Genomic DNA, 144179 nt, shown 5'->3' with positions numbered 1-144179 from the left:
AAGAGGACATGTTGTAGTAGCTTTAGGAGTGTATTATTGTGCTCCTCGAAAGATTGTTTTAGGTGCTTATTCAACTAGTGTGATTTAGGACCTATTAAGTGATGCACCATTTAACTTGCTTTGGATATGGGTGATTGTATTATTACATTTCGAAAAGAGGAAATGAAAGACTTGTTAATTTGTATGCATTAAATGTGTAATATCTAGTAGATAGCTCTTCATTTACCTCCTTGTCGTATTACGAAATTTCAATATTAAATTTGATGTGTTATTGTATTGTATTGTATTACGAATAGTGATTATTCTCAAGAAGACTTGTATTACAAAAGAAAATTTGATTGTCTTGAATTCTTGTTCGGAAAACTAGAACATTGTAGTGCAACAATAATGATCAGAAATGTCATGTTAGGATGCTTTGGCACCTTCCTAAAAGATAACGAAATGAAAACCGTGCAACTAAATTGATAAACTTATATCCGAGCATATGGTTTGATCTTGAAATTCTTGTGTATTCGTAGGAAATAGTTGATTTTCCAACTCTCTTCCTCCTCTTGTCTAAAATATAGGAATTGTTGTTTTTTTTTTTTTTTTGAAATACTATTTAGAATGCAGTGATTTAAAGAAATTCTTATAATGCATATGAAATTGTATGTTGCTTTGGGCTTCTAATTGAAAGGGAAATTGCATAGTTAGTAATGTGAATGAAAAGGCTTAAGGGAAATTGAGAAAGATATCAGAATGATGTTATTTCTTTGTGTAAATTTGAATTGTTGAGAATTTCAGAATGTGTATCTAGAGAAAACTTTGTTTGGTGATTCATGTGTAAAGAATGATTAAAACTTCCCTTAAGTATATGTTAGCATAATGTAAAGTACTCCCCATAAATGTGACTAAACCAGTAGTGGTGTTGTTCTGTGTGTGTTGTGAGAAAACCCATACTTGTTTTGTGTGCCCATGGGATGGTGAAGTAATCAACCATGGGGGATATGTTTGCTTATGAGTATGGGAAACCATACCTATCTATGTGATGTTTCTTATTTGTTCCTTACTGAGTGCCAACCCACAGGTTGTTGATAAGTCAGTATGTGAAGGGGTAGTAGTAGAAGTCACCATTCCTTGAATAGTATGAACAGCGTACGAGTAATGTCGACGCGAAGCGACTTTAGCTTCCCTATTTTGAGGAAAAGTATGGTTTTGTAATGAACTGTAACATAGGTGTACTCTATACTTCCCCTTGTGATGAACCAATTTACGAGGTTCATGTGTGCCAGCCTAATTCCTATCCTTTATTTTGAGCATATAGATGATAGTTTTTGAGCATATTGATGGATTTTATTGGAGCACCTGTTGCCTTGTCTTCATGAGAGGCGTGTTATTTTCTTACATAAGTTGCCAACTGACTAGTGTTGGTAGACTTGTGGGTAGACCTTAGCCATGTATACCTCTGGCTTACGGCGAGTATCCTGAGAGGAGCATCGCTATGTAGAGTGTGACTGGTGCGTGCCTTATCCGCGGGGTACACTGCCATGCGGGATACGTCCATTGCGTGCTTTGTCCACTTGGAGTATTGCCATGCCGTGTTGAGACACGATGCGGGATGTAGTAAACATTTCCATGCGGCCTACTGCTAGGTGTAGGGTAGAGCCATGCCACGTGACGACGTGATGCGGGGTGATGCCGAGGTGCACACTGCCATGCCATGCGGATGTGTGACTTGGCCACACCACATGATGAGCTACTAGGATAGCTAGACGATTGTTCCTTCCTTCCTCGTTGGTGGCTAGCTACTAGTCACGAAGAGATGTAATGTGCAATTATGATTTTCTTTTATTTATTTATTTATTTCCTTGTGGGCCAGCAATTTGTTTTACTTTGACCTTGACAGTTTAGCCACGATCTTGCAATCTTGATTTTACCTGATTTGATGTTGCAAAATCTGGAAATTATTTTCTTGTCTTATTGTTGGAATTGACAATTATTATCTTTATTCTCTTGTACTTTGGTGGCTAAACCGGTTTATCCTTGTTGTTTTTGTATGCTGGTCTTGTGTTGCAATGTGAATTCCTCTCCAAGAATGTAGGAGACGGTCTTGGATGAGTGTATACGAGGAAGTAGACACAGGGAACCTTGAGGATGGAGGTATGTGAGGCTGTGAAACAGCTAGGATCCACTACCTACCTATGAGTGGTGACTATCTCTTGGAGGCTAAACACCTTACACAACAAGGGATATTCACGAGGGACTTGTATGGAAGGTAGCACCACTATGGTGTACCCTAGCACCATCAAGCCCTCGAGTGAGATGTTGGACATTTGTTGATCATGTATTTATTCTGAGAGCAGGCATAGAGATGTGGATCATATATGTTACCTTTGACCGAGCATTAGACATGCTCACATGAGGCCTATTGTGTTGTGCAAACCAGTCTTGTGGATGGATATTATGTGCAATCATGGATTAAATGGTGTTAAGTTGTCACTATGTTATGGGGCATAGTCATTGGAAAGGTCCTTGTGTGTCTGAAAAGTGTAAACAATTGAGTTCTTACGTTGCTCTTATTTGTTGAAAAGTTAACTTGGTTTTAGAAATTGATATTTGAAGCTAGTTCTAAATGATACAGTTTTGCGAAAGAGATGAATTGGTGAAAGAAATTGACCTTGAGAGCATATTTTCTTGTCATGTTTGATAAATGGGTATGATAAATGTGTCTATATATTTTAAATTGCTTAAATTTGGTGTAATAAAAAGGGAAAAAGTCTCATTTCTCTACTATGATTGTGTGTAAATTATAGAATGTTTGAAGATGTGAATGATGTTAGATGCATTTTTTTTAATGGATGATGACACTCGTAGAGGATTTATGAATAATGTTCTAAGATGATGGCAAAATAGTTGGTTGTGCAAATTGATAATTGTTAATTGAGTTTAAGGGCTAATAAGTGTTGCAAGACTTCCGTTTAGCTTTGCGACTTCCAGGAGTAAGTCGGAGCCTAGGGGGGGAGAATGTAATGCCCCTACCCTAGTCGGACTTGTAAAACCCATTTGACCTTGGTTGACTTCCTATGTGGCATTCTTGAATGGTAGGTTAACCGTGATGCAATGGGTAGTTTAGATAATATAAATAATCGAGCATACTTATTATTGTGCTCTTGCATCAATTTTTGTGTAAATGTAATTGTTTCCTAACTCTTGTGATAAATCTCGAGCTAACGCCTTCATTGAATATGTATATGTATATGTATGCTTGTATGAATTCATGGGTGCAGGAGATTACAGGTACAACACCGCTTAGGGTGAGGTTCATCTTCTTTGGGATTTGCAAGGTGAGCGTCATGTGTGGTTTTCTTTTCATTGGGTTGCGTGTCGGGTGATTTGGTGGACTTCCTCAGTTTGCATGCCTAGTGCAGGGTAAGTGGAGTCTGTTATCCCAAATATTCAATTCAATTTAATGAGTAGAAGTACGAACTAGTATTTTGGAAATTTAAAATAGGAAGTTTCTCTTATATGAATAATCGTTAATTTAAAAAAAAAGAGATTGCTTTAATTATTAATGTAGCAAGCTTAAGGTATTAAACTTGGATTAGCATGCTCATTTATGCATTTGTAGTTGAGAATTAGAATAAATAAGACTCTTGCATTAGATTAGTCATTCATTTAAAAGGTCACTTTATTATGTTATAGCGAGTCAATTTAATAGTTAAATTTAATAATAACGAATTTAATGAGTTATGCGTTTTAGAAAGGAAAGATTTAAAGTCATGTTGGAAATATAAATAAATTAATTCACATTCGCATTTTGGAAGAGAAAAGGGTAAATTTTATTATTAAAAAAGAAATTATTTCCTTTTTACTTGTAAAGTTGATATAGTATAAAAGATTGATTTTTAGAAAATTAAATTAATCAAAACGCCTTACCCGGTCAATAGTTTCGAAATTTGAAGTAGGCCTAAAATTTATATTGAGAAATTAAAATTTAAAACTCAATAAGAAATAGAAGCATTTTAATTTTCATAAGGAAAGTGAATAAGATGTAATAAATAATGGAAATGAATGACTTCCAATTTCATTTTCATTTATTTTATTTTAAAAATAAATGCCTAAATTCGAAATTGAAAATTAGGGCAAAAATAGGGTTCCTCATTTAACCTAGTTTGAAAATTTTTTTGGGGGTTCTTTTCTGGGGAGCTTTGTTTTGGAAAAAAAATGGGGAATTTGCTTGGAGTTGCAGGTGGAGCTCTTCGTCAAAATCTCTTCCCGGAATGCGTTTGAAGGTAGGATTCCAACCCACCCTCTTGTTTATTTGTTGGATCCTTGTGTGGAAAATGGAATGCAAACATTGTTTTGGATTGGGGTTTTATGTTTTGTCTTGGAATGTTTTGTTCATGTTTATGTCAAAAAAAAATGGTCTCCCAGTTGGTTGTTTATTATGAGCAAGCTGGAAATTAAATGGACTGTGTTTTCCTTTCAAAATAAGAGAGGTTGCTGGAAAATGCTTAAAATCCCTGCCTATAAGACTGTGGGACGTGTATTTAGGGATTGGCTATTTATTTTTTTATTACCAAATTGTATATGCCTGAAAACTATTTTAAAAAAAAAATAATAAACAAAAAAAAATTTGTATGTGTTTGGGGCTAGGGTTTGGCGGGTGGAGGAGCCGAAGCTCTGCTCGTGCCGCCGCCCCCTCCCCCATTTCTTCCCCGTGGCGCCACCGTATTTAGCAGCCTCCCCGCGACCACATTGTGGGCCGCAGGCTGCGACCACAATGTGGGCCGCAGGGACTGCGACCACATTGTGGGCCGCAGGGACTGTGACAACATTGTGGGCCATAGGCTGCGTCCACAGTGTGGGCCACAGAACCTGCGTCCACATTGTGGGTCACAGGGTCCTGCATAAGGATTAGGGTTTCAAAAAAAAAAAAAAAAAACATAAAGTTTGTTTTAATTTAATTTTTTTTATATATATTTTTTTTGTTGTTAAAAAAAATATATGATAATGACAATTATAAAATGAAAGAAACAAGTGTTATGGAAAGTATAAGAGAGTTGAAATAAATTTGAAGAAAAATCTATTTTGTTTTATAAATTAGATTTTAGTTGCTATATATATATATATATATTAAATAATGGAGATTGCATATTTTGTTTATATTAAAGATTAATTAAAATTTATTGATCTTGGATTATTAAATTTACGTTAACATTCGTTTAAACTTGGAACTTCTTTTAATAGGAAATGTAATCCTTGGAGAAGAGATCAAATATTGTCTTATTTGAAGACCTTTGAAATAAAACACCTTTGTTAACGTTATGAAATATATTTTAATAAGATGTTGTTTTTCTTTTAAACAAGCATTGTCCTTTGATTTGAATGATTAAGATCTTCCAAGAATTTTACAAATGAAAACTAAAGTATAGGAGAGTATGAAATTTGAATCTAAATTATCTTCGTATATTCTGTTATTACTTCATCGATATGCTAGTAGAATGCATGTAAATTTGATATCGTATCGATATAAAAAGAAAAGGTTGTAAGTTCAAGTCCCATATTTGCCTTGTTAGGGGTGGCGGCATACCTTGATGTATTTGTTTCAGACCTTGTTATCTAGTTATTTGTGTTGGTCATAGTCGGATTACGCCCCTAGTTAGAGTATCGTCAGTCATTAGAAACTGTATTTGCTTTGAAGTGTATCAGTTGGATCCGCTTTAGAAGGGATCATTATGTAAGTTCCGACCGAGGTGTCTATTGTATATTGGTTGTGTTCGCCTAAGAGGCAAAGATGTAAAAGACTTATAAATCATGTATTCCTAACGATATAATACCAAAGGGGTCTTGCAGTTGAGCAGACCCGGAGATGTAGCCCTTTAGGGGTGAACTCCGAGATCATGTCTGTGTTATGCGATGTTTTAGCTCCTTTGTTTTCATACTTTAAGTTATCATGTATGGTTGTTATCTTGTAAAGTGTACGATGAGAAACTAACGAATTTAAATCTAAGTGCATAAAAATATTCATCATGACAAATGTAGTAATTAGGTTCATGAAAGATTGTAAATGAGATTATGGAAAAGTATTTTGAAAATGTGAATTAAAAGTAGTAATAGTGGAAAGAATCTTGCTGGGTTACATCATTGGATTAACTTGCTATTAACCATGTAAATTGATCGAATGTGAATGGAAAACAAAGTTAGAATTAATGTTAGAATTTCTAAGTTGAAATCTAAAGGATGAACGTCATATAGGTATTTACTTTTATCTTCTTAAATGAGTAACGCCATGTTAATTATGTTTGACTACATTGGATGAATTTGTTTAGTTATTTCACGTTTCAATCTTAACAATAATCCTTACCAAATTTAACTCGATAATTGGGTGAACTCAACTAGTTATCCATAATTGTAACCTTAATAAAAGAATCTCTTATAATTGGTAAAATTGAACTAAAAAGGGAAGAATTTGTACAGTTGTTTAAAACTTAATCTTAGTAAATGTATCTTTCCATATTAACTTCATTTAACCCCCCCAAAAAAAAAGAGTGATATGCAATAAGATAATTGTATTTTAATCCTAATGAGAGAACGTCACTATGAACTTATATTCTAATCTTGAAATGATGGATATCATCTTGCTAACTATATTTTAATTTAAGGGATGCCCTCATGTATCCTAATACATTTTCATCTTAATGAATTTAGCCATTTATTAGCATTATTAAAACTTCAATGAATTCTATGGCTACTCACATTGTATCCTCCATAAAGGAACTATAAATCTTTAGTTTGGTTATGCTCCAACCTTAATGAGGGAACCACACTCTACTAATGGAAGTTTAATCCTTAATGAACGAATTTTTCTTATTAACCATACTTTTAATATTTAAGAAAGATATTGAATATGGGTGATTATCTTAAAATCAAATGAAGGAATCCTCGTTTTATTAATTGCAGTTTAGTCCTAAATGAATGAATCGCATTAGGCATATTTTTAATATTAAAGGATGATGTCAAGTGTGGATGGGTACCTTAAACCCAATGAATTAACTTTATTATATTAAACGCTTTGAACCTTTCTGGGGGCCTCTAAATGAAATTATGAATTTAAGTGCATTGAATAAATAACCCCTCAATGGCCTTCTAACCACCCAAGGTAAATGAACGCTTCCTAAAATTATAAGATGTCAAATCATTGAACATATGTTTAATCAAGTCTTATGCATTTTCTCTTAATTAAGTTATCCAGCTCATTGGATCAATTGACGCAAGTTGAGTTAGGTGTAAGGTTATGTAATCGCGTTGGGAAACTCCTTAGGTTCGTTTAGCCTTCCACTGTGTTATCTAAGTTTCAGATAACTCCTAATTATCTTAATGTTGTAACTTTTCATTAACGCTCTTAATCATTATTTTATAAAAAAAATATTTACACTCTAATTAAGTGTTTTTAACTTAAACCCTTAGGTGTTTCCTGGCGAGGCATTACAGATAACATTACTATAGAATGATAAGCTATAAAATAGATTCTTATAGTAGCAATACTGGAATGCAAATGAGATGAATCAAATGATATGCAAGAATGATATGAAATTGGGACCCTTTGAGCTCCAAAATCAGGTCTATTCATAGGATTTCCAAGGCTAGGGGTCAGGTGGCAAGAATCAACGATCAAGATTGATCTGAAGATATCAATGGTTAAATTGGAAGAGGATGGAAAAGGGGTTGGATTAAAGGGAACATATGCCATCTCTATGGTGACAAGTTTCAAGAGGCTTCTAGAAGGAATTAGATGAAAGGGAACACTTAGTGACAAGTGTCACAAGGTTATAGAAGATATTGGATGAAAGGGGACATGTTGGTAGGTAGAATGGGTTAAGTTTAGGAATGGTTAGGTTTAGGAGTGGTAGAAGTTAGGAGAATTTGAATTTAAAAATTCAAATAATAGGCTAAATAATTTCAACAACTCGTGATTGATTTGTTTTAATTAATTAAAGGATTAGAAGAAATGATTTTGGATGAAGGGAATTAATTAATTTAAATTAATTAATCAAAGGGGATGAAATGAACCTATTAAATAAATCCTTAGATTTATTAATAAGTAGATGAAAGGGGAATTTTAATCAAATTGTTGATGAATTCAATTAAATTGGGAAGGGGGATTAATTAAATAATTGCTTATTTAATTAATTATCTTCAGACCATTTTTTAGGTGTATATATTTTGCCCCTCTTTGAAGCGAGGTGTGATGACACATTGATTCAAAGAATAATCTCATTTTGATGCTAATATTGATTTGATAGGATGCCCTAGCTCTTGATTGCTAAATTCTGGTATGATGATGCCCCCTCGAAAGATCAATTGAGATAATTGATCTTTGGAGTTTTGGCGAAACTACTATCTCGATAGATTTGATTTGATTTCTGCAACTGTGGCTCATGAAAATGTGAGTTCTTTGATTATCTTGATTGCTTAGATTGTAAGATTGAAAAATATTGATTGGTTAGATTGATAAGATCAAGATTCAGTCTGGTTTCAGGAAGGATTCATCCTGTATAAGACAATGATGATCAAAGCGTCTGGTTTCAGGAAGGATTCATCCGATATAAGACATGATCAGAACATCTAGTTTCAGGAAGTAAACATCCTATATAAGACATGATAGAATTGATTAGGTTTGATTGATTTATTGATTTGATTTGATAAGGTTGATTAGATAACGAATTGACAATTTGTTGATATCAAGTTGCAGAAATATTTGGATATGCTAATTGTTGATTCTGTTGAGAGAGATAGCATATGATTTTCATTGGGTTGACAATATCATGAGACAGATGAGTTCATCATTTTGATTGTATATACACTTGTGATGATACTTTGATGATTCCTACGATAGATTTAACCATGGATAAAAGGAGCATGTGGGATCCCATGCCAGAATGAAATACAAGCTAAAATGCAAATGAAAATGCAATGGAATGACTGGACCAGTCACTGGATTATTTTGCATTTTTTTTATCATTGAGCTTTTTGAAATGTGGGAAGTGAGTGCAAACATCAATGGTGTAATTAAACCATGATGACCTAAGCACTATTTTCCTAGATTTTGATATAGCAAGTTACCACAAGCATCAAGGTATAATTGAACTGAGATGACCTGAGTGTTGCTTGCATAAAACAGGCAGTATTAATCATTTCAATACACAAATCGGAAATGTCTTTAATGATATTCTGATGATCATGTCTCGAGACAAATTTGTACATATTAATGATTAATTTTCAGATAGTAGACAAGAAAAATATCATGTTCCTTCCTTGTTCCTCTAGTCAAAGACATCCTGGAGTCACTCAGAAATCATGATAGCGAAAAGCAATTATAGAAAAGTTGAACAATCATGTTAAAACCATTATCCAAAAAGATACTATCCACTGAAAAGTGTGTGATGTGCTTAGATTGATTTTGTGATAGCTTGATAGTTGATAGTTTGATCTCGTGTTCAATGTTGGATGTGTCTCAGTTTTCACTTGATAATAGTTGTCTAACTGTTGTTTTATGTATTTGATTGAGCTCAAAAATGATCAAGAGTTTTCCCCCAGCTAAGTGCAGAATTTTGTCCCAAGCCTAGAAACAAATTTGTTATGATATATCCAATGATCCAAACCATGGTGAGAGAGCAGTTGCGATGCTTGCTTATGTAAAAAGGCTATATGATCTGCATATGAACAGTGCTGATGGAAAATGAATGTAAGCAGAAAGAAGCATGAACTAATAGACAAAAGAGCTAGCGGATAGATAGCGCCTGTTTGCCAGGTTATCACCATCTGTTTTTATTGCACTTTTTCTGATATTTGATTTTTTTCTTTCTTTTTTCTTTTTCACTTTTTAGGATTTTTCTGCTTTTTCCCTTTTTTTTATTTTTCTGATTTTTTCACTATTTTTTATTTTTCTAATTTTTCCACTGTTTTTTATTTTTCTTATTTTTCATTGTTTTTAATTTTTTCTTCTTTTTCAGACATACAATTTCTTCAGGTGCATGCTATTGATAGGTTCCTCGAGTTGATCTTCGTCCTGTGTTGATAGCTGATATGCTCCTGATCCAAATACTGTTGTGACCACAAATGGACCTAACTAGTTTGGTTCAAACTTTCCTTTCTTTTCTTGATATGCCTGGTTGCATGGATTTTACTTTAGCACTAGTTCTCCCACTTGAAACATTTGTGATTTAACCTTGTGATTATAGCTTTGGCACATTCTTTGTTGATATACTTTTAGATGATCAAAGGCATTTTGTCTTCATTCATGAATTAGTTCTAACTCTTGCAGTCTAGATACTCATTGTTCTTCATCTGGGATGAGACCTTTTAGTAACACACATAGAGAGGGTATCTCTACTTCGATTGGCAATATGGCTTTTGATCCATATACAAGAGAGAAAGGTGTGGTACCTGTCAGTGTGTGGATATTGGTGTGGTAGGCCCATAGAGTGGGATTTAGTTGAATATGCCAATCTTTTCCAGCATCATTCATTGTCTTTTTAAGGATTTTCATAATAGTTTTGTTAGATGCTTCTGCCTACCCATTTCTCTGTGGATAATATGGTGTGGAGAATGTGTGCTAGATTTTGAACTTCTCACATAGCTCTTATACATCTTGATTCTTGAAAGGTCACCCATTATTAGTGATAATGCTCATTGGTATTCCATAGCGACAGATGATATAGTTCAAGATAAATGCAGCAATTTGTTTTCCTATGATGTTGATGAGATGTACAACTTCAATCCATTTTGTAAAATATTCTATAGCTACAAGGATGAATTTATGTCCATTAGATGAAGAAGGATTTATCTTTCCTACCAGATCAATACCCCATTGGCAAAAAGGCCAAGATGTTGCTAAAGCATGAAGTTCTTGTGCTGGTGCATGGATCAAATTCTCATGGATTTGACATTTTTTGCATGTTCTCAGTATCTGAAAAGAATATCGTTCCATAGTCGGCCAATAATAGCCCAAGCGTATGAGTTTTTTTGAAAGGGTAAGACCACTTGAATGAGTGCCACAAATGTCGTTATGGACTTCATGTAAGGCCTTCTTAGATTCTTCTTGTTCGAGACATCCTAAAAGAGTACCATCTAGACCTCATTTAAATAGGGTATCTGCGATGAGAGTAAAATGGGAGGATTGGCAGATAAAGTTTCTCTTTTGGTTTTTCGATAAGTCGGGAGGTAAGATATTGTCTTTCAGGTATGTGTAAGTTTGGCCATAGCGGGAGGAATCATGTCCAATAAGTTGACAAATGGTTTGGGAATCAAGACAATTATAGGCGAGATGAAACAACTCTTCTACTAGGAATTCATAACACTGTTGATTTTCCTATGTCTACAATAGAGAAGCAAGTGTAGCCATGGCGTCTGCTGATTTGTTGTCATTTCTTAGAATCTATTCAAAAGTTATTTCTACAAAGTGTTTCTTGATATCATCAACCATATTTTTTTAAGGCATGAGTTTGTCATCTTTTATTATATAGTCATCATTGATTTGATTAATGATGAGCTGAGAGTCTCCAAAGACCTGAAGTTGTTTAATTTTCCATTATATAGCCATTTTGATACCTGTAACCAAAGCTTCATACTCTGTGGTATTAATGGTGCATGGAAAGCTTAATTTGTATGCTTTTGGGATTGTATGACCTTGTGGTGTGATGAGTAGAATACTGGCTCCTGATTCATGTTGTGTTCCTTTATTGATGTCTGCTCCTAGACTGATATTCGGGTGATGTATTGTAAGATATGGATCGAACCCTGGAATGTTTTTATATGAACAAGTAAAATTGACTTGCCATCTTTTGAATGTTTTCAAGTATTTTTGTCTTGCTAGTTCTGATAGAGAGATTGCTGGATGTAGATCAGTTGTGCCAATGATAACGGCCTCTGCTAGTTCTATCATAATGGATGCCCTTTCTTGATAAAATTCAGGTAAGGTGTCAAATATCCCATCTTTCTGCGCCTCAAGGAGGTTCTCGCCATTAGATGCATCCTTTATTTTTACTTTTTCCTGGTGTAATGTTGCCAATAAATGGTTTTCAGCATTAGACCTGATATTGTTTTCTTTATTTTCACTTTTGCGACTAGGAGATTTAACACCCACTTGACTAGAAGAGGCGTTGCTAAAATTCCTGGGGAGAGTTGTTATGGGTTTGATTGCATTAAGATATATAGATATGGCATAGTCATTTAGAAAGGTATCAATAGTAGTATGTCCTTCATTTTCCCAATCAATAAGCTCAGGGTGGATTAGAGGTAGGGGATCTTCAGGTTGGTATGTTTCAAGGGTTTCAAGGGTCATGATGGATGTATCAAAGTTTTCAATATGTATGTCGATGTCTATAATGGTACTCTCATTAGAATGACCTTGCGTAAGAAGTTCCTGATCATCCTCGGTTAAGTCCAAGCTAGCCAAATGTGATTCTAATTCAAGTGAACTAGTTCTTGACGTTTGTCCTGCATACATGTGGACAATATCGACTTCTAAATCTCCTTCAAAGCATTTTTCTTCAGTTGATTCTTCAAAGTGATATGAATCCCATTCCATTCATTAGAATCTGTATCACTTGCAGCTTGTAGTCTACAGATTTGGTCATATAACATTTCTTTCTCTTTTCTGGCTATATTTTTTCTTCTTTCATATTCAACCTCTTCAGGACAGAGATTGAGTTTTGTCAACTTTTCTATGAGTTCTCTAGGACTTATATTAGCTTCTTTCTTGTTTTGATTGAGATTTAATGTTGCTTGAGAGATGTTTTTAGTTTGTTTCTCTTGTTGATTTAAAGCTTGCTTCTTTTGCCATTTTGTGTTTGCTTGTGGTTGTTGCTTAACTGATTTTTCTTCCCTTTCAATTGCCAGTTGTTCTTGTTTGTTTTCATATTCCTCTTGTTGTTGACTAAAAGATGTGTCTTCTGGTATAGTGACTTGTCCATACCCAAAACCTATTTTATTTGTAGTCTGCTGAGTATGAGGCTGAATAGGTTCTGAGATACCTTCTTTTCTTTTTCCTATAGGGCCTGTCCCAGTGTATCCCATCCTTTGAAAAATGTTGAATCCTTTTGCATTATTTTATGTAGGTATTTTGACATTGTTGACCTTTTGTTTAACTTCTTCATCTTTGTATAGCCATTGTAATACATCTTTATCTTTAGTCTCCTCTGATAAGGTTCCAACACTAATAAATGCTCCATCAAATATCGGAAGATGTTTCACAGTTAGTTGCTGTTTAGACCTTGATGGTTTTCCCAAGGATTTAGGAGAAAGTGGTAATTGTGATATTGAGTATTCTTCACTCCCTCAGTCTCTTAGCTACATTTGTTGTTCCATACTTGATATAATAGAGGCGAATGATTTTTCCTTGGATTGTGTGTTCAAAGATGTCGCTTCCCTGTTATGAGGAACAATTACATCCTGGGCCATTTTTAAATTACTACAATATTGGAATGGATTTGCATCTGCAAAGATTCTGATTTCTTGTCCTTCATAGGGAAATTTGACACATTGATGATAGGTTGATGGGACAGCTTGCAAGTCATGTATCCATGGTCTCCCTAGGAGCACATTATATGATCAGTCCAAGTCTAGAACTTGACATGTTGTGTCTTTTGTAGAGGTCCCACTCTGATTGGTAGTATCACGATTCCCTTGGAGGAACGTTCTTCTTCATCATAGGATTTTATAGTGATCTTTTTCTGGACATCAATTGCATGTTCTGAATATCCTAAGGCATGAACAAGACTCAATGAGGAAATATTTAGGCCAGCTCCACCATCTATTAGAACATGCTTCACTCGTATTTTGTGAATGAGGACTTCAATATGCAAGGGAGCATTGTGAGGATGTTGCAAGGACATGTCCTCTTTGTCAGTGAATGATAAGCAATGAGGGGTTGTGAGGTGTCCCACCATGGTTTGGAATTGATTGATATCAATATCTTTGGATACGGTTGTATCTACTAATGCTCGTTCAAGAATTTCTTTATGTGTGGGTGAAAGCTTTAAAAGCTCCAAGATGGATATTTGTGCGGGTGTTTTCTGCAATTGCTCCACTAGATTGTAGTGTTTTGCTGTAGTGGATGATGTGTTTATTGTAGAACCCAGAAAAACAACTTTGTCTTTTCTTCTTGTGATAGCCTGAGCATGTTCTTGATTTTGTTTTTCTTTAACTACAATCACATTCACCACATTGTCATATGTATGCACGTAGTTTACCTTTGCTTTACCCTTACCATTGTTTGTTGTTGATGACTCACCTTTCTCATAGTTTGGAAGTGGAGTTTTAAAGGTGGTATGAGATTCATTTGTTGTATGTCCATCCACAGTTATTACACCATTATCAATTAAGTCTTGTATGGGATGTTGCAACTTTTGACAATTATATGTGAGATGTCCCTTGTTTCGATGAAAATCACAATACTGATTATTGTTCCACCAAGGTGGTTTGATTTGAGGTTCGTAGTTCCTTTCTTCTAGTAAAGTGATCAATTTGTTTGCGAGAAGTGTCTTTAGTGCTAATCCAAGGGGTTCACCAATGTTTGTGAATTGTCTTCGAAAGAAAGTTTTGATAGTTGCTCTTTGGTGATTGTTGTTTTGTTGTGCTGCTACCGAGTGAGTAGATAAATTGAAAACTGGTTGCTTTGGTTTCACATTGTTATTATCTACTATTCCATCATTGATGGCATTTCGATTTCTATTCCAAAACTTTGGCTTATCATTTTGATTATTGTTATTATGGTTGTTAGGTGGATGGACTCCTTCTTTGTATATTTTTAACTCACCCTTCTTTGTCATGGCTTCTTCCATTCTGATTCCATTATCAACCATTTTTCCAAAGCTTTGATTTCCTTGCATTTTTAAGAAATAACTCATTTGATCATTTAAGTTGTCAATGAATATATCCATTTTTTCACACTCTGGCAATGTACGAGGATACCGCGATGCTAGGCGTCTCCATTGTTGTAAGAATGTCATGAAGGGTTCTCTACTTTTTTGTTTAGTGTTACATAGATCTAGCATTATTACTTCATGTTGTATGTTGTAGGAGTATTGTGAAACAAACTTATCCACCAACTTTGAAAATCATCTGATTCCTAGTGTAAGTTTGGAGAACCATTTCATAGCTAGTCCAGTTAAGCTTTTCAGAAATAATCTCATTAAGTAGGTATCCTCATGTGCAAACTCCATACTCATTGTGCAAAATTCACGTATATGATCTTGAGGGTCAATGCTTCCATCATATTTTTTGTATCTCAGAGTTTCAAAACCTATAGGAAATGGTATCATGTTTAGATTTTTTTCAAAAGGATAAGGACAAATTTCTTGCAGTGAGTATCGTCTAACATTTCCTCTTTGCATCTCTTGGATTTGTGTTTGCATTTCTTGCAATTGTTGTGTGAGAGTCATGATAGGATTATCAACATGATTTGTTCTTGCATGACCATGATTTTACATTCTAGGAGGATTGGGATCTCTTCTTGTTTCATCTCTAGCTCTTCTTGTATCCTCATTAAATTGAATGTTATTCAGGATTTCTACTTCATCTCTTCTAGGTATGTCGGTTTCTTCATTGATTGTGGTGTTATTGGGAATTGATGTGTCATTCATGCGAAGACCAAAGATGCCCTCATATTGTTCATTATTAGGGGGAGGGTCACTTTTCTTTTGTGTCAATTTATTCACATCAAAATCTTGGTGAAGTGTAGCACCAGATTTGGCTAGCATTAGAAAGTATTTTTCTTTTTCTTCCTCCAACAATTTCTGCATAAATTTATCAAATTATGGATCTTTCTTGATGTCTCTGATGTTTTGTTTTGTTATTTCTCCTTCAACTTGTATTTCATCTTCATGTTCCATGATTATATGTTCTTTGATTTTTTCCAATGTTTCGATTTCTGTTTCTGTGATGCTTCATTTCTGAGGTCTAGTTAGAACAGGCATACACGTGTGTTATTTTGCTTAGGATTCGATTGTCCAAAAGGTTGTTTTGGGTAAGTGATCAATAGTCAATTTCAAGGCAATAGAGTGATATGACACTAAAAGAGAATTCAAGTGTTTAAAAGTTTGCAAGTTTTTCGATCTTCTGTTTAGGAGTGCAGGGGTGATGATTCTATAAGAGCCAAGTCTAGTAGGAACGATATATCCTACAATGTGGGACAAGGTTATCCTCACCAAAATGTTTCAATTTTGTGATAAAGGATGATTGATCCTGATGAGAAACTATGTTTGAGTGATTAGTTTATCAAAGAGAGTGATAATGCACTTTGAGATGTTTAGATTTTGAACTTGTTGGGGGTGAGCATTTTGAAAATCTTAAGGTGTTTATCTTCTAGAGTCTGATTTTGAGGGGTGATAACTTGACTAAGTAAACCGAGTGGACAATATAAGCACAGACTGATAGATAACATGTGTTTATATTTACTACAAATGGATCAGAAAGAAATGATAAATCTGAAACAAACATGTAAGACACAGCTCTAGACTAAGAAATGCAGAGTTTCGTACGACATGATATGCGGCTTAGAACGACACAAGATATGAGTATGTACGATAAAACAAAAGTTTTCATGTAAAAAGAAGAGGCTCGTATGACACACTTTTCTTAACCATACGACAAAACAGCTGACTCCTATGACACAAAATGTTGTGCAACATGACACAGAATTTTATGCAAACAGGTTCGTAGGATAGAGATCCTAACTCATATGACAAATAACCAGACAAAGATAAAAATGTTTGTTTGGTTGAATTTTTTATAACTAAAGTTTAATGTTTTGCTTATGTCTTCTAGTTTTTGGATGTTTGATTTGTCGATTTAGGGATGGATACACAACAAATACATGATGTGATAAATGACTCCAATCAAGCTAAACCCTAAGGAAGTTGGTTGAGAATGAAAACCTTTGGTTACTGACTTAGGTACACACCCAATAGCTGGTTAGAATACAACCGCTAAGTCTCACGCAATGGATTCTCAATGTCATATTATTCGACTCCACACACTAATGGGGGCACAATATGGCAAGTATCTTGGGAGAGTTACTATCTCTCTTGCACAAAGATTATCACCCTTTCGGAGGTGAATCAGGTAGCTTCTATTTTAACTGGCACTAGTAAGGGATCTGTTTGGCATGTCAGGGTATAAACTCAATTAAGAGGTCTCCCAGCCTGGAAAACCAGGGTTTGATATACCCAAAGGTATGAAGGAGAGCTATTCCTGAGCACTGTCATTGCTTTGATTTTCATCAAAAACACATTTATTTTATAGTGGGTTGGATTACTTGGCATTAGCCATTTCCACTTAGGTCGTTCCCCTCTCACCGGCCTTAAGGGCTAAGAGTTATTACTCCTCGGGAGGGAAGACCTGCTAATGAAATGCACTAATGAAAGAAAAAGATGAGTCTAGCTTTATGATCACCTAAGAAAGGTGAGAGCATACTCGCCTATCATCAGAGACACGAAATACATGATTGTTCATTTCTTTTAGCAAAATTGAAGTGTGCCTAAGAAACTTTAATGAATACACAAAGTTTAGTTGGATTCATAGGCAACCTGCAAAATAGATCCATTATTAGTCATTGATTGTTTTTGAATTATATCTTTGACAAGCATTTCTTCGTCAATCATCCTGCAGGAAATAGTTAGGCTGCCAAAAATCTCACAAACCAGTCAGGGTTAGCACTAGTGAAGTTTGGATTAAAATCAGAAAACCCTAACGTGCAGTCTTGTTAAAAATCATAGAGCCAGAGACTCGTATGACAAAAATTTCTAGTTAGTATGACACAAATTTAGATTTCATACAGGAATACAAACAGGCTCATACGACAAAGGATAGAGCTAGAATGAATCAGAAAATTCTAAAGCAGAACTCGTACGACAAATATTTAGCTCATGTACGATAATGAAAAGGATCTCGTACGATACAATATCAACAATTTTCAATAAGTAAAAGGGTGTCGTACGACAGAAAAATCACCTCGTATGAGTTAGGATTACCTGTCATCTTGGGCTGAAAGGAAGTTCGTATGAGCTGGAAAAAAAACTCATACGAATTTTTAAAATAGAGTCGGATAGAGATGAAGTTTGCTGAAGATTAAGAGGCCAAAAGAGATGATTCCGGCCCCATGGTGGGTGCCAAAATGTCATGCTCTATGAAGTGTACTTGTACCTGCAAACACAATGCACTTAATAAATCATTACAAGCAATGGTTAGTAAATTGAAACAATGAAAGTAAAAACTATAGCTAATCGACTTATTGCCTCCTAGTAAATGCGAGTATAAAAATGCTCTCAGATCTGATTATGCATATTCTAGTGACTTGACTACACTTAGATGGAGGATTTGAATGATGAAAATGCATGATCTAGCAAGAATAGCATGATTAAGCTATATGAGTCCATGATTGATCTAGAAAATGAGCTAAGATTAAGATGTAATTAAGCTAAAATTGAGCATGATAACATTGCTAAAAAATGATAAGCTATAAACTAGATGCCTATAGTAACAATGCTTGAATGCAAATGAGATGAATCAAATGATATGAAAGATTGATATTAAATTGGGACCCTTTGAGCTCAAAAATGAGGTCTATTTATAGGATTTCCAAGGCTAGGGGTGAGGTGGCAAGAATCAACGGTCAAGATTGATCTGAAGATATCAATGGTTAAATTCGAGAAGGATGGCAAAGGGGGTTGGATTAAAGGGAACATTTGTCATCTCTATGGTGACAAGTGTCAAGAGGCTTCTAGAAGGAATTAGATGAAAGGGAGCACTTAGTGACAAGTGTCACAAGGTTCTAGAAGATGTTGGATGAAAGGGGACATTGTGGTAGGTAGAATGGGTTAATTTTAGGAATGGTTAGGTTTAGGAGTGGTAGACGTTAGGAGAATTTGAATTTAAAAATTCAAATAATAGGCTAATTAATTTCAACAACTCATGATTGATTTGTTTTAATTAATTAGAGGATTAGAAGAAATGATTTTGGATGAAGGGAATAAATTAATCTGAATTAATTAATCAAAGGGGATGAAATGAACCTATTAAACAAATCCTTAAATTTATTAATCAGTAGATGAAAGGGGAATTTTAATTAAATTGTTGATGAATTCAATTAAATTGGGAAGGGTGATTAATTAAATAATTGCTTATTTAATTAATTATCTTCAGACCATTTTTAGGTGTATACAATTTGGATTTGGTGTTGAAAAGGTTGAATGAAGAGCAGTTGAAGATCAATTTAGAAAAATGTGTCTTCTTGCAGGAGGAGTTAGTATTTCTTGGTTTTGTAATCTGCAAGAGCATCCTCAAGATGGATCCATCCAAGGTGGAAGAAATCCTTAATTGACCTACACCTATAAATGCAAGTGAGCTAAAGAGTTTTCATGGTCTTGCAAGATTCTATAGGAAGTTTATTAATAATTTTAATGGTGTATGCGCACCTATGATTGATACTATAAAGGGGGGTAGAAAATGTTAGTTTGTATGGACTAGTGAAGAAGATAAGTCCTTTGAGTATTTGAAAAGAAGGGTAGCAAAGAAACCTATATTGGTTCTACCTGATTTTCATAAGGTTTTCATCATAGAATGTGATGAAAGTAACAGGGCAGTGGGAGGAGTATTGAGTCAAGAAGGTAGACTAGTAGCCTTCTTTAGTGAAAAATTGAATTAAGCCAAATAAAAGTACTCAACCTATGACTTGGAAATGTATGCAATGGTTCAATCTTCAAGGAAATTGAGCCATTATTTGTTTCCAAAGGAAAATTGTAGTCTATACTGATAACCATGCTTTGAGTTTCTTGAATAGACATGACAAGTTGAATCATCGGTATATGAAGTGGATGGAATACCTTCAAGCATTCACTTTCACCATCAAGCACAAGAAAGGAGTAGCAAATAAGGTAACTGGTGCCCTTAGCAGGAGGAACTTGACAGTGAAGGAGATTCAGTTGGAGAGCATAGGAATCACTTCCATGAAGGATATGTACTAAGGAGATGAGGAATTCAAGGAAGCATACCAAGTGTGTAAGGAAATGGGTGACAAGTACCAGAAGGAGTTGTCAAACTTTATTTTACAAGAAGGTCTACTTTTCAAAGGAAGTCAGCTTTGCATTCCTAAAGGATCCATGAGAGAAAAAATTGTGAAAGAGAAGCATTGTGGGGGATTGGCAGGTCATTTTGGGATTGACAAGACCCTTCAATTGGTTAGAAGATTCTACTTCTGGCCTAGGATGCAGACTAAGATCAGAAAATATGTGGAAGGTTGTATGATTTGTCAGAAGGCCAAGGGTAGTAGTTCAAATGCAAGTTTGTATACTCCTTTGACCATACCAAACAAGCCATGGGATTTGGTTCGCATCGACTTTGTATTAGGAATCCCAAAGACCAAACAAAGTTATGACAACATCTATGTAGTTGTTGAGAGGTTTTCAAAAATGGCTTACTTTCTACCTTGTAAAACCACACATGATGCATCTCACATTGGAGGTATATTATTCAAGGAGGTTGTAAGGTTAAATGGTTTTCCATTGTCAATCATCTTAGAAAAAGATTCTAAGTTTATTGGACATTTTTGGCAAACACTTTGGAGAAGACTGTGTACCAATTTGTCATTCACATCATCTTATCATCCCGAATCTGATGGACAGACTGAGGTCATCAATAGGTCACTTGGAAACTTATTAAGGTGTTTAACTAAGGATCAAGGAGCTACATGGGATTCAATACTTCCTCAAGCAGAATTTGCTTATAATGATTCAATGAATAGGAGCACTGGTCACAATCCCTTTGAAATAGTGTATGGGTCACACTATAGGTGTATTGGAGTTGAGAGATGTGAAGGATTTGGACAGAAGAAGTGCACAAGCAAAGACCTTTGTAAAAGTTATGAGAGAGATACACCAACAAGTAAAGGATAGGTTGGAACAAACCTCAAACAAATAAAAGCATGCAACAAATAAGAAAAGGGGAGATTTGTAGTGTAAGGTTGGAGATATGGTGATGATTCATCTCAAGAAGGAGAGACTCCCTAAGGAGAGATACACCAAGTTAATGATGAAGAAGATAGGTCCTTTCAAAATCATTCAAAAGTGTGGAAACAATGCCTACAAGATTGATCTTCCTCCCGATATTGGCTTTTCTAATACTTTCAATGTTTCAAATATATATGCATATAAAGGTCCTATTACTGATGTGTGTGATGCAGGTCAAGATGATTCCAGCAGTGAGGAGATATTACAAGACCTACCTAAGCATCCTAAGCTTGAAGTTGAGCATGTACTTGATAAGAGGGTGAGTAAGAAAACAAGGAGGCATGCCTATTATGAGTACCTGGTCCAATGGAATGACAAATCCTTAGAAGATACAACCTAGATGATAGAGCTGATTGGATACAAGGTTCCAGATTTGCCAACTCAAAAGACTTGAGTTTTTTCTAGCCCTGGGAGTATGCTGCAAGGTACCCTCTTGATCTTTAGATTTAATTTGTTGTTTGAGTGTTTCATAGGTGGTCTTAGACCCTAGGATGATGTGTTGGATCAGTTTGGATCCTTTGGATGTAATCAAGAACCCATTTGTAAGGCCAATTGGCTCTAAGGTCATTTATAAAACTAGAGACCAAATGAGGCCATGGGGTTAATGTAGTGTAGGAGACATGTTGATAGGTTTTCTTGAGTTTTTTTAGGCCTAGGATAGGTCTACTAGGTCCATTGGGGGCTTGTGCACTTCAAAAGTGTCAAACTTGCAAAATTGTCAAAAGTTGCTAAGCAACATTTTCCCCCTGATTGGAGAAAAAGGTTCCAATAGCCATAACCAATTGAAAAAAATTGTAGCCATTGGGGGAAGGTCTATTTAGGATTTTGAGATCATCCATGTTGATGTTGGATGAGATGTGTAAATATTTGGTGGTTTAAGTAACAATAAAACTAAGATTTTACCCAATTTTCATTGCTTTTCGTACTATATGATCTTATAAAGGATTTTATCACATGGAATTTTGAATTGGTTGGATTGTGGCATGAATTTATGTTTGAATGAAAGTGGTCTGACTCCAATTGGTAGGGTTTGGGGAGAGTTGCGAGTAGTTTACCAAAAACTGTCATTCAAAACCCTGGTTCATAGGGTTTCACCAAAGATGTGGCCCTAACTTGCAAATCCCATTAAGGAATTCAATGACCTTTTGGAAAATACAATTTATGGGTGTGTACATTGGGATTTCAAAAGGGTGGAATCTGGGAGTGAGATTTGTTGTGGTTACCACCAAAACCTAGGCTAAACAAGACAATGTGTTTAATCTAGCTTACAAGAAGGAATATATAGACAGTCACCTAGGGAGTGTTTGGTAACCTCTCTAATGATGGATATAGTCTATTAGAGGCCAAGGGAACATTTCCAAGTGGTCATTTTGGTTTTACAACCCCATATTCAATTAGTTTCTTTGGAAAACAGGCCTAATTAGGCATGTTAGCTTTGTAAACTCAGTAGGTTATTAGCAGTGCTAGAGTAGATTCAAGTCTCAATCTCTTGGGATTGGATGAAAAGATAAAAAGGGTACTCAAATATGTAATTTTTTCCTAGGGTTTTCTGGGATAATTGTGAATGATTTGAGAAATACCAGTCTGGCAGGGCTACTAGGATTAGGCATAGATATGGGTTCCTTGACCCAGGTATAAAAATGAGACTACTAAACTTGGTGGGAAGGATAGGATGAGTGATCTTAGTTGTTAAATGGTCCAAACCCTCCTTGGAAAGTGCAGTACATGACTGGTTGCATTGGTGTGTGTAGAACCCTAGTTGTGGGGTTGTAATAGGACTTAAACAAGGCATATAGGGGTGATCTTGAGTCTTCTTACCTTCTAGTTGCCCACTCTACATTAAAATTTCAAAGTGTGACAATACTAGGTATCAATGTTGATGAATAATGACCGATGAAATCAATTAGACCCAAAACCTCATGATAGATAGGGTACAAGATCAAATCAAGCCTATAGGATGGTACCAGAACTAAAACAATATCAAACAAAGAACTATGCACTTGAGCCCAATTTATGTGTATTTGTAGGTTAATTTTGTACATTTTCAAGCTAAATCTACACATTTGTAGCCCACACCTACAATTTTTTAGCCCAAAACTACACATTTGAAGCCAAAAATAGCATAATAGCACAAAACCCTATCCATTCCAATAAGTAGTGCACGAGCACCCTATTGGGATCCAAGAACACTGAGAGCGGTGGGGGGTGAATCAGTGTTCTACCAATAAGATAAGATTTTATCCTTTTATACCATACACATATAAAACAAAAAACAAGTAAACATATAACATGAAGCAAATAAACTCTACACATAAATGAACACCAAAACACACATAATTTATACATGGAAAACCTCAAAGAGGAAAAACCACGATGGGATTTGTGACCCACAATATCAGTTCACTGGCCATATGAAAGGATATTACATATAATGGGGGCCTGCACATGTAGGAAGGCAGACTGCCTAGAGCATACTGCTCATCACTAAATAGTCACTGACTACAAGCTTCTACTGAAGTAAAACAATAAAAATGAACTCACAAAATGCATCTGCTATGCCAAATAGAGTTCTGGTTCTAGCTCTGCCCTATATCGGTTCATAAACCCTGAACACTACTACCGGTATCTTTTCTCTTCCAAGAATGTTTTCCAAGATATCTACTGATCATTGCATGATATAGCACTCGCATACAAATGATCTAGATACATATATTTTGCATTATATAGTTCTGCTATATTCTCCTATGTTGCATCCTATGTCCTATTCAAAATGACCTAGTAGACTGACCTATATACCCATTACAAAGAATATACCTTATGTTGGCTTACAATAAATTACAAAAGTTATTCAATGTCAACCTCGACAATAATTACAAAATGATTTACTAAATAAATCTTCCTTGATGTTGGCTTCCTTCAAGTATTGATGTCGGTGCTGGTGCCGGTATAATCCTAAATACTCTAATGTCGGTGTCTACCGGTAGATGCCTCCTAATTCTGGTATATGAATTCCATCTAATCTTGTTGCCATCAATTCCAACAAAATGAATCCGATGACTGTCAATTGCCAACAATCTCCCCCTTTGGAATTGATGGCAACACTCATGTAAAAAATGGATTCCCTGTCGGTTCAACTGAAATATGCTCCCCCTGAGCGATACACTCCTTTTGATATTCTGATGTCCTTCCCATATGTTTTTGTCTGATATTTTCTGATATTTTTCACATATATACATACTCCCCCTTGGCATCAATGCCAAAGACTGGTGAGAGAATTGAAAGAATTTAGAACAAAAGAATGAATAAGTACTTGTTTTTTTATCGGAGCTAGACTATCTTCAAACTTTCCAGGTAAGCCTTATCCAAGAATTATAGGTATGTATCCCGGCTAGTTTTGAAAGTATCAGATATGGATGCTAGTCCACATAGTAAGTGGGCTAGTGTTTCCTTCTCTTTGACTTTTGTCGATGTGGGTTTATCAATCATGTCCATACACTCTCTTTTATATACACCCAGTGAATCCAATCTGGGACTGACCAATCCTCTAAGACTTCTTGCTCTCCTAAAGAATTTATCTCTCTCCTTCTGAAAAGAAAAAATTTGGTTCTCTAAGGAAAAAATTTGTCCATCAATAGATGTTGTTAGTGTGGTTAATCCATCAAAAGAGTTTGCAATGCTAGCTACCTTATCATGTAATTCCTTTAATCTGCTATCTACATTTGTTGTAAGAATTCCTATGTTACAATAGACCCTGTAGATATTTGTACCTTATTTCAAATGATTCTCAATAAGAATGAGTTTAGCTTCAATATTATTTTTCTCTGTTTCAATGATCTGGTCAAAGGCAACTTTCTTAGCCACATTAAATCTTTCTAATGCATGTCGGTCTGATATCTAATCCAATGATTGAAAATTGTTAGATATGTACTCTGTTAGTGCCTTAATTTTGCCAGAAGGGCTTGGTTCATTCTCAATCTGATAATCAAAGATTAAATTATCCAATACTGTAAGTGATGGATCGACAATAAAGATGCAAGCTGCTTCACCGATTGATCTATTATTCCCTTATTTGCACATCCCTCCTTTAATAGTTTCTGAGTAGCCATCATCATTAACTCAGTTGGACTCATCATAGTGACTAATTTCTTCTGAACTTGACAAGTGTCAATTGCCAAAACCTTTGCTCAGGAGTCAATATGAACTTCCACTATAGACTCAATTCCCTTTACCTTATCTTCTTTAGCATGCCTAGCTTCGCCACTTGGTGCAGTGTCAATTATTGCCAGTGGAGTATTATCCACAACATTCACAATATCTTGTACATTGCCTTGCTCAAAAATAGTTTGTGCCAGTACAGACTGTACACTTTCCTTTACTGTCGGTTGCGTCTGTATATCTATAGTTACTATCGGTTTAGTCAAAATTGGAGTTGAACTTCCTAAAATACCTTTCCCTTTTGTTTTATCTAGAATGGTGGAAGTTGATGCTTTTCTAAATTCTTTAGCATATGATATGCAGCATGAATGCAAGAACTAGCAACAAAATTCAATCGATTAGATTGAGTTACCTTATAACCTATTATCATGTTTGCAAATTTAACATTAGTGTCGGTGATTGTGCTGATCCTCATTGATCTACTATCAGGAGTTGCATCGGTGAGTTTCTCAACCTCAGTGTTGGAAATTTTCTTGCTAGGTTCTTTTCCGACTTTGGGTAAGTTGGTGACTGCTTGAATATCCTCCTTGGTGATCATGTATGGTCGATTTAGCTAGATGAATTCATTGTGAACCCTACTCAGAATGTATATGATGACCTCATCTTTGAATTCTGGTATCTACAGAATACTAGTTAATCGTAGATCCTGAATTTCTTTGTATTCCAACTTGATTGTTCTGGAGTCTCCCAGTATCACGGATTGATACATGCCTTTGATTTCCTATATGCCTAGATCCTCCAGGGTGTAGTGAATGTATTCCCTCACACCTTCAACATACATCATGTCGTTAGGAACCCTTGAAAATGCTCCCACAAAGTCTTCTTTCTTAGCAGTCAGGAGAACCTCCTTGAATATGGGCCTTAACCTATCCTTGAATTCGACAATGGTGGGGTTTGTAATGAAAATAGGAGCTGAAGTTCTAGATGCCATTTTCGATAAATACCAGAAAGAGAACATCAGTGGAATATTTAGTGCTTCTTAGATAACTACTTGAAATCCTTTCAGAATGCCTTTTTTCACTCTTAATTTGCCTGAGATTTGCCTTAATTTCACTCTAAAAGCTTGAATGTAGGGTGAGTGAAAATGAATTCACTTTCCCCTTTTATTAGTGAATAAAACCCTAATCTTCCTTTGTCATAAATGCTTCGTGATGTACCCTACCAGATGCTCGTTTCACAGTCTTATGCTAGGTGAACCTTCAACAATGATGAACTCAACTATCCAGATCTCTTCTAATCTCCTCTAGGGGAATAAGAAATATTTGCAATGAATTTTCCAACCCCTACGCCTCAGTTATTGGTGGAATTTCCTGCCGGTACAGGAATGCTCTGCTCTACCCATCTCTTGGTGTGATCTTGTTTTATTTCATCTACCTTTTGATTTCCTTTCTCATTATCTCTATCATTGCTAATCAGTTGAGTCTTTCTTCTGCAATATTTAACAATATGACATATTTTGTTGCATGCATAACATGTAACACTGTTCTTTTGAATTTCTTTGACATATCCAATGTCATTCCTTGACCTACAGTGATTAGAAAAATTTCCAAACTTTTCACATGCATGACATTTAACATTCATTCTACAATCTTTTGATCTATGACCATATTTCTTGCAATTTGTGCATTGATCGGGAAAATAATTGTAGTTTTGATTTTCTTTATTTCTACATTGTTTAGCCATATGCCCAAATTTATTGCACACAAAACATCTACCATTGAATTTATAAGCATTAGATTGCCTTACAGGTTCCTTTGTTCTGACTAGTTCTGTATACCGATTGTCTGATCTTCATTTGCAGTACCAAAGCTTTCACCTTGTACAAATCCAAGTCCTCTGAAGTCATCAATCTACCTTTGTCTTTTCAATAAGTCATCCAACTGTGCAGTACTAATCCTGAATTTTTCTTTATACTCACTTGTAGTAGTTAGATCATCTCTTAGATTAGTTAATTGTCTTTCAAGTTCTTATTCATTGTTCTGGGAGTGTGCCAATTCAATTCTCAACAGATTATTCTCATGAGTCAATCTACCACATTCATCAAATTTTTTCTTCAGAGATATAACAAGATTATCTTCCTTCTTCTTTCTATCCTCAATATCTTTTGATAGCCTCATAGTCAGATCTTGCATTTCATTTTTCTTGAGCATGTTTGCTTGACTTATTTTCTGACATTGTTTCTTAAGTGTATTCTTCTCCTCATCATCCGGGTTTTGCAAAAGTTCCTTCCTCTTGTCTTGAGCATATGATAACCTTTCTTGTAGGATAAGAATGAGTTCATTTACAAATTCAATTCTTCTTGCAATTTTAAGTTCTTCATCCTTTTAGCATCATAATCCTCAAGAGCCATCTCAAGTTTCTTTTCCATAGCCATGTTCAAAGATTTTGGTTTTAGGGTCTTCCTCAAGATGTTAAACTTCTTCTAAGGTACCAGGCTCTGATACCAATTGTTGGGATCCAAGAACACTGAGATGGGGGAGGGGGGGGGGGGGGGGGTTAATCAATGTTCTACCGATAAGATAAGATTTTATCCTTTTATACCATACATGTATAAATCGGTAAACAAATAAACATATAACATGAAGCAAATAAACCATCCACATAAATAAACACCATAACACACAAAATGTATACATGGAAAACCTCAAAGAGGAAAAACCACAGTGGGATTTGTGACCTACAATATCAGTTTGTAGGCCATATGAAAGGATATTACATATAATGGGGACCTGAACATGTAGGAAAGAACACTTCCTAAAGTATACTGCTCATCACTAAAGAGTCTCACTAACTACAAGCTTCTCTTGAAGTAAAACAATAAAAATGAACTCACAAAATACATCTACTATTCCAAATAGAGTTCCAGTTCTAGCTCTTCTTTCTACTGGTTCTTAAACCCTAAAAACTACTACCAGTATCTCTTCTCCTCCAAGAATTCTTTCCAAGCTATCTACAGATCATTGCATAATATAACACTCACATACAAATGATCTACATAGATATATTTTGTATTATACACTTCTTCTATATTCTCCTATGTCGCATCCTATGTCATATTCAAAATGACCTAGCGGACTGACCTATATACCCATTACAAACAATATGCCTTATGTCGGGTTACCATACATTACAAAAGTTATTCAATGTCAGCCTCGACAATAATTGTAAAATGATTTACTAAATAAATCTTCCTTGATGTTGGCTTCTTTCAAGTACCGATGTCGGTGTCGGTACTGGTATAATCCTGGATACTCCAATGTTAGTGTCTGTCAGTATATGACTTCCATCTAATCTTGTTGCCATCAATAACAACAAAATGAATCTGATGAGTGTCAATTTCTAACACACCCAAAGACACAGATGAAGCCTAGAGAGTCTAATATCACCCAAGAAGTGAAAATGTAATGACCTTGTCACATTGACATAATATGTAGTACGTTGATAGGTTTGTGAGTCAATAAGACCTAATTGATGTAAGGCATTGTCATGGTTACATTTTATAAGCCATCATGGACAAAAGACTATGTGGGTCAGTAGGAGTCTTCGCATGAGTCAGGAAATAAATATTGGTCTTAGAAACATCAGACCAATCATTGGAATAGGCCGAATGCACCTTGGAGTCACCAAGTTTTAAAAGTGTAAGTTAACAACTTTTGTTGTCATTGCAAAATGTTCTAAAAAGGGGTAACTAATCCTCCAACGTTACAAAGTTTGAAAAGTGGTTGGAAACCATTAGGGAGGATATATTAGGACCACTTGGATTGATTCAAAGGTTTTTTTTGTTGAATTTGTTGAAATTGGTGATGTTTTGGAGTTTTGGAGCAATACAATATACTTTGAGTTTCCTGAAATTCTACGTGTTTGATGTTCATTTCTGACCAGTATAGATTAGTGGATGCCTAAAATGAATTGGATGAGTTAGGGAAGTCTTTTACCTTTCATTTGAGTTAATTTTGATGTCTTGTAATAATAGGGCTATAGAGATCCATCAAAACCTATCCGGGTTGGTCACAAACCCTGCCAACACCTAGGGTTTCACTGTAAAAATGCCCTTAATTTGACATTTTCACTAGAGGAATAGACAACCTATGGGAAAATATTAGAGGGACCATTGTACCATAATATTTTTTTGTTGGTTTTCAGGGAGGCTCCAATCCCAAAGAGATTGAACTAGCCCTAGGCAGGCATCTCTATGTGACCACCTGAACTGAAGCAATGAAAATCACTTGCACTAGGAAAAGAAGATGGGATCAAGTCTTGAAACCTTGGATTTGGTGGTTTGACATGTTACCCCACCTTTCTAAATATTTGGTTTAGTCATAGGACTAATACAAGGGGTACTTGTTTTGTAAATTAGGCCTAATTGGCTTAATTAGGTTTGGAAGGACATAAAGGATATAGACCTTTCAAACTTGGGGTTAGGGTCTCAGCTTTTGGTGAATTGTGTAACTTGATAAAGGGTATGTTAATCTTCCCTTAGTTTGTATTTTCCTTTGAAAGTTTATTAAGTTGTGTGTGGAGAACTCAACCGGTAGGGCTACTAGTCAACCAGTAGGGCTACTAGGCAAATAGGATAGTTGTGAGACAAGTAGCTGTTAACACATTTGACAATCAAACCTTATGGATTTTTTGTGTTGGTTGGACCACCCATAGAGAAAATCGAATAGGTTTCCATCCCACCACTACCCGAAGATTGTCTGCCATTCACACAAGGGTTGAGTGTTTTCATCCCACCGATATCAGAAGATACTAATCCTTTATGGATCTCGCCACAAAAATTGTTGTGTGAGTTGAGATCTTGGTAGGTGTGTTGTTTGACACCTTGAACAAACAAAACATCTTGATTTGGACATAGTAGTTATGGGTGAGAGAATCTTATCACCTATTTTTTTGCCTGGCTCTGCATCATATTGGTATTAGAGCGAGTTGGATCACTTGGGGAAAGTGATTTTTGGTGTATGTCCACATAAGGAGGTGAGGGAGAGGCTAGCAACATGCCTTCTAAGAGTATGTCTCAAGATTCGATCAAGAATTTGTTTGAGGAGATATTTGAAAATAGAGTGAGGGAGTTAGAGAAGGCCAATGGAAAGGGAAAGGAGAGTGAATGTGTCTCTAATGGAGAAGAAGAAACCCCAAGGCAAGAACTTGAGTTACTTGCAGATCAGAGATAATTTATTGAGGTCCTAAAGTCCATTGGAAGAGAATCCTCATCAAGTAAAGATGACATCCCTATGTTTAGTGAGAAAATGAATGTGGAAGAAGTGATGGATTGGATTGAGGCATTGAACAACCATTTTAAATTCAAGGAGACCCTTAAGAATGAGAAGGTTATCTTTTCTAAGTCCAAGATGAAAGTAGCAATGCTCACTTGGTGGAATTACCTCCAAGGAGAGAGGGTGAAGGAAGGTAGAGGTAGGATAATCTCATGGGATAGAATGTTGGCAAAAGTGAAGGTGCAATTCATCCTAGTAGAATATGAAGTCCAAGTCTACAAGAGTTACAAGGTTTGAGATAAAAAGACCTTTATCTGAGTACATATATGGAGGAGTTCCATAGGTTGATTCTAAGGAACAAACACCATGAGGAGGAACCAGAGAAAGTGGCAAGATATCTTAGTGGATTGAAATATAGTATCCAAGATGAGATCAACATACTAGCACCTGAGACAGTAAATAAGTAATTTCAACTAGCACTAAGGGCAGAGGAGAACTTAAAGAGAACTAATGATCAAGATAACAAAGGTAGAGAGGGCAAAAAATTCAGAGGCAGAGACCATATAAATGCTAGAGGATAGAGTCCTAGGCCACAAGGAGAGGCTAATCAAGAAAGTTAGCATGGAGATGGTAACACAAGATGGAGTTTTAGAGGAAGAAGACCCAATCATAGAGGTAGATTTGGTGGAAGAAGCTTGGAGCCTTTCAAATGCTACAACTGCAATCAAGTAGGTCATACCGCAACCAAGTGCCCTGTGAAGACCAGATCAAGCTCCTAAGGAGAGAGGAGAACACATTTGGTTCAAGACACTGATTGTCAGAGGGCCAATTCACCTGATTCCTATGGACTTCCAGAGAGAGGAGAAGCCTTGGTGATGAGGAGAACATTGTTGAAGGTACCAAGCAATAATGAATCTCCACAAAGGAAGACACTCTTCCAGACCACATGCAAAGCAAGAGCCAAGGTATGTAAGGTTATAATAGATTCAGGTTCAACTTAAAATTTAGTATCCTTGGAAATGGTAGATAAACTAAAATTGAGAAGAATTCCTCATCCATTTCCATATAAATTTTGTTGGCTTACTAAAGAAAAAAAAGGTCGGTAGAGGAGCAATCATGGGTTGAATTTAAAATAGGAGCATAAAAAGACAAAATTATGTTTGATATTATTGAGATGGATGATTGCCATCTTTTTTTTGGGAGGCCATGGCAATATGACCTCAAGGCCCATCATGACGGACACAAGAACACCTACTCCATCATCAAAGATGAAAAGGTGATTGAATTGATACCTTTTCCTAATAATAGTGAGGATCAGAAGGAGGAGGCCAAGATCATGATCATGGAAAGAAAAGAGTTCCTCACAGAAATCAAGGAAGGAGGAACACCTTGTTTTGCAATGATGTCAGTACTAAGGCAAGAAGACAAACCCACTGCAGATGGAAAGATAGAAAAGAAAAGGGTGACAATCCCTGAGGAGGTGAAGGAAATGTTGAGAAAATACAAGGACATAGTGGCAGAAGAGTTGCCAAGGAACCTACCACCAGTAAGGGAGATAAGCCATTGTATTGACTTCATTGTTGGTGCCACCTTACCAAACAAGCAAGCCTACAAAATGACTCCCCAACAAAATGAGGAAGTTGCAAGGTAGATCCAAGAGCTGCTTGATAAAGGTTTGATAGGGAAGAGCTTGAGCCCTTGGGCGGTCCCAATTGTCTTCGTACCAAACAAGGAGGGAACATGGAGATTATGCACTAATTCCCAAGCCATTAGTAAGATAACCATCAGGTATACATTCCCTATGCCTAGAATAGAAGATTTGCTTGATTGTTAAGGAGGTGCAAGATATTATTCCAAGATTGATTTAAAAAGTGGTTATCACCAAATAAGGATTAGAGTAGGTGATGAATGGAAAACTTCTTTTAAAAAAAATGAAGGATTTTTTGAATGGAGGGTGATGCCATTTGGGTTGTCAAATACCCCTAGCACTTTCATGAGACTCATGAATGAGGTGTTGAAGGAGTTCATTGGTATGTTTGTCATAGTATATCTAGATGAAATCCTAGTGTTTAGAGAGATAAAGGAGGAGCACCTAAAACATTTGGATATGATATTGAGAAGGTTGAATGAAGAGAAACTAATGAGAAACATGGGAAAAGTGTTTGTTTTTGTAAGAAGAACTGAATTACCTTGGGTTTGTGAGTTCTAGAGGAAATACTAAAATACATGCTGATAAATTGAATTCCATTCTCACATGGCCAACTCCTAGAAAAATTGGTGATGTAAGGAATTTTCATGGCCTTGCTACCTTTTATAGGAAGTTTATCAGGAATTTTAGCCAAATTTCTGCTCCCATGTTAGAGACCATCAAGGGTGGACAAAAGTGCAATTTTTCATGGACCAAGGAGGTAGATGAAGCATTTGAAATGTTGAAGAAAAGGGTATCCCAACAACTAGTTCTTACCTTACCTGATTTTGACAAAATCTTTTAGATTGAATGTGATGCAAGTCATTTAGCAATAGGTGCAGTACTCGGCCAGGAAGGTAGACCAATTGCATTTATTTTTTGAAAAGTTGAATGATGCTAAAAAGAAATATTCTTCCTCTGATTTGGAGATGTATGCATTAGTTCAATCACTAAAGAAGTGGAGGTAATATTTGTTTCCCAAAGAGTTTGTTGTGTATGCAGATAATTAGGCACTAAGCTTCCTAAATAGTAAGCAGAAATTGAGCCATAAACATATGAAGTGGGTTGAGTCCATTCATGCATACACCTTTACAATCAAACAAAGTTGTAGATGCTCTTAGTAGGAGGGTACTAACAGTCGGAAATCCGGTTGGAGAGTGTGGTACTTGATTCCCTCAAGGGTATGTATGTTGCAGATGAAGATTTCAAAGACATCTACAAGGTATGCATTGAGTTTGGTAGCATGTATCATTTATATTATTATGATTATTTTATTCAAGATGGTCTTCTTTTCAAAGGATACCAGTTATGCATTCCTAAATGTTCAATGAGGAATAACATAACTAAGGAGAAGCATAGTGGTTGCATGGGAGGACACTTTGGACTAGACAAAACTCTTGAGTTGGTGAGAAGATTTTATCACTGGTCTAAATTGTAGAAAGATGTTAGAAAATTTGTGGATTCATGTGTGGTATGTCAAAAGGCCAAGGGTACAACAACCAACACAAGACTATACGAGCCATTGCCCATTCCTTCAAGACCTTGGGAAAGTGTGAGCATGGACTTTGTGATGGGTTTGCCAAGAACTCAAAAGGGTTTTGACAATGTTTTTGTGATTGTTGATAGGTTTAGAAAGATGGCACATTTCTTGCCATGCAAGAGAACAAGTGATGCTACATATGTTGCAAACCTTTTCTTTAAAGAGTTTGTGAGAATGCATGGTTTACCCTTGAACATTATGTCAGACAGAGATGTTAAATTTGTAGGGAATTTCTGGAGGACTTTATGGAGGAAGTTAGGCAGAAACTTGTCTTATAGTTCAACTTATCATCCCCAAATAGATGACCAAACAAAAGTGGTCAATAGGTCACTTGGAAACTTGTTAAGGTGCCTCACCAAGAAGTATGGTGAAAAGTGGGATTCCATCATCTCCCAAGAAGAATATACCTATAATGAATCTGTTAATAGGAGTACAAGAATAATCCCTTTCTAAATTGTCTATGGGTTCAATGATGGAGAGGGTATGTAGCAGTAAGGTGATAAACCCATCTACACACCTTGGCCTTCTATCCCTTGAGCTTCAATCAAGGCTACAACCACACCTCAAGTGTGAAACTAGATTCTTACCCCTAAATAGGGATGGCACAACACTTCTACACACTTCCTAATACCTATCAATATCTCCCACAATGCTATTTTGAAACACAAGGCAAATATTGGCTTTTCAGGCCTAGAATGGCCTACTGATTAGTAGCCCTATTTCACTGTCTTTTGAGATTTTTCTCCAAATTATACCAAACAACACCCTAAAAAAATTTAGGTTTCAGAAACCCTCTTGGGATTACTATCAGATTCCAAAAGTTTGGAATTCCACCCTATTCCCACACTCTTCAACACTTACTTGGGTCACAGGCCTAATTGATCAAGTTAGACCGCTTTTACAAAGGAGGTATATGAGAATGGGATCACATGAAGGTTCCAACTCTTGAGGAGGTTTCTTCTATGTCTAAATACTCCAATTCCATCAATTCAACTCATCATCTCATCATTACTCATAGTATACTCAATGAAACTCATCTTTTCTAATCTAAACCCTCAAATAGTTTAGACTAGGGCTTGGTGGTAAGGTTACCAACCAACTTCTCTGACCTTTCCCCTTTGGAATCTCAAAATAAATGCCCCTAACTTACATTCTAGCAATGGCCATCGGATCCCAATGACTAGATTGTGAGTTAGGATCTGATTTGCATTGTAACCCTTGAAAATGGAGAGTTTCAGACCTACAGAGGGTAAAATGCTTATAACTTCCACTAAACTTCACTTCAAGAGGTTAGACCAAATGCATTGAAAGGGTATTTTAGGGCTCTTTCTAATGAAATGAAAAATTCATTAGTATATTTCACACCTTGTACGGGCAGTACAGAAAAATGACACTGTTATGGCAAAATCAAACTTTTTCTATTCACTTTCTCCACCAAACGTCACAAAACTATCAACTCTATCTTTCCCATGATTGTCTAAGAATATATCAATCTTTTCCAACATTCATAACCAACTTTTGAATAGTTAGGAACATTGGAGAAGTAGTTGGCATCCTACCGGCAACTTTGAAAAGTTGCTTGACAATAAATGCAACATTTGGCAACTTGGGACAACATTGGTTATTAACCACTTAGACCTTATGTAAGCACATCCAAGGTCATTATTTGTCATTTTTAGATTCCAAACACTTAAGACAAAATCCTAGACACACCAACATTGAAAATCCAAATTCCAAGCCTTCATGGCCTAATAGACCTCTAAAACTCAAATCCCTTGAGTTGGGATGTCTGCAAATCTAGTTTCAGTCTTCTCAATGGCTTCAGAAGTCATCCATGTAGCATCCTCCAAAGGTTTATTCTTCCATTTGATTAGGTACTCCAAGTAATTTTTCCTCCTTTTTTTCTTGATAGCCCTTTGATCCAAAATGCACTCAATCTCAGGTTTGAGAGGGGGAGGAAGTCCTTCCAACATAGCTGGACTAGAAGAATCAGATGGACCTACAACACCAACATCATCCACATAACCTTTATATGCATATATATTAGATACATTGAATATAGGAGATAGACCAACATTAGGGGGTACAGATCTATCTTATATGCATTTGTCCCATATGTCTTTAGGACCTTGAAAGGACGTATCTTTCTCATTTGTAGTTTTGTGTACTTCTCCTTAGGGAGTCTTTCTTTTTTAAGGTGAATCATCACCATGTCTCCCACCTTGAACTGAACATCTCTCCTTGTGAAATCTGCAACTTGCTTATACTTTTTAGTGGTTTGTATCAATCCATCTCAGACTTGTTGATGTATTTCCCTCATCACTTTAGCAAAATCATCCACTTGAGTACTCCTCCTTTCAATAATTTGCACTTCTCGAAGTTGAAGAACACTTCTAGGATGGGTCCCATATACAATTTCAAAAGGACTCAGTCCTGTACTTCTATTCATAGATTCATTATATTAGAACTCTGATTGTAGAAGAATAGTATCCCAAGTGGCCCCATGGTCCCTAGTCAAACACCTCAACAAATTACCAAGGGATCTCCTAGTCACCTCTGTATGTCCATCAGATTGAGGGTGATAAGAAGAAGAGAAGGACAAGTTTTTCCCTAATCTACACCATAAAGTCCTCCAAAAATGTCCTACAAACTTAGGATCCTGGTGTGATATAATGCTTAAGGGTAACCCATGAAGTCTAACAATCTCCTTAAAAAACAAACCTACAATATTAGAAGCATCATGTGTAACTTTGCATGGCAAAAAGTGTGCCATTTTGGAAAACCTATCCACAATAATATATATAATGTCATATCTTGATTTAGTCCTAGGAAGATCAAAGACAAAGTCCATGCTAATTAAATCCCAAGGTTTGGTAGGGATTGGTAATGGAGTGTATAGACCTGCATTTCAACTTGTCCCTTTTTCCCTTTGACATACCATAGACTCTGTCAAATACTTTCTCACATCTGACTACATCCTAGGCCAAAAGTAGAATCTCTTAACCAATTCGAGTGTCTTATCAAGTCCAAAGTGTCCTGACAAACCCCCACATTGTTTTTGCTTTACAATATTTTCCCTCATGGAGAAATTAGGAGTACAAATGTGACTTCCTTTGAAAAGTAAGCCTTCTTTGAGAATATAATCAAAAAAATTAGTATGATACCTGTCATTCATGTCCTTACAAACTTCATAGGCCTCCTTGAAATCTTCATCCCCTTGATACATGTCTTTTAAGGAATTGATGCCCATGCTTTCCAATTTAATCTCCTAGATTGCTAAGTTCCTTCTACTAAGTGCATTGACAACTTTATTAGCTACTCCTTTCTTGTGTAGGATAGTAAAAGTGTAAGCTTGGAGATATTCCATCCACTTCATATGCCAGTGATTTAGTTTCTCCTTCTTGTTCAAACAACTTAGAGCATGGTTGTCAGTATATACAATAAACTCCTTAGGTAAGAGATAATGTCTCCACTTCCTAAGAGATTGCACCATAGCATACATCTCTAGGACATATGTATAATAATTTTGCTTTGCCTCATTTAGTTTCTCACTAAAAATTCCCACTGGCCTACCTTCTTGACTCAAGACTCCTCTTATGGCCTTCTTTGATGCATCACACTCAATGGTGAAAACCTTATTAAAGTTAGGGAGTACTAAAATAGGTTGCTTTGAAATCTTAGTTTTCAAAAACTCAAAAGATCTATTAGCCTCCTTAGTCCAGATAAATTGACATTTCCTTCCACCTTTTATGGTTTCTATCATTGGTGCACTAACCCCAATAAATTTTTTAATAAACTTTCTATAAAAACTTGCTAACCCATGGAAACCTTTTACCTCACTTGCTAACTGAGAGGTTGGCTAGTTTAGGATTGCCTCCACCTTAGATGAATCCATTTTCAAATTTCCCTATGAAATCACAAATCTAGGAAACACTAGTTCTTCCTAGAAGAAGAAATATTTGTTCAAATTGATCTTCAACTGCCCCTCATGTAACCTTTGCAACACCAAATCCAAGTGTGTTAGATGTTCCTTTCCATCCTTACTAAAAATCAATATATCATCTAGATATACTACTACAAAATGATTGATGAAGGGCTTAAGAACCTCATTTATGGGTCTCATGAATGTATTAGGGGCATTGGAAAGTCCAAATGGTATTACCATCCACTCTAATAGGCCTTTATTGGTCTTAAAAGCAGTCTTCCATTGGTCTCTATCTCTGATCTTTATTTGATGATAACCACTTTTCAAATCCATTTTGGAGTAGTACTTGGCCCCTCCTAGACAATCCATCAAGTCCTCCATTCTTGGCATTGGGAATCTATACCTGTTTTTTATCTTATTGATGGCCCTAGAGTTAGTGCGTAACCTCCATGTTCCTTCTTTCTTAGGAGCTAGTACTACAGGGACCGCACTGGGACTTATGGTCTTCCTAATGAAACCTTTCTCAAACAATTCTTGGATCTCTCTTGCAACTTCTGCATTTTATTTAGGGGTAAGCTTTTATGCTTCCTTATTGGGTAGTGTGGCACTTGGTATGAGGTCAATACAATAATTTATTTCCCTTTGAGGGGGTAAGGAATTTGTGGTACTGTCTATAGCTATCCCCTTATACCAATCTAGTAGATTTTGAACCTCTTTAGGACCTATTCTTCATTTTGCCTCTTGGTTCTTAGGCTACTTCTTAGGTTCAATCTGAGGCTTGACAACTATTGATAAACAAGGAGTATTCTTCTCCTTCAAACCCTTCATGAACTCCCTCTCATCCACTAGCAGGACACTAGTTACAATGTGCTTATCCTTACTGTCATCTAGGAGGGGTGTCATAGTGAAGTTCACCCCATTCTTGGTGATGGTGTAAACATTCTTCCTTCCCTCATGCCTAGCATCTACATCATATTTCTAAGGGCTACCTAGTATCAAATGACAAGCATCCATTTATACTACATCACACAACACCCTATCTTTGTATTCACCTATTGATAATTCTATCCAAACTTGCTCACTAATTAGTGATTTTTGACCTTTGTTCAACCAAGAGACTTTATAGGGGTGGGGACGAGGTATTATTTGCAAGTTAAGATTAGTAAAAATTTCAATAGAAGCTATGTTATCTGTGGATCCTGAGTCCACAATGACTTTGCATACCTTGCCTTGTACCTTGCAGGAGGTTCTACAAAGAGATTTCCTCTGAGGTGGTTCTTTGATGGTTGGCACTTTCAAGAGGGTCTTATTGATCATCAAAAGTTCTCTTTGCTCTGGATCTACAGACTTTAAAGTTGATGTGTGGTAGGAGGTCATTCTTTGATTATCTTCTTCTTGTATTAGATGTGCTCTCCTATCACCTCCTTAGATACCATTGCTTAGCTTCTCAGGACATCTGAATGACTGATGCCCAATTTGGTTGCATGAAAAACACCTACTAGTGAAGACACTAGGTCCTCTTCCACCGACTCTTCCTCTACCATTTCCCCTCCTTCCTCTAAAGCTACCTTTGTTCCCTGATTCTCCCTCTTGTTCCTGATGGATGGACTCTCCTTGGGGTTTAGGAGATGATCCTCTTCCATTGAATCTATGTTTTCGTCTAAAACCTGTACCCTATCCTCTATTATTGTGGTCCCCTCTCCTTTTTTTCTTCTCTTCAATCCTAAGTGCCATCTGAAAACACTTGTGCACTGATTTAGGGTTGAACAAACGCAATTCATCTTGAATACTAAACTTAAGACCATTTATGTATCTTGCTAGCTTTTGTGTTTCACTCTTTGGCATCTTTGCTTTGAGGGTCATCTTGTGGAACTCCTCAGTGTAAGTGCTGACATCCAAATCACTTTGCCTTAGATTTTGTAATCTCTTGTGTAGGATTATCTCATAGTCCTTAGGTACAAACTACATTTTTCTCTTTATCTCCATCTTCTTCCATGAATTTATAGGTCTCTTTCCTTGTTCATCTCTTTCATTTTGTAGAAAGTTCCACCAACTAAGAGCTAGACCTTTCATTTTGGATGTAGCCACCTTCACCCTTTGGTTTTTAGGTACCTCTTCACATTCAAAATAATTGATCATTGCTTCCATCTAATCCATACACTCTTCTGGATTCATCTTTCCAGAGAATGTAGGTAGTTATTCTCTATTATCTCTTCTTCCTACACTATTGAGGGCTTCAACAAATTGCCTTTGATCTGTTGGCATCAATACTATCTCTTCTTCCTCTTCTCCTTATCCATCAGATGTTGATGCAACTCCCTTGCCTACCTAGTCTTTCTTCAACCTTTTTATCTCTTCCTCCATCTTTTTATTCTTAGCCATCTCCTCCCTCGCTATCTTGGCTAACTCCATGTTTGGCATGGGTCTAGTGGGAATCTCCTCACTATTCTCTGTTACATCTTCCATTTCTTTATTCTTTCCCCAAGGCTCTTTTGATGATTTGATAACACCTGATGTAGAGGGTATGCAACAGTAAGGTGATAAACCCACCTACACACCTTGGCCTTCTATCCCTTGAGTCCCACTCAAGGCTACAACCATGCCTCAAGTGTGGCACTGGATTGTTACCCCTAACAAGGGGTGGCACAACATTTCTACATAATTTGTAAGACCTATCAATATTTCCCACAATGCTATTTTGAAACAAAGGGCAAATATTTGATTTTGAGGCCTAGACAGGCCTACCAATTAGTAGCCCTATTTCACTATCTTTTGGGATTTTTCTTTAAATTATACCAAAAAACATCCTAAAAAAATTTAGGTTTCAGACACCCTCTCGGGATTACTATCAGATTCTAAAAGATTGGAATTCCACCCTATTCCTGCACTCTTCAACACCCACTTGGGTCACAGGCCTAATTGATCAAGTTAGACCAGTTTTACAAAGGAGGTATATGAGAATGGGATCACAGGAAGGTTCCAACTCTGTAAGAGGTTTCTTCTATGTTGAAATACTCTAATTCCATTAATTCAACTCATCATCTCATCATTACTCATAGTATGCTCAGTGAAACTCATCTATTCTAATCTAAACACTCAAACAGTTTAGACTAGGGCTTGCTGGTAAGGTTACCAACCAACTCATCTGACCTCACCCCTCTGGAATCTCAAAATAAATTCCCCTAACTTGCATTCTACCAATTGCCATCGGATCCTAATGAGTAGATTGCAAGTTAGGGTCCCATTTGCATTGTAACCCTTCAAAATGGAGGGTTTCAGACCCGCAGAGGGTAAAATGCTTATAGCTTCCACTGAGCTTCACTTCAAGAGGTCAAACCAAATGCATTGAAAGGGTATATTAGGGCTATTTCTAATCAAATTAAAAATTCATTAGTAGATTTCACACCTTGTACGAACAGTATGAAAAATGTCACTATTATGGAAAAATTAGATTTGTTCTATTCACTTTCTCCACCAAACTTTACAAAACTATCAACTCTATCTTTCCCATAGTTTTATAAGAATATATCAACCTTTTCCAATGTCTATAACCAACTTTAGAATAGTTAGGACCATTGGAGAAGTAGTTGGCTTCCTGTTGGCAACTTTGAAAAGTTGCTTGACAACAAATGCAACATTTTGCAACTTAGGACAACATTGGTTATTAACCACTTAGAGCTTATGGAAACACATACAAGGTCAGTATTTGTCATTTTTAGCCTCCAAACACCTAAGAAAACATCCTAGACACACCAACATTGAAAATACAAATTCCAAGCCTTCATGGCCTAATAGACCTCTAGGTTTATATCTCACCAAATAGATTATTGCCAATACAAATAGGCATCCAATTACATCAAGGGTGATCATTGATCCAACCCATTATTGCATCACAAATGAACATGTAGACACCACCATATGCTTTAAATAGAGGTGTAGTAGACAGTTCTCTACACCATTCAATCCAAGAGGTGTGATGGAATTGAGAAACCTACCCTCAACTGAAAATATAAGTGCTTGTGGAGAAGAATTTTCTGAAGGGATAAAGGAGATTCATGACCAAGTCAGGATGCAATTGTAGAGAAGTATAAAGAAGTACAAGAAGAAAGCTGAAAGAAGAAAGAGAGATGTGTAGTTCAAAGTTGGAGACATGGTATGGGCAAATCTAAAAAAGGAGAGACTACCAAAAGGGAAACACACAAATCTCATGATGAGGAAGGTTGGACGTTATCAAATACTCAAGAAGTTTGGTAAAAATGCATATGAAATCCAATTACCTTCAATAATAGGTATATCCCCAATCTTTAATGTTGCAGATCTGACACCATTCAAAGGTATAGGGAAAGAAGATGGTACATTCCCGGTGGAAGATATTGCAGACATCCTAAAAGACTTTCCAAGTCAATGGCCACCCAAACTTGAGAGGATCTTGGACACCAAGATTGTGATGAAAACTAGGAATAAGGTCTAAAAACAATACCTTGTTAACTAGAAAGGACTCCCTGAGGAAGATGTAGTATGGATGGGTGAAGACCAGATGAAGAAACATGGGACTATATTGTAGGAACTCATCTCAAGTGGACTTGAGATTCAACCACCCAAGCAGTATGGTGCAGGAGCACCCAAAGACACAAATGAAGCCTAAAGAGTCTAATATCACCCATGAGGTGAAAATGTAATGATCTTGTCACATTGACATCATATGTAGTAGGTTGATAAGTTTGTGAGTCAATAAGACCCAATTGATGTAAGGCATTGTCATGGTTGCATTTTATAAGACACCATGGACAAATGACCACGTGGGTCAGTAGGAGAATAGGCACAAGTCAGGAAATGAATATTTGTCTTAGAAACATTAGAACAATCCTTGGAATAGGTCAAATCTACCTTGGAGTCACCGAATTTGAAAAGTGCAAGTTGACAACTTTTGTTGTCATTGCAAAATGTTGTAAAAAGGGGTAACTAATCCTCCTACGGTTCCAAAGTTTGAAAAGTGGTTGGAAACCATTAGGGAGGCTATATTAGGCTCACTTGGATTGATTCTAGGGTTGCTGAATTTGTTGAAATTGGTGATGTTTTAGAGTTTTAAAGCAATACAATATAGTTCGAGTTTCCTGAAATTATGCGTGTTTGATGTTCATTTCTGACTGGTATGGACTGGTAGATGCCTGAAAAAAATTGGAAGAGTTAGGAAAGTCTCTTACATTTCATTTGAATCAATTTTAAAGTCTTGTAACAATTAGGTTGTAGAGATCCATCAAAACCTATTCGGGCTAGTCATAAACCCTGCCACCACCTAGGGTTTCACTCTAAAAATGCCTTTAATCTGAAATTTTCACCAAAGGACAAAACAACCTATGGGAACATGTTAGAGGGGAAATTTTACCATAATATTTTGGTGTTGGTTTGTAGGGAGGCTCCAAGCCCAAAGAGGTTGAACTGATCCTAGGAGGGCATCTCTATGTGATCGCCTGAACTGAAGCAATCAAAATCACTTACAATAAGCAAAGAAAATGAGATCAAGTCTTGAAACCTTGGATTTGATCACTTGACACCTTAGACCACCTTTCTAAAGAGTTGTTTTAGTCAGGGGACTAATACAAGGGGCACTTGCTTTGTAAATTAGGCCTAATTGGCTTAATTAGGTCTGGAAGGACAGGAAGGATATAGACCTTTCAAACTTGGGGTTAGGGTCTTATCCTCTGGGGAATTGTGTAACTTGATAAAAGGTATCTGAATCTTCCCTTATCTTATATTTTCCTTTGAAATTTTATTAAGTTGTGTGTGGAGAACTCAACCGGTAGGGCTACTAGTCAATCGATAGGGCTACTAGACAAATAGGACAGTTGTGAGACAAGTACCCCCAAACACATTTGACATTCAGATATTATAGATGTTTTATGTTAGTTGGACCACTCATAAAAAAAATGCAATAGGTTTCCATCCCACTAGTACCGAAAGATTGTCTACCATTCACACAAGGGTGGAGTGTTTTCATCCCACCGATACTAAAAGATACTAATCCTTTATGGATCTGGTCACAAAAATTGTTGTGTGAGTTGAGAAAATTGTAGTTGTTTTATTTGACACCTTGAACAAACAAAATAACTTGACTTGGACATATTAGTCGTGGGTGAGAGAAGGTTATCAACTAGTTTGTTTCCTGGCTCTACATCAATAAGGGTGATTTTAGACAATCAATTGGGAAATCAAATGACTCTAGAAACAAAACTAGGAAACAAAACATTTGATATAGGTCTAATTACCTTCTAGAAAATTAATCAAAGACGGTCCAGGACCTATACATAGAGAACATGCTAGCAAACTCTCAAATGAACCCCAATTTCACAAAGAAAATGATCACTATAACATATAATTTGGCACTCATAAATAGAAATTAAAATCATTTCTAGATTGAAAAAAAAGGTACCAAACATAACATTTTTCCATTTCAAATCAAAAAATCAAAGAATTTACAAAGGCCAAATAAAGAGGGTAATAAACCCTAACTCAAATACTACAAAAACAAGGAGAAAGAAGGAGAAGATTGCACAACAACACTCCCAAGAACAACAACAAATTCTAACAAGAAAGTAAGTAACTTAAAACTATGTGTTGGAATTTATGGTGATCAAAATACCAACATTGAGATCAAAGGACCAACATACCAATGAGACTTTTGAGTATAAAGATTTACTAACTTGAAATAGTTAACTTCCCAAGATGTGTCTCATTGTTCTCTATCTCATAGAATCCCTTAACCCAATATTTTGCTCTCAGATCATTAAGAAAATGACTTGAGGAATGACAACTCCAAGAATGAGTGATATTGTGATCTACATGCGTAAATGCATTCTAAGATCTTATATGATATGTTCAAACTATGATATTAAGCTAGAGTAAAGATAATGATATGATAAAGATATTAACAAACTAACATAACATAATATACTAACATGAATATGCTATGATATGAAATGCTCCTAAACGCTACAATGTTATTCTAACAAAGAGAGGCTAAAATGCTTGATATAATTAGACTATAATGTAGATGCATAAAACTTGGATATGGTGAATGAAGAAAGTGAGTCTTATTTATAGAGAAAATAGGGAAATGGATGATTAAGATTCAATAATCTTAACAAAGGCTAGGATTGAAAGTTACTCAATCCATGTTTATGATTTTCACCAATGAAATGGTGACAATTGTCAACAAGATCACCTTAGGAGGTTGGGTGAGGGTTAGGTTAGTGTTACCCATTGGATAAAGATTTTACCCAAGAGGTAAACTCTTGTGCAAGGGTTAAATGTGATAACTAGGGTCAAAGCCATGAGTGCTTGATGAGACCCTTGAGTTAGATGAGGGCTAAGTTAGATAGAAAGTATTTAACCATGAGGGAAGGTTGGGTTAACCATTAATGGTTAGGAAGACTTTGGGGACAAATTTGTAAGAGCCTTACAAATTTGGGGAACTCAACAAGTTAACTTGTTGAAGAAATAAAATCTTTAATGCATTTAGAAGACTTTCTTCCATATTTGAGAAGTGACTTCCCCAAATTTAGGGATGTGATATGATTGGAAGAATTAAGGCTAACTAAGTGATATTAGATAGGTTCTAGAAGAATTTTATGAGGCAAGTGGGAAATGTAGGAATGTGCAAGTGGAGAGTATAGGATTTTAATTAAAATAAAAATGTCTTATTTCAACTAAAATAGATGCAACTTTCATTTGTAGGAAAATGCAAGTGGGAGGGAATTATAAATAAATTTGATTTATTTATATGCTAGGATGATTTTGATTAAATGTAAATTTAATTAAAATGGTGAAAAGGAGATTTAATTAAATAAAGTGATTTATTTAATTTATAGGCTAGAAATTGGTTAAATGAATTTAATAAAATAAATGGAATAATTCATTTAATCAAATTGATGAAAGATGGAGACATTAATTAAATAAAATTTAATTAATAGGGGGATTTGGTTTAAATAAATATTAAATATTTATTTAAAAAAAGATGGTCTGATTTATACGTCTACATTTTGCTCCTCTTTGAAGTGACGTGTGTGCACATGTTGATTCAAAGAAAATCGCTTGATATGTTGCAAAATTTTTATCGATATGGTGTGACGTGTCAAAATGTTTGATATGATGCCCCAAATGTGGATTTGATAAATGATGTTGATGATGCCTCCTAGGAGATGAATCAAGTGTGTGTTCATGAAAATTTTCAAATTGTTGACCATGTGATTGTGTTGGGATATGATAATGTTGACGATGTTTGAAATTTGAATATGCACAATTTAAATAATAAATGAAAAAGTGAAAAAAAATATGCCCCACTTATTAACCCTCTCTATTACCCTTTCAAAAAGGTAAAAAAGTGAAAAAGAAAATTCATTTTACACTTGTCCTCTTGTGATTTGTGCATTTGGAGCTCTGATGACGATGTCGATTCCCTACCATACTCATCGCTTTGAGTGCATCAGGTGATACTGGAGGCCCATCATGTATGGACCACCAGTAAGTGACTCGAATCCCAGTCCTTTTGTATGATTTTGGCAAATTTTTGGCATGTTTTCATATTTTAGTATCAGATTTTCATTTTTTAGTGCATAGGTGTAGTTCATTAGTGCAAACACAATGTAAAATAGCGCATTGAAACCCTAGTGCTAGGTGTTAGCGCATGCAAATGATACGCTAGCACACAGGTGTATTTTAGTGCATATGTAGCACATGTTAGTGTATTGAATGGAGAAGTTAGTGCATAGAATAGATTAGTGCATAGATAGAATAAGATAGCACATTAAAAATGTTTGTTTTAGCACATAGAACTAGTTTAGTGCATAGGTCGCAATTTCTAGCGCATTCAATAAAAAGTGTAGTGCATGTTTTGTAGATTAGCGTGTTTCATGTCTATTTTAGCGCGTAGAGATGAAAAAGTAAGAAAATAAATTTTTGAGATGATTTTCAATTTGGAATGATTGAGATAGGATATGATAGATGTATTTAGCTTGTTTTGATGTCGATATGGGTCTGATGGAGTTTTTTTTTCTTGATATTGGTCTTTGGATCAAATTGTTGCTCTGATATGGTGCACTAATATGAGTCACGATATGGATCATGATATGGGACTCTCTGATATGTTATTCTCATATGAGTTATGATATGAAGCACTGATATGGGGTACTGATATAGTTCACTTTTTTGTTTCACTGATATGGATCACTAATATAGGACTCTCTGATATGTTGTTCTGATATGTTTCGTCGATATGTTGTGCTGATATGGGATACAACTATGGAGTACTGATATGTTATAGATATGACGCTCTCTGATATGGATATGATCAACTGATATATTTCTGATTTTGTCAATATGATTTCTGAGATATGATCTTGATTTGATTCCTGATATGAATTCCAATATGATTTTGATGTTGTCGATATGATACTCTTGATATGTTTTTGATTGATCTTGATATGATGCTCTTGATATGATATTTGGAATGTAAGTTATTGATTTGACTTGTTTTGATAGAATTTATTGAATTGATAACTGATGGTGGGTATGTTGTGATTTACAGGTAGAACATGGTGTCCTACAGTCTCAGGAGAGATTCCTGAAGCCATGGGGACTAATCCCGCAATTGATATAGGAAGATAGAGATATTATTGAGAGATATGGATTACCATCTCTTTTGGACATGCCCTAGTATACTACTAACTGGGGTTTGTTGATAGCTCTGGCAGAGAGGTGGCACAACAACACCAGCACCTTCCATCTGGTGATAGGGGAGATGACAGCAATGCCTGAGGATTACTATCGGATCCTACAGATTACCATGGTAGGAAACTTGCTACCCTATAAGAAGATCGAGGATGGTGGCACAGAGGCTCTACGACATGTTTTTTAAGATGACCACATCAGCAGTTATGAGATCCCATGAAAGGAGTTTTTGGATCTAGATTATGCTCCTCTGCCATCAATACTAGCAGTTTCCATTGGCAGTTTCTTATGTCCCAACCATAGGTCAAAGGGACTGGCTGTGAGATGGGGTTTGATGTTGGAGGAAATTATTAAACAAGGTCATAGGTATGCATGAGGTTCATGCATGTTGGCCCACCTATGCAGGGAGCTCCACTAGGTTGTGTATTTGGGATACACCAATCTATCTACAGAAGTTGCATTATTATAGGTGTGGGCTTGGGAGCATATAGCAGTAATGCAGCTACTTGTAGATAGAGATAGACCAGTTGGCCGACCATATACATATGGGTATATAGGTTTAGTTGTCAGCTTAAGCTGGGAAAACTAGAGCACTAGGGTAGGGCCCTGGATGATATAGACACGGTCACCCAAAGACCATATATGGACTGGGAGGTATAGGTTGAGGATGGGGTAGAGATTCCTTTTGTATATATGTTACGATATCTGATTGGGTGGACACCCTTTATTATTGAGAGGTTTTTGCACAGTCGCGTCTACCGACAGTATGGATGACAATAAGGGATACCACAAGGATCCTATTTGTATGCTCTTTGGTAGAAGGATGTACTAGACTAGGGGCTGACTATTAATAGTGCTACAGTAGTGGTCGAGTACATGTTTTTACTAAGATAGATTTTGGATTACGGAGCCAAAGTAGTAGATGTCAGGATGACTGAGGATTTCTAATCCTACTTTTCTTCTCATTAGGTAGCTTGTCTATCTGATCTTATAGAGCCATTGCCGATGTTTGATGATGAGGAGGAGGAAGAGTAGCCACAGAGGTGAGGAGGTTAGAGGTGGAGAGAGGAGGATGACGGAGATGATGATGAGGAGGAGGATGATGGGGCTGATGGTGGTGGTAGAGGAGGTAGAGGTGGTGGTCTTATGCTTGGTGTAGGTGGAGGCAGAGGGAGAGGTGTAGTGCAAGGTCCGCTAGGAGGTACGGTGGGAGGTAGAGAGCCCACATAGAGAAGGAGATCAAACGTTCTTCCTCCACTAGCTCCGGAGATAGGGACATGTGTAGCAGTTACTTCCTCATAGGTACCTATCTAGATTAGGGTTCCTTCCCATCCATAGGATGCATTAATTATGGCCCCTCAAATCTTTGTGTAGTAGTTGTAGGCACTGTATTTGGTAGAGTAGAGACACATTTCTCAGTTGTAGATAGAGAGAGATACAACATTTGAGCGACAGAAATGAGCAGAGGCCATTGCTAATAGGCTAGATAGAGCATCCACAGGAGCCCCTCTCAGGGACACACTCAAGGAGATAGGAGTACTTAGCCAAGGGGGCTGAGTACTACTGGCGTTTATACAAGGATCTGGTTGCTCAAGAGTGGAGAGCACCTAGTTATGGTGCAATTTCTTTCACCCGATCCAGACCCAGTCATTCCAGGATGGAGAGGAGAGATGTTATAGGACCAGCATGATGTGATCCATCTAGTGGGTATCCAAGAGCAAGGACATCCACCATGAGACCTTCTGCCTCAGGGGGATAGTCACACTTGATAGGATCATTTTTGTGATAGGGATCTATTGGCATTTTGTTGTCATTGATGTCAACTGGTATAGGATGGCAATCAGTATAAGAGATGCATGTCCAGTACTGTCATTGGTTTATACATGATGTGATGTATTTGGTGTCACCTTCACCGGTACACAAGTTAGTGTTTGATTGGTGTTGAAGATATGGACAGGAAACTGACATGATACATCAACACTGAAGGTGAAGTATGTTGGGATATTGATTGTGATGAAGAGGGGGAATTTTACTAAAATTACATCAACATCGAAGGTTAAGTGATGCAGAGAGTCTTGGAGCTTTGTTTGTTCACCTTCTTGAGTAACTTGTCCTACTCAACCCTTCAATTACTCAAGTCCTTCCTATGGCACTTGACAAGGGTTAGGATATTGAGACCTCCCAGGTCTGTACCTTCTTGACTTTCCTACTAGGTATAGTGAATGGTTTCTGGACAATCAACTCCAGCACTTGACATTTTCACTTCAGTTACTCACACACTCCTCTCTTGGGCTCCAATGACTCCTACAAGGATCTTAACACACAAACACTTCCTATAGTTACCCTATGCATCAACAAGGTGTATTCAATGTATTTCAAGGTTTAAGACTCACCAAATCCATTGCCTTGGCTTCTTAACTCTTCTAGGTCTCTACCAGCACCTAAATAGGCCTAATTGCAATAGCCCTACCTAGGTGGTTTTAGGGGTTTAATTTGCAAAAGTCCCAAAAAAACCTATAAATAAATCATAGACATGAGTACCCTTTTGGAAGTTATACACAATACTGGAAAAGTGCATCTGGGTTATCCGTACAAGTGTGGTTTCCAATGCTGCACTATTTTGAAGGGTTTTAGGCCTAGCTAGTGACTTGGCAAGATGGGTCTAAAACTCTTCACCAGTCAACTATCCTGCTCCAAAAAATTTTGGAACCTTCAAGGTAACTTAGAGGGATTTCCATTCATGTTCTACTTGGACCTGCACCTATCCCCATCAGCTCACAAATCACACTTTTCTTGCTGTCCTAACTCACCTACTCCCAGCAGTGAGCCTAGGGCTTCATTATTTCTCCTCCTCCTGGACATGCAACACCACACACCCTATTCCTAAGCTATGTATAGACCCTAACCTATAATTCTTAGTGATTTCAATAGGTTCCATCAAAGAATGCCTAGGTTAGAGCCATTTCTTCCTCTTAAACCGTACTTGCAAGGGTTTTGCTCCTAGTTACAAAGAATGGAAGAAATCTTTACAACCTAGAACAATCAAACCTGGACATCAACCTTAATGAAACAAAATACAATGAACACTCAAATAAGCAATGATTTTACACCATCTAGTCTGTACTGAACCATACAAACAATGAAAACAAGACAAAAACTATCAACAACTGGTGGAAACAAGATTGCTTCACAAACCAAAAGCTTGCTCTTGCATTTGCAATCCTCCAACCCATACAATGAAGTTAAATTTGGCTTATGTATCCACTTGTTTTAGTTGGTTCAACCAACTTCCTAATGCCTATAACCAAAAATGCAACTTTTGCAAGAAATTTCAAAATGTTGCTCAACAACTTTTGACAACTTTTTGTCCCAGGATGCAATTTTGCATTCTAATGCATTCTAAGACTCTTGAAGGTCCTCAAACACCCTATAAGACCTAAAAAAACTCAATTGACCCCTAATACATGAATACATTCATCTAGAGTATTCTACCTATGAACTACCTAAGCATCTCACTTCTTAGGTTGTCAGCATCTTGAGCATAATTGACTCAAACCAAAACTTGGACAACACAACCATGGCTCTACTAAGTCCTCAATGGTTGGTCCATTATTACATCACAAATAAAAAACACAAACTTAAAAGAAAACAAAGATTTGATTTTTGGAGTGCTAGGTGCCCTACACCATACTTCCTTAGGTCAAAGAACTCAAGTCCCTTGAGTTATAAGGTCTGAAATCTCCCCTCCATGTTGTAGTATATATACCTCTGACATCCACATGGCATCTAAATCAGGTAACCATTTCCACTTGACAAGATAGTTCTTTTAGACTCCTTTCCTTGTCTTTTTTACTATCTTGGTATTCAAGATACTCTGTAACTCAACCAATTGACTAGGTGGCAAATCCTTTATCCATTCTTAATGAACCGGTGATGGCATGTCTATCTAATTTTTTGGTGTCTCTCCCTTGTATGTATAGAGATCACATACATTAAAAATAGGAGATATCCCCAGGGTAGGAGGAAGTTCAACCTCATAGGCATTCTACCCATACTTGTGCACCACATTAAGAGGTCCAATTTTTTTCATCATGAGCTTGATAGGCTTCCCATTTGGAAGCCTCTCCTTCCTAAGGTATGCTAGCTCCTACTTTAAATTGTACCTTCCTCCTTTTTTTATTAGCTTGATTCTTATACTGCTTGGATTTTTGTTGTAAGGATTGCCTTACCTTATCATGCACCTCTTTAATACCTTCTGCAAAGTTCTCCCCTTATGCACTCTTAGGTGCCATTGAACTAAGATCCATGAGCTCTAATATGCCCCTAGGATGGAATCCATACACTATCTCAAAAGTACTTTTACCTGTGCTATGGTTCACTGAGTCATTATATGCATATTCTGCCTGTCCAAGTACTAAATCCCAAGTTTGCCCATGTTGTTTTGTAAGACATCTTAGAAAATTACCCAATGTCTAGTTGACTACCTCTATCTGACCATTTGACTGAGGATGATAGGAAGGTGAGAAAGATAACTTTGTGCCCAACTTCCTCCAAATTGTCCTCCAAAAGTGGCTCAAAAACTTCACATCTCTATCACTAACAATGTTGATTGGAAGAGGCCTACAATATAGGTGGCATCATTGGTACTCTTGTAAGGTATGAAATGTGTCATTTTTCTGAACCTATCTACTACCACATACACACTATCAAATCCTTTTGGTGTCCTAGGAAAGCCTAACACAAAATCCATTCTCAAACATTCCCAAGGCCTCTGAGGTATGACCAAGGGTTGATATAGACCTACATTACTTGAGGTTCCTTTTCCTCTTTGGCAAATGGTACATTGCTATATAAATCTTTTGTCTTCTAATTACAACTTGGGCCAATAATTAAACCTACCAACCTACTGCAAAGTCTTATGAATTCCAAAATGATCTCCTAGACCTCCTTGATGCTTCTCTTGAATAGTATTTTGCCTCATAGAACATTGAGCATGCAAAGAAGATGACCTTTGAACAAAAAACCCTCTTGTATATATCTTTGCAAAATAATATTTCTCTTGAATAATATTTTGCCTCATAGCATATATCTCTGCAAAATCCTTATCATCCTTGTAGAGGTCTTGTAACTCACTCAAACCCATACTTTGTAATTAAATCTCATGCATGGTCATGATTCTCCTACTTAGTGCATCAGCAACTTTTTTTTTTGTCCCTTTCTTGTGTTTGATAGTGAATGTATAAGATTGTAGGTACTCAACCCACTTTAGGTGTCTTTGGTTCAACTTCTCTTGCCCATTGAGGAAACTAAGGGCATGGTTGTCAATAAAGACTACAAATTCCTTGGGCAGCAGGTAGTGACGCCATTTTTTCAATGCTTGAAACATTGCATACAACTCCAAGTCATATGTGGAGTACTTTTGCTTAGCTTCATTTAACGTTTCTGAGAAGAAAGTTATAGGATGTCATTCTTGGCTTAAAACTACCCCTATTGCCCTTTGGCTTGCATCACATTCTACTGTAAACAACTGATTGAAGTCAGGAAATCTAAGGGTTGGCAGTTCTGGTATCTTGGTTTTCAACATTTTAAACCCCTTATTGGCTTCTTCTGTCCACTTAAAGTGACATTTAATCCCTCCTTTAATAGTATTGAGAATAGGAGCACAAACATGGCTAAAGTTTATCACAAATTTCCTATAAAAAGATTCCATTCCATGAAAGCTTCTAACTTCACTTATGCCCTTAGGGATAGGACAATTAAGTATTGATTCTACCTTACTTGGATCCATTCTTAAACATCCATGAGAAATAAGAAAACCAAGATATACAAGATCTATTTTCAAAAACTCACATTTTTCAAGGTTAGTATTGAGTTGAGCCTCTTTCAACTTCTTCAAAACCATCTCCAAATGCTTGAGGTGTTCCTCCTTGAACCTGGTGTAGATCAAAATGTCTTCAAGGTACATAATTACAAATCTACCAATAAACTCAACTAGGACTTCATTCACGAGCCTTTGGAAGGTACTAGGTGCATTGGTGAGGGTAAATGGCATCAACAACCACTCATATAGGCTTGCATTGGTTCTAAAGGTTGTCTTCCATTCATCTCCAGGTCTGATTCTGATCTGATGGTAACCAAACTTTAATTCCACCTTTGTGAAGTAGCTTGCACTTCCTAAACTATCTAATAGGTCTTCAATCCTTGGCATGGGAAACTAGTATGTTATAGTAATCTTGTTGATTGCTCTGTAGTCCATGCACATTCTCCATTTGCCTCCCTTTTTAGGTACTAACATAGTAGGAACAACACATGGACTCAAAATCTTCTTGATAAACCCTTTTTCCAAGATTTCTTGAAATTGTTTGGTGATCTCCTCATTTTGACTAGGTGTCATTTTGTAAGCAGCTTTGTTTGGTAGATTGACCCCTGGTATTAAGTCTATTTGATGATTTACATCTCTCATTGGAGGTAAAGAATCAGGTATGTCATCCCCTATCACTTTTGCATATTGTTTGAGTAGACCTTGCACCTCTTGAGGCACTTCACTCATTGGATCCGCCTTAGCTTCTTCTCTAGGTTTCAATAGTATAGCATGGCCTTGATATCCTTCTTGTTTCAACACTTTGAGAAACTCTTTTCCTCTCACCAACATCACACTTGATCCTATTTTCTTTTCTTCCTTTGGTTCAGGTAGTGGATCCATTTGATACTTCTTCCCATTCTTGGTGATAAGATAGTTGTTCTTCTACCCAGCATGAGTGGTTCTCACATCATATTGCCATGGATGGCCCAACAGCAAATGAAAAGCATCCATAGGCAATATGTCACATGATAATTTGTCCTTGTACTAACCAATTTTAAAATCCACCCATACTTGTTCATCAACCAATACATGTTGACCACGATTGAGCCATGATACCTTGTAGGGAGTGAGGCGAGGTAATCTTTTTAGTTTGAGTTTGTCCACCATTTCAACTGAGACAATATTCTTAGTGGAACCTGAATCTACAATCACTTTACAAATCTTCCCATGTGACCTACAAGTGGTCCTAAACAAGCTTTTCCTTTGTGGTGGCTCTTGAGCTTGGGGTATCTTGAGCATTGTTCTCCTCATCATCAATTTTTCTCCATCTATCACTGGGCCTGCCTTGCTGATTGAAGAAGTTACACTCTGAGTGTCCTCGTCTTGTAACAATTGAGTTCTTCTTTCCCCCATGTATGAGCTTGTGGAGATTGAGGCTTTCCCCAGGCACTTACTCATGGTATGCCAAACTTGATTGCAATGATAACACCTACCGGTGAAGATTGTATTTCCTCTTCATGAGTTTCCAAACCTGCCCCTAAAATTTATGCTTCCTCTATAGGATCCTCTAAATGCTTCTCTCTGAGAGTCTCCACTACCTTCTAGGCCTTGGTTCTCTTCACTTCTTGGTGATTTCTGCCCTATACCAAAGTTTCCTCTACCTCTAAAATTCTTACCTCCCCTATGTTTCTGATTTTGTTCACTCCTTTTGATCTTCTCTTCTTCCCTTAGGGTCAACTAAAAACACTTATGGACAATGTCTGGTGTGAGGATACTTATCTCATCTTGTATATTTTGTCTAAGGCCATTTAGGTACTTGGCCAACTTCTCCACCTCTTTCTCATACTTCCTAGCCCTCAAATTGAGCTTATGGAACTCTTCAGTGTATGCATTGACATCAAACTCCCTTTGTTTTAGATTTTGCAGTCTGTTATGGATTTGAACTTCATAATCTCTTGGAAGGAATTGTGCCTTAAGTCTAATCTTCATACGCTCCCATGAAGTTATCTTCTTTTTGCCTTCTTGTATCCTTTCTTCTTGCATCATATTTCACCAAACCAATGCTAGTCCTATCATTCTTGATTTGGCCACATTCACTCTTTTCTCTTCTGCTACCTCTTTGTAATCAAAGTGATTATTGAGATATTCTATCCAATCTAGCAACTCTTCTCCATTGAGGTTATCTCCATATGTGGGTAATCCATCCAAGTTGTCTTTAGAAATGGATTTGACTACATCTAAGAATAAATTTTGGTCATGAGGCATAGCTACTACTGCTAGTTCCTCTCCATCTTTCACTTCTTCATCAGTCTCATCACCCCATTCTGTCTTAACATTCGCCTTCTCCTTCTTAACCTCATTGGTTACTCTACATCCTTTTGCATCCTTCAATCCTTCTATCATCTCTGCCACCATCTATCAGATGGCTTTTGGAGTCATTGCCTTTGGAAGCATTGAACTTGCTTCTGATTATTCACAATCTGACATACACCAAATCTTTCAAAGAATAGCTCTGATACCACTCTAATGCAAAGAGTCTTGGAGCTTTGTTTGTTCACCTTCTTGAGTGACTTGTCCTACTCAACCCTTCAATTACTCAATCCTTCCTATGGCACTTGACAAGGGTTAGGATAATGAAACCTCCAAGGTTTGGACCTTCTTGACTTGCATCCTAGGTATAGCCAATGGTTTCTGGACAATCAACTCCACCACTTGAGCTTTCCACCTCAGTTACAAACACACTCATCTCTTGGGCTCCAACCACTCTTGCAAGGATATTAACACACAACCACTTCCTATGGTTACCCTATGCATCAACAAGGTATCTTCAATGTATTTTGAGGTTTAAGGATCACCAAATCCATCACCTTGGCTTCTTAACTCTTCTAGGTCTCTGCTGGCACCTAAATAGGCCTAATTGCATTAGCCCTCCCTAGGCGGTTTTAGGGGTTTAATTTGCAAAAGTCCCAAAATACCATAGAAATAAATCATATATTTGAGTACCCTTTTGAATGTTACAAAAAATACTAGAAATGTGCATCTGAGTTATCCATACAAGTATGGTTTCCAATCCTGCACTATTTTGAAGGGTTTTAGGCCTAGCTGATGACTTGGCAAGATGGGTCTAAAACTCTTCACTAGTCAAATCTCCTGCTCCAAAAAATTGAGAACCTTCAAGGGAACTCATAGGGCTTTCCATTCATGTGCCATTTGGACCTGCACCAAGCCCCATGTGCTCACAAATCACAGTTTTCTTGCTGTGCTAACTCACCTACTCCCTGCGGTGAGCCTAGGGATTCATTGTTTCTCCTCCTCCTAGACCTACAACACCACACATCCTATTCCTAAGCTATTTAAATAACCTAACCTCTAATTATTATTGATTTCAACAATTTCCATAAAAGAATGCCTAGGTTAGAGGCATTTCTTGCTCTTAAACCGTACTTGCAAGGATTTTTCTCCTAGTGGCAAAGAATGGAAGAAATCTCTACAACCTGGAACAAGAAAACCTGTAAATCAACCTTAATGAGATAAAATAAAATGAACACTCAAAGATACAATGATTTTACACCATCTAGTCCATACTGGACCATACAAACAAGCAAAACAAGACAAAAGCTGTCAACAACCAGTGGAAACAAGGTTGCTTCACAAACCAAAAACTTTCTCTTGCATTTCCAATCCTCCAACCTATACAATAAAGTGAAATTTGGCTTATATATCCACTTGTTTTAGTTGGTTCAACCAACTTCCTAATGCCTATAACCAAAAATACAACTTTTGCAAGAAATTGCAAAATGTTTCTCAACAACTTTTGACAACTTTTTTCTCCAAGATGCAATTTTGCATTCTAATGCATTCTAAGACTCTTGAAGGTCCTCAAACACCCTATAAGACCTAAAAACAACTCAATTGACCCCTAATACATGAATACATTCATCTAGAGTATTCTACATGTGAACTACCTAAGTATCTCGCTTCTTAGGCTGTCAGCATCCTGAGCATAATTGAATCAAACCAAAACTTGGACATCACAACCATGGCTCTACTAAGTCCTCAATGGTTTGTCCATTATTACATCATAAATATAACACACAAACTTAAAAAAAAACAAGCTTTCATTTTTGGAGTGCTAGGTACCTTGCACCATTAAATATGGGAAGGCCACTGTATGTTGTGTGGATGTGAAATAGTAGGACTCCCATCAAAGAACGATGCAGTCACCATTTGCAGAGATGACTAACAATGAATGTGCCCAACCGGATCACATGTGCCTATTTGAAGATATGCATGCTCAAATAGGGAAGCCACATTGTTGCATTGCAAGATGCAAATGACAAGGATCCACTCCTACCGGTAAGTGGAGCTTATCTCCTATTATGCATGGAATGCATAATAGTTCTCTGAGTTAAGATAAAAAAATTTCAAGGCAAGTGTTTGAAGGATCACGCCAGATCAACTAGTGAAACACTAAGTTGCCTTAGGTGCATGAGATCAAAGATATGCACCAGATCACTTGGGTAGACAACAATGAGTTTCTGATATAGAAATTGAATGATCTGGTTGTCACTTTAACAAACATGTTAATAGAAGAACCCATCTATTGATGAAGAAGGCAAGTTTGAGCAAATGTAGACATATGGAGTATTTCGAAGGTTGATGACATGATGTCATCACGGTGTTTATCGGTAAGTATTTCAATCGGTAATGTTGACAAAGTGTAGATACATAAGAGTCCCACCTGATGAAGATGTGAATGAGGTAGGTTGACATGTGTGTTGACTAGTTTAGGTGTTCCATCGGAAGAGAAGCAGAGTGCAAGTGTGAAGGTAGACTGGTTAGGGTATAACCAACAGGGTCTATGAGTTAGTAGATGAACTTGATTGAACGGCTGGTTGGTGATCTTGTCTAGACCAACATATAAGACTTAGTAAATGTGGATTTCAACAAAGAGGCCACATGGAGGTGAAGTGGCATGCATGCATAGGTTAGTGCAATTTGTTGGTGAGGTTGCTAGCGGGTAGTCTAATATTTATGAAAATTGTGAAGCTCAAGGAATGAAGGCAGAGGAGTGTGGCTCAAGATGAAGGAAACAATAGAGATCCAGTATAGACTGATCTTACAGATTGAAGAGGAAGAAGGAAACTACATCACACATGTGATCAATTAGACAAAAGGCCAAAAAACATGCTATAGATGGTAAAAGGAAGAAGATGTGGTTCGCAAGGTAAATAGATGGGTGATGCTAATTGATTATGTGTTGAAAATTGATCAAGGACATGATATTAGATTGGATATGATATGTCATGATGATGAAAGATTAGATTAGATGTAGATATAGTGCATGGTGGACACCCTAGCATGCCAATGTTCAAACTCACATTTAGGTAGGAAACTCTGGCTATAAGAGTGTGAGCCAATGATATTGTTGGTGCTACTATAGGAGAGGATAAATCAGTCAACTGCTTTATGAAAATTAGAGGAGAGACCATGTGAGAGCGAGAATCAAGTTGAAGAGTTCAACCAGCGAGAGTGAGGCAACTGATAGTCTGATATTGAGTCTGAGAGAGGAGTATACTAGTTGTGAAAGAATCGATAGAGAAGAGTTATAGAAGGTTGTAGAGAAGATACACTAAGAACTAATAGGAATCAGATGGTAGACATCTAACTATGTTATTAATACTCATGGTGGATAGAAATAGTGTGGAAGCAAGAAATAAGAACTGGTAGAGAGAAGAACCAACAAAGAAGAAGAAGAGGCTGAACTAGTAAGGTTCCAATAGAGAGTGATTTATAGCAGGAGATAAAGTTGTTGTAGAGAAAAGATGAATAAGAGAACCAACAAAGATCTGTAGAGAGGAGAAATAGTGGAGAGACATACATGAGAGTTACAAAGTTTTTTTGTAACAAGAAGATAACTTTTGCATTCAAAATATGATTTTCTAGATAACTGAGTTGGAGCTCAGTGTAGGGGTTAGTGATTCTTGGGTTGGAGCCCTAAAATTAGGGGTTGGTGCTCCTTGGGTTGGTACCCTAAAGAAAGAGTGGTATTCATTTGGTTGGTGCCCTAAATGTTGTAACCAAGGTTTTCATTGTGTGGTTGGATTGGAGCAGTAATCTCAAACAACACTTCTCACTGAGGTTTTTCCCATCTTGGGTTTTCCTCGTACATCTAGTGTTATGTGATGTCCCATTTATGTTTGGTTGCATTTGTGTTAGTCTCCCATCTAACCGCTATGTATTTTTTATGTTCGATCTGTTAACCTATATACACACATAGGATAGAAAATGGAAAAGTTTGGAAATCACTTATTCACCCCCCCCTCTCAGTGGCATCTAGTGTTCAACAATTGGTATCAAAGTTTGGGTTCCCTGTTGATAGGATTTCTCTAGCTTGGGTAGATTTTGGTATTTGAACACAATGGTTTGTTTTGTGTCAATCCTTACTCCTTTATTTGATGGTTCAAATTTTTTTCTTTGGAGTTGTAGGATGGAAGTCTACCTATCCTCTTTAGGGTTTGATGTGTGGATGTCAGTTGTAAATGGTTGCCCTAGTAAAGTTAGTCCTCCCACTGATTTAGATGTAGAAAGAAGAAATTGGTGTAATGATGTAGCAATGAAGGATATACTTTGTGTGTTAACTGATGATGTTTCCTCATAGGTGGATAGATTTAGATCGACAAAAAGCTTATGGGATACATTAAAGAAGCTCTATGGAAATGAGCCTACTACTGCAAAATTGGTTTATGCAGATAGGATGAGAAATGCAACTCATGTATCTGCAGATGATGATGGCAGACTATTAGTGTTCACAACAATGATAAAGAAGGAACTCACCTCCTCATGGCTCAAGAATTAGAAGACAAGAGGCACACATCTAAGAATGGTCATGCAGATCACTACTATTGGCGAGATGTGTTTGGTAGTGATAGTGAAGGTGAAGAAGATGAAGAAGCAAAAGTTGATCTTGAAGCGGAACTTGTAAGTGCACTCAAAGAACTTAGTAGAGTGAGGAATAAATAAAAATTATTGAATAATGTTCCAGTTGTGGAACAAAAATGGTTAATCAAATGCCTTGAAGAATCTAAGAAATGTATCTCAGAGTAGAAGACTCAACAAGAAGACACCAAGGAGTGTCGGTGTAATGATCTAACATCTGAGCTAGAGTCCAAGTATAAAAAGTATCAGCAGCTAGAAGGATAAATGGAGAATTTATGAAATTCCCTTGAGAAAAGTCAAGATGAGAATCTGTTTTGATGGCAACAGTGATTCCTTGGATAGAATTTTGAAGAAGAAAAATCATTCCAAGGATACCAATGGATTAGGATGTTGTACTAGAGAGTTCTCTAGAAAAGAGGAGACCTCCCATAGAGATATTAAATTTGTCTCCTCAAATGGAAATGGCAAGGATCAGACCTTCACAGTTAGAAATGCTCCAAGAAAGAAGGTTGATCTAACCACTATCGGTGAAGACATGCAGACAAGGATGAAAATTGGTGCTGCGAGAAGGAGAAACAATGCAAATCCCAAAGGAAAAGGGAAGATGGGAGAAGGAAGCTTCATTAGAAGTAAGAATAGTAGAAGTCAGCAAAGAAGACCTCCTATCGATAGAAGACAACAAAATGCTACCACCCACATGACAAAGCAAGTGTGGGAAAAGAAGAGATCGGATGGAAGAGCTGCAGAGTGTGGACAATCTAGGATCCATCCCCAAAGAAGCAGAAATTGAGATACTAAACCAGTAAGATCTCCACAAGCATGGAAAAATAAATTTGTGAGTAATAAGTCCTTATTCTTTGGTTACTACTTTGCATGTAATGGATATGGCCATAGAGTAGAAGAATGTACAAAGGGATCTAGGAGAAACAATTTAGGTTGCCATATATATCCTGCATATGGGCACAATGTTGCAAAAACTAGAAACATGCTTATCCCCTCTCTCGATTATGCAAATGTTATATATTATCAAGGCAATGGTTTTGGCCATAGATGTCATGAATGCGAGAAGAAGGATTCTCAGTCCTATGGAACTCAGTGGAATAATCATGCTCACTATGGAAGTAGTTACAGGGTATATGAGCAACAAAGAACTATAGGGTATGAGAGTAGTGTTCCTGTGCAATCAAGGAATCCATGGAGATCGGTAGCCGGCTACAATGGCTTGATCAAAAAAGGAGGAGAACACATGTATATTAGAAGGTCCCCAAATCATTTATTGGCATGAATCTTGTTTGCTTCTATAAAAATTCTTTTGGTCATGTTGTTGAATCTGGTAAAGTAAGGAGAGATTGGTAGAAGAAGGTAAAACCTTCTCCCAAGACTGAAAATGGGAAGAAGACTGAGACCAAGCAGGTATGGAGGAAGAAGCAAGAAGATGCAACCATGGACCAGCACTATGCATTCAATGCATAGGTGATATCTCCTAAGACTTAAAGGAGATGTAGGACCTTAGGGGGAGTACTAAACTAACCATATCATTCACCCCCTCAGTGGAAGAGGAAACATGGAAGAACATATTGTTGTCAGTATGAGGGAAGGGCATGCGATAACAAGAGTGTGTAGTGGTTGCCTTGGCTACACACCTATAGATGAAAGATGGATCACTATTGCATGTCTCAATGGTTGGAAAATTTGCAATTGGGATCAGATACAAATTGACACAATAAGGTAGGAGTTATAGGAAGGTTATCTAGTATTGATGATGGACCAATACAAGAAACCGGTATGTGCAAAATGTTACCAGTATGTATGCTAATAGGTTCTTGCAGGTTATGTAAGACAGACAGTTTGATGATCATTACATTAGCTTTGATAGCATGGAATGAGGAGCTTATGTCTCAAGTGCTGTTGATAAAGACCTAAATGACAAAAGTTGGCCCGATTGTTGATTATATATGCATGCATCCTTTTTGGGCTAACCAGTTTGATTTATGGCATGATGATGATATTGTATGGCATTGTGTACATCCAGGATCATGTCATATGTTGTGGTAGATATAATGGAGTTGATAGATAATTAGATTGATCACATATGCATAGTTCAACTGGTATATGCTGAATATTGGAGCTTTGTTTTTGAACCTGACAGGAAATGAGAACATGAGATGCATGACTCAAGGGCAGTTGACAGCCATGTTTTTCTTACTGTTATCAGACTTGCTCAACAAAGAGGGTGTGCAAGTGTCTATGGTTGTACTGACATGTTTATGTCTTTGGAAGTATCCAGGGTTGTGATATATTTCAATGCCTATTAGATTGAAATTACAACTAGATCACTGGGAGTGTTTCTTGAAAGAAGGAAAGCTACTTGCATAAGAGAACATAATGTTGGTATCAGAGAAGATACAATTGGTATTAGTGTTAGCTTCAACACTTGATATAAGCAATTTGGGGTCAAAATGGCTTCTGCATATCAAAGGGAGATGATGCAGTCTGACCGACAAGTATGTTCTATTCATTGACACATGTGCCTTCAATTGGTTTTAGACTTGTATATGCATGTACTTCCAGTTTGCCTATACACTTGGTTGCTGAGCAATTGGTGTCAGTTGGTGGTTGAGCTCTCCATCTGAAGTGTTGTGTTTTGAGAGGATGCAAAGTATAATGGTCAAAGAAGAAGAAGCATCTGATAGAGAAAAAGGGGTTAGAAAATTGTCAATGCCCGATAGACACAAGGAGGAGAAAAAATTTGTCAGTTCCCTTTGCCATTGTTGTCAAAGGGGGAGAGAGATTCTATAGTATTCCACATACTACATGTGTGAGAATCCATGGATCACGCAATGGGGGAGAAAGAGAATCTATAGTATGTCAGATACTACATGTGTCGACATCAATGCCAAAGGAGGAGATTGTTGGAATTGTGTTGTCATTGATGTCAACTGGAATAGGCTGGCAACTAGTATAAGAGATGTATGTGTAGTATTGCCATTGGTACATAGAGGATGTGATGTCTTTGATGTCACCTTCAATGATATACAAGTTAGTGTTTGACTTGTGTTGAAGATATGGATAAGAGACAATCATGATATAACAACCGATAAATGATGACATCTGTAAGAGGATAAGTATGTTGGGTTGTTGATTATGATGAAGAGGGGGAATGTTACTGAAATCATAGCAACACAGAAGGTGAAGTATGTTGGGTTGTTCATTATGATGAAGAGGGGGAATGTTACCAAAATCACATAAACACCAGAGGTGAAGTATAGGCAGGTCACCGGTATGTTGTGTGGATGTGAAACAACATGACTCCCACTATATAAAGATGCAGTCATAATTTGTAGAGATGGCTGATAGTGAATGTGCCCAACTAGATCACATGTGCCTATTTTAAAATATGCATGCTCAAATAGGGAAGCCACATTGGTGCATTACATGATGCATATGAAAAGGATCCACTCCCACCAGTAAGTGGTGCTTATCTCCTATTATGCATGGAATGTGTCATAGTTCTTGGACAAAAGATAAAAGAGTTAAAGGCAAGTGTTTAAAGGCTCACACCAGATCAACTGGTGAAACACTAAGTTGCCTTAGGTGCTTGAGATTGAAGATTTGCACTAGATTATCTAGGTAGAAAATGATGAGTTTCATGTACAAAAATTGAAGGATATGGTTGTCACTTTGACAAACATGTTAATAATAGAACTAGTCTATGGATGAAGAAGGAAAGTTTTAGCAGATGCAGACAAATAGAGTATATTGAAGTCTGATGGCATGATGTCATCAAGGTGTTTACTTGTAAGTATGTCCACCAATAATGCTGACAAAGTGCAGATGTAGAAGGCTCCCATCTGATGAAGATGTGCATGAAGTAGGTTGGCATGTGTGTTGACTGGTTTAGGTGCTCCACCGGAAGAGACGCAAAGTGCAAGGGTGAAGGAAAACTGGTTAGGGTATAACCAATAGGGTCTGTGAACTAGTAGATGAACCTGGTTGAGTGGTTGGCTGGTGATCTTGTCTGGACCAAAATAGGAGACTTAGAAAATTTGGATGCTGACAAAGGGGCTAGGTGGAGGTGAAGTAGCATGCATGCATAGGTCGGTTTGATTTGTCGGTGAGGTCATTGGCAACTAGTCCAACATTTATGATGTCTAGAAAGCTTGAGGAATGAAGGCAAAGGATTGTGGCTTGAGATGAAGGAAATAGAAAAGATCTTGTATAGACTAATCTTGCATATCAAAGAGGAAGAAGGAAATCACAGCACGCATGTGATCGATTAGACAAAAGGTCGAAAAACATGCTATAGACGACAAAAGGGAGAAGATGTGGTTCACAAGGTAAATAGATGTGCTGAAGATCAATCAAGGAAATGATATTAGATTGGATATGATATGTCATAATGATCAGATATTAGATCATATGTAGATTTAGTGCATGGTGAAAACCCTAATGTGCCAATGTTCAAACTCATGTTTAGGCAGGAAAATCTGGCTATAAGAGTGCGAGCCAAAGATATTGTTGGTGCTATTGCAGGAGAGGATAAATTAGTAGAGTGCTCAAGGAGAATCAAAGGAGAGACTATGTCATAGAGAGAATCGGGTTGAAGAGTTCAACCAGCAAGAGTGAGGCAATTGATAGTTTGTAATTGAGTCTGGGAGAGGAGTATATTGGTGGTGAAAGAACAGATAGAGAAGAGTTATAGAAGGGTGTAGAGAAGACAAGCTAAGAATTAGAAGGAATTAGATGGTATACATCTAACTAAGTTATCAAGACCAGTGGTGGTTAGCAGCAGTGTGGCAGCGAGAAAAAAGAACTGGTGGAGAAGAAGAATAGGCTGAACTAGTAAGGTTGCAGCAAAGAGCGAGTTACATCAAGAGATAAGGTTGTTGTAGAGAAAAGGGGAATAAGAGAACTGAAAAAGATCTATAAAGAGGAGAATCGGTGGAGAGACATACATGAGAGTTACAAAGTTCTTTTGTAACAAGAAGATAACTTTTGTATTTAAAATATGAATTTGTAGATCACTGAGCAAGAGCTCGGTGTAGGCGTTTGTGCTCCTTGGGTTGGTGCCTTAAAATTAGGGGTTGGTGCTCCTTGGGTTGGTGCCCTAAAACAGGAGTGGTACTCCTTGGTTTGGTTCTCTAAATATTGTAACCAAGGTTTTCATTGTGAGTCTGGATTGGAGCACTAGTCTCTAGTAGCACTTCTTACCGACATTTTTCCCATATTGGGTTTCCTTCATACATATGGTGTTTTGTGATGTCCCTTTTTATGTGTGGTTTCATTTGTGTTAGTCTCCCATCTAACCAATATGTTTTCTTTATGTTAGATTTGTTAATTGGTATACACACATAGGATAGAAAAGGGAAAAGTTTGGAAATCACTGATTCACCCCCCCTCAGTGACATCTAGTGTTCAACAGATCACTATTGTTGTACTCATAGACATGATATTCAGTTATATATTTTGACCTTGTTTTGAGCTTATATGATATATGACAGCAATTTTCTTTGGCCCACATGTGATGTTCTATTATGATTATTGATATTTATATATAGATGTGATAATGTTATGATTCTTATGATGATCTTATGATATTGATTCTATGATGATGATTTTAAAAAGTATTTAGCATTTTAGTGTCATAAAATTGCGACCCCTACAATTTGAACCATATTTTGCATCCTCACTTTGACAATGGCATCTTCTTCCCTAAATGAGACCTATTTCTGCATTCTCACCCATTTACCCTTCCTCCTTCATGTCTTGTGTCTTCTCTAGACCCTGTCTAGGCCCCAAAATAGGGTAGGACAAGGGTGTGGCACCCCTGTCCCCCCTAGTATAGGGGCGTGACACCCTTTCCCTCACCCCTTAGGGTGGCCCTATTTTTTGGTCTTCTTGGTCTCCTATGCACTACTTATCTTCAGGGTTTGTAATTTCTCTTTGTCGACCTTTGGTGGTTGAAAATTAATCCTTGAGGCAAGTATTAAAATGAATTCAATTCACTCATTCAAGGAAGGATGAATGGATGATAAGGGATAAGAAGCATAAGGAGAAGATATAGGATTTCAAGGTCATCGTCAAGCACTCAAGTCTTTTTTTCATCCATTGGAGAAACTTTACAAACATTCATTGGCAAGCATATGTGTTTTAGGGTTTTGTCATGTTACATGCCATTTCATACAACATTCATGGTTACATTTAAGAAGCAAAGAAATCATCATCAACAAGTTGCAGATCTACAAGGTATACATTTCCATTGTTTACATTCAAGCATTTGCAATTAATTTCTTTCAAGGTTGATTCCTTAATCGAGGTTTGACTGAGGAAAACCCCTATCCACAACCACTCCCCCTCTCTTTTTTGTGTGTAGGTTGCAGATGCACAACTGTAATTGTAGGTTTGGGCTTCCTTTGCAGAGATGGAAGAACCCTTTTCATTTCATAGATTTTGTGGAGGACCATGCACGTTCCTGCCATGGTCATGATGAATTTTATCCAAATTTGCAAGGCACATCCATATCAGTCTAATTAGCTCAGATCCAAAGTTACAACGTGATCCCAAACTGATAGCCTCATATTTCCCTCATTTCCTCTCTCTTCTCCACATAGTCAACAAGTCAACTTTATCATTTACGAAAGAGGGTAAATCACACTTCAATCGCTTGCAATCCACTCAAAATTCACATCCTTGTTTCCTTCAGATTTGGATCTAGCGGATTCAAGTCCCTCTTTTGAATGTAAAGTTCATCCCAAGTGAAAATAATCCTAGTGGCTTCCTTTCTCTCTCCTAGGTGGGGAGTCACTAGGATCCAATTTTTCACTTTACAAGCACATGGATAAATATTTGTTTCTTGATGGCATTTTGGATATACATGTTTTGATGATGCGATGATGTATGAATGATATTGATATGATAATGGTTATTTATATGTTTTGAAGGTGATAAATGTGGTCCTAAAAAAATGTTGATATGATGATGATTGATTTTTTCATGCATTGATGTGATGAGTATATACAATACATATGATGTGATGATAATAATGATGATAATGATGATGAATGCAACTAAATGCACCAATGATTATTTTAATTGTGTCATTATCATTCCTGTTAGCTACTTGTTTGTTCTTTTTTGTCATCATTGAGCTATTGAAATGTTGGAAGTTAATACAAACATCAATGGTATAATTGAACCATGATGACCTGAGTATAACTTACATGAGTTTTGATATTGCAAAATGACACAAGTATCGAGGTATAATTGAACCAAGATGACCTGAGTGTTGTTTGCATAAAATAGACAAGAGTTAACCATTTTTATGTGCAAAATGGGAAATGTCTTCAATGATATGTTTTCAATCATGTCTCGAGACAAATTTGCATCATATGAATGATCTCCTCATAGATAGAAATCCAAAGAAAATATCAAATTCCTTTACTGCTTCTCAAGCTCAGTGCATCCTTTAGTCGCTCAAGAGATCGAATAGTTCAAAAATCAAGATACAAATAGTCAAAACTTCATGCTAAATGTAAATGAATCATAATTCAAAATAGATCATCCATCTTGTTTTCTTTTGTGTGGAGTCAGATAGTGATTCTGATTTCCATTCTGATGATTAGTTTTGACATTTGTCTCCTTGATATGTTTTAATATTTTTTTTGCGATGTGTTATGTCTATTTGATGAAAAGTAAAGCGAAATACCCCTACTAAGATTAGGATTTTCCCTCCAGCTATGGACTTTTTTTTGATGTGGATGTATATATTGATCACCAAGCCATGGTGAGAGATTTATGCAGATAACTGTTTGGATAATCAAGGACAGTGACTATGCTAAGTGTGTCCATGATTTTGATATGCATTTACCAAAGTTGTGATTTCTATAGGCTTAATGCAAAAAAATATGATATTAGTACATAAAGATGGAAGAGTCGATCTATCACAAATAGTACCTGTTGCCAGGTTTTCACTACTTGTTTTTATTGCACTTTTCGATTTTTTTTTTTTGTACTTTTTTAATTTTTTTTGTGCCACAAGGCACCTTTTCACCAGGTTTTCACGCTAGTGATGATTTTTTGATAATTTTTGTTTTCGTTGCTTTTTCACTTGATCTATGCATTGGATGACTCAAGTGTAGAATTTATTTAGATGGATGTTGTTGGTGGCTCATTAAGCACATCCCCTTCTGAAGTTGATAACTGATATGCCCCTAATCCATAAGCTAATATGATGACAAAGGCTCCTAACCAGTTAGGTTCAAATTACCCTTTCTTTTCCCAATCTTGTTGATTTCGGGGATCTTCTTTTAGGACTAGATCACCAATTTTGAATTCCCTTGGTATGACCTTGTGATTGTAGCTTCGACACAAGAATTTTTGATATGCCTTGAGATGATCATAGGCACATTGTTGGCACTCATCTAACAGTTCTAGTTCTTGCAGTCTGTTTGCCTGATACTCCTCATCTGGAATTAGGCCTTTCAATGATACCCAGAGTGATGAAATTTATACCTAAATGGGGAGGATAGCCTCTGATCCATACACCAATGAGTATGGTGTAGCTCCTATGGGTGTGCAGATACTTGTTTTACATACCCAAAGTGTAGGATTAAGCTGCACATGCTAATCTTTTCCAACATCATTCACTATCTTCTTAAGGATTTTTATGATTGTTTTATTTGAGGCCTCTACTTGGCCATTCCCTTATGGATAATATGGTGTAGAAAAATGATGTTTGATATGGAATCCTTCACAAAGATCTTCTACATATTGATTCTTAAAAGGTCTTCCATTATCTATGATAATGGAAATAGGAATGCCATACTGATAAATTAGATAATTTAGGATAAGAAAGGATATTTGGTTGCTGGTAATAGTAGTCAATGGGACAACCTCTAACCACTTTGTAAAATTTTCAGTGGTCATGATCATTAAATTATTTCCATTTGATGAGGAAGGATGAATCTTGCCCACTAGGTCAAGTCCCCATTGACAGAATGGTCATGAGGTTGTGAATGGATGTAGCTCCTAGGCTGGTGCATGTAAAAGATTGTCATGAATTTGGCATTTTGGACATTTTCTGGCAACCTAATATGATTTTTTCTCCATAGTTGGTCAATAATAATACATCCTTAAAATTTTCTTGGCAAGAGTAGGACCACTTGAATGCATTTTGTTAGGTCCTGGAGAAAACTGAGAGGGGGGGTGAATCAGTTGTCAAAAGAATTTGAACCAAAAACAACTTAATGCTTAATACTGCTAAACTAGTCTAATATGTCGGTAGATAGTTTTAATGGTTAATTGCAACACTGGTAAGGATTAATGCATGAGACAAAAGGACAAAGTAATCCACAACACATAACACCAATATTTGTACGTGGAAACTTTGTAAGGGGAAAACCATAGTGGGAAACCTTACCCACAATCGGATGATACTACTGCAGATAGAAAGTGTATACAAATGGGTTCTGCACATGCAGAAAGGCCAAGCACCTAGAGCTCACTGCTCAAACACAAAATGGGAGTCACACTAACTACAATTGGATGGTTAAATCCAATAAGAATGTACTACTCAAAATAGCATCTTCATATGCTGGATTCAGTACCAGTGTAGTTTTGATTGTCTTCACAAAAACCCTCCTTCAATCTTCAAATGATGTCTGCTTGTATAGCTCTACTTATTCTCACATATACCTTCACACAATCCTTGTTTGCATTCCACACTTGATCTTACAAATAAGATCTTACATTTATATCATAACCTAGAACAAATTTTAGTAGGTCAGCTCTACAAGATATATTACAATAAAATCATTTTACAAACAAAACAATATTTGATGCAATAACTGATTCAACATGTTGGCTCAATGCATTTACAACAATAATACGTCATCTCCATAGTGTGCCATGCTGATCTGGAAAAGATAAACCTGCTAGTGTAACCTGACCCTATTTCCCAGTAACAACAAATATGCAAATACGAATATACCAATAAACAAAACTCCAAGACAAGGTGTCCACACGATGTCTTTGACATAACCAAGTGTTTTCCATATCATTCCAAGTGTCGGTGATCATTATATCCTACCGGTGTACCAGATACCAGTGACTGTGCATAAGTCACTTGCTTGTCAGTGAATGTTGTTGATTCTCCAAAGTGCTAGAGTTGATAAGTGTTTAGTAGGTGTTGACATCAATGACAAAACCATACCTAAATACCAACATGTTCCACAAATACCTTCATGAAGTTACTGCAAGGCGGTTTCAGATTCGTTACGATCAAAACACCGAAGAAGAGTACCATCAAGACCTCGACGGTAAATTCTATTAGCAGTGAGGGTATAATGGGCTGCTTGATGAATAAAGTTGTGTTTCTAGTTATGAGATAGGTCTAATGGAAGGGCATCATGTTTTAGGTAGGTGTAGATATTTCCATAGAGGGTTGAGTTGAAACCGACTAGGTGGCATATGACGAGATTCACAATTGTCATAGGCAGGAGAAAATAATTGTTCCACCAGGAACTCATTATGATTCTGTTTGTCTAGTATTTGGAGGAGAGAGGCAATGGTTGCCATGGCGTCCACAAAATTTGTTGTTCACCCTTGGAATCTGCTCAAATTTGATGTCCACAAAATATTTCTTGAAGTGACCCACCATACATTTGTAGGGCATCAACTTTTTGTCCTTTATTTGATAGTCAGCATTAACCTAATTAATGACGAATTGGGAGTCTCCAAAGACTTTTAATTCATTGATCTTCCATTCTATGACCTTCTTGATTCCTATGACTAGAGCTTTGTACTCAGCAATGTTGTTTGTACAAGAAAGCATTTATTTGTAAGATTTAGGGATAGTTTTTCCTTCTGGAGTAATAAATAGAACACCAACACCTAATCCATGTTGTGTGTATGATCCATCAAAGTACAAGATCCATGGTTTTTTGATACTGTGAGAATATCTATATTTGTAGATTCCATATGGTTTGGATGACTACCTTGCAAGGGCACCTATGTTAGCTGATCAGCGATAGCTTGTCCTTTGATAGCCTTTTTGTTTGTGTAGTGAATATCAAATTCACTTAGAATCATTACCCTTTTGGCTAACCTTCCTGTGAGAGCAGTTTTGTTGAGTAGATATTTTAAGGGATTAATCTTTGATACCAATTTTATTGTGTGGGCTAGCATGTGATGGTAAAACTTTTGAGAAGCGGACACCAATACCAAACAATCTTTTTTAATGATTGTGTAGTTAAGCTCATATCCATTCAATGTCCTGTTGATGTAGTATATTTCCCTTTCTTTTCCTGTTGGATCTTCTTGTGACAACAATGCCCATAGTGACACTTTTGTTGATGATATCTAGAGAATAAGTGGCTTGCCAACTATTGGTAGTACCAAGATTGGTGGATTTATCACATATTGCTTGACTTGATGGAATGGTTCTACACATTTTTCCTCCCATCTGAAAGGGACATTCTTATTAAGTAGATGCATGAATGGAAGAAACTTGTCGGTTAGTTGAGAAATGAATCTTCTTATGTATTGTAGCCATCCTTGTAGAGATCTTAATTGGCTAATATATTGAGGAGGTGAAATCTCCATGATCACTTTTACCTTTGCAGGGTCCACCTCAATTAATTTTTTTGAGACAATGTACCCCAAAAGTTTGCCTGATGTTACATAGAAGACACACTTCTTAGGATTGAGTCATACATTGAATTGCTCCAACCTTTGAAATATTTTATCTAGGATTTCCATATATCCTTCTCCTATGAATGACTTAGCCAACAAGTCATCTACATAGTCTTCCATGAATGTGTGTATCATGTCATGGAATATTGTGGTCATTTCTCTTTGATAGGTTTCTTCGATATTCTTCAAGCCAAAAGGCATGACATTCCAAAAATAAGTGCCCCATGGACAAGTAAATGCTATTTTATCTTGGTCCTCTAGTTCTATTTTTATTTTATTGTAGTCGGAGAAACCATCCATAACGGATAACATAGCATGTCCTACTATTAGATCTATAATTATGTCAATGTTGGGTAAAGGGAATTCATACTTCAGACAAGCCGTGTTGAGATCCCTGAAGTCTGTACAAATGCTAATGCTTTTATCTGGTTTAGAGTCTAGCACAATGTTAGAGATCCATTCTACATAATCGATGGGTCATATGAATCCTACATCAAGTAACTTCTTTAGCTCTACTTTAACCAATATGGCAACATGTGGGTTCATCTTTCTCAAATTCTATTTAACATGTTTATCTCTAGGGGCTATAGATAAGTGATGCATGATTAGATCTGGATCTACTCTTGGAATATGTGCATAAGACCAAGCAAAATTGATTTTCTTTTCCTTGAAGAATTTGATGAAATTAGGCCTTCCTTGTTCTGTTAGTGATTCTGCCAGGTGTATGATTCGTGTTGCTGCTTCAGTGTTGATATTGATTGATTGAGTTGGTTCAATCAAAATTGGTGCTCTCCTAATAATGCATAGGAAGAGTGTCAATTGTCTCATCTTCAGGCACCTCAAAGAGGTTTTCACTATCAGATACGTCTTTTGTTTTACTTTTTTATGATCTAATACTGCCATTAAATGGTTTTCACCATTAGATCATTTTTTTTTTCTTTTGTGACTAAGAGACTTGGCACTCTCTTGATTGAGAACTTTGTTATGAATGTCACTGGTGGAACATGTTTCTGGGTTTATAGAACAAAGGTATTGGACAATAGTTTCATCATCTAGGAAGATAGGTATCGTAAGTTGTTCAAGTTGTTCCTAGTCTGTGAGTTCAACATGGATTAGTGATAGGGGATCATTTAGTAGGTTAAGGTCCATAGTAGTGAGAGTCATGATAGACACATTGTCAAAATTGGCATCATTTAGGCCAAATTCTATGAGGATACCCTCTTCAAAATCTATTTCACTCGAAACTGGATCATCTTCAATGGAAACATTGATATATTATGATCCAACTTCAACTGATCTAGCCCCTAAATTTTGTCCATCATAGGGTATGGGTGTATATGTGTGGATTGTATCTACTTAAATATCCTCAATGACATCAGAGAAGGTATCCCATTCATATTCTTTTGAGCTTGTCTTAGAAACACTATCCAAGGATATACCACTGTATCTGACAGGAATATTGTAAGGCGAGAAGAGTTTGCTAATAAATGGATACAAGTTTGTGCGGCTTGTGTTGATTCAAGTTCTCTACTTGCTTATACTTTTTGGATTTTTTCATAAATAGTCTCCCTCCTTTGAATGTAAGATCATCTTGTTATGGATCAGATTCATCTTCTCATTATGTTCTAACTATTCCTTTTGTGACTGATTATGTACTAGCTTGATCAGGTTCTATCACTTCTTGCATGTGATGTATCTATTTATAAGAAGCTTCCTCACTTTGAATAGAAAGTTCTTCTTGTTGCCTTTCATATTCTTCATCTTTTTGTTTTTTGTTGATCTTTGCAACTGCTTGATGTAATGCTTCTTTCCATGACTCCTTTTGGTATGTGACCTATCTTTACCTTCGGGGGTTTTGATGATAATCTTGTTTTTGTACCGATTGAATATTCTAATCATACCCAAGTCTGGATTTATCTTTGGTATGTTGGGAATGGGGTTGAATTGGTGTTGTGATGCCTTCTTAATGCTTGCCAATAAAACCTTTTCCTTGATACCCTATCCATTGCATGATTTTAAATCCCTTGGCACACTGTTAAGTGGGAATATTGATGTTAATAGTTGTTACTCTTATTTCTTCTTCATCTTTGTAGAGCCAATTCAAAACATCTTTTCCTTTTGTTTCATCTTCTATTGTTCATGGTTGAATGAACATACCATCAAAATTGTTGATAGGTTGTGAGGATTATTGATAGGTTGTGAGGATTATTGTTTGGAAGTTGATGGTTGTTCATGAGACCTTGGTAAAATTGGAAACTTTGATAGACATAAAGACTCAAACAAGTATTCCCCCATGCCTTTGTCTTTTAACTCCATACCTTCTTCAAAATCTATGGATAGAGTTTTGAGTTGACCCTTGTTGTTGTTGATGGGGAAGTAGGAGCTTCCCTTTTATGGGGTACAAGAATATTTTGAACTTCTTTAAGATTATTGCAATATTGGAAAGGATTAGTGTCTGGTGTGATAGTAATTTATCATTCATCATATGGAAATTTTAGGCACTAATGATATGTGGATGACACAACTTGCACTTCATGGATCCAAGGTCGACCCAAAAGTAGGTTGTAAGACAAGTCCATGTCCAAGACTTGACATAGAGTATCTTTCTGGATTGACCCTACTTCAATGGCTAATACTACGAGCCCTTTTGTGTGAGATTTGAAAAATACAACACCACAGGAGCCCAAATGATCTCTGCAAACTGAATAACCTATTACAAGGAGAAGCAAGGAACCAAATAATAGAAAAACCAATACACCAAAAATATTCTCAAAAGATGAGAACTCAATATTCACAAAATGTGTAAGGTGATAATCCTTAATCTTACAATACAAAGAAAAGACATTAACCTCTCATAGGTCATGAAACCCTAAAAAGGAAAACCTAGGCTTGCACATAATAATTAATAAAAGAATTAATTATTATACACCTAAAGTTAGCTTAAGTGTAAAAGAGATAAAGAGAACTTAAATAATTAAACAAATATTGTTTAATTAATCAAGTAAAGACCCGAATACTCTAACACCCCCCCTTAAGCTAGACTTAGGGAGAAGCTAAAACCTAGAATAACTACTGAAAGCAAGAAAGATGGGTCCAGACAACAAGGCCTAATTAGATACCTAAATACAACCAAATCTCTATGAACCAGAGAAATAGAGAAAACCACATGGGAAAAAAGCTCTACTCCAAATAGAGATGGAAAAGCAAGAAGGACTAAAAAAGCCTCCAAACAAGAATGTTCCAAAAGGATAGGAACAAGAGAAGAGAAGAAGAAACACTGAAGCATGAAGAACCTACAAACACTATCGAAGAATAACTGCCGATCTGAAGAAACTCCACTAAAATAGAACATGACCAGGTAGAGAAGATTGTAATCTGTATTAGTGCCCTAAAATGACACTACTCGAATCAGAAGGCAAACAATGGAAAACAACTGAACTCAAAGATACAGATGGCATGAGAAACTAAAGCCTAAAGAGTTGATCAGTCGAACCATGGAAGCATTAGAACCAACTAGGACAAACCTCCCCATAATACTGAAAAAGGGAGAGGGATAGGTACACTGAAAAGAATGGACAACAAGAACCGCACAACGAAGAACTAGAAACATCAAAGGCACAAAGAAAGTACATAGTATCATGGAAGGAACACTCACTTGACACATAGCATGAGGTGAATGTTGTGGAAGGAACACTCACTAGACAAAGGTAGATGACAAACAAAAGGCAAACATCAACCCTCTCATGGCACTTTATAAGTTGTGCATGTACAATAAGGCACAAGATGTGCAAGATGCCAAGTAAACAATGCATGATGGCACTTTATCTCAGTGTTTTTGCATAAAAGAAGCTACAATGCTAATAAGAATGGAAATAGAAAGAAGAGCCAAAATTGAGACATCCTACTCAGAGAAGAGATCCTAGGACCTGAAACAACCAAGATATCTACCAGAGTGCTGAAAAGAAAAAACCTAAATAAAATATTCCTAGAGGAGAATTTGGAAAGAAAACCCACATGGCTAGAAATTACACAGAACAATCTTTCCAACAATATAATTTTTTTGAAAAATGAAGGTCAGATGCTCATTCTACAGCTCCTGGAGTGCAAACAAGAGACCCCCACTTTGATTGGGAAAAAATTCCAACACCATAAGGTCCAGCTTAAAACCAACTTTTTGACACCTATTCATTTTTGAAAAAATGACTCTGTTTGCCCAAGTTATGGCAAAAAAACAACCCCCCTAAAAAAGGCAAGAGGGAGGTGTAATGGGGGTAGGACCGGGTGGAGGTGGCCTGTGGGTGGCACTTTGGTGATGGTTGGGTGGTGCTGTGGTGGCCGGATAGAGGTGCTAGGTTTCCGGCAGAGGAGCCATGGCAGCCAAAAAGTGCAGGGGGCAGCCGAGGGCACCAGCGACGGGAAGAGCACTAACGGAGTGGCTACAGTGGGTGCAGGCAAGAAGGCCAGTGTTGGCATGACAAGAGGTGGCCACAAGGAAGTAGTGGGGCCATCGAGGGTTGGGAAGGCGGGGCCAATGATGGTGAGCGTACGTTCCAGCGGGGGCCGGTTGCGGCAAGCACAGGGGCCAGCGGGGGCAGGGAATGTGGGGCCAGCAGCGGTGAGCGCAGGTGCCCATAGTGGCTAGGAAGACAGGGCCCGCAGGGGCCAAGGAAGTCCCAATGGGGGGGCCCGCATGGAGAGCTACAGGGCCTGCGGAGCTAGGGGGCCCCACGGTACCCTACGTACTGTGGGGAAACTTCCCAAAACAAGATTTTGAATTTAAAAAAAAAAAGCTTTGCCTTGTGATTTTTTATTTTTTTTCAAACAAAAATCATTCGCCCTACATGCCGTAAAAGGGCATTTTTTTTTTCTCAAACTACGTGTCAGGCCCATACGGCCTGGTAATGGAGACAAAAATACTCCCAGAGGCTCAAGAGCCAAAAATGGTCAAGTTTTATATGACCATAGGGGTTTTGGGGCCTTCAGAGCATGATGGTGAGATCTGTTGATGCCCAAAGTGCTCAGAAAAAAGGCCTATCCCTTAGTGCATATAAAAAAATTCCTGAAACCCCGGATCTGCTTCCAATGCAAAAATATCAAAACAAGAATAGATAGCTACAGACCTGAAGCTTTGATACCATGTGAGAGTTGAGAAATACAACACCATAGGAGCCCAAATGATCTCTGTGAGCTGAATAACCTGTTACAAGGAGAAGCAAGGAAGCAAATAACAAAAAAGCCAATACACAAAAAATATGATCAAAAAGATGAGAGCTCAATATTCACAAATTGTGTAATGTGATAATCCTTAATCTTACAGTACAAAGAAAAGAGATTAACCTCTAATAGGTCATGAAACCCTAAAAAGGAAAAGCTAGGCTTGCACATAATAATTAATAAAAGAATTAATTATTATGCACCTAAAGTTAGCTTAAGTGTAAAAGAGATAAAGGGAACTTAAATAGTTAAACAAATATTGTTTAATTAATCAAGTAAAGACCCAAATACTCTAACATTTTTATGATATTTCCTCATCATCATATGCCTTGATTGCTATCTTTTTCTTAGGATCAATGGCCATTACTAAGAAACCCAATGCATAGATAAGTTTTAGAGTGCAAATATTTCGACCGGCTCGTCCATCTATTAGTACTATTTTTAGTCGATGTTTGTAGACTAGGACTTCGATATGGAGTGGACTGTTGGCATTATGTGAACCGGTATGAGGATATAATGACATTGTATGTTGTCATTGATGTCAATATGTTGAAAGAGGTGTGAACCAGCATATGTGAGAACTAGTATAATACTGTGAACCGACATTTATGCCAAAGTGAAGCGGTGTGTTTGTTCAAGGTGAACCAACATATGGTTATGGGAACCGGCACATGGAAGCATTGTATGAGTACTAGTTGGCAGTCTCAACTTCAGGGTTTCCGGTTGAAGTGCTTCAATCCTGTGTGGCTCAATCGGTGACATTGTGTGATGAGTTAGCATTGTAACGAAGAATAGATCATGTTGCTACGTCAACCTTGTGCGCGTGAGGGATCTTGCATGAAGGAGATTGTTCCTATCTACCTTAGGAATGTGCGAAGTCTATAAAATGGTGATAACATGTGATGGGTTATTAGCCACCATGAAATCAATGAAAATGGATGATGGAGAATGTCTTGAGATTGGATCAAGACTATTGCAATTAATGCAATGTTCTCAACGGTCAGGATTGAACTACTTGAATTCCTTAACCTAACAGGTTTAGGGTTTAGGGTTTATGCTGTTGACCTATCTATTTTCCTATAAGGTTGATGTTGTGTCTCTTTCTAAGGTTGTTGGCAAAAGTTGTGTGTGTGTATCCAAGAGAAGGGATATGTGATTCTTGCCAGACCAAAAGGAGACAAGTGATACCTACAGAGTGTAAGTGCAAAAGGTGAAGAGGAGCTTGAGAGGATCTGCATTGGCATTGAGTGTTGTTACCAGATCATTGTAATACCTATTGATCTCTAACCACCTCAACGGTTGGAAAATCCCTTAACAGGGTAGCCTTAACCGGCTTGCTATAAATCCTTTAACAGGGTAATCCAAAGATATTGAGTTTGAAATCCTTTAGCTATTGAGTTCTTAAAATCCTCTAACAAGGTAACCTTTAACAGGGTTTAGCCCTTAACTGGGTATTTTAGCCATCCCTTAACCGGGTGGTCCCTAACAGGATCGGTTCCTAGCAGAACCTATTATAATGTCTCTAACCGGACAAGGCTCCTAATAGAGCGGACTTCTAAAGAGTTCAAAAATAGCTCATGGGTATTCATCCCCACTGTGGTTTTTCCCAATTGGGTTTCCATGTGAAAAATATGTGTGTCATGTGTGATGCTTTTATCTTGTGATGCTTTACTATTGTCTATCTAGGATATGATGGTTCTGTGTTTTATGCCTGTCAATTAAACATGTTGAACTAGCTGTTATTATGATCTGATGATAGATTACCTGTTTATGCATAAGAGTGAAATGGTACTGTAGTCTTGAGTTGAGTGAAAAGCTAAGTGAGTAACTGGTTAGTGCTTGTCTCAGTCATCCTTAGCTTTACTGGTTGCACTCTATTTCAAACTAGTGTCACTGTTTGCTATTCATTTGAAGTGTCTACTGTCAAACCGGTTTCAGACTGTATTTTTCTCTGTACTGATTCACCTCCCTCCTCTCAGTATCGGGTTAATACTATTTGTTCATCATTAAGTTATCAATTGGTATCAGAGTGTCCTCTAGGTCCTCTATGCTATAAGCTTAACCGCTTGAGGTAGAGATCCTAGTCTAATGATGAAGAGGGAAGGTCCAAAGTTTAACAGAGAAAATTTTAGTATATGGAAAGACAGAATGAAGATATACATCAGAAGCATGTGTGCTCAACACTAGAGCTATGTTGAGACTACCTGTGTTGCTCCTATCGATACCCTTACCAATGACCAAAAGAGACAAATGCAAGAGAATGGGAAAGTCATGGAAGCCTTAATTAGTAGTTTATCTGACATTGAGTTTATTAATGGTCAAGATAAGGTAGATACCAAAGAGGTATGGGATACTCTTGAAAATATCTATGGCATTGATGAGCATGTAAAACAGGCTAAGGAAGAAAGCCTTAGAGGGAAGTTCGAAGATATGCGGATGGTTGAAGGTGAGACCATTCAATAGTATGGAATAAGCATCAAAACAGTTGTTGGAGATATCAAGAGCGCAGGTGGTAAAATAGAAGATTCCACTATGGTAAGAAAAGTCTTGTGATCCCTATTGCCAGTCTATGCAATAAGGGTTGTTGCTATTCAGGAGCTAAGATCAATAGACAAGACTAAGGTATCCCTAGACTCCATCATTGCAAAGTTGACAGCCTATGAGCTAAATAGTTTTGATGGTAGTGTTCAAAAGACTAAATCATCTTTTAAAGCTTCTGCAGTACCATCCAAAAAAGGAAAAGAGGCTAGCACTAGTGGTGAACCAAGACAGGGCAGAGAAATGGATGATGAGGAGATTCTGATGGCATTTGAAGCTCTCCTTTCCAGGAAACTTCCTAAAGGAACCAACAAATATAGAGGTAAGCTACCTTTGAAATGCTTTTCTTGTAACTGGATAGGACATATTGTTGTAAATTGTCCTAATGGTGACAACAAGGACAAACCAGAAAGGTTCAAGAAATTCAAAGGAGGAAACTAGAGAAACTATTTTGTGGTAGTTGATGAAGGTGTCACAGATGAAGAATCAAAGGATGAAGAAAATGAAGATATTGTGTTTGTTGCTGTCAAGGAATATGTGTCAGACAAGAAGGCTCTTATCTCCTAGTTTGATAATTTGAATGAGTGGATCATTGACAGTGGTTGTTCTCACCATATGATTGGTGATCGGAGCAAGTTTGTATCCTTGGAGGAGTATGATGGTGGTGTGGTTTGCTTTGGCTATGATGCACCATGCATGGTCAAAGGCATAGGGTCCATCTCTTTGAATGAAAAGAGTAGTGCTGACAATGTGTATTGGGTTGATGGTCTTAGACACAACCTTCTGAGTGTTGCCCAGCTAAATGACAGTGGCCTCACTCTCAAACTCAAGAATGGTGAATTGGTGGCCACTAGCATGTAGACCAAAGGTAACCTATTTCAGCTAAATGCAAATATAGGTACATGTCTTATGGCTAAATTTGATGATAGCTGGATATGGCATAGGAGACTCTACCATGTAAACTTTGATAACATTGTGAAGGCTAGTAAGATCAAGGCAGTTAGAGGGTTGGTGGTGCTAAGAAAACCAGATAATACCTTGTGTAGAGAGTGTCAATTAGGGAAAATGTCTTCCTCAACCTTTAAAGGTCAATCTTTCACTGCTGACAACTTGCTTGATCTTGTGCATACTGATTTGTGTGGTCCTATGAAAACTAGAAGTGTGCAAGGTGATAGGTACTTCATGATTCTCACTGATGACTACTCAAGAATGATGTGGGTCACATTCTTGAAAGACAAGTCTGAAGCCTTCGTAAAGTTCAAAGCTTTCAGAGCATTAGTGGAGAAGGAAAGCGGTAAATGGATCAAGTGCCTGAGAAGTGATCAAGGAGGGGAATTACCTTCTGGTGAATTCAATAAGTACTGGGAAGAACATGGCATCAAGAGGCAATTGTCAGCCCCCCAGACTTGGTAGCAGAATGACCTAGCAGAGAGGAATAACCGGACTGTGGTTGAAGCAACTAGAACCATGTTGATTCAAGGAAAGGTAGCTCACACCTTCTGGAGAGAAGCAGTGAGCACTGTAGTCTACACAATGAACCGGGTACTCATCAAGAAAGGTAAGGATAAAACTCCTTATGAGTACTGGACCGATAAGACACCTATGGTTAGCTACTTTAAAGTGTTTCATAGCAAATGTTACATCAAGAGGAGTGAACACCAGAGAAAATTTGATGCGAAATGTGATGAGGGAACATTCCTAGGATATTCCACCCAGAGCAAAGCTCTCAAGTGTATCAACAATAGGACTCAAAGAACTATGGAAAGCATTAATATAAGAGTTGATGAAACCTCTGAGAAAACTGAGGAAACCGGCAATGAGCAAGCGGTAAATGAACCAGTTGCAACCTTCTAGGAACCAGTTGCCAGTCAACTAAGTACCAGTAACAATGTTCCTACACCAGCAGATGTAGATGTTGATACTGATGGAGATGAGGATGAAGAAGAAAAGCAAGAGGAATCTATCAAGGCCATTCCTCGGTATGTCAAGCTGAATCATGATCCTAAGCAGATCATAGGAGATAAGGATGCATGAATCCTTACAAGAAGAAAAGTCAGAGAAAACCCATGTATGATCTCTGAATTCAAGCCTAAAACATTCAAAGAGGCACATAAAGATGAAGATTGGATCAAGGAAATGGAAGAGGAACTTGACCAGATAGAGAAAAATGGTACATGGTCCTTGGTACCTAGACCGGAGCACAAAAATGTCATTGGTACCAAATGGGTCTTCAAAAATAAGCAGAATGAGGATGGCACAATGATTAGAAACAAAGCTAGACTGGTGTGTAAAGGATATGCCCAAGAAGAAGGAGAAGACTTTGGAGAAACCTTTGCTCTTGTAGCCAAATTGGAAGGAGTTCATATGCTTCTTGCATATGCAGCTTTTAAAGGCTTCAAAGTATATCAAATGGATGTAAAATTTGCATTCCTAAATGGTGTACTGGAAGAGGAGGTGTATATAGAGCAACCAGATGGGTTTGCCCTATCTGAAGACAATGACATGGTGTGTAGGCTACATAGAGCCTTATATGGTCTAAAGCAAGCACCTAGAGCATGGTATGAACCCCTGCATTCCCATCTTGTGAAGATTGGATTTGAGAGAACAAGTGAAGATAGCAATATCTACTTGAAGTCTGAAGGAGATTAGATCCTGATCTCTGAGGTATTTGTTGATGACATTAGCTTTGGAGGAGATGACAAGATGAGTCATGAGTTTGCAAATGAGATGAAGAAAGAGTTTGAGATGTCACTCATAGGGGAGATTAAGTTCTTCATTAGACTGCAGATCCAGTAGATGAGAGATGGAATCTTTATCACTGAGTCCAAGTATGTCAAAGAGGTGTTGAAGATCTTTGGCATGGAAGATAGCAAACTGGTTGGTACACCAATGGTGATCGGTTGTAAACTATCCAAAGAGGATGACTCGGCATTGGTTGATGAGAAGGAATACCGATCAATGATTGGTAAATTGCATTATGTAGTGCATAGCAGACCAAATATTGAACATGCAGCTGGCATTACTGCAAGGTTCCAAAAAAGTCCAAGAGAATCCCACTTGGTTGTAGTCAAGCAGATTCTTAGGTATCTGAAGGGAACTGTTGACTATGGATTGTGGTATCCATATAGCAAGGATTTCAACTTGAAAGTGTTCACACAGATGCTGATTAGGCTGGTAATATAGATGACCAAAAGAGCACAACCGATGGTGCATTCTTCCTCAATGGTAGACTAGTCTCATGGATGAGTAAGAAGCAGAGTTGTATCTCTCAGTCTACAACGGAAGCAAAGTATGTTGCAACTTTCATGAACTACACTCAGACAATTTGGATGAAGCATATATTGAATGGCTTCAAAGTTCCTATATCTGAACCAATAAGTATATTTTGTGACAATACTAGTGCAATTAATATCTCCAAGAATCTAGTTTTACATTCTAGAACCAAGCACTTTGAGCTTAAGTATCATTTCTTGAGGGAAAAGGTTCAGAACAATGAGATTGCACTGGAGCCTATTTCTAGTAAGGAGCAGTTAGCAGACATATTCACCAAGCCTCTCCCAAAGACTACATTTATGTACTTAAGAGGTGAATTAGGGGTACTGCCCCTTCAGGAGGTGAACTAAAGGTATATGCTCCACATCAGTCATGTATTGCATAGTCAAATGTTTCTTCAGGATTGATGTGTTGAAGGATGCTACTCCTCAAGGGGAGCAGCATAATGAAACAGGGAAGCTTGTGCCTCCACTTTGGCATTGTTGTCAAAGGGGGAGAAGATGTGAAGTGGAGAAGGTTTCTGGAAAAATTGGGGGAGAAGATGTGAAGCAGAGAGATATCTTTGTATATTGCCATCAATGCCAAAGGGGGAGATTGTTGGCATTATGTGAACCAGTATGAGGATATAATGACATTGTATGTTGTCATTGATGTCAATATGTTGAAAGAGGTGTGAACTGACATATGTGAGAACTAGTATAACATTGTGAACCGGCATTTATGCCAAAGTGAAGTGGTGTGTTTGTTCAAGGTGAACCGACATATGGTTATGGGAACCGGCACATGGAAGCATTGTATGACTATCGGTTGGCAGTCTCAACTTTAGGGTTTTCGGTTGAAGTGCTTCAAGCTTGTGTGGCTCAACCGATGACATCGTGTGATGAGTTAGCATTGTAATGAAGAATAGATCATGTTGCTACGTCAGCCTTGTGAGCATGAAGGATCTTGCATGAAGGAGATTGTTCCTATCTACCTCGGGAATGTACGAAGTCTGTAAAATAGTGATAACATGTGATGGGTTATCAGCCACCATGAAATCAGTGAAAATGGATGATGGAGAATGTCTTGAGATTGGATCAAGAATATTGCAATTAATGCAATGTTCTCAACAGTCAGGATTGAACCGCTTGAATTCCTTAACCTAACAAGTTTAGGGTTTAGGTTTTATGCTGCCGACGTATCTATTTTCCTATAAGGTCGATGTTGTGTCTCTTTCTGAGGTTGCTAGAAAAAGTTGTGTGTGTATCCAAGAGAAGGGATACGTGATTCTTGCCAGACCAAAAGGAGAGAAGTGATACCTGCAGAGTGTAAGTGCAGAAGGTGACGAGGAGCTTGAGAGGATCTGCATTGGCATTGAGTGTTGTTACCAGATCATTGTAATACCTGTTGATCTCTAACCACCTCAACAGTTGGGAAATCCCTTAATAGCGTAACCTTAACTGGCTTGCTATAAATCCTTTAACAGGGTAATTCAAAGCTATTGAGTTTGAAATCCTTTAGCTATTGAGTTCTTAAAATCCTCTAACAAGGTAACCTTTAACAGGGTTTAGCCCTTAACTGGGTATTTTAGCCATCCCTTAACCGGGTGGTCCCTAACAGGATCGGTTCCTAGCAGAACCTATTGTAATGTCTCTAACCGGACAAGGCTCCTAATAGAGCGGACTTCTAAAGAGTTCAAAAATAGCTTGTGGGTATTCATCCCCACTGTGGTTTTTCCTAGTTGGGTTTCCACATGAAAAATATGTTTGTCATATGTGATGCTTTTATCTTGTGATGCTTTCCTATTGTCTATCCAGCATATGATGGTTCTATGTTTTATGCTTGTCAATAAAACATGTTGAACTAGCTGTTATTATGATTTGATGATAGATTACCTATTTATGCATAAGAGTGAACTGGTAGTGTAGTCTTTAGTTGAGTGAAAATTTAAGTGAGTAATTGGTTAGTGCTTGTCTCAGTCATTCTTAGCTTTACCGGTTGTACTCTATTTCAAACCGGTGTCACTATTTGCTAGTCATTTGAAGTGTCCGTTGTCAAATTGGCTTAGGACTATATTTTTGTCTGTACTAATTCACCCCCCCTCTGAGTATCAGGTTAGTACTATCTATTCATCATTGAGTTATCATGGACTATTATGTGGATGATTAAGAGATACATCATCATGCGCAGAAAATGATAGATTGTGAGGCACAGTTAAATGTCCCACCATGGCTTGGAATCAGTCAACATCCAGGTTATTTGGAACTATATTATCCATGAAAGCTTTTTCTAGAATATTCTTTTGTGTGAGTGAGATCTTGAGAAGTTCTAATATGGATATGTGAGTGGGTTTCTTCTTCAATTGGTCCAAGAAGTTGTATTGAGTGTTTGGAGATGTTGTTGCTTTAGATGTGCCCCCTTCAAGACATATTTTTGTGCTCATGTTGTTACATTGACAAGGACATGCTCTTATTTGTTTTTGATTGTAATGACATTAATATGATTATTGGAGTTGATATGTGATTGATAAAATTGTTGTATACATGATTGATATGGGATCCTTTGTTGTTTGAGGATGATGATGCACCTTTGTCATAATTTGGAAGTGGATTTTTTAAGGCTTCATGGTTATCATTGGTCTTATGACCATCTACTATTATGCCACCATTATTGATCAAATCCTGAACAAAGTTCTTCAACCTTAGGCAATCATTTGTGTGATGCCCTTTGCTTCTATGATATTCACAATAGTGTGCATCATTCCACCATGGTTGTTTGACTTGAGGCTCAAAATTCATCATGTTTGGAAATGTGATGAGTATATTTACCAATAGTTCTCAAAATTCGGATTCAAGTGTTTGTCCTAAAGGTGCAAAATTTTGTCAATATGGTGTTGGTTTTGGATTGTTATTGTTATTCTCTTGGATGATGTTTCCTTGATTCATTGTTCCTATATTGTTAGTTCTTTGATTATTAATTCTTTGAAGATTTGTTGGTGGAGTAACACTAGATAGGTTCAACATAGATTATTTTGGTTCAACATTGTCCACTACACCATCATTAACAACATTCTTATTTCTCGTCCAAAATTTGAACTTGTCTAATTTGTTATAGTAATTGTTATTATAGCTATTGTTTTATGAGCTAACACCCTCTTTATAGAAGTTCAAAGTTCCTTTCTTGATTGAGGCTTCTTCCACTTGAATGGCATTCTCAATTAGTTTTTAGAAAGTAGGTAGACATTGCATTTTGAGTTGATAACTCATTTTGTCATTTAAGTTGTCTATGAAAATTTCCATTTTTTCCTTCTCAGGCACATCACGTGGGTATCTAGAGACCATGCGCCTCCATCTTTGTAAGAACACTATGAAATTTTCATTGTTCTTTTGTTTGGTATTGCATATATCTAGCATGGTTACCTCATGTTGCATATTGTAGGAGTAATGTGAAATGAATCTGTTCACTAATTCATTAAATGATCTAATAGGAGGTGTGAGTCTTGAAAGCCACTCCATTGTTTGTCCTCCTAGACTTCTTAGGAATAGCCTCATCATATAAGAGAAAAATTCCCTAATTTTATCATAGGGATCACTCTTACCATTGTATTTGTCATACATTTGTACCTATGAGTATGGTGGGAAAGGCACCATGTTTAACCTTCTATCAAAAGGATAAGGACAAATGTCCTCCAAAGAGTACCTTGTTGTGGACCCTTGTTGTATATCCTATATCTGTCGTTGGAGTGCTTGGAGTTGTTGTGTGATGTTGGCTAAGGGAATATTTTCTTCATTGAACCTTTGATGATGGGCATTCCCTTATTCACTAATGTTATCATCATTTTGGGTATCATCTCAGTTGTGGGTGTTATCTTGATTATGGGTGTCATCTCCCCCCAAGTGTTCTTGATTTTGAGTATGGGATGTGTAGGTCCTTGTCCTTGTTCTTGGGATTATTTCATTAGTATTCCTTAAATTCTCCATGTTAAAATCCTCAAGAATATTGACTCCTTTACAATTTAGCGTGAAGAGGTATTTTTGTTTGTTTGATTCTATAAGTCTTTCCATGAGTTTTTGGAAGGTGGCAATTTCTTGAAATTGTTGGGTGAGCTCCTCAGTGATCTCCACTTCCCCCCATGTATTCATCAAAAGGATTAGACTCCCTACGACTCATGCTTGATTCTGGTTGTGGATACTTTTCTTTGTTTTTATGAGATCGAGTGAAAACAGGCTCCAATATACTTCTAAGGCCATGAATTCTTCTTCTCCTAGCGGGGTTCTTGGTGGAGTTGGTGGTTCGGGTCAAGATTCATTGTAAGTGATGCAAATTTTTAGAAAGAAAGTGGGATTGATCTTTTCCCATTTGTTGAGACGTTGGCTGAATGTTATTTTCTGAGTAAAATCCATACTTCTTAAAGGTTCTTTGTCAAACTCATTGGTTTTTCCTTGAAGATATAATTGCATGTGATGCAGGAAAATACGATGTGATACAAAGAGTTGATGGTTAATATAGAGAAAATTTCTTCTCTTGATAAGCACTCTAGGACTAGGTTGTCTCTTTTTCAAACTAGTTTTCAGACAAGGATGTTTCTTCTTGATATGTTGAAGGTTGTTCATGCAAGTGATCAAAGTTTCAATTGAGAGATTGGTTGGATGAATAATTTGTTTTGATTTCTAATTCCACTCAGTTGAATAGAGGTTTTTATATGCCTCTATTGATATGACCAAGTATGTCAAATGATATGATAACAACTTCCTGATATTGGAAACTAAGCTGATTTGACCAACTTAAAAAGCTAACTTGGTATGTTGATGTTTGGAATTGGTTGTCTAGAAACTTGTGATCACTAATTGATATTGTGTTGATACAATTTCCTCTATCTGTGTTGGATTTGACAACAGACCCAAAAGGGTATCTGAAACTCGTGATGAAATTTCCAAAAAGTTGATAGATTGCTCTTTGTGTTTTGACAATTTTGGTTATGCACTAAAATAGACTAGCTACGCGCTAAAGTATGACTCCAAAGCACTAAAAGGTTGATCAGATGTGCTATTATGCCCTTGGAATGTGCTACCTAGTGTTGTCTGATAATATAGATGCTAGTTTTGTAATGTGCTAGTCTGATCTGATGAAGTGCTAATATTTGGTTGATACGCACTATTTAATTGAATCAATCCACTATACTGATGTTCTTATGTAGTATTTTGATCTTCACAAGCACTATCTAGATTTTGTCTCTTAGTTACAAATTTTGTTTTTGGCTATGTGCTAACTTTATCCTCTTAAGCACCTATGTGTGGCTTGTATGTGCTATTTAATGATTGATACGTGTTATACTATTGTTGATATGCACTATTATGGGTGCTTAATGCGCTAAACTGTCCTGATTTTCTTAGTTTGATGATTTTGTGAAAGTTTTGAAATGATCCTTATGTATTTTATGGATGACCTTCTAAAAGATGATTTGAAAACACAGTAGATAGAAGCAATAACAGTTTGTCTATACTAAATAGATAGTGTATGTTCAATAGGATCTTTTCAAATCTTTGTTTGTTTTCATGGGTTTGCAAAAGAAATACACATCAGATAGAATTCTCTATTCTCAATGGTCATTTAAAATATCAATAGCACCCATTTGATACTCCCTCATCTCAAATAGCCCTCTCACCCCCTAGCGGGCGCCCGATTTTTTGCCTTTGTCTGTAAATTAACTCAAAGAGGATTGATCCTCAATTGAATCGTTATCCTGGGAGATATTTGGTGAGTGTCTTGGGGGTGGATTCTTCCCCACCCTTGCACTATGATATTAGAAATGTTTGGTAAAACTGACACAATGAGGTCTCTAGTTCTAAAGTTCATAATCAAGCTTCTATTCAATCTTCAATGATAAGCTCCCTCAAGAGGCTTCCTGTGTGTGTGAAAAAGTGAAAAGAGTCTGATAGCTACAGGCATAACACTTCAATTAATTCATTACATGTATGGTTAGTAAATCAATAATCAATAAATAATAAACCATAACAAAGTGACTAATTGCCTTCTAAAAGATGCGGGTATAAGATTGCTCTCAGATTTTTATAAGCAATACCAGTGACTAGACTACACAAAAAGAAAGATTTAATCTATATGAGCATGATATTAAACTATATGGATGGAAGATGGATGAATAATTCAAGCAATAGTGAATTCAAGCAATATGGATTCAAGCAATAATGAAATAAACTAAATATGTAAAAAGCTAAACTAAGATGCAATAATCTCAAAAGCAAGCATAAGATCTTCAATGACTCCAGAGAAAAATCAGCATAATAGTCTCCAAGGTGTTTATCAAATATCTCTGGGGTGATTTTTAATGAGAGCTGTAGGTTGAATTATAGAGAATTCACAAGAGAGATCAAGAAAAAGCACAATTTAGAATTAATTGAAATAATTGAGAAATCAGGTTCACTTAACCTCGAGATAGATTTCAATTATAGTTTAATTGAAATGCATTTAAATAAGAAGTTGAAGTTGCATTAGAAATAAGAATTAATTCATTCCATGCACTTGTGACAAAAATAGATAATTCTTTGATTTATTCAAGAAAAGTGTCTTTTGATGCAACTGAACTTCTTTTTCTCAAAAGCTGGGAGTTCCAATTTTACAAAATAATTCAATTTATTTTGCTTTTCTGATTTCAAGTTCTCAATTTAGAAAAAGAAATAATATCTCAATTTTGATTTCTCTTTCAATTCTTTTATTCTATTTTCAAATTAACTCCTTTTTTGCATGATTAAATGGCAAATTTATTATTTAATTAAATATGCTAGGATATTTAATAAATTAAACTGGATAATTGATCAAAAATATATTCTTGGAATGATTCAATTAATAAAGTAAATATTTAATTAATATTGAGTAATTGATTTGCCATGTGACATTTCATGATTGAAGAATTAATAATGTGCTCAAAGTTAATTTAATAGCCTTTGGTTAGGATCTTGGTGATGTTGTTGAGATTAGGGGCCCATGGTTTAGATGACCAATTTTAGGGTATTATATTTGCCCCTCTTTGAATTAATGTGCGAGCAGCGCATTGGTTCAAAGAATAGTTGATGTCTAGGAGATGCCAATTTTGAGCTTGATTGATCACTAACAAGATGAAGAGCAAGGTGTTTAGCTTGATTTGAAGAGATGAAGTTGAACAGAGTTGATTAAAGCGATACCGATCCTGAACTTGATTGAACTAGGAATGATAGTGAGCAAAGGTACCAAACTTGAACTTGATTGATCAAGAAACGGATCTTACTGATCTAGAACTTGATTGAACTAGACTCAGCGAGCAAAGATAAAATAAATCTTGAACTTGATGGATCAAGATATGATGAGTGAAGATAAATTGTCCAGCATGATTTGAAGTGATGAAACTGAACACCTGCTTAGATTGAGCATGTGATCGAAGATACTCTTAAACCCTTGATTGAGTATAAATGAATAATCAACTTGATGAAAAGCAATGAAACTAATTAACATTAAGAGAATGATTTAGATGAAAACAATATCAGCTTGATTTGAAGCGATGTAACTGATATGCCCCAAGCGATTGATTCGATTCAGATGATCGAGAGATCTCAACTTGATGTGAAGTGATAAAGTTGAGATGCCCCTTAGGAATAAGAATTTGATTTTCTTTAGTTGAAAAAGAGTTTTCTTTTTGCTCGACTTTGATGAAGATTTGAATATTTTCTCGACTTTAAAGATGTGAGGTCACAAGGTCATGAGTATGCCCCCTCGGGAGCAAAATCAAAAGATAGCGAGGGTACATGATTATAGGCAATTGTTAACGATGATAATAATTTGAGCACAAATGATTCAGGGAATATTTGACAATTCAACGTTGATTGATGAGAAATTGAGATTCATCGTTGATTCATTGGAAATTGGGCATAATTTGAAGAAAGAATGTGCTTTTGATGAAAAAGTGCTAAGCGGTCCAAATTTTGGAAATTGACTAGTAGAATGATCTCAAATTTTGATTTCAATACCAAAAATGGAATCAGAATGGGCAAATTAGCTAAGGGTACAATTTTCATGTCCATCGAAGCAAGTTGAAAAATTAGGGTTTTGGCTATATATGGGGTAAAAGTGTCATTTTCAAATCATTTTAACCCTCCAAGTTTGAAAATTCAAAAAACCTTCTGTGAAGAAAAATGGTGGTCCCTACTCATATGCATCGATTCGAGCACCAAAGATGATATAATCAACCTCAGAACTATGACCCAATAGTAAGTGATCTATCTTAAGCTAGTTATTCATTTCAATTTTGAATTTTTTTTGTTGAATTTTTCAATTTTTGGCACATTGAAGTTGGGTTTTCTCGTTTTGTCATGCAAGACAGGATCCTATCTCGTACGACAAATTGATGAAGTCTATTTTTTCATTTTAGACCACCAGTTTTGTCATTCTAGGCCTACCCTTGTATCGTACGATAACATTTAGAAGAGCCCCTTTTGTCATCCTAAGGCTATTCTTATGTCGTATGGGAGTCTTTTGTCGTACTAGACCTATTTATGACTCATACGAGTTGCTGCCTCTACTCTGTTTTGTCATTTAAAAAATAGTGAGCATTTTTTAAGTTGCAAACTTAAAATTTTGATTTTGCAGTTGATGTAGTTGGATTTGCGTGATGTTTTGCTTCTCTTATAGGCTAATTTGAAATGTTTCCTGATGGTTGTTTGTTTGATTTTTGTAGGTTCGATTGCCTCATGTTCTTTTCAAATGTGTCTATCCACTGACAATGACATTAGTGCATCAGTTGTCAGAGATTGATCAGACACATATTGATTTGTTTGGATTGACCCACCTTCTTGATTTACCTGATATTTGTGTGAATCATGGAATGTTGACTGCGCTTGTAGAGAGATTCCATTCTAAGCATAACACATTCCATTTGCCAGTTGGGGAGATAACCATCACTCCCAAGGATGTTTATAGGATTCTTCGTATCCCTTTTGATAGAGGGGAGGTTGATTATGATGCAGCGTAGCTTCCTGGGTTACTCAGAGGGATAATAATCGAAAATCAATATAAAAGACAAAATACAAAGTAAATTTTCATTCATATCTCAAACTATTTAGTGATTGTTTTCAATTTTGTTGTTTGCTTGTGTACTCAGTGATAAAAACTCTTTGGTAGTTAGGAGTCAGGTAACTGACTCAGAGTGGATGACTAGGTTTCACTAATAGAAATATGACTTGGTTGACACTCATTAGGACATGTAAATTGATCTGTTGATTAACATAAGACTAGAACATTAATCAATTTCAAGCCATGAGGGTTCCAACAAACTAGAATGTCACAAAAGTGATTGAAATATATGTACAAGTGATAATAAAGATGCATGAAAGAGGGAAATGCCAATATTGCATTGATAGATGGAGCGTTGACCACAAGAGGTGCACATTTTCTAGATTTTCACCTACTTGGCAGAGATTCTTTTTTTTTTTTTTTGCCAAGATGCCTGTTTACCAGGTTTTCACCAGGGCATTTTTTTTTCTTTTTTTGAGGACTTTTTATGTTTTTTTGATTTTTTCAGGACTTTTTCAGCTATACAGGTTACTGAAGCAAAGTGGTGTTAATCAGTTCACGGAGCTGTTCTCCTTCTGATGTTAAGAGCTAATAGGCACCCAAGGCAAATACTATAGTAACAATGTAGGGACCCAACTAGTTAGGTTCAAACTTCCCTTTGTTGTCTCAAAATTGTTGATTTTTAGGATTTTCTCTCAGAACATGGTCACCAACTTGAAATTCTCTTTGTCGAACCTTCTTGTTATATCCTTTGGACATTCTCTTTTGATACACTCTAAGATGATAAAATGCCACTTGCCGACGTTCATCTAGAAATTCGAGTTCTTGCAATCTAGATATCCTATAGACTTCATTAGTAACAAGACCTTGCAAAGAAACTCTTAGAGATGGTATTTCTACTTCAATAGGTAATACTGTTTCTAGCCCATACACCAAACAAAAAGGTGTAGCCCTAGTAGGTGTTCTGATACTTATTATGTAAGCCCATAATGCAGGATTGAGCTGCAGATGCCAAACCTTCCTAGATTTGTTTACTGTTATGTGTAAGATAGTCAACAGGTTTTTGTTAGATGCCTCAGCTTGTCCATTACCTTGAGGATAATATATAGATGACCAATGTTGTCTAATTTTGAATTTCTCATAGAGCTCGGTCAGATATTTATTCTTGAATTGCCCTCCATTGTCAGTCATGATGGATAAAGGTATCCCATACCTGCAAATGATATCGTTTAGAATGAATAGAGATACTTGTTTATTGGTTTCTTTGATGAGTGGAACTGCTTCTACCCACTTAGTGAAGTACTCAGTGGCAGTTATGATAAACTTGTGTCCATTGGATGATGCAGGATAGATCTGACCAATGAGATCAAAGGCCCATTGCTAGAAAGGCAAATGTGTGATAAAGGGTATGAGACCCCTTACTAGAGCATGTATGAGATTTCCATGTAGCTAACATTTCTCACAAGTTTTAGAAAACTTTATAGAATCCTTCTCCATGTATGGCCAATAGTAGTTAGCCCTTAGTAGTTTTTGAGCTAAAGTAAGACCATTAGAATGAGATCCACAAATACCTTCATGGACTTCTTATAATGCACATTTAGACTCTTCAGTTTCTAGACACCTAAGCAATGTACCATCCAAACCTTTCCTAAATAAATCGCTAGCAATAATGACATACCATGAAGCATTTCAGGTTAAGTTCCTTTTCTAATTATAGGGAAGATTCTTTGGAATAATTTGGTCACATAGATGAGAGTAAATGTGGTTATATTGAGATGAGTCATGTCCAATAATAAAATAGGCTATCTGGGACTCAGGAGAATCATAGGTAGGGTAATGTAACTCTTCCACCAATAAGTCAAAGCAAAAAGTAGATTCCTGGTATAGATGCCAAGGTGGCCATAGCATTTGTTGCTCTGTTTGCTACTCTGGGAATCTACTAGAATGATACAAAAGTAAAATACTTCTTGAGATCATCAATCATTCTCTTATAAGGCATCAATTTCTCATCTCAAGTCTGATATGTATCATTGATTTGATTGATAATTAGTTGAGAATCTCCATATATATAACTCCAGAACCTTCCATTCAATAGCAAGCTTGATCCCGTTTACCAAAGCTTCATACTCTACAATATTGTTTGTGCAAGGGAAAAGAATCATGTAAGCCTTTGGGATTGAATATTTTTGTTGAGTGATAAATAGTATTCCAGCACCAGAACCATTTTGGGTGAAAGATCCATCAAAGAACATCTTCCATTATTGTTGAGTAAGGTGCATTATTGATTCATCTGGAAACTATATGCAACAATTGAGTGTCTTCAAGTGGAGCTTCAGCTAGTTGATCTACAATTACCTATCCTTTGATAGCTTTGCATTCCACATATTCAATATCAAACTCTGTAAGTACCATGACCCATTTTTCCAATCTTCTAGTGAGTGTTGCTTTGTTGAGAAGATACTTGAGTGGATCAATCTTAGCTACTAGCTTGATGGAATGTGCCAAAATGTAGTGTCTCAATTTTTTTGATGCAAAGACTAATGCCAATCATTCTTTTTCTATTATAGTGTAGTTCATTTCATAAGACACCAATGTTCTAGTGCTATAATATATAGCTCTCTTTTTTATTTTCATCATGTTGTGCCAGAAGTGCCCCCAATGATGAATTAGTGGATGATATGTATAAGATCAATGGTTTTCCTTGAATTGGTAGCATCAGTATTGGTGGATTAGATAGGTAATCTTTGATCTGTTGAAGGTGTTGTTCACATTCTCGATCCTAGTTGTATATTACTCCTTTCCTCAATACTTTTGTGAAAGGCTGAGCTTTGTCTGCCTATCGAGAAATGAAGCATCTGATTGATTGGAGACATCCCTGTAAACTTCTCATTTGATTGATGTTCTTCGGAGGTGGCATTTTCATTATAGCTTGGACCTTCTCAGGATCAACCTCGATTCGCTTCTTTGAAATAATGTAGCCAAGTAGTTTACCAGATGTCACTCTGAATGCACACTTTTTTGGATTTAGCCAGAGTTTGAATTTTTCCATTCTATCTAGTATAGGGCCTAACTCTTGAATATGTGTGGATCTCTTCATAATCTTTACTAAAGTGTCATCAACATAGTCTTCCATATTCTTATGCATCATATCATGAAATATAGTTGTTACTACTCTTTGATAAGTTGCTCCTGCATTCTTGAGCCCAAATGGCATGACATTCTAGCAAAAGGTTCCCCCTGCATAGGTGAAAGTTGTATTTTTTTGATCTCCAGGATCTATTTTGATTTGATTATAACCAAAGAATCCATCCATTAGTGAGTACATCTCATACCCAGCAGCCATATCGACTATCATATCAATGTTTGGAAATGGAAAGTCATCCTTCAGACAAGCTTTGTTGAGATATTTGAAGTCTATGCAAACCCTAATATCTTTATCTGCCTTTGACACAGGTACTATGTTTGAAATCCATTCCACATAGTCTATAGCTCCGATAAATCCAACTCTTAGTAGTTTTTCTAGCTCAGCTTTGACTAGTAGTGCTACATGAGGGTGCATCTTACAGAGTTTTTGCTTGTCTGGTTTAACTCTTGGTGTGATAGAAAGATGATGCATGATAAGATCAAGATCTAGGCTTGGCATATCAGAGTATGTCCATGCAAAATTGATCTTCTTTTTTGAAAAGAGATGAGTGAAATATTTCAATTCTTTTGCTGATAATGATTGAGCTACATGAATGATGTGTGGTGTCTCTTGACTCCCAATATTCATTGCCTGAGTTGGGTCAATCAATATAGAAGATTTCTCCTAGAAGTGACTTGGCAGTATATCAAGTATCTCACCTTCAGGCACCTCAGAGAGGTTTTCACCCTTAGGTATGTCCTTTATTTTCTCTTTTTAAGATTCTGACATCACCATAATGTGGTTTTCGCCATCAGATCTTTTATTTTTATTTTTCTGATTTTTACGACTAAGATACTTGATATCTATTTCAGTCATGTTTTCAATCTATTCACTAGTGGAAGAGTACATGGGTTCAACTACGTTTAGGTAATAGGCTAGTGTGTAGTCATTGGAAAAAGTAGGTACATTCATGGATTGGTCTTGTAGACTATAGTCAATTAATTTAGGATGTACCAAGGATAGAGGGTGGACAAGTTTGAGGGAGTTCATGGTATTGTCATCACAGCTGCAGATTGAAAAGTTGAGTACCAGAAGGATACCTTGCGTAAACGTCTTGAGACTAGGAAAATTCAGAACATGATTATTAAAGTGCATGTTAATATGTAGTTGACCTAATCTAATAGACCTACTTGTGGCATCATTCACTATGCCAGGCTGAACTTCATATCAAGGTTTGACAGTAACAAGATCAATAGACAGATTCTTACCATTTATATCAGAGGATTCAGAGTTTGATGCTGAGTAGATATTGTCATAAATAGGACTATTGTAAGAGTCCTTAGATTCATTGGATGAAGTTTCTAATTCTTCTTCAAGTGGTTGAGTGAATGTATGTATGGTATCAACACCAACATCTTTAATGCTACAAGTTCCTTCAAGATTTGTCTCATTTAGCATTTGTATCTGACACACCTGTTGACATGATCTTGATGGTTATGTGACTCCCTTTCATCTACTCCATTCAACTTCCTTTGGACTGATGACTGGTTTTGCTTCTATAGCTGCCAATTCTTCTTGTGTAATCTCATACCTTATTTGTTCTATCTTATTAGAGGGGTATATAATGGATGAAAAAATTTCTACTATTCTTCCTTCCTTCAGCCCTTGTTCATAGTTTGCTTGTCTTTTTTGTCTGATTTCTTGTATCTCCTTTTCTAGCTTTAAGCGTATCAGCTCTTGAGTATCATCTGTGATACTACTAGTCTCTTCTAGAGTTTCTATACTAGATGTATCTGAGAGGTGGTTTGGACCCCATTCATACTTGTTTGAGTTAGTCTCTGAATCATCTACTTGCTACCTACCAGTGTATGTGACTAGAACTTTCAGTGGTGCAAACAATTCTCTGATTCTTTCTACTTCGTCTCTTATATCCTTTGGGACCTCAACTCCTAGTATTGTTTCAAGTGCTAACTGTTTCTTCTTTCCTGATTGTTGATTCCTCTTTCTCTTTTACACACTCTGCTTGAGTTTGTTGAGTGTTTGTTTCCTATAATGTTGAAGGCGATATCCTTTTCTGCCACTTAGATTTAGAAGCATGTTTTTGGTCTGATGTCTTTTTTGGATTGTACCGCAATCCAGTCTTATCATTTTTTGATTTTGTTTGTAGCTAAATTGGTTCAATAATACCCTCTTGATGTTTGCCCAGGGGACCCATACCTGAATATCCCATGCGTTGAATCATTCTGTAGCTTGGACCATATTGTGTTGAGTAAATCTCACAATTTCATACTTCTTTGTTTTCACTATCTTCCTTAAAAAGCCATTTTAGAACAACATCCTCTTCTATTTCATCTGCCAAGGAAGTAGAAGATTCTACAAAAAGACCATCATATATGATATTCAAAGTTGAAGTTTGTGTTTTCATAGCCTTTGATGGTTTGCCATACTATTTCGACGATGGAGGAAGAGAAACTAATGAAAGTACTGGTTCTATCTTGTTTCCATCCATGCTAGTATTGGTAATTTTCAATTTCTTTTCCAAGTCTTTCATCAGGGCTTCTGAACTTTCATTTGTAGAGGTTTGTCTATTATGAGGAACAAAGGTATCAACACATTTTGTCAATGCATTACAGGGGACATTTGTATCAACAGGAATACTGACCTCAACTTCGTTATAAGGAAATTTTAAGCATTGATGGTATGTAGATGGAACTGCCTTCATTTCATGAATCCATGGCCTGCCTAGTAAGATATTGTATGAAAGAGGAAGATCAAGTACCTGGAAAATGACATCTCTTTCTACAAGTCCCACCCTGAATGGTAATGATACCAGACCTTTAGAGGTCCTTTCCTCTTCATCATAGGCTTTAATTGTTATTTTCTTGACCGGATCAATGACATTTTCATAAAATCCTAGTTGTGTAAGTAGACTGTAAGTACAAATATTCAACCCCACACCTCCATCTATCAAAACATGTTTGACTCTATGTTTATGGAACATGGCTTAAATGTGCAATGGCTGGTTATGTGGATGATTTAGTGAATTGTTATCTTCTTCAGAGAAGGTCAGATAGTGAGGTGAAGTCAAATGACCCACCATGGATTAAAACTGATCAATGTCTAAATCTTTTAGAACATTAGTGGTGAGCAAGGCATTGTCCAAGATCTCTTTGTGAGGAGAAGAGATTTTTGGTAATTCAAAGATGGAAATTTGAGCATTTGTCTTTTTCAACTATTCAACAATGCTATATCCAGAGGAGGATGATGAAGTTAGCCTTTTAAATATATCAAATGTTGACTCTTTTTGTTTGTTTGACGAGGCTAGTAGGTTTGATGTTTCTTGAGCCAGAGTTGAAGAACTAGCTCCTTGGAGAGTGACTTTCTTTTGGGAATAGATGATAGCCTTTGCATATCATGATTCATTTTGTTTATCTTGGATTATAATCACATTACAATATTGAGATTGGGAAGGCTCAATCATGTTGATGACTTTGTCATTACTAGTATAAGTATAATTTACTTTGGCACCTCCTTTGATCTTTGAAGAATCACCTTGTTCGTAAACAGGTAAGGGATCCTTTATAGCTTTATGATCAACATTTGTTGGGTGATTCATGAAAAAAAATTTACCAGCATCTATGAGATCTTGAATCTCATCTTTGAGCTTCATGCAGTTGTTTGTGTTATGACCTTTATTCCAATGGTAGTCACAGTATTCATTTTCTCTCCACCATTTTGGTTTGACTTCTAGATCATATGGTCTACAATTATCTGGTAACGTTGTCAAGGTGTTTGCCAATAGAGTTTTGAAAGTGAATTCATATTATTCTTCCAAAGGAGTGAATTTGCGTCTAGGTTTTGAAAGCTAAGGTTTCTCTTTGAACCACTCTTTTGCTTTCTTCAGAGGATTTTATGCTGTGGTTTCAGCTACTTTGAGTTCTTGTGTTCCACTAGCCAAGTTGTATATCATGGGCTTTGAGTTGGTTTTAACAGTGTCTACTACTCTGTCACTAACAACATTCTTATTGTTGTATTTGCCATACTTCCAATATCTATTCTTCTCTTTAGAGCTAGATCCTAGTTGTGTTTCTTTCAAAGGTGAGATATATCCTTTCTTTATAAGGACATCTTCCATTCGGATAGCATTATCTACCATTTTATTAAATGATGGGTGCACTTGCATTTGGATACTATATTTGAGTTTAGGGACCAGATTATTGATGAATATATCCATTTTCTTATCATCTAGAATAGGCCATGAATACCTAGAGAACATCTTTCTCCAACATTAGAGGAAAGTGAGAAAAGGCTCCCCTGTTTTCTATTTGGTATTGTAAATTTTGATCATAGTAACAGGATGTCAAATGTTGTAGGAGTATTGTTGTAAAAACAATTGGATTATTTCTTCAAAAGTTTTTATCCCCTTAGGTAGACTTGAGAACCATTCCATAGCTTGTCCTCCCAAAATCCTCAGAAAAAGGCACATGAGATATGTTTGATTATGCATGAACTCCATGCAGGTAGCACAAAATTCTCTGACATGATCTTGAGGATTTGACGTAGCATCATATTTGTCAAATTTTGGGATCTCAACTCTTGAAGGGAATGGAGGCATGTATAGGTTTTTGTCAAATGGAAATGAGCATATTATCTCTAGAGAATATTGTTTTGGGGATTTATCCTTGTTTTTCAGTTCTGTGATCTCAGTCCGTAAGGATAGCAATTGTCTATGGACCATTATTATGGGTGATTCTTCCTTTTTAGTGATGAGGGTCTAAACATCATATCTAGTAGGAAGTTTGGCACTTTGTTTTTCTAGCTCTAGAAAATAGTCTTCTTTTTCTCTAGCCATGATAGCCTTCATCAATTTTTAGAAATCCTTATCCTTTTGACATTTATGAATATCTTTTTCAGGAGGTTCAGAATCTTCAGCTTCACTTGATGAGGAATCATTATTGGTTTCATGAATACTGAGGTTGTCTTCGTCATTTTGTTCTGTTCTAGGTATAGTGGGAGATACAGGCTCATCATAAACTGGCACCTCTGATGATGAAGGTTTGTAGTTAGGGGATCCTCTTCGAAAAATGGAATATCTTTATATGAAAGGGTCACCTTTGGCATCTTTCTTACAAGAACTCCTCATTTGAGTAGGAATTTTTATTGATTGGTGTGACCTAAAGTTGTTTGTGATGTAGAAGTCAAGATCAAATTCAAATATAGTTGTTCAGTTAATGTATTGTTTAAGAGAAGCAACTAAGATTTAGTCTAGTTTCAGGAATGATCTATCCTATATAAGACCTTTATCTAGGTTGATCTGAGAGAAGTGACTAAGACTCAGTCTGGTTTCAGGAAAGATCTATCCTGTATAAGATGTTTATCTAAGTGTCTTAGGTTTGATTTGTAGTTAATTGAACTAGCTGAAAGATGACCGACAAAATCGTGGAACACAAATGGTAGAGGTACACTGTTTCGATCAGTTTACGCTCAGAATGATGATAACTAGTTTTTTGCTCGCTATAGACTGTTTTAGGCAAGTTTGACTGTTCTAGACTGACAAAATCAAAGATTTGTACGATGGGTTTCTTAGAACCAGACAACAATTCAATAGCTTCAGGATGACAACAACAGTATTTCATACGAGTTGCTGCCTTGTACCGTATGATAGATGGGTATGTCTAGAATGATAGACTGATCAATGCAATACTTTATCGTACGATGCAAGATTTAGGATGCAACAAAAATTCTCAAAATCGGATGATAGACAATAAGGACTCATACGACATAGGATGCAGGCTCAAACGACAGACTGTTAGGACTGATAGAATTTTGTATGACATAGAATATGAAACCAGACAATAAATCAGAGGAATCATACGACTGTTTGTTGGACAGACACAAAAATTTTGAGTTTTCAATGACTGAGTATAACCAGATTTGAGATGGATTGGCTTTTGATCGTTGACTAACGGTGAGCTATTTAGAGGTGAACTGAGTTTTTGGTTGCTAAGGTATACTTGTTTGTGACACGGACAGGGTTTTGACTATGATAGATTAGAATTTTTTTTTAGACAGAGTTTTGACTGGGATAGACTAGTTTTGGACAAAATTTTAACCTAGAATAGACTAGCTTTGGATAGAGTTTCAACTTAGGATAGACTAGTTTTGGATAGAGTTTTGACTGAGATAGACTAGTTTTGGACAGAGTTTTTGATCACTAAGTTGTTTCTTGTTTTCTCCAGTTTTGGTATTTCAGTTTCAGTTTCAGGGATGAAAAGCACAGAAAACATGTAGTATGAATAATAACTCCAATCACAACATGCAAACCCTATGGAAATTGGTGAGAGAAGAAAACCTTTGCTTGTAGACTCAAGTACACACCCAATAGCTAATTAGAATACGGTCGTTGAGTCTCACGCAATGGATTCTCAATGCTATATTATCCGACTCCAAATGCTAATGGGGGCACAAAATGACAAGTATCTTGGGAGAGTTACTATCTCTCTTGCACAAAGATTATCCCCCCTTTCGGAGGTGAACCGGGTAGCTTCTAATTTGAATTGAAAATAGTAAGGGCTCTATTTGGTGCGTCGAGGTATAAAATCAATTAAGAGGTCTCCCAGCCTTGAAAACCAAGGTTTAATACACCCAAAGGTACTGAGGAGAGCTATACCTGAGCACTATCGTTAACTTGATTTTAACCAAACCATGTTTATTTTATAATGGGTTGGAGTACTTGGCATTTAGCCACTCCCGCTTGGGTCATTCCCCTCACACTGACCATAACGACTTTAAGAGTTATTAGCTCCTCAGGAGGGAAGGCCCGCTAAAGATATACAAATATCAAACTTAAAGAAAACACCTCAAGGGTCTAAATTTCTGATTGTCTATGTAGACAAGAGAATACTCTCCTACCTCTCAGAATTTACTTAAAACATGAAATACAAATTTGTTCTTTAACCAGATAGCAAGTTAGGTTCCTAAAAATGAATTTAAAGAATACACGATGTTTGGTCGATTCTTCTCAGACAAGATGCAAAGACAACAAATCAGTAGTCATGTCATCTTTGTGCAACAAGCATATTCTTCAACAAGCATTCTGCAAAAAAACTGATTAGGATGTAAAAAATTCTCAGATAGACAGATAAATAGCCAGGGTCAGTCATTAGTATAATCAAAATTGAATGATAAAATTGAAGAATGAAATCTACTTTTTAACCAGAAAAATATAGAATCGTATGACAATTCTTACCAGATCGTATGATAAATCATACCATATCATACGATACTTCTAGTTTTTGATTTGAGCATATGGGAAATGTTGTATGACAAATCACGGAAACTGTACGAATGAAAATCTAAAAAGTCAAAAAATCTGAAAAAAATAAAAATAAAAAGTTAGTCTTTGAGGCCAAAAAATGTAGTCTTCTGCACCACAGTGGGTGCTAGAGATGTGTGTGTGAAAAAGTGAAAAGAGTCTGATAGCTGCAGACACAACACTTCAATTAAGTCATTACATGTATGGTTAGTAAATCAATAATCAATAAATAATAAACCATAACAAAGCGACTAATTGCCTTCTAAAATATGTGAGTATAAGATTGCTCTCAGATTTTTATAAGCAATACTAGTGACTAGACTACACCAAGATGAAGTATTTAATCTATATGAGCATGATATTAAACTATATGGATGCAAGATGGATGAATAATTCAAGCAATAGTGAATTCAAGCAATATGGATGCAAGCAATAATGAAATAAACTAAATATGTAAAAAGCTAAACTAAGATGCAATAATCTCAAAAGGCAAGCACAAGATCTTCAATGACTCCAGAGAAAAATCAGCATAATAATCTCCAAACTGTTTCTCAAATATCTCTCGGGTGATTTTGAATGAGAGATGAAGGCTGAATTTATAGAGAATTCACAAGAGAGATCAAGAAAAAGCACAATTTAGAATTAATTGAAATAATTGAGAAATCAGGTTCAGTTAACCTCGAGATAGATTCCAATTATAGTTTAATTGAAATGCATTTAAATAAGAAGTTCAAGTTGCATTAGAAAAAATAATTAATTTATTCCATGCACTTGTGATAAATATAGACAATTCTTTGATTTATTCAAGAAAAGAGTCTTTTAATGCAACTAAACTTCTTTTTCTCAAAAGATGGGAGTTCCAATTTTAGAGAATAATTCAATTTAATTGCTTTTCTGATTTCAAGTTCTCAATTTAGAAAAAGAAATAATATCTCAAGTTTCATTTCTCTCTCAATTCTTTTATTCTATTTTCAGATTAATTCCTCTTTTGCATGATTAAATGACAAATTTATTAATTAATTAAATATGTTAGGATATTTAATAAATTAAACAGGATAATTGATCAAAATGATATTCTTAGAATGATTCAATTAATTAAATAAATATTTAATTAATATTGAGTAATTGATTTGCTATGTGACATTTGATGATTGAAGAATTAATAATGTGCTCAAAGTTAATTTAATTGTCTTTGGTTAGGACCTTGGTGATGTTGTCGGGATTAGGGGCCCATGGTTTAGATGACCAATTTTAGGGTATTATGCTTCTCAACCTTTAGAACAAAGGGTTTATGTATCTTAAAGATACTGGGGGAAGGCTAATCTCTGAGAAAAAATGTTGGAGGGGATTTTCATTACCCTCCACATTTGATTAAAGTGGGTTAGAATAATTGGTGATAAATTCATTCCCCACTTAGGTCGTTCCCTTCTGATTGGCCTTATGGGCTTCTTGGGGGGGCATGCCTACTAAAGGATGTATCTTATTTGCTAAATTGAAAGAAATCTTGAAAATGGTGTGTTTGGATTTTTTATCACACAATTAAGGGGAGAGAATATACCTAACACATTCAAAACATGGAATACATGTGGTTCTTTTTATCCTAAGATAGCATGTGTGAAGATAGCAAAATTTTTGAACAAATAAGATCATGGTCAACCAAAATAAATTCGCCAAATGAATCAATGATTTGCAAACTTTGAAAACTTTTAAGATAGCAATGTGAGGTTTCTTTTAAGCTTCCAAATGAAATGTGAGGTTTGTTTTAAACTTTTTCAAGAAAGGTGAGTTATTTTTACTAAATTTAAAACTAAGCAAAGAAAACTAATCTAATTCCTCCTGCAAACAACTGTTAGATCCTGCAACCAAATCAGTTAGCCAAAATCAAATTCTGATGGTGGTTTTCACAAGCTTAATTTTTGACACTGTTATAAAATTTTTTCTCTTTCAGCTCTATGCACTAAACTACGGAACATATGTGCTAATAAATGATGTCTACGTGCTAAAAGATTAGACATATGCACTACTCTAAGACCTGGATGTGCTAAACTAGTGTTGGTACGCACTAAAATATCAGAGAGGGCTAAGAACTAAAAAGAAGATCCAATGCACTAAAAGATGGTTTCTATGCGCTAAACTCTACCATGGATGCACTAATCTAAGCTATTGAAGTAGTCACCGGAAAGGAAGGACCTCAAAGAGATCAGTCCAAACCAGTCAGCAAGAGTTAACACAATAGAAACATACAAATATGATGGAGGAAAATGCAAATCAAATTGTTTTATTGCATAAAAAGTTAATTACATCCAACCAACATTAGTCAAGTTACAACATACCAGCACACAGACCTAGTAGAGTAGGTCTCATAGGGACCTTGAATTGAATGACCTATCCTCTAAGCACTATCTATCTGATACTCCTTTATCTCTGAATTAATTGATTACAATGCAAAGCATGATTAAAAATATATATTGATCCAAAGGATCAAGTCAGCCCAAAAGGATCAAAACCCAAATGTGTAGAAATGAATGAGGTCAGTCTCTAGAAAATCCCAAAGGATGAAATGTAGAAGGTCAGCCACATGTCAAGAATCATTGAGATCAACATCCAAGGCTCCTTAAGCATCAGAATGGGTTCTCAGTAGATCACCAAAATAGGTCTTAGGCAACTGGTTACAATGGAACAATCCGGTAACAAGAAACTATCAACAAAACCGGTAGTAATATATTGGCAGAAAGTGATCCAAATGAGATAGGGTTAGAAAGAAAGTCAGGTGATCAGGTCTTCAAGAAGAATCCAACTCCAGAGGAAGCTAGTGTGTCAAAACCGGGACACACAAAAAGAAAACTGAAACTACAAAGAGGAAAGAAAATGTTTTTTTTGGTTGATGCAAGATTTCTATGAACCGAGGATGCTCCTGCATCAGACATATGGGGTTAATAGTAAGTGAGCCTCTCACTTTTTCGGGGCTAGAGGAAAAACAATGCGGTCTACCTTTGCCTGAGAAATCCAAGATGAGTCTTCCACTAGTCTATTCTTCCACTTCAAAAGATATTGTTTGTATTGACTGCTTCGGGTACTACGCCCGATCCTACTGGAAAAAATCTCTTCAATCTGATCTAGTTCCTTGCGAGGAAATTGTTTCTCCAAGTCTGCAATAATATCCTCACTAAATTTTGGTTCATGGTACTCATGAAGATCTGCAATGTTGAATATAGGTAAAATATTTAGACTATCTGGTAGCTCCACTTCATATGCATTTCTATTCATTCCTTCCAAATGTTGTTTGACCTAAATGTGCAATGTTGCCATGTGATCTGCAAATTCTTCTTCTTCTAAACTCTTTTGGTCTTCACTACCAATGTCTCTCAATTCTCCTATTCCTTTAGGATGTACTCCAGTAACAATCTCAAAAGTTGTTATTAGGGTACTTCTATTCACTAAATTGTTATAGGCAAACTCTTCTTGTGCAAGGATCAAATCCCAACTTCCGGTTTTATCTCCTACTAGACATATCAACAAGTTTCCCAAACTCTGGTTAACTACTTATGTATGTCCATCAGTTTGTGGGTGAAAAGTAGAATGGAACTTCAAATCCATCTTCATCTTCTTCCAGAGTGTTCTCCAAAAATAGTCAACAAATTTAGTGTCTCTTTCTAAAACTATGCTCTTAGGTAATCCATGCAATCTTACCACTTCCTTGAAAAATAGGTCTTCTATATGCAATGCATCTGATGTCTTCTTACAAGATATGAAATGAGCCATCTTTGAAAACCTATCCACTACCACAAATATATAATCATTCCCCCTCGGTGTCTTAGGTAAGCCAAGTACAAAATCCATACTTATATCCTCCCAAGGTCTTACTAGTACTATCAAAGGTTTATACAATCCCGCATTCTGAATACTACCTTTTGCAACTTGACAAACTCTACAACTTTGTACATATCTCTTAACATCTTTATGAATTTGGGGCCAAAAGTACTGCTAACTTACTAATGCAACTATTTTAGCAATGCCAAAGTGTCCAGCTAAACCTCCACTATGCTTCTCTTTTATCAGGTTCTCTATCATTGAACTTTTAGGTATGCACAACTGAACTCCCTTAAATAACATTACATCCCAAATGAAGTAATCCAACCCTTTTCTCCAATCAACCATAACTGGTTCTCTATAGGCTTTCCAAGGTTCTGCAAAATTTAGGTCTTCATCATACAAGGTATTCAAATCCTCAAAGCCTAATATTGTCACTCTCATCTTAGTTAGCAAATTCCTTCTCCTACTCAATGCATCAGCAACTTTGTTAGATTTTCTACTTCTATGTTTCAACACAAAGGTATAACTCTGCAAGAACTCTACCGGTACCCATCTCATATGTCTCTGATTCAACTTACTCAAACTGCTCAAATATTGCAAAGCTTGATGATTTGTATACAACACAAACTCCTTAGGCAGCAAGTAATGTCTCCATTTCTTCAAGGCTTGAATTATGGCATAAAATTCATGATCATATACTGAATATCTCTTATAGGCATCATTCAATTTCTTACTGAAATATGCTATTGCTCTCCCTTTTTGACTCAAAACTGCTCCTATTGTTGTTCCACTTGCATCACAATCTACTTGAAATACCTTATTGAAATCCGGTAAAGCCTACACAAGCTTCTTAGTCACTTTCTACTTTAACAACTCAAAAATTTTGTTTGCTCTGGTGGTCCACTTGAATTCCTTCCTATCTCCCCTCATGGTATTTGTCATAGGATTACAAACTAAACTAGAATTTCTAATAAACTTCCGGTAAAAACTAGCCAATCCATGATATGATCTTACCTCTCCAATGCTTTCTAGTGTAGGCCACTCAATAATGGCTTTCACTTTCTCCGAGTCCATCTTCAAACCATCCTCAGATATCACAAAGCCCAAATAGACTAACTCATCCTTCATGAAAGTGCACTTCTTGATAATGATCAGTAACTTTTCTTCTCTCAACCTCTGTAAAACTTGTCTTAGCTGCAACAAATGTTCCTGTTTTGTTTTACTGAAAATCAGAATGTCATCTAGGTATACAATAACAAACTTACCCAAGAATTTCTTCAAAACCTCATTCATCAGCCTCATGAAAGCACTCAGTGCATTAGTCAGTCCAAAAGGCATCACCACCCATTCATATAATCCTTCATTAGTCTTAAATGTAGTCTTCCATTCATCACCTTCTTTGATCCTAATTTGATGATGTCCACTCTTCAAATCTATCTTTGTAAAGTACTTTTCTCCACTCAAACAGTCCATTATGTCATCCATCCTAGGAAAGGGAAACCGGTGTTTCACCATGATCTTTTTTATTTCTCTAGAATCAATACACATTCTCCATTCTCCATTCTTCTTAGGTTCCAATACTGTTGGTACTACACAGGGACTCAAACTTTCTCTAATCAAACCTTTCTTCAATAGTTCCTGCACTTGTCTATTCAGTTCTTCATTCTCCGTCGGTGTCAACCAGTGTGCAACTTTGTTAGGCAAACTAGCTCCGAGAACTAAGTCCATGCAATGACTAATACTTCTAACAGATGGCAATCCATTAGGTACATTATCTGAAATGATGTCCTCATATTCTATTAGCAAATCTCTTATCTCCATCGGGTGTTCTCCTTTCAGTTCCGGTCTCTTAGTCCTCTTAGAAATTAAGGCAAAACATACATTCTCATGTCTCAGTTCATCTATGAACTTCCATCCATCTACAAGATAGATTCTGGTATTTGTACAGACTTCATTCTTCAAAGGTTCCCCAAAAGCAACAAGGTTTGCTTCATCCCATTGGCCACAATAGTGTATGTATTCTTCCTTCCATCATGTATTACTTTTCTATCAAACTACCAAGGTCTTCCTAACAAAAGAGGACAAATGTCCATAGGCATAATATCACATAAAACTTTATCATGGTAACTCCCAATTTTCAATTTTACTAGGCACTATTCACCTACTAACAACTTATGTTCATCCTGACTCCATGCTATCTCGTAAGGCTTAGGGTGTTTCAATCTCTCCAATTTTAACTTCTTCACCATCTCTTCTAAAACAATATTATTTGAACTACCACTATCAATAACAACTTTCAAACACTTATTGGATACCTTACATAGTCTTTCGATAGTCTTTGACTTCTTACATTCAAATGCATGGTGTCCTTCTCCTCCACATTTAAAACAAGTTTCTTTTAATGTCCTTTTGTCTTGTCTTCCAAAGTTCTCATTTCGATAACCATCTGGTTCTCTCCTCCGATAGAAACTTCTATCATCCTTCTTGTATGAACTACCTTCTTTGCTTACTTCCTTGTCCTTGTTCTGATCCATATTGGTTCCGCTTCCTCTAGTTTATCCTCTTCCTCCTTGAAATCTTCCTCCGATAAACCTTCCACCTCTACCTCTATGTCTCTGCTCATGCCTTTTATTCAATTTCTCGTAAGCCTCTATTGCATACTGATAAGCCTCTTCAACACTCTCTAATTAGATCATACTGAGTTCATCTTGTATAGACATCTGCAATTTGTTTAGATATCTTACAATTTGTTCAATTTCATCATCAACATGTCTGGATCTGATGTTCAACTTGTAAAATGTTTCAATGTACTCCTTCACACTAGTTTCCTTTTGTCTCAGGTTCTGCAACTTCTAGAATAGATCTACTTGATAATTTGCCGAGACAAACTTTGATTTTAACTTAGCAATCATGCTATCCCATGTATTAATATTTTCTTTACCTCTTATTTTCCTATCAACTTGCGAGTGCTCCCACCAAAGAGATGCATGACCCTTCAACCAGGTACAGGCATACTTCACCTGCCTCTCTTCTGCAGTGTTTTGAGAGTTAAAATATTTCTCCATCTCTGAGATCCAATCCAATAATTCATCTAAATCTAACTTCCCATCATATTTCGGTGGGGTAAAATGAGGTTTAGTGTTCGTCCTACTCAAAACCCTTAAAAACCTTTCCTCCTCTGGATCAACTACCAGTAGGTTTACTTGTTCTTCCGAGCCTTCTTCTCCTTCATCTTTGTTCACATCCTCAACATGTCGACCTCTTCTCTAGGCTATCTCCATGGCTTCTAATTGGATTTCTATTCCTCACAACATCTCCATTACAGCAGGGTTTGCATTTCCACATGCTCCACCATTCCTAGTTCCTCTTCATGCCATTGATCCACGCTAGTACTCTGCAATTGCAGGTCGGATCCATAATCCACCACCCTACAAAAAAATTCAAGACACTCAATCCTCCAGAATGAAACTTCTCTCTGATACCACTTGAAGTAGTCACTAGCAAGGAGAGACCTCAAAGAGATCAGTCCAAACTAGTCAGCAAGAGTTAACACAATGGAAACACATAGATATGATGGAGGCAAATGCAAAACAAATTGTTTTATTGCATGAAAATGTTTGTTACATCCAACCAGCAGCAACTGGGCTGCAACATACTGACACACATGCCTGGTAGAATAGGTCTCATAGGGACCTTGAATTGAATGATATATCCTCTAAGCACTATCTATCTGATACTCCTTTATCTCTGAATTGATTGATTACAATGCAAAGCATTGTTACAAATATATATATTTATCCAAAGGATCAGATCATGCCAAATGGATCAAAACACAAACATGTAGAAATGAATGAGGTCGCCCTCTAGAAAATCCCAAAGGATGAAAAGTAGAAGGTCGGACACACATCAAGAAACATCGAGATCAACATTGAAGGCTCTGCAAGCATCATAATGGGTTATGGTAGATCACCAGAATAGGTCTCAGGCAACCGGTAACAATGAAACAATCCGGTAACAAGAAACTATCAAGGAAGCCGATAGCAATATCTTGTCAGAAATTGATCCAAATGAGATGTGATTAGAAAGAAAGCCATGTGATAAAGTCTTCAAGAAGAATCCAACTCCACTAGAAGCTGATGTGTCAAAACTGGGAGACACAGAAAGAAAACTGAAACTGCAAACAAGAAAGAAAATGTTTTTTTTGGTTGATGCAAGATATCTATGAACCAAGGATGCTCCTGCATCAGCTATGGATGCGCTATAAAAACTCTCTGATGCACTATTCTGATGTTTTAACTTGATATTTGTGTTCAACCTATAAGAAAAATGATATTAGATTTGGGGACGTGCCCCACGGTGGGTGCCAAAAATGTGTGCTAGAATTTGTGGTGATCAGATTATCAACATGGAGATCAAAGGACCAAAATACCATTGAGACTTTGGAGTATAAAGATTTACTAACTTGACCTAGTTAACTTCCCAAGATGTGTCTCATTGTTCTCTATCTCATAAAATCCCTAAAGCAAATGTGTTTCTCTCAGATCATTGAGAAAATGACTTTAGGAATGACAACTCCAAGAATGAGTGATATTGTGATCTATATGCATGAATGCATTCTAAGATCTTACATGATATATTCAATCTATGATATTAAGCTAGAATAAAATAATGATATGATAAAGATATTAACAAACTAACCTAACATAATATACAAACATGGATATGTTATGATATGAAATGCTCCTAAATGCTACAATGCTATTCTAACAAAGAGAGGCTACAATTCTTGATATATTTAGACTATAATGTAGATGCATAAAACTTGAATATGGTGAAACAAGAAAGTGAGTCATATTTATAGAGAAAATAGGGAAATGGATGGATAAGATTCAATAATCTAAACAAAGGCTAGGATTGAATGTTACTCAATCCATGTTTACAATTTTCACCAATGAGACGGTGACAATTGTCAAAAAGAGGTGGCTTGAGACTAGATGAAAGAGGCTTTAAATGCCTGAGAAGACATGAAGGTCACATTAGGAGGTTGGGTGAGGGTTAGGTTAGTTTTATCTATTGGATAAATCTTTTACCCAAGAGATAAACTCTCGTGAAAGGGTTAAATGGGATAACTAGGGTCAAAGCCATGAGTGCTTGATGAGACCTATGAGTTAGATGAGGGTTAAGTTAGAGAGAAAGTCTCTAACCATGAGGGAAGGTTGGATTAACCATTAATGGTTAGGAAGACTTTAGGGATAAATATGTAAGATCCTTAAAAATTTGGGGGACTCAATAAGTTAACTTGTTGAATAAATAAAGTCTTTAATTCATTTAGAAGACATTCTTCCAAATTTGAGAAGTGACTTCCCCAAATTTAGAGATGTGATATGATTGGAAGAATTAAGGCTAACTAAGTGGTATTAGAGAGGTTCTAAAAGAATGTTAAGAGGCAAGTGGGAAATGTAGGAAGGTGCAAGTGGAGGGTATAGGATTTTAGTTAAAATAAAAATGTCTTATTTCAGCTAAAATAGATGCAACCTGCATTTGTAGGAAGATGCAACTTGCATTTGTAGGAAAATGCAAGTGCGGGGGGGGGATTATAAATAAATTTGATTTATTTATATGCTAGCATGACTTTAATTAAATGTAAATTTAATTAAAATGGTGAAAAGGAGATATAATTAAATAAAGTGATTTATTTAATTTAAAGGCTAGAAAGTGGTTAAATGCAATTAATTAAATAAATTGAATAATTGATTTAATCAAATAGATGAAAGATGGATAAATTAATTAAATAAAATTTAATTAATAGGGCGACATGGTTTAAATAAATATTAAATATTTATTAAAAAAAATAGGGTCAGATTTATACATCTACAACAACAACCAAAAACTCTAGCCAATCCTCAATCCATCACATAAAACCAATCACAAAAGATCTCCAAAAATCCACTCAAGAATTCAAGAAATTCCTTCCAATACTGTTTCAAAACCACTTCAATCTTTCCTGAATAAATCCTCCCAAAATACAAATAATCAAAATAATAATAATTTTCCCCAAGACCTTTTATGGGAAACACAACCACTAAATAATGAAAAACTATACAAAACCCAAGATTATTAAATTAACCATTCATTTAGTTAATTTCCATTTCAACCAACTCCCACCAAATAAATTAATAGTCAATAAATATTATTTACCACCACCTATATGCAATTACATAGATAAAAATCATTATTTATTAATTACCCCATCACCATAAATGCATTAACACATATTAATTATGCTCACAATTACTCAATAGGGAGATATCAACAATATTAATATAAGCAATTATATCACATAATATTAATAATATGAGTAATGAAAATAATAATAATAATCGTAAATATTTACATCATAAATGATATTACAACGTACATCTTATTAAAAATACAACACATAAATGCATAAAATCAATGCCAAAATTGAAACATCAAACACCACGCAACCAAGGCAAGTGACTAAGGGATATAAGCATTTCTTTTACTCTAATCTGAATAGGTAAACTCAAGACCAAGGTTATTTCCCTAATTCAGGACAATAGCTAGGACTAGGTTCTTTTTGGCCTTTTAATTCTTTCTCCATGTACCACCATTGGGAAAATATTAGGCACTGTAGCATCGTAAATTATACACCCTTGCTAGGGTGGTACAATTCTATGCTTAGTTTAGCACCCGCCTTAGTGTGTTTGCATCTTGCATCATAATTTCCCTTTAAGAATTTAATTAATTAATTAAATTAAATCTAAAGTCATATTCAATCACTCCCCACATCATAAAATTGGGCCCTTTACCCTATGTGTGCCCTTTTTATTTTATTCGTCCAATAAATCATTTAATCATAAATTCTAATTATGTCTTATTTCAACCTTTAAGGCTCAATTTTGCATGTCAAAACATCTAAAAATCAGCTATAACTCTGGTATTCACTCTCATATCATCATAGCTAATGGCCCTAAAAATTTGGTGAAAAGTTGGTCTGACTGTGTGTAAGTTACACACAGTCCCCAACATTTTTCCCAAAATTTTGAGAGTATAATTTTATGATATTATATAGCTTAACACCAAGAAATTGGCATAAAAATCAAATCCTAGGTCAGCCTAAAGATGAAATTAAGATCTAGGGTTTTATACATAAGAGCTCTCTTTCCTCATTTGAAGGCTAAGGAAGAAGTTATTTTTCGCTAGCAATCACAAGGAGCCTTCTATGTAGTGAAAGAGTAGGTCTTTTGGAGTCTTCAACAACATTCAACAACATCTAAGAAGGATTCATAAAGCATTCTTTCTTAAATTGGTGCCTTTTGAAGATGTAGGAAAGCAATAGGAGATCACCGACTGAAGATTGTATTGTACCCCTCCCTTGGGGTTGGGTATGATTTCATGTTGTTTTCAAGTCTTTGTATGAGCTTCATTATATCAATTTGATGAATTACATTTATGCTTTAGATCACTTACCATCATTAATTAAGAGAATTTACTTTATCAATTACAAGCATTTAGGGTTTACTGTTTAAAGCATAGGGTTACTCTAGATTGTTTTCATTCATCATTTTAGGGTCTTGCACACACAATATTCCTGCACACACTATTTTACTATACAAGTCAGCTATTTGTTGAGGTGGAAATCACTAAAAAAGGGGTTTGACTAAGGCAAAACCCCATATAGCCACCCAAAACCCTATTTTCAGTTGCAGGTGCAGGTACAGGTACCCGAAAGACTTTCAAGACTAGTAAAAGGCACAAGCACTATCTTAAGGCCTCAGATCTATCTCAAAATCATCAGGGATAGGGGCATGGTGCCCTGGTCCTACCCAAGACAAAGGCATGGCACCCCGGTCCCCCCACTTTTAGGTGAAACTTGGCACGTTAAGGGCTCAGAACATCAAATTTGCAGACCTTCGGTTGCAGCTCCCTATCAAACAAAATAGGACCAGGGCGTGGCACCCTATCCAGGTCAGTTTGTCTCATATTTCAACACCATGTACACATTCAAATTTATCCCCCTTCTCTTCTTTCAGTATTACAGTTTCAGTCCTACAAGTTTCAGCAATTTGAGTTCATATATGCTTCATTGTTCATCTCCTAGTCTAGTTGATTATCACACCCCATTTTTCACATCTTCTCTTCATATACAACAAGAGGAATAGAAACTCTAAGAAATAATTATTCACTCTCTCTTTTTCTCACAAGAATTAGCCAAAGTCAGCTATCTCCCTAGGCTCTTTCCTATTCCCAATGTGTTGGCAAAAGTGGGATTAGGTCCTAGTCACCCAGTCTTGCTTTTGCCCCTCCACATTTTGGTGAACCCAACGTGAATCCAATCTTCTTTAATTCTGATTTATGTTCTCCTATCTGAGTGTTTTTTCTATTTCAAATTCCAATTTACATTTACGAGTTTCAATTTCTTATAAATTTAAAAAATTTAGAGGTTAAGTTTTTCTAAAACCCTAATTTTTCATTTCAAAATTGAACATGTAGATAGCTGAATTTGGATCAATAATTTCAGATTTGATTTAGGAACACATTTCACACATAAATTTCATTTAGAGTGCTTGCATTGGTTAAAATTGAACATTTCCTTCTATTTTGGATATGTTATCGTTTGAAAGAGGAAAATTCTTGTCATGATGCATTCATTTCGTAAATGTGATAATGGGTTAGCCTCCCTTGCTTCAGTTTTTTTATCTCTTAAATAACCTCCTCCTATCTATGACAACATTTTAGTGCCTAAAAGAGTTATTACCAACCCCTTCAAAACTATCACATGCTCTAAAGATGAATATTTGAAGAGCGGTCTTGACAATTCTCCTAAAATGTGCCCTTCCCATCTAGCTATCTTAGAGGAAGAGGATGATATCATAAATAATTTTCTTAGTGTTACTTTACAGTATTTACATGATGTATCTCTAAGTTAAAATTTATTTATGGACATTGATTTATCTTCTCCTAAAGTTGGTCTTGTCAATGGAGGCATGTTAGTTCAACAAGAGGTTATGAGAACTTCTTTCAAAGATCTCCTTCTTAAGCATGAACCTTTGGAGAAAGATGTTCATATCCCTTGTAAAGAATACTCCCCTCATGAGGATAATTTTGTGCAAGAAGATGGTATTGTCCCTACTTTTCCTACTGATGGCATTTCCTCTTTTGACTTTAACAAAATTCCCACTAGAGATGATGCATTAATGAGAAATGATTCTCTTTGCCCCGAATCTTGTCTTACCCATAAAGATACATTAGGAAAAGAAGATGAAATCATAATCAATTTTCTTAATTCTCTCTCCCTAAAACATCCTATTGAACACATTTTGAGGCAAGAGGATGATTTAAACACATGTATTGATTCTCTCCCTCCTAAGGATGAAGAATTAATGAACAATTTTATTCCTTCTCCTAAAATTGGAAATAACAATAAGGACATCTTTGTGCAAGATATTTCTAATATGTTTTTCAATGACCACACTATTTAGGATGAACAACTAGAAGAATGTGTTGATTGTTCTCTACCCTATGAGAGTAACCTCCTTAATAGAATCTCACATCTCATGAATCTCAATCATTTTTTCTCTAAAGGTAATCCATCTCCTTCAACCCAAATAGGTTCTACTCATAAGGATACCTTAGTTTAAGAAGATATTGTTAGCATCTCTTTCAAAGTTCTCCCTCTCAAAGGTGAAACTTTAGAGAGTAATGTTGATCCTTCTCCTGCAGAGTCTACTCCCCATGTATATCCTTTGATAACAGAGGATGATATGACCTTTCCTACTAGTACTCTTCCTTCTAAAACATCAATTCCTACTCCTAGTCTACCTCCAAAAATTTATCTTATCCATGATAACATTTTAGTGCAAGAAGAGACTATCAAAAATTCTTCCAAAAATATTCTCCATTCTTCTTCTAAAATTCATAAAGAAACCTTTGATATTCCAAAACCATCTTCAATCAATTTGATACATTTGAATGAAACACCTAACAAACCCCTCTTCATGGTTCAATGTACTTGTCCTTCTCAATGTTGTCAACGTAAGCCTATCTTAGTGGTTTAAGGTAGTTATGCTAATGATTCTTTTTGCACTCCTAAAAAACGTATTATTAGTATGCAAGAAGGTTATCCTACTAAGAGCCCTTATGAGTATGCTAAGAAAATAACCTAAGAGAGTTATCATGTGGTTTCTCATACCTACAACACAAGAAACAATAGGAAACCTAATCCTCTTCTAGTTATCCCAGCTTCACTTCCTCCCTCTCAACCTACTCTTCCATAAGCACCTTGTATATTACAAACTCTTAGTAAGGAGTATGATCTCATTGAACAACTTAAAGATACTCCTGCCAAGATTTCTATTTGGGATTTGGTTCAAACTTCACCTGCTTATCATGAGATGTTACAAGATGCTTTGAAAAACTTAGATGTCCCACCTGCAGTGACACCTAATAACATGGCTTCTTTGATTGATCCTACAAACAAACCCAAAGCTCAAATTGCATTCACACGAGAAGATTTGTCGCCTCATGAAATCCAACATCAATATGATCCTCTAACGATTATGGTTATTAGCAATAATAATTCTATAAGATGATCCCTTATGGACAATGGATTTAGCCTTAATGTTTGCAGTGTGGACTAATTGGATAATATCAATATGGATCATTCTCTAATTGAACCTGCTTCTATTTCTATTTGAGGCTTTGGTAATATTGCTAAAAAATCATTACGTATCATAACCTTGCCTCTAAAGATAGGTCTTGTTACTTTATCTACACCTATTCATGTCATGGTTGGTAATTTGACATATAACCTTCTATTAGGGAGACTGTGGATTCATAGCATGAAAGTTGTCCCCTCAACTTAGCATAGGCAAGTTAAGTTCATTTATGACAATAAGACATACACTTTGTTATCTGATACCAACCATCAAACTCCATTAAAAGTTGGATCTTCTTGTTCAACTACTTCCCATTCTTCTCCCAATCCTACTACTTCTTCAAATACATCTATTTCCTTTAATCATCTTGTTCCTACTAGTACTCTGCCTCCCAAACACATATTTGTTGGTATTTTGATGATGTTTTGATTGTCATTGATGGACACACTCTTACTAGATGTATGAGTTATGCTCAATTGATAGTTGTTCCAACTGGTATTGTATGTCATTGAATGTGTAGTCTTTAGACTATTGGTATTTTGCAAAAGATGGTTTACTGGTCACAAATTGACTGAAGACCCCAAGCGATATGAAGACCCCAAGTGGTACAAGGATCTCAAGCAAAACGAAGGACCTGACCGGTAGTCAATTTTTTATCAGGACACTACGATATTCCAGTCTTCATTTTTGACAACCAGTAATTGGTATATTGTATTAACCAATATATATCTGTGATGAGTTACCAACTGGTATTATTGTAATGTGTGATGAGTTATCATCCACTAACACTTTGGTGGTGTTTTTGTGCCATGTTACCAAATTTGTCTAGATGCACTGTACCTAGGGACTTGTAGTCTAATCTTATTGGACCGACATGAAATCAAATTCCTTTATAAGGACATCATGTCTAGGTTTTGTATATGACATAGAGAAGGAAAGGTTATTATGTGTGATCATTGAAGAGAAGGTTAGGTCTGTGTGAAGAGATAGAGTGTGCAGATATAAAAGACTGAAGTAATGTTGAAATGCATTAACAAGGAGCTATCAAGGATCTAATTAAGCATACTGTTCTATTATCTAGATCATTCACTTGTTGATTACTCACATCTTTGACAAGTCTGAAGCCCTTAACCGGGTAGGCTCAGCAAAGCCTTTGTAAATCCTCTAACAAGGTGGTTCACAACTGTGGATCTTAAATCCTCTAATGGGTAGTCTTTAACAGGAATTATCTCCTAATAGAGATTTAAATTCCTAATAGGATCTATTCTAGTGAAGAACATTATATGACCTTAACCGGTCTGGTTACTATTCTGCAGTTAGTTACTTGTGAGTTTCTGCTCATCATGGTTTTTCTGATTTGGGTTTCCATGTCAAATATCTTGTGTTATGGTGATTGTGCTTTTGTTAGTGAATTCTTTGTTTGCTATTTGGTTTGCATTTATCTTAACCGGTTTATTAGTGAATCTGTTGCATCAGTTATCTGCTAAACTATTTAAGAGTTTGCTTATAGGATTTTTTGGCATAGTAATTCATCAATTGGTATTAGAGCCAACCTTTCTATAAGTCTAACCACTTGGAAGGAGATATGGGGGAATACAGTGTGAGGGAACTTACTCATTGTCTCACTTAGACTGAGAGAGCCTATGATGAACTCAAAGTCAAGTATAAAGCCTCTTTGGCCAAGAGAAGAGAGTGTGCTGAGAAACTGATGGATACTGAAAATATCTCTTCTGATGAAGTAGACATGGATGCCCTAGTTGAATAAGTTGAAAAACTGAATGAATCTAAAGCCAACCTGAGAAGGGAGTTGGAAGGACTGACTATCAGAATGTGTCAGGAGCTTGAGAACAAAAGGAAAGCTGAAGATCTGGTAAAAGACAAATATCATGAGATCTCCAAGCTGAAGCAAGAAATCAGTACCCTTACCGCTGATCTCCAGGAGAGTAAAGTGGAAAAATAAGAAATGCAAGGTGAACTAAACATGGCTATTTCTGACAATTCAACCTTGATGGAATCCAATGTTGCGATTTCCAAGGAACTTACTGATTCAAAGGAGATACTTGCCAAATTGAATCAGAGTACTACTAAGCTAGAGCAAATGCTAGAATTGAAAAAGCCAACAAAAGGATACCACTGGACTTAGTTTCTCTGGCTGGGTATGAGGAAGGTGAGACCTCTAGAACAAAAGATAAAGCATCAAAGAAGAAACCGACATCCAAGGATAAAGGTAAGAAAAAAATTAAACCTATTTGCTTTAATTGTCTCAAAGAGGGACATACTACCAATGTGTGTACAAGCAAGGCCTACAACAATTTTCCTTATTTTCAAAACAATGTGCCTAGATCCAATAGATTCAATGGAAACTGTTATGCATGCATCAAGTTTGGGCATAAAGCATTTGAATGTAGGCTGGTTTTGCACAGCATTGGGAGATGTCCTCCAAGGACTCAAGGAGTTATCTCAAAACTTTCTATGAACCGGAATCCCAACTAGTACAATACCTATGACCATCGGTCAATTGGTTATCAAGTGACAACTAGTTGGAGAGCAACTTGTTTGATCTGTCATGGTAGCAATCACACTGCTGCAACATGCAGAAGGAAGAATGGAAGTATGAATGACGGACCATGGAGAACACCTAGAATGGTATGCTATCATTGCAACAAACCGGGACACACTGCCAGAACTTGTAGACTGAGAAAGAACCTATCGGGTGATATACCAATCATTCTAGAAGGGGAGATTGATGTTGAAACCATTCAAATCGAAATGAAAAAAACTTGCAAAAAGAAATCAGAAGAAGAGTCATAGGATGAACCGGTTTCTGCACCTAGTGTCGAAGTCTCTGAACCGGCAAACTGAGCTTTATAAAATATTTGGGAGAACATATCGGTGAAATATTTTGAACCTCTAGTTTATATCGGTAAAGACCTTTATCGGTATATGTTACCTATTAATCAACAAAAGATTTGAAGCAGTAAAAGGAAAAATTAGGGTTTGTACCCTAGCAGCGATGCATTTATTATGGTAGGTGAGAGTTTGTTTAAAAGGGATTTTTGTCATCATTTTTACTTATCTATTTTTGGAAAAATAATTTTCAAGAGAAGAGCAACCAGAGCAATTTGTTTAGCATTTGAAGAAATCTTGTGCAAAATCTTGCAATCATTTTCAAGCAATTAGTGAAGAACACTAAGCAGTGAACTAGCAACCGAAGTGGTGTATTGTGTGTGATATTGGCAAAACCTAAATTTCACATTGTGAAGGTATATTTTGAATTTCATTCTTATCATTTGGTTATGGCTTTTGCATCGCACTGTAGTTCTAGTGCACTCCTAGATACACCTAAGTTTCTTCAGAAGAAAATGAGATACAATGCCCTATCTCAAAATCTTTGCCAGATTTATTGTCGAGGGAGATATTTTAGGGTATATAGACTGTAAGTTGGAAAACCTAGGATCCCTAGTAATTCACTCCCAACTAAGTTTGTTCTGTGCAGATGATAAGAAGATTAAACCAGACTATAGAATTCTTGAGAAGATGAAACTACACAATGCAGTATACTTTCTGGAAGAATTCTCAAAAGAACATATTCGCATTATCCTCAGCACAGTGCATGGTGACAAGATGTACCTTGAGTAGACCCAGGACATCACACCAAAAATGATCCATGCCATCACTAGATTCTGCAATGTTGGAGAAGTACCATTTCTACGGAAGGTCACCAAAACTAAAATTATAGAGCTCACCAATTCTATGAGTGACCAACAGGAAATGACTGTCAACACCATTAAAGATGATCTGGTGAAATATGCTTGCATGGTGATTGGTTATAGGATATTTTATGCTAGCAGAATGAATTTTGTCCCTACTATTGTGGTAAATGCTGCTTATAGGATGATTAAGGAAGATACTAAATATGACCTATGTACCTATTTACAGAAGCAATTGTTGGAGAATCTGAAGTCCATAAAATAGGACAAATCATTGAGGTTCAAGTTTGGCCAGCTTCTGGTCTGTCTATTCTTCTATTTTCAAGGTTATTTCCTTGGAGTAGGTGATGTTGAATGGTCTACTGACCTACCAGTTTCTAGACAGATAAAGGAGAGTCTACAAGCAGTGGGAACTACATATCCTAAGGTTCTAAATAAGTATTTTGATGAATTCAAACTAAAGATGAACCAGAGAATAAGGATATCTGGTGATTTAGTGAAGAAGTATGAAGATAAAATCTGCTTCACAATAAGGACAGATCACTGCATAATGGAAGCGGTGGAACCTAGAAAGGAAGTAGTTGACCCTATGGGGTATGAAGTGGTGAATGACATATTGATCAGGTATGCCTCTACCCTACTTGCCTCACCACTGGATGCAAAGAAGAAAGAACCGGTACCTACTTGGAGAGGGTCACACCAATTGAGGAACCGAAGCAGAAAAAGAGCAAAGCAGTGCCATTGGTATCAGCACTAGTTACATCTACCAGTCCAAGAGTGACCAAGTGGTCGCCGACCAAAAAGAAACCTGAGATTATTCTAGCAAAAGTATTCGAGAGGAAGCGGAAATCTAGGACTCACTCATCAGAGTTACAAGTCACTAAATTGAAGATTGAAATAAAGAAGTCAAGGCAATCAAGCAAAAAGCCAAAGTCTACTGGTAATGTACTAGCAACTTCTACACTGGTAAATATAGATATTAGTTCTTATAAACCAATGACACATTGTCAGAGGACAATAAAGAATATTAGGAGGAAAGTGCTTAATGACTTAAAGGAATGTTTTGACAACTTTAATGATAGTGAGAAAGAGGATGTAGAGTAGGAGGTCATTAAATATTTATGTCTTAATGAGGGGTCACCTTCTGAGACTAAATTTGTTACTCCAAATTCTTGTATGATTCTTTGGATAATAAATGGTGTGTTGCCATTGAAAGAGAACAAGAGATCAGGTAGAAAATTTTTGTACAATACTTTCCTAATGCTTCAAATTCTAAGTTATTTGAAATTGTTGATAAGTACAAAGGCATTTTCTTTATGAGAAGAAGGCAACTGAGGTTACTAGAAGGTAAAACCTCTGAATTAGAAAAAGATACACATATACAGGTTAAAACTGCTGTCAAAATGCACCAAGTATCTGAAGCCACTAGGCAGGCTGATCAAGAACCTGACCTATCCTCAATCAAACCGGATGAGGTATTTGACAGTCAAGGTGAAAAAGTGACAAAACAAAATGACCCTATTGATATTGATGCATTAGATAATGAGGATGTCACTCTAGACAAATAAAAAACTGAGAAAGAGAAACAGGACAAAGAGAAAGCGAAGAAAGAACAAGAAGAAAAAGCAAGGCAAGAAGAAGATAAGAGAATAATAAGAAAAGAGGAAAGAAGAAGATAAGAGAAAAGAAGAAGAAAAGAGGAAAGAAGAAGATAAGAGAAAATAAGAAGAAAAGAGGAAGGAAGAAGAAATGAAGAAGGAGGAAGATAAGAAAAAGTAGGAAGAGGATAAGAAGAAGAAAGAAGTGGAGAAGAAACAAGAAGAGGAGAAAAAGAAAGAGTCAGAGAAGAAGAAAGAAGAAGAAAAGAAAAGAGTGGAAGAGGAGAAAGAAGCAGAGAACAAAAAACAAGCGAAGATCAAGACCAAAGAAGGAGGGTAGACTCCTAAGACAATCGGTGATCAAACCAAGTAGGTTGATTCCACCAATCCTATTGATCTAACTCTTGAATGTCTGACTCAATTAGCAGATGAGTCTAAGCTGCTCCAAAGCATTAAACTTGCACAGGAGAGACTGGAAGAATTGTAGAAGAAGAAAGAACAGGATGTCATACAAATTATTGTTGACACTCTTACTAGTCTAATTCCTGGTACTAACCTCCCTAGTACCAACTCCTCTCTATCCAAGCTCAAAGTTCTTTGTACCATAGTGGAGGACCAGGTACAATGCTTGGAGGATGTTGCTCAAGCAACTGCAAGAAAGAACCATTAAAAGGCACTCAATATTGCCTTAGTCAAGCAAATGAATGAACTCAAGACACAACTACTGAAGTAAAAGGATGATATCAATGTTGCTATAAGTGAGGGTAAATTACTTTTGTTTAAAATCTGCCAACCCCATCTGTTTTGTGAAGATGTGCTCAAACAAAAAGCTCAACTCCAATCGGAGTTACAAGAATACATCGGCAACTTCAAGATGCCCTATGACTTATTCACTGTCTATGGACAAACTATTCATTATTTTCAGCATCAGACTACCAAGATGGACTTAGATATCAGCAATCAGACTCAAGATCTATAGGAGCTTCAAATACTCCTATTACCAACACTACAGGTTCTTTAGAGATGTTTTCTCAACTTGGAAGCAATCACAGTAACTCCAGAGATGAGTACCATTGATGCAATGGAAGAACTAGCATTCTAGATGAAGACTGAAAGTGAGATTACTACCTCGCTACTTGAGTCATGGACATTGGATATGAAGACTTTTGTGCAGAACTTTAAATCTATTTTTGAGAAATTTCATTCCTTATTGTCATGAACATCTACTCTGTTTTTAAAAAAAATGGATACTTTGTATTAATTTTTCATTGTTGGCAAAGGGGGAGTTGTGTACATTAAAATTTTGGTGAAAGTTACCATTTTATGTACTTACTTGTAATTTTTGCAAAGGAAGGAGTATATATGCTTAGGGGGAGTAATTTTGATTATGGCATCCTTTTTTTTGTAAAGCACTTCGATGTCAAAATTTTCCTAAGTGTTGCCATCAATGCCAAAGGGGATATTTTTGGTATTTTGATGATGTTTTGATTGTCATTGGTGGACAAACACTTACTTGGTGTATGAGTTATGCTCAACTGGTAGTTGTTCCAACTAGTATTGTATGTCATTGAATCTATAGTCTTTAGACTATTGGTATTTTGTAGAAGATGGTTTACTGGTCATAGATTGACTGAAGACCCCAAGCAATATGAAGACCCCAAGTGGTACGAGGATCTCAAGCAGAACGAAAGACCCGAGCGGTAGTCAATTTTTTATCAGAACACTACGATATTCCCCTCTTCATTTCTGACAACTGGTAATAGGTATATTGTATTAACCGATATATATCTGTGATGAGTTACCAATTAGTATTATTGTAATGTGTGATGAGTTATCATCCACCGACACTTTGGCGATGTTTTTGTACCCTATTACCAAATGTGTCTAGATGCACTGTACCTAGGAACTTGTAGTCTAATCTTATTGGACCGACATGAAATCAGATTCCTTTATAAGGACATCATGTCTAGGTTTTGTATATGACATAGAGAAGGAAAATTTATTATGTGTGATCATTGAAGAGAAGGTTAGGTCTGTGTGAAGAGATAGAGTGTGTAGATATAGAAGACTGAAGTAATGTTGAAATGCATTAACAAGGAGTTATCAAGGATCTAATTAAGCATACTATGCTATTATCTAGATCATTCACTTGCTAATTACTCACATCTTTGACAAGTCCAAATCCCTTAACCGGGTAGGCTCAACAAAGCCTTTGTAAATCCTCTAACAAGGTGGTTCACAACTGTGGATCTTAAATCCTCTAATGGGTAGTCTTTAACAAAACCTATCTCCTAACAGAGATTTAGACTCCTAACAAGATCTGTTCTGGTGAAGAACATTATATGACCTTAACCGGTCTGGTTACTATTTTGTAGATAGTTACTTGTGAGTTTTTGCTCACCGTGGTTTTTTCCAATTTGGGTTTCCAATTCAAATATCTTGTGTTATGGTGATTGTGCTTTTGTGGGTGAATGTTTTGTTTTCTATTTGGTTTGCATTTATCTTAACTAGTTTATTAGTGAATCTGCTAAACTATTTAAGAGTTTTCTTACAATATTTTTTGGCATACTAATTCACCCCCCCTCTTAGTATTCATGAATATTTTCTCTTGAAGGAGTGCTTTGAGATGATGATTGGGGATCTCTAGACTTTAACCCTACTTTTATAGGAGAGTATAGAGTATCTTAGAAAGAATCTTAGAGTAAGAAGGAGAAATCTAAGGAGGAACCTAAATAGAAAATCACTTTGTTGTTAAACTAAGTAACAACTTTGTGGTTACTTCTAATTCAAATAATTCAACAAATCCTTCCTCTAATTCATATAGAACTGAGACCTATGAGGCACAATCATCTCTTTCTAATTTGGCATCCCTTTATGGTCCCAACTTTCATATTTTAGCTAAGAGTTTCTATAATGGCAATGGTTGTGGTGCAAATGAACAAGGAATTAAAGTTCCTTTAGAACACAACACACATGAAGCTCCATTTGGACTTGGATATAGTCCCTCTAAGCCCACCAAAGCATCTAAAATACCATCTCTCAATGTGAATGCTATATTTCATAGTAATGATGATCTCACCCCAATTAAATCATCTTCTACTTCTTTAACACTCATCCCCCTCAGAAGGAAATCTTGGTGATGAGAAAATCTCTTTATGAATCTCCTCAAGAGATTTATAATCCCACTTTTGAGACTTTATCTTCTACTCATTCTAAAATCCATTCTTCTAGGAATAAGGCTCTAATGAACTACACTTATCCCTCTCCTAATATTTCTTGTGTGCAAGAAAAGTATGACTTAGTGGCATGCTCTTCTCCTATAAGCTTCTCTCTTTCTAAAGACTTTTTAACATTCATTATCTTATATATGTTTTTAATCTCACTTATCGTAGAGAATTTAACATGTCATATGATGAATTAGTGTACCAAAAAATACTGAACTCAAACACTTAAACAGTTTAGCAGTAAACCAATATAATAGTTTTACAAACAAATCGGTTAACACAAATGCAAACCAAATAGCAAATAAGGCATTCACCCATAGAAGCACAATCACCATAACACAAGAGATTTTGACGTGGAAACCCAAATGGGAAAAACCATGGTGAGATGAAACTCACAAGTAACTATCTACAGAATAGTAACCAGACCGATTAAGGTCAGACAGGTTAAGGTCATACAATGTTCTTCACCAGAACAAATCTTGTTAGGAATCTCAATCTTTGTTAGGAGATAAGTCCGATTAAAGACTACCTTGTGAGAGGATTTTAGATCCACAGTTGTGAAGCACATTGTTAGAGGATTTCCAAAGGCTTTGCCAGGCCTACCCGGTTAGGGGTTTCAAACTTGTCAAAGATGTGAGTAATCAACAAGTGAGTGATCTAAATACTAGCACAGTATCCTTGGTTAGATCCTTGATAGCTCATTGTTAATGCATTTCAGCATTACTTCAGTCTTCAAAATCTCTGCACTCTATTTATTCACACAAACCTAATCTTCTTCTGTCATCGCACATGCAAAAACCTCATCAACCACCTAAAACCCTAACAACTCTAAAACCCTAGACATGATGTCCTTATAAAGGAATTTTATTTCATGTCGGTCGAATAGGATTACATTGCAAGTTCCTAGGTTCAGTGCATCTAGACACATTTGGTAACACGACTGAGAATCACCGCCAAAGTGTCGGTGGATGATAACTCATCACAAAAATAATACCAGTTGGTAACTCATCATAGAGTAATACTGCTTCATACATTTATCTATTACCAGTTCACATATTTTGCCGATTACTGGTTCACACATTTTACCAATTACCAGTTTGTCAAAATGAAGACTAGGAAAAATGATAACAACCGCTTTGTTTCTTTTTACCACTTTAGGATCCTCAAACCACTTGAGTCTTCATACTGCTTGGGTCTTCATACCACTTGAGATCGGTAAACACTTTCTGCAAAACACCGATAGTCTAAAGACTATAATACATAATACTGGTTGGAAGAAATATCGATTGAGCATAACTCATACATACAAAAAGTTATCTCAAAGCAAGTGTGTGTCCATCAATGATAATCACAACATCATCATCAAAAATGCCAACAATCTCCCACTTTGGCATTGATGGCAACACTAAGGAAAAATTTTGACATCTAAGTGTTTTACAATAGAAAAAAATATGCCATAATCAAAATTTCTCTCCCTAAGTATATACACTATCCCTTTTGCAGGAAATACAATGTATACTATTCCCTTAAAGAGATAACATGAAAGTATACATAGAATTCACCAAAATTTTAAATACAGAATACTACTCCCCCTTTGCCAATAATGACAAAGTATTGTAGAATAACCCCTGTTTCTCATTATCATTAATATAATAAATGTTTATGACAATAACGAGTGAAACTTATCAAAAACCGATTTAAAATCTTGCATGAAGGTCTTCATGGATAAGGACCATGAATCAAGCAATGAGGTAGCAACCTCACTTTTCGTTTGCATCTGGGATACCTGTTCCTCCATGGTGTCCAAGGTACTCATCTCTTGAGTTACCGTTAAGGCATCCAGATTGAGGTAGCGTTTCTGAGGTATTTACAGTCATGGTAGTAGAACCAGTTGAAGTTCCTACAAATCTTGGGTCCGGTTGCTGATCTCCAACTCTATTTTGGCAGTCTGGAGTTGAAACTAGTGAACGGTTTTCCCAAATGTGGTGAAGGAATCATCGAGCATCTTGAAGGTGCTTATATATGCCTGCAAATCAGATTGCAATTTGTCTTTCTGAGCAAGCATATCATCACAGAATATATGGGGTTGGCTTATCTTACTGAGCAGTAATTTCCCCTCATCCGTAGCATCTCTTATGTCTTTCTACGCTTTTTGAAGTTCAGATCAAAGCTCTTTTAATTTCTTCACTAAGGCAATGTTCAGTGCCTTTTGATGCTTCTTTTGTGCATTGGCTTCTGCAACATCTTCCAAGCATTGCACCTGGGTCCTCTACAGCTATGCATAAAAGCTTCAGTTGGGCCAGAGAGGAATCCGTACTGGGGAGGTTGGTACTGGGAATCAAACTAGTAAGAGTTTCCACCACAGTTTGAATAATATCTTTCTCCTTGTTCCTCCTTAGCACTTCTAGTCACTCTTGGGCAAGCTTAATACTTTGGAGCAGCTCCGTTTCATTTGCAAATTGGAGGTCAATGGGATTGGTGATGTCAGCCAATTTGGCTTAACTACCAGTTACCTTTGGGGTCACTACTTGTGTGCTCTTTACCGCTTCCTCCTTGTCTTTGGCTCTTTGCTTTTCTTCTTCAGCCTTCTTTTGCTCCTCTTCTTCTTTCTTTCTCTTTTCTTCTTCCTTCTTTCTATCTTCTTCTTTCTACTTCTCTTCTTCTTTCTTCTTCTCCTCTTCCTATTTCTTCTTCTCCTCTTCCTGTTTCCTTTTCTCTTCCTCTTTTCTCTTCTCCTCTTCTTATTTCCTTTTCTCTTCCTCTTTTCTCTTCTCCTCTTCCTGTTTCTTCTTCTCCTCTTCCTTTTTCTTCTTCTCCTCCTCTTGTTTCCTTTTCTCTTCTTCCTTTTCTCCTTCTCCTCTTCCTCTTTCTTCTTCTCCTCTTCCTCTTTCTTCTCCTCTTCCTTTTTTTTCTTCTCCTCTTTCTTTTTCTTCTTCTCCTCTTCCTCTTTATTCTTTTTCTCTTTCTCCACTTGCACTTTATCAGTCTTTTCTTTGTCTTATTTTTCTTTGTCCACTCTCTCTTTGTCAACCTTTTCCTTTGCTACATCTAGAGTGACATTTTCACCATCCAAAGCATCAACGTCAATTGTGTCCATCTATTCAGTGACCAGTTCTCCTTCACTGTCATACACCTCATCCAGTTTTCCACTTTCCAGTTCTTGCTCAGCCTTCTTGTTGGCTTCAGACACTTGGTGCAACCTCAGAGTAGCTTTGGCATGTGAGTGTGTATCTTTTACCACTTTAGGAACTTTCTCTTCCAGTAATAGGAGTCTTCTTCTTCTCATGAAGAAGATGCCTTTGTATTTATCCATAACTTCATATAGCTCTGAATTTGACACATGAGGAAAATATTGTGCAAAAATTTCTTCTCTTATTTCTTGTTCCTTTTCAATGGCAATGCGCCATTTGTTATCTAAAGAATTATATAAAGAATCTGGTGTCACAGATGTAATTTTTGATGGAGACCAATCATTAATACATAAATATTGAATAACTTTCTATTCAACTTCCTCCTTTTCATTGTCATTAAAATCATCAAAATGATCTATTAAATCACTTAGCACTTTTCTCCTAATATTCTTGATAGTTCTTTGACAATGTGTCAAAGGTTGGTAAAAGGAAATGTCTATATTTACCGATGCTGATGATGTCGATTCATTGTTGGTTGTCTTTGTCTTCTTTCTTGTTTGCCTAGTCTTTTTAGGCTTTACCTTAGGTCTCATATCCTCAGAATTTGGTGAGTTGTTCTTAGTTTTTTGCTTCCTTTCAAAGACCTTGGCAAGTGCAACTTCTGGTTTCTTCTTTGCCAGTGACCGCTTGGTCACTTTAGGACTTGATGAAGTAACCGATGTTGATACCAATGGCACTGCCTTTCCTTTCTTCACTGAAGGTTCTTAAACTGGTGTTACCCAGTCCAAATAGGTGTCAGTTCTCTTCTTCTTAGGATCAAGAGGCAAGGCAAGTAGGGTAGAGGCATACCCATCAAGCATGTCATACATCACCTCATATCCCATAGGCTCCACTTCTTCCTTTTTGGGATCAAGCACCTCCATTATGCACTCATCTATTCTGATGATAAAGCAGATGTCCTCTTCATACTTCTTGACAATACCACCAGATATTCTCACCCTCTGGCTCATCTTGCATCTGAACTCATCAAAGTATTTGTTCAGGACTTCAGGATAGCCGATTCCTACTACTTGGAGGCTTTCTCTGATTTGATTGGTAACCAGTTTGTCAGCAAACCATTGTATGTCACCTACTCCTAGGAAATAGCCTTGAAAGTAGAAAAACAATCCTACCAACAATTGTGCAAATTTAAAACTTAAGGCATTGTCCTATTTAATAGACTTCAGGTTCACCAGGAGTTGCCTTTGCATATAGGTGCATAAATAAAATGAGGCATCTTCCATGATCATCCTGTAGGTGGCATTTATCGCTCCAACAAAGACAGAGTTAATTCTACTAGCATAGTTGACTAGATCATCCTTGATGGTATTGATGGTCATTCCTCGTTGGTCACTCACAGAACCGGTGAGCTTGGTCATTTCCATCTTAATAACTTTCCTTAGGGTTGAAACTTCTCCAATGTTATAGAAACTAGTGACAACATGAATCGCTTCCGGTGTGATGTCATGTGTCCACTCAAGATACATATTGTCACCATGTACTCTGCTTAGAGTGATGCAGGTGTGTTATTCTATAAATTCTTCAAGAAAATAGACTGCATTGTGAAGTTTCTTTCTTTCCAAGATGTTGTATTCCGGTTTGATCTTCTTGTCCTTCCCACATAATAAACTTAACTGAGAATGGATCAATAGAGATCCTAGGTCTTCTATTTTGCAATTAATATAATTTGAAATACCTTCCTCAACTATAACACCAGCGGGTATCTAGGATAGGGCATTGTATTTTGCCTTCCGTTGGATGAAATCTACTGAATCATCAGGTGCACTAGAACTAGAGTATGATGCAAAAGCCATGATAAATGGATAAACAAGAATTTCAATAAATACCTTCAGAAATCTGCAATTTAGTGTTTGCACCTTCATCTTTGCCACACACTACTTCGGTTGCTAGATTGCCACTTTGTGTTCTTCACCTGGCTACTTGATATTATCTCCGGATTCTTCTTTCAAAGTTTTTGAAATCTCTCTTAATTGTAAAACAAATCGCCTTTGGTCACTTTGCACTTGAGAATTTCTTCGCTTGCAAATTGATAAGTGAAAATGACATGAAAATCCCTTTTAAACGAATTCTTCACCTACCATAATAAATGCTCCACCATTAAGGCATAAACCCTAATTTTCCTTTTACCATTTTTGGTCTTCTACCAATTGACAGGTATCACATACTAGTTAATCTTTTTTTTACCGATATAAATGAGGGGTTTGAAACATTTCACTGATTTGCTCTCCCTAAGCTTTTTTGAAGCTTAGTTTGCCGGTTCAGTGACTTCCACACTAGGTGCAGAAACTAGTTCTTCTTATGATACTTCTTTAGGTTTCTTCTTCCATGTTGTCTTCATATCTACTTGAATAGTTTCAGCATCAATCTTTCCTTCTAGAGTGACTGATATATCATCTGATATGTTCTTTCTCATTCTGCAGGTTTTGGTAGGGTGTCCCAGTTTGTTGCAATGATATCATACCACTCCAAGTTCTCTCCATGGTCCATTGTTCATTCTACCATTCTTCCTCCTACATGTTGCAGCAATGTGACTGCTACCATGGCATATCAAATAGGTTTCTCTCCAACCGGTTGCCGCTTGATAGCCATCACCACCTGACTGATGGTCATAGGCATTATATTGGTTTGGATTCTGGTTCACAGAGGATTGAAGAAAAACTCCTTGACTCCTTTGAGGATATCTTCTAGTGTTTTGTATAACAGACCTGCATTCAAATGCTCTATGCCCAAACTTGTTGCATGCATAATAGTTACCATTGAATCTATTAGATCTAGGCTTATTGTTTATAAAGTAGAGAAAATTATTGTAAGCCTTACTTCTACATACATTGGTAGTGTGTCCTTCCTTGAGACAATTAAAGCAAATAGGTTTGAACTTTTCCTTACCTTTATCCTTTGGTGTCAGTTGCATCTTTGATGCTCCATCTTTTGTTCCAGAGGTCTCACCTTCCTCATAACCAGAAAAACCAAGTCTAGTGGTATTCTTTACCCTTTTTTTTTATTCAAGCTTTTGTTCTAGCTTAATAGTGCTCTTATTGAATTTGGCAAGTATTTCCTTTGACTCGGTGAGTTGTTTGGAAATAGCAGCATTGGATTCCTTCAAGGTTGCATTCTCAGAAATAGCCATGTTTAGTTCACCTTGCATTTCTTCTTTTTCCACTTTACTCTCTTGGACATGAGTGGTAAGTGCACTGATTTCTTGCTTCAGCTTGGAGATCTCATGATCTTTGTCTTTTACCAAATATTCATCTTTCCTTTGGTTCTCAAGTTCTTGACACATTCTGATAGTCAGTCCTTCCAGTTCCCTTCTTAGGTTAGTATTAGATTCATTCAGTTTTTCAACTTCTTCAACTAGGGCTTCCATGTCTGCTTCATCAAAAGAACTATTTTTAGTAAGCTCCATCAGTTTCTCAGCATGCTCTCTTCTCTTTGCTAGAGAGGCTTTATAAATGACTTTGAGTACATCAAAGGCTTTCTTAGTTTGAGTGAGACGATGAGTAAGTTCCCTCATAGTGTATTCCCCCATATCTCCTTCCAAGTGGTTAAACTTATAGAAAGGTTGGCTCTGATACCAATTGATGAATACTAAGAGGGGGGGGGTGAATTAGTATACCAAAAAATACTAAACTCAAACACTTAAACAGTTTAGCAGTGTTGGGCCCATATAAAATTTCCATTCCATATGCATCCTTGTTTGAAGTAATGCTTATCTAATTCATTGGTCAATAAATTTCTTTTAAAATTTTGCCCATGTAATTTAATCATTGTTAAGTTTCACTGCGTTGAACTTGAACCTTTTTGGTTCAAGGTTCAAAGTTCAACAGCCGTTGTTTTGAATGTTTTTCCTCCCGCACGATTTTTAGTCTTGCTAGTCGTTGTCGGCATTTTGCATTCTCAGAATCCTGAACTTGAACCTTTTTGGTTTAAGGTTCAAAGTTCAAGACTTGTCATGTTTGTGTTGTGTTGTGATGGTTTCGCAAAGGTCAGAGTTTTATGTATAGGTTTATTGAAAGACATGTGACTTGCCACGTGGTGATGACACAGACTTTTAGAACATGATAAACAACCACTGAGGGGAGGAATATTCTTTCTTCAATGATTTGAAATCTCCCATTTATGGTGAGTATGTGTGAGGATCTGCTGTGTCAGAAGTGAAGTGACTTTACATTTAAGGCATGCTTCAGCGCAATCATTCCAATGTAAGGTCACACGAACAAGGAGTAATGAAGGCAGCTTTTAGTAATGATGGCTAAGATTTTCTCGGCTTTAAAACTGAGTAGTTGTCTTGTTGGGATTATTATTTTCTTGAGAAGATTTTGAAAAGTTCTCGAAGCAGGAGAAATAAGCTGCGATAGGGGTTTATAGAGTACAGAGGAAGGTATGTTCGATAACTTTCTAAATTACTGCAGTTTGTTTTAAAAAATCTAGGTACTCTGTTAGCTGCTTGTTTTTGTTTCCACTTTCCTTCTTTGCCTGAAATTAATTTGGGAAAACCATGAACTAAACATGAGACCTATTTTGCCCAAATTGATGACCTCATCTTCCCTTGTAAGATCTTTAACAGAGTTAAGTGATACAGTGTTAGTTCAGTTGGATTTAGATGTTTTTCTAGAAAGAGTAAGGAATTCAGCTGCAGACCCCATGATGAGAGATGTAGCACAAAGCGGATTATTAGAAGCAACCGCCTTTCCCATAGTTGCTCCTTACCTTGAGTTAGTCTTAGAATGTATGAATCATTATGACAAGGGTAATAGATGCATAAGGAAAAATGATGGTGAAGTCTTGTTGTCCATTGATAGATAGACGATAATGGCAGCCATGGGAATTCCACACCGGGAACCCTATGAAGATTGGACCATTGGTAAATCCTACAGAGTTTTCTCTAAGAAAAAATAGTATTATATAATTGTTATCACATGGAACTAGCTACTAAAATTCCGAAAAGGGGGCTCGAGGCTGCCGAGACTTCTTACCCGTGAACATTTAATGCCTGCAATCTGAGACTTGGTAATACTGTTGAGCAGGGTAAATGGTAATTCCCACTCTTTTTACTAGGAGGACTGGATGTATTTCTTCATCCAGGTCACTCTAGATAAAAGTCAGTTCATTGACTGGGGAACTATCATTGTAGAAAGGCTACATGAAGGTTTGAGTAATTATCTGGGAATGCCTAATTTTTATATGTCATCCTATCTGTTATATATGCTTGTCTGTGGGAGAGAATGGCCTAGGTTGTCTCATGTAAAATGGGTTCAAGGCATGAGAATTTATGAGTATCATCCTAGTCTGACTTTGATAGGGCATGTTGATGATTATCTTCGTTGGAATGATGTTTTCGTTGGAAGGTTGACCTTTGAATTATAGGGTAATTTGCATAGAAGAATATTTGCGGAAGTAGTTGAGCTTATTAACATATATGGTAGTTTCTTTATACAGTTCAGCCACTTCACTTACCTAAGGGTTCGAGAATTTAAAGGTGAACCCTTTAGACTACCCAGATACATTTCAGACTCCTGCATTTTGATTAAAATTTTCAGACAGCTTGATTATGTCACAAAAGATTATAGTGAGGACTCTGACACAAGTGGGATTTTTCCCATTGATTTAGGCCATTATAGCTATAGGTCAGTCTTTGATGCACTAAATATTGAACTGAAATTTAAATGGTTTCATTTGAAGAACATTGTGAAAAGGGATAACTTTGATAGTAAAGGTTTTATTGCTCAGTATGTGAAGAAGATGGTACCTGATCAACATGTTCCTCAATAGGAGGATTATTGAGAGGGTTGCCAAGATGAATTTGAACTACGGAGAGGGAGTTGGTCCCGATTAACTTTGAAACAAATTCATGACATGAAATTGCCCATGGATAGCTTGGGTGTCACCACCGATGATGAAGACATACTTGATTTAGAGTTTATGAAGTAGGTCCATGATGAACCTCTTCCAGAAGTGGAATGGAGCAACAAGATGGGGGATAGTATTCAGACATGCACCTTCAGTGTAATCTGTAGGATGGAAAATTGGCTTAGTTGTTGCCGATTTCATCTGACACAAGCAACCAGTTCATGAAGAAAAAGTGGAAAGAGGAGTATCACAAGTAAAACTTTTGTTTTGACTAACATTCTCATTTATGATGCAGGAAAAGGACAGGCAAGGATTAAAGAAGAGAAACTTGACATTGGGGTTGAGCTTTCTGTTGCTAGTCGAGTGACCAGGTCAAGGTCCAAGAAGAGTTTCCGGCCACCAGCTTCTCATCTCATTCTGGATTTGGATGCAGAAGAAACATTGTGCATGATGACATCCCTTGTTTCCGAAGTAGACAAGGTTTCAATTGACATGGATACTATTTTCCAGGACCCAAGGACACTTGAAATCCAGTCTCATGTAGACCATGCCACTCCACCATCCTTAGCAGGATTTCCACCCATGTCTTCAAAAGAAATGACTCTAGCACCAAAATGGTTAAGTGATTCAATCACCAGGAAAAGGAATGTGGTTCTGATTTCAGTATCAATGGAGGACGCTGTGAGTAAATGTCTGGGAAGGTCCAAAAAGCTCAAAAATTTAAAAATAGAGGTTGTGATTGAATTTGATGAGACCACGAAGCATTGGACTGTAGACATTGCTAGACCCGAGTCCAACAAAGATGTTGCCACGGCTTTCGAAGCAGACTACATTGTTGAACGAATTGATTTGGGGGTCAGAACCAGAGCCATAGATGTGAAGCATCTGGAAACTTCAACTAAATGAATTATCTCCCGTACTTGGAATGATGAGAAAGACAAGGCTGAGTTGAAACAAAGTTTAACACAAATGGCCCAGTATATGCATGCTTTGTAGAATAGCCCATTACCATTGTCCCAACATTCAGGACCATTTAGTCCAAAATCACCTAGCAATCAAAAATTCTTCGATGAAGTTCAACCAAACAGGATGATTAGCGAGGTTTTCTCAGAATGGCTCACCTTAATCATGCATCAGGAAACTAATTACATAACGGATTTGGTCCATATTTTCGAAGAAGCCAATGAGGTCACCAAAGCAATGGACTCCAACTTTTTCTCGTGGCAGAAGGAGAAATCTAAGTGGGATGTGATTTCAAAATAGATGCGTGATATTTAGCGTTATGGTCTAATGAACTTTCTTGCTGAGAATCAAGTGTCGGGATTAAATGAGGAGGTAATGTTTATTTGTAAGGAGATTATTGAGTGGTGAAATCAAATTATTGGATAGGGTTATAATGAGTTGGCTAGTGTGCGTGGCGAATTAACAACCTTAAGGGCAACCATGAAGAAGGACTTACATTGCATGGATGTCCAATTACTTAAAGAAGATAGTGAAACCCTAGAAGACACCAGGAACATGATTAACCAGTTTAGAAGCCACATCAGACAAATCAAGATGAAGAAATCCTTGTCTGTGGAGGACTTTACAAGGATCTCTAAGGTGGAATCGATATTCACTGTTTGTCTCGATGACCTGGATTCCCACAGATATAAAATACAGATGGTGAAGAGAAAGAAGGAGCTCTGGAAGTAGAGAGTAATTCATATCAGTTTGCCGCATGTAACTATAATCCAAGAGTTTTCAAAAGTGCATCGAGAGTGGAGCGCGGTGAAGGCGGTGATGGTGTCCATCCAAGACACCAATCAAAGCGATCACACCAGAACTGAGCAGATGACATGACTAGCATTGTTGCAATTGTTTACCAGCGAGTCTAGTTATTTTCCTTAGTTTTGGTTATATAGTTAGGGTTGTTTTCTTTTAACTCTTACGAGTTAATTTTACTTTGGTAAAAAGAAACTATTGGGTCTAGGGACCTATAAATATGTTTTGTAATGACTTTGATCAGGTTCACTAAGTTTTTGAAAAGACTATCTTTAAGATTGGCTAAAAACATTTTGTGTATGTAGAAAGTGGAGACCATCGATGAATGCAAAATCTTGTTAACAGCTATCTTCGGTTTCAAATCTATGTGTTTGATATTTGAAGATTGATTTCTGTGTAAATCTATTTCAAACAAGGGGTTGTTATACTTTCTATGTGTGCAGAAAACTATTGGCAAATTTCATCTTTATAAGATTTTCATTTTGTTTTAGTGTTCATATAGAGTCTATCGGCTTTATATAAAAATTTATATATGGATCAGTGCTTGCATTCATTTTGTATTGACTAGTGTATGCAATTGCCTTTAAGTTCTTTCTAGTGAAAAGCATTCTATTGATTGTATGTAATTTGGAGCTGAACGAATATTTACTAGAGGGAGTTGTACCTTAATTCAGAGGTTAATCAATATAATGATTTTCCAACTATTTGCTAAAAGTTTGTTTGCCTTTTTATGACCCGTAGTGCTTTATGATTAAACAAATAAGGAAAGACAAATCGGTGTACCAATAGATTTTTGGTGAGTCTGCTGGGAAGTGAAGAGAATAATTTGTTTTAAAACCAGATCGTCATTATAGTGTACTCAGTTCTTCATAAATGGTATTACCTCTTGAAGGCATAGAAGAATTTGAGCAGAGTATGATAGAATAAGTTCTCTTCTTAATGAAATAGAAAGACAATTGGATCAGCCTATGTTAGTCATTGAAAGAGTAGTGGCTCCTAGGGTTTTCTTTATCTGCATCCCTGATAATCAATTCCAAATTCCTAGATGTTTGTTGCCCTAATTGTTTCACACTAGACTCCAGGCCATCTACTAGATCCCAGAGGAGGGGGGGTTTTTGATCCCATCTTTGAAGAATTGCAGAATTTAAATTTCCAATCCACCATCTCACCCCAACAAAGGGCAAGGAGTAGACCTCCATCTCCTTTGCCGTCATCACCTGCATCTCTAGTTTGTCAAGAATTGGTCTTACACAGTGTTGCCTTACCAATTTCATTTAATCCTACTCCTCTTAATATTATTCTCCAAATGGTGGCCAACAACCCATGGAGGGCAGCTATAGGCCCGTTGAACCTAGGTTTAAACCTTAATACTTTGCCAAAAGCAGCTAGAGATCATTTGCCCAAATTTAGCGGGGATGGGATGGTCATTGTAGATGAGCATTTGAATGCTTTCAATGTAGCTTGTGGAGTAATAGTGTTTCAACATGAAGATGTGGCTATCAGGTTGCTCATCCAGACATTGATAGGAATGGTGGTTGATTGGTTTTACCATTTGCCGAATAGTGTGATAATGACCTGGCAGGATTTGAAGACAAGATTCAAAGCTAGATTTAATGTAGCTGAAGATGAACACTCCCTCCTAGCTCAGTTATCCCAGTTGAAAAAGGAACTTCCTAATTCCATGAGGGACTTCGTAGTGAGATTTGATAAGATTCTACACAAGATTCCAGTCAACCAAAAACCTTCAGATGATAATCTCAAATGTTTTTTTATTAACTCTATGCCCTCTGAAATAAGTTTCTTGATTTGTAGGCAAAGGGTTGCAAATTTGAACGTCACTAAAACCCTCGCAGTTGAATTAGACGATGATTTGATCACTGCGGGCAAATAGAAATGTGAAGTACAAACATGTAGTGCCCAACCCACTACTTCCTCAGATCCTGTTATTCAATGGTTAATGAATGATGTAATTGCCCTAAAGAGGTAGACTCCTAAAGCAAGTACTTCTTATTCCCAACCATATCAAGATGTTCCTAGGACATATCCTAATCAACAGGGAGGAGGTGGAGGAAGACAATTACAATTACCCCCTGTTCAACAAAGACTTGCTATTGAAGCACCACCTCTCAAGGTAAATTCTTGTGTGTTTCATTTAACTAATGAACATGATGGTTCTTCATGTCTAGAGATGGTTCATTTTTCACAAATGATCAGTAAAGGAGAAACAATCTTAGAAGCAGGTGAAGGAGGTTCCAAAAGTGTGCCTGGTGACTCTAAAATTCATTATATGGATAATGTCTCCAACTTAGAAAGGGGAGGAAACATGTTGGTCTCTTTTGAAGATTCCTCATACACAATTCTTACAAGAACTCAATAGAATTTAAAATCTCAAGATGTTATAACACTTGTGCATAGTATTGAGAAGGGAAAAGAAATCTTGGCTCGCCATGGAGGTATGTCAAAAATGGTTCCAGGTCCTTCAAGTTCTAATTCTTTCACTAACCCTTTTGATATCATTGAGTTTTGCAAGACATCTTGTGTTCAGATTTCTCTGGCTGAATATTTGAAATTAAACCCAAAAGAACTAGATAGATTGGTTGAATTTGTCAAAGGGGGTAATCCCCATGCCTTAGCAAGTGAAACCCAGATGCCCATGAGTATTGATTCCCCAGCACATGCTAATGTCAGTCCTGCTCTAGTAACTCCTATGGTCTCATCAGGGACTGTTCCTCTACAAGATGATCTGCTCAAACCTAACCTTGAAAATAAACTAGAACCTTTCTATGTGTTCCTATATATTAATGGGCATAAATTGAGTAATTACATAATTGATTCGGGAGCATCTGATAATGTCATGCCTTCAGCTATAGCAAAAGCTTTAGGTTTAACCCTAGAATAGATCTTTATCAAATGTTACTCAATGGATTCCAAGAAGGTTCCTTTATTAGGGTAAATTAAAGATGCGCAGGTTGCCTTAGTAGCACATCCTGCCAAAAGAATCAAGTTGACAATCCTAGTGGCTGACATTCCTGCTAGCTATTGTATGTTGTTGAGTCGCACTTTTTGTAAAGACATGGGAGGAGAAATTAGGATGGATTGGTCTCAAGCGGTGATCACAGTTGGAAAATAGAGAGTCCTTTTGCACCCTGAAACGAAGGCTAAGTACACAGTCTTTCCCTCAGATGATCCGAAAGAAAAAATATTGTATCAAGATTGTGGCTTTGGCAATTATATGATATCAGCTGAACCTCAGAATGAGAGTATGTTACTAGATGTAGGTAGGTCTAATGAACTCTGGTCCATGGAATTTGATGGGAGTTGTTCATCTTCTGGATTAGGAGCTGGGGTCATTTTGATACCTCCCCATGGAAAGGTCATTCCTTATTCTTTCAAGTTAGAATTACAAAACACGAATAATATACCTGAATATGAGGCCTTGCTATTAGGACTGGCTGAAGCAAAGAAGTTGCAAATCAAAATGTTGAAGGTGAGAGGTGATGCTGAAGGTGAGAGGTGACGCTAAACTTATTGTTAAGCAAGTGAGGGGCTTATTTGCGGTAAAAAATGAGAGATTGAGACACCATAGGAATCATGTTTGGGATGAGATTGAAGCTTTTGATGCTTTTACAATTGAAGCCATTCCTAGGGAGTTTAATTCGAAGGCAGATTCTTCGGCGGTATCTACAGCCTTATTGGTTCCACACCCGGATTTCAGAATCGACACTTATAGGGTTGAACTAGTTTATAGACCTAGTGTACCAGATAATTCTAAATCCTGGCAGGTGTTTGAAAATGATAAATAGATTCAAAACTTTCTGCAATGTGCCAATATTTTTACATCCTTGTTTTATGAGGGTTTAGAGACAAGTTGTAAAGAATTTTCTCCTGACACACTAGAAGAAGTACATGATGGGATGTTGTAGTTAAAAGGGAATAAATTTCCAAAGGGTTTAGTTTCCCTTGAACGTCTTTTCGACAGGAAAGATGGATATGTTAAGCAAAGAGATAAGGAAGCTCCCATACTTCAAAGCTCTGGGGAGTATGAGCAAATTTACATTGGTACCAATGAGGATCCTAAATTTGTTAATTTGGGAAAATGTTGTTCTGAAGTGGAAAGAAGGAAGTTCATTGATTTGTTGGTTGAGTTTAAAGATGTCTTTGCATGGAGTTATGACGATTTGAAGAACTTCAGGGATGGTAAGTTTCAACATCAAATTCCTTTGAAACTAGGTGTTAATCTATTCTGGCAGAAGTTAAGAAATTTTAATCCAAAGGTAGCAGAAGCAATTTTTCATGAGGTTGACAAGATGTTTAAGGCCCAAATTATTTATCCTCTACATCATTCTACCTGGATTGCAACCATAGTTCCTATTCGGAAGAAAAGTGGTGAGATGCGAATCTATGTTGATTTTAGAAATTTAAATCAAGCAAGTTTGAAAGATAATTATCCCCTACCTGCAATGGATCATATTTTACAAACTATTTTCAAGTCGGAGATGATGTCTATGTTGGACGGTTTTTCTGGGTATAGATAAGTGTCACAGAGCAAGATCAACACAAGATATCCTTTATAACTCCCTGGGGTACCTTTGTGTATAATAGGATGCCTTTCAGGTTGATTAACGCAGGAGCAAATTTTCAAAGGGTGATGGATCTTTCCTTCAGGCATTTGAGGGATAAGATTGTTGTGGTATATTTAGATGATTTAGCTATTTTCTCCAAAAGAAGGAAGCATCATGTGCGGGATTTAAGGAAGGTTCTAGTGAGATGTAGAGAGCATGGAGTTTCCTTAAACCCTAAAAAGTCTATTTTTGGTGTCACAGAAGGAAAACTTATGGGACATATCATTTTGTAGGAGGGAGTAAAAGTTGATCCACAGAGGGTAAAGGCAATACAATGGCTTAGTCTCCCCTCAAATAGAAATGGAATGAGGTCCTTCTTTGTGTTAGGTCCCAGAGACAACTGAGAGTGGGGTGGTGAATCAGTTGTCAAATAAATTTGAACCAAAAACTTATTAACCAACTTAATGCTTAATACTGGTAAACCAGTTAAGTATGCTGGTAGATAGTGTTAATAGTAAATTGCTATACCAGTAAGGATTAATGCTTGAAACATAAACATAAAGTCATCAACAACACATGACACCAATATTGTACATGGAAACCCTGTAAGGGGAAAAACCACGATGGGAAATCTTACCCATAATCAGATGATACTACTGCAGATAGTATGTGTAGATAAATGGGGTTTGCATATGCAGAAAGGCCAACAACCTAGAGCTCACTGCTCAATCACAAAATGGGAGTTACACTGACTACAATTGGATGGTTAAATCCAATAAGAATGTACTACTCAAAATAGCATCTTTATATGCTAGATTCAGTACCGAAGTAATGCTGATATGCTTCTACAAAAACCTAACTTCACCTTCAAATGATGTCTTTGTGTATATCCCTACTTGATCTCGCATATACCTTCACTTAATTCTTTTCACATTACACACTTGATCTTACAAATAAGATCTTACATTTATACCATACCCTAAGACCAATTTTAGTAGGTCGGCTCTACAAGATATTACAATAAAAACATTTTACAAACAATATAATATCTGATGCAATAACCGATTGAACATGTTGGCTTAATGCATTTACAACAATAATAAATCATCTCCATAGCGTGCCATGATGATGTAGAAAAGATAAACCTGCTGGTGTAATCCTAGATAACCTGGACCTATTTGCCAATAAAAGAAAATATGCAAATATGAATATACCAATGATTATTTCTTCAAAATAAAGTGTCCACATGATGTCTTCGACATTGCCAAGTGTCTTCCATATCATTCCAGGTACCGGTGAACAATATATCCTGTCGGTGAACCATATACCAGTAAGTGTTGCTCAATTTACTTGCTTGCCAGTGAATGTTGCTAGATCTCCAAAGTAGGCATATTAGTAGGTGTTGACATCAATGACAAAAACATACCAAAATACCAACAATCTCCCCCTTTGGCATTGATGGCAACACAAGATGGAAAAACCATCAAAGTGCCAAAACAGAAATGCCAAATACAAAAACGAACAATCTCTATTTCTCCCCCTGGGAGTAACAATACCAATCTCTCAAATGTGTTTTTCAAAATCTCTCCCCTAAAATCTTTCCCAAAAAAGATAATGTGTTTTTCCATAGATATCTCTCCCCCTTTGACATCAAATGCCAAAGTCACAAAAGGTCAAGTTCATACAAAATACCAACCAATTCAATATACCAACTACTCCCCCTGAGAAGTAGCTTCCTCATCAAATACCAAAATAGAAGATTTGTCTTTTAATTTTGCCGGTTGATGACAATCATCAAATGTCTAGGTCTCTACCGATGGAGGTATGACTCCAAGCTGATCTCTGAGATACTCAAAAGTCTCCTTAGGCAGAGGTTTTGTGAAAATATCTGCAAGCTGTTCTTTAGTATTCACATAAACTAGTTTTATCTCGTTTTCTTCAACTTTTTCCCTTAGAAAATTCAGTTTAATAGAAACATGTTTTGTTTTAGAGTGTAATACCAAATTCTTAGATATATCAATTGCTACAGTGTTATCACAGTATATAGTAATAGGTTCCTTGCATTTACCTTTATGTCTTTCAACATTTGCTTAAGCCATAATACTTGTGTATAGTTAGTTGTTGTTGCAACATATTCTGATTCTGTTGTTGATAAAGATGTACAACTTTGTTTGTTACTCAACCAAGAAACTAATCTCTTTCCAAGAAAGAATGCTCCTCCAGTGGTTCTCTTTCTATCATCTATATCTCCTGCCCAATTTGCATCTATGTATGCACATAGATCAAAATTTTCATCTTTAGGATACCATAATCCAAGATTTGTTGTGCCTTGTAAGTACCAGAAAATCCTTTTCACTATTGATTCATGATTTTCCCTAGGATTACTTTGAAATCTAGAAACAATACATACTGCATTCATAATATCAGGCCTGGTTTGTGTTAGATACAGTAAACCTCCTATCATAGATTTGTATCTAGTTGGATTAATAGGTGTAGATTCATCCCTATGAGATAATTTGTCATTTGTAGTCATGGGTGTGCTTACTAGTTTAGAGTTCTCCATTCCAAATTTCTTTAGTAATTCTTTCAAGTACTTGGATTGACTCAAAAACATACCTTTATTAGTCTAAGAAATTTGCAAACCTAAAAAGAATTTTATTTCTCCAATCATAGACTTTTCAAATTCTTGCTGCATTTCAAGAGAAAATTCCTTACATAATCCATCTTCTCCTCCAAAGATTATATCATCAACAAATACTTCAATAATCAAGATGTCATCATTAGTTACTTTGTAGTATAAATTGCTATCTGCATTTCCTTTAGTAAAACCAATCTTCAAAAGTTACTTATCCAACCTTGCATACCAAGCTCTTGGGGCTTGTTTCAATCCATACAGAGCTTTTCTTAACCTGTAAACCATATCATTGTCATCTGTCAAAGAAAATCCATCAGGTTGTTCAATATATACTTCTTCTTCAATATCTCCATTCAAAAATGCACATTTAATATCCATTTGATAAACTTCGTAATCCTTGTGAGCTGCAAAAGCCAAGAATAATCTAACTGCCTCAATTCTGGCTACCGGTGCAAAGGTTTCATTATAATCAACTCCTTCTTTCTGAGAATATCCCTTACACACTAGTCTTGTTTTGTTTCTGACAACCTTACCATCTTCATTAAGTTTGTTTCTAAATACCCATTTAGTTCCAATTACATTTTTATCTTTAGGCTGGGGAACTAATGTCCAAGTATTATTTTTCTCAATTTGTCCTAATTCTTCTGCCATAGCTTTAATCCAAAATTTATCTTCACATGCCTCATTGATAGATGATGGTTGTATTTGAGAAATAAGGCATACCTCTTCATTTGCCAATCTTCCTCTTTTCATAACTCCTTTAAATTTGTTTCCAATTATCTGATCTTCAGAATGATTCAATATTACATACCGGGGTGTCTTAGTTTGTTGTTGTTCTTCAATTATTATGGAATCTTCTGATGA

The sequence above is a fragment of the Cryptomeria japonica genome, chromosome 1, assembly GCF_030272615.1.
Source record: "Cryptomeria japonica chromosome 1, Sugi_1.0, whole genome shotgun sequence".
Taxonomy (NCBI): Eukaryota; Viridiplantae; Streptophyta; class Pinopsida; order Cupressales; family Cupressaceae; genus Cryptomeria; species Cryptomeria japonica.
Note: the sequence above shows the minus strand (reverse complement) of the source record.